The sequence below is a fragment of the Pezoporus wallicus genome, unplaced genomic scaffold, assembly GCF_028554395.1.
Source record: "Pezoporus wallicus isolate ANWC-B61680 ecotype Strahan unplaced genomic scaffold, APGP_CSIRO_Pwel_v1 contig_8071, whole genome shotgun sequence".
Lineage (NCBI taxonomy): Eukaryota > Metazoa > Chordata > Aves > Psittaciformes > Psittacidae > Pezoporus > Pezoporus wallicus.
In genome coordinates, this window is record NW_026638403.1 from 217,531 (window position 1) to 349,384 (window position 131,854).

Sequence of the window (131,854 nt, forward strand, 5' to 3'; positions counted from 1 at the left end):
TCAACCCTGCCACTCCATGGGGCCAGACAAAGGGCAGCGAATACAACCCCATGAAGAAAAGGAGGAAGAGCCCCTTTTGCACTGGGAAGGGGTGTAAACCCTCTGCTCCATGCCAACCTGGGAACAGTGTGGCCAAACCTGTGCCAGACCAAGATCCATACCCACATCTCCACTCAAATCCCAGGAAGGTCCCACCACACCAAGTAGCCACCTGCCAGAAAGGGACTTGCTCCAAAGTCTCCACAAGCAAAATGAGGATGAGGAGCAAGGGACCATTCCCACTCCCACAGGGCTCCTCCAGCCCCATCTCTGCTCGTTACTAGTCAGAAAAGAGAATTTTTGTTCCTTTTCAGGCTCTGAAGACCTCTTCTCAATGCTCATCTGGCCTAAGAGAGAAACAGGAGGCTTGGCAAATATTAAAAAAAAGGGATTAACTGCAATCCAGAGAGATCTTTCTGCTTCTGTGTTAATCCCTGGTGCGGTTGCACCTGTGAGGGTTACAGAAGCATGCCTCAGAAGGACTGGATGGGTGAGGATGGGGAGAACAGCCAGGACTAGGCAGGTATTTCCCCCTGGAAACTTGAGAAGCACCTTAAAACCAGCAATAATGCAGGAAGGCAGAGAAGATGATGCTCTGCTAAGCCTCTGAGACAAGACTGTGGTCTTCTGTGGTAGCAGCAGCAGCAACAAAGAGAAATTTTTTCACATAAATAAAATATTCATGTCTTGGAGTTGATTGAAGTTGATGTCTTGCAGTTTTGTATTCCAGAGGTTAAATGCTTCATGAACTGAAGTGAGGAGATAGGCACACCTGCGAACGTCATGAAGATGTGATGGAGCGATGGGCACCTGCAGGATAAGGGTCACTCGCTCTGCCTGTATTGAGCCATTTTCTTCTCCAGACTCTGCTGCCAGATGCTGCTTTGGGGGACAAAACTGAAGCTGCTCCCCACAGGATCTCCAGCAGCAGCAGGGCCTCCGTGGGACCATGGGCATAGGTTGAGCCCCTCGAGTGCCTCTGCACCCAGATACCCTGGCAATGGGCAGGAAGCCCTGAAGAACCCCCAGTGCTGGCACAACACACGCTGCGTGGGGGCAGCATGAGCAACAGAAAGGGCCGCTTGCTTCAAAGAGAACTAAGTGAGCCCGGGCTGTGAGGAGCTGAAGTGTGACCCTGCATCATGGCTGGGCTGGGAGCTATGTCCTCCTTCAGCTTCCTCTCCTTGGTGATATCTCCTTGTTTATTATTTTGCTCACTGTTTTATCCCACTGTGTAAGCAAGCTCAAAACGGCCTTCTCAGAGCCAGGGGCCCAACGTTCCTTGGCTCGCTACTCCATGTGGAAATGCATTACATTATTCACTTGTGACCATATTAAAAACAATCTCAATATACGCCTGGGCTCCTCAGAACTGTCACAAACTCCTTGTAATGATTAAAAGTGGAAAGATGCTCAGAGTTGCTAATCATGGTAGAGGAGGTTTGGAGTTAATCATGGTAGGCGAGACTAGAGTTTTTCTGTGGCTTGGGGTGCTCTCACCTCCCACCAAACCCATTGCTGAGCCCCAAGGTGGGGGTGATGTCTGGGGGGGGGAATGATGGGGCTGATCATGTCTGATCTCCCATTGTGGAGAAGATGGGACCGACCCCGGCGACAGGAGGGATGGTGTGGGGATGAACGCTGAGGTGACGGCGATGCCCGAGGGGCCGGGGCTGAGTCCCGAGTGAAGGACCATGCCCAGGGGGGTGGATGGGGCTGATCCCGGGGGACGATGCCCGGGGCGGGGTTGCGGGACGGAGACGGCCCCGGTGTCGGGGCAGCCGCGGGACCCGCAGCCCGGTGACCCGCCGGGGGGGGGCCGCGGCGGCGGTGACTCAGCCGGGAGAGGCGGGCGAGGAGGAGGAGGAGCAGCAGCAGCAGCAGGAGCCGCCGCAGCCACCGAGGAGCCGCTCACCTGCCCCGCCATGGCCCGCAGGGTAGCCGCCGTCCTGCTGCTGCTCGCCCTCGGCTGCCTCCTGGGCATCCTCCTTCTCTGCCTCGGGTCCGGGGACACGCGGGGCCCGCCCGGCTTCAAGGTGAGCAGGGCCGGTACGGAGGGGGCACCGGGCATGGGGGAGCGCCGCTCCCGGGGACTGGGGCAGCCGCAGCGGGCACCCGATGTCCGGATGCGCGGCACGGGAGCGGCGCCGGCAGCCAGGGGGGTCCCCAGAGCTGACGGGGGGGAACCCAAGCTGCGGTCGGGGGTCGCGGGGGCACCCGACCGCACATCCCCAGCACCTCAGACCTGCGCCTGCAGAGAGGACTGGGGGTGGCGTGTCGGGATGGGCCCCAGCCCCGAGCAGCCTTGTCGGCATCTGCGGGAAGGGCACCCCACACACCCAGCATCGCCCCTGGGCTCCGGCTGCATCGCCTGAGCCAGCGCTGCCAGATGAGACATGTGCTTCCCTGTGAAAACGAGCTGCTCCGTTTTCTTTCTCATTCTAAACTCCGATGCTGAAAGAAGCTCCCAAGCAATCTCTTGCTGGCCAAGTCCCCCAGTTGACTCCTTTGCAGCCCTTGTTTTAAAATGGTGGTAATTTGTTTCAGTGACAGACCAAGCTATTCCGTGGGAAAAAGGCTCTTGTCCTTAAAAATGGTTCATCAAAAAAACCCTTTTTCTCATCCCAAGCAATTTGCTTGGAAACTTTCAGAGCCAGCCCAAATGCCAGATGTGTTGCCTTCACTCCGGGTTTGTCAGATGTAATGAGGATTAGGTTAGGAAAATGAGCTGGCTGCTGTTGGTATAACCAGCAGTGATGAACTCTTCCCCTGTGCCACCTTTCATGGCCATCCATTGCCATGTGCTGGGGCCTCTTGGACTGGTTTCAAAATGGACTTTGTCTCTTTGGATGTGGGGGAATTAGATCCGTCCTCAGAGCCATATGTGCAGCACTTGGTTCAGCCTGGGAAGCTTTTTTTCCTACTGGTTCCAATCTGGAGCTTCAGCCAAATGCATTTCTAAATGCATTTCTCCTCCCAGTTCCAATCTGGAATGCATTTAGCCAGATGCATTCCCAGATATTTAATTTTTGTGCTTTGTGTTTTTTCTCTCTCTGAATGGACACATCCTCCAGACCACAGGCAGCCCCAGGCACTCAGATGGGTCCTGGCCCAACTCAGGGACCTGGGGGCTTGAACTGTTCCTGGATGTGTCAAGCACATACGAAGTCCGGCTCAGGTCGGCACCAGTGTCCTGCAGTGCCTGTTCCCATGGGCCTGACACCGGGCAGGCACCAAGAGGTTTGCTTTTGCACAAAGCTCAGGGCTGCTCTGGGGATGCAAATCTTTGTCAGCCTAACTCAGTGCAAAATATGTTGACGTGATTTCGAGAAGGTTGGTCCAGCTGTGGGGCACATCATCCCTGCCCGCCTGGGCAAGGCACGCTCCTTGCTGTCTTGGTGTATGTTAACAGCAGCTGCTGGATGACAGCACTGTTCACTGCTCAGCTATGGCTCCAGTCTTCCCTTTCCAGTTCCTTTTGCTTGGAATATAGCCTTATAATACCCTGAATTAGTTATCCTGCTGCCAGAGGGATTGATTCCAGGAGCACAGTGTTCCCCTTCCCTTGTGGGTCTGCAGTGGGGCTTAGGGCACTGCTGCCTGATGGCTGAGAGCTGGTGCCTTCTATTGGCAACCCTTGTTTTTCCTTCTTTTGGCATATCTTTTCACTGGCCATTACAAAATGCACTGGGCTCTTTTCTTGCCAGCTGTCCTGGGGGAGCTGCAGCTCTGTGGCAGGAAAGAAACCACCGTAGACCTGAGGCCCTGTGGGTCTCACCACCCTCAAGGGAACTGGGATGTTGTGGGCAGGGCTGGGCCCTCTCTGCATTGTGGGGCAGCTCAGAGAGCCATGGGGGGGGGGGGGGGGGGGGGGGGGGGGGGGCTGGAAGCTCAGGCACACCCACAGCCACAAGACATGGACATGCAGCCAGGCTGCAGCAAGGTGGGCAGCTCCCAGCGTCCAGCTCCTTCCTGCCTGGGGTGTAGGATGCTTCTGGCAGAGCCATGGACTTATCAGGAATCCAGAGCCCTACCTGGGACCTCGCTGCCCTGTAGCCTTTGGGGACACAACCTCCCCTGGCGTCCCCTCTGCAGGGGCTTTGGGAATGAGCAGCCAAGTCTGGGGCTGGGATGAGCAATGCTGTGGTGGGGCAGAGCCCACAGGCCTTGGGCTGACTCAGGGACACTGTCCTGATGTGGGGCCATGCCAGGTCCACCTGTGTCCCCCAGCCCTGCAGCATCACCAGGGCCTGGTCAGAGGTCCTGTTGTTGGGAAAATCTCACATCCCTGGGCCAGCAGGAGGTGCTGGGGTTGGGGACTGTCCTGCCGCCTGGGGCCAGGGCCATGAACACGTTTGAGGACCTGGTAAGCCCCAGAGTGCTGGCAGTTGAGCGTGTGGGGTGGATGAGAGGGATGGCGAGAGCCAGGCACTGGTGCCAGGGCATGTCAGGGCATCCTTGTGTCCCTCCAGCCCTCATCTCTAGCCCACTCCCTGGCAGGTGCAGGACACCTCTGATGAAGAGCTGAGGGCAGTGCTTACACTGCAGATCACCCATGAGATGGACTTTCAGCCTGATTCTCCATCCTGGGACCTGTCTGTGCCCCCCATGTGGCTGAGGGCCCACAGCTTGGCCACGGCTTGTGCGACACAGCTGCTTGTTCTGCAGCGCCTGAAGCCATGGCTCCAGTGTCTGGGCACAATGGCTGAGGCAGAGGCAGGGGCTGGGAAGGGGGCTGGGGCAGGGACAGGGGCTGCTGTGGGTGACTCTCCCCTGATTCCCATGTGGTTGCTGGAGACGTGTGCACTCTTGGGTCTAGAGTAGGAGATGGGACTTCTCGTTCATCCCTAGGGAACCTCCAGGTCTCCCTCAGCCTCTCCATGCCCCATGTGTGCACTTGCCTTCCTCCCCTGCCCACCACCCCCAGCACTGCTGGGGAGGGTGATGGCCTGGGGTGTAGAGCCCTGTGCCCTGGGAGGATGTACAGGGGGGTGCCATGAGGCCACAGTGGCTCCTTTCATGCTATGGTAACCATGGAGTACACCATGGAGCATCCCATGGAGCACGCCATGGAGCATGCCATGGAGCACACCATGGAGCATGCCATGGAGCACGCCATGGAGCATGCCATGGAGCACACCATGGAGCACGCCATGGAGCACACCATGAAGCACGCCATGGAGCACACCATGGAGCATGCCATGGAGCACTCCACGGAGCACACCATGAAGCACGCCATGGAGCATGCCATGGAGCACAACATGGAGCACACCATGGAGCACTCCACAGAGCACACCATGAAGCACGCCATGGAGCATGCCATGGAGCACACCATGGAGCATGCCATGGAGCACTCCACGGAGCACACCATGGAGCACGCCATGGAGCACACCATGGAGCACGCCATGGAGCACACCATGAAGCACGCCATGGAGCATGCCATGGAGCACAACATGGAGCACACCATGGAGCACTCCACGGAGCACACCATGGAGCACGCCATGGAGCATGCCATGGAGCACACCATGGAGCACGCCATGGAGCATGCCATGGAGCACTCCACGGAGCACACCATGAAGCACGCCATGGAGCATGCCATGGAGCACAACATGGAGCACACCATGGAGCACTCCACGGAGCACACCATGGAGCACGCCATGGAGCATGCCATGGAGCACACCATGGAGCACGCCATGGAGCATGCCATGGAGCACTCCACGGAGCACACCATGAAGCACGCCATGGAGCATGCCATGGAGCACAACATGGAGCACACCATGGAGCACTCCACGGAGCACACCATGGAGCACGCCATGGAGCATGCCATGGAGCACACCATGAAGCACGCCATGGAGCACACCATGGAGCACGCCATGGAGCATGCCATGGAGCACACCATGGAGCATGCCATGGAGCACCCCACGGAGCACCCCATGGAGCATGCCATGGAGCACTCCACGGAGCACACCATGAAGCACGCCATGGAGCATGCCATGGAGCACACCATGGAGCATGCCATGGAGCACCCCACGGAGCACCCCATGGAGCATGCCATGGAGCACTCCACGGAGCACACCATGAAGCACGCCATGGAGCATGCCATGGAGCACACCATGGAGCATGCCATGGAGCACTCCACGGAGCACACCATGAAGCACGCCATGGAGCATGCCATGGAGCACACCATGGAGCACGCCATGGAGCACACCATGGAGCATGCCATGGAGCACTCCACGGAGCACACCATGAAGCACGCCATGGAGCACACCACGGAGCACGCCATGGAGCACGCCATGGAGCATGCCATGGAGCACACCATGGAGTACACTATGGAGTACACTATGGAGCACACCATGGAGCATGCCATGGAGCACACCATGGAGTACACTATGGAGCACACTATGGAGCACACCATGGAGCACGCCATGGAGCACCCTGTGGAGCACACCATGGAGTACACTATGGAGCACACTATGGAGCACACCATGGAGCACACCATGGAGCACGCCATGGAGAACCCTGTGGAGCGTGCCATGGAGCTGGGGCCAGGCTAATGGCAGTCAGGGGTCTGGAGGACCATCCCGTGCCGAGGCCTGGGGCTGCTGCTCCCCACTCGGCAGCGATGGGGTCTGCCTGTGCAGAGGGTCTGAGAGCAGAGACCCCCACCCTGACCCACAGGTGCTGCTGCGAAAGGCACTGGGATGTGCTGCATGGGTCAGCTGGTGCTGATGCCAGCTCCAGCGCTGTCACTGTCACCCCAATACAACCGGGGAGGGCAGATACAGCCCCATGTGCTCGGCTGCAGGGGCTGAGCAGGCAGCACGGCTGCCCCAAGCACACACACCCACACACATGTCTGCACAGCACACACCACCTATGTGCATGTACACATAGGCACAGGCACACTCGTGCATGCAGACACGTCAGCATGCCTGCATGCTTGTGCAGCTCACCCATGCACCCTGCACACACACCTCCACACTGAAATTTGCACACACGTGTGTAACATATGATCACAGAATCCCAGACTGGTTTGGGTTGAAGGGACCTTAAAGCTCCTCCAGCTCCAACCCCTGCCATGGCAGGGACCCCTTCCACTAGAGCAGCTTGCTCCAAGCCCCTGTGTCCAACCTGGCCTTGAACACTGCCAGGGATGGGGCAGCCACAGCTTCTCTGGGCACCCTGTGCCAGCGCCTCAGCACCCTAATGGTGCTGAGCCCTGCAAACCTCACAAGTGCATGACATGAGACATGCACATGCCCTATGTCCATGCACACACACATCTCCACACAGGTGTCTACAGGCATGCACACCCCACGCACACATCCATACATCCATGCACATCCATGCACATACATATCCCCAGCGCTGCTCCTCCTGGGCTGTCCCTGTTCCTGGTGTGTGGCACTGTATTCCAGGCACTGCAGGTCATCCTCACTGCCTCCTGCTCCAGTGTTTCTTAACCCCTGCAACCCTGTATGCATCCCCATCTCCAGTTTTGAGTTTTGTCCCCCTCCAAAGCCTGCAGGTCCTGTCCTCCCCCATCATCTTGGGATTAGACACAGCTCCCTGGATCCTGGCCATGCTCAGCCTCATGTCTGGGGCACCTGTCAATGCTTTCCCTTTGGGGACAGTGTTGTTGTCCTGCTGATGCTCACGTCACTCCAGGTGATGTCCGGGGTGGTGCTGTGCCCATGAGGACACTGAAGACATCTGCATGGTGGCTGCAGGGTTTGTGGGCACACGTGTGGCAGAGGTGGGTGGCGGGGTCTGCTGGGGCTGGACCCTTCCTGGGGATGCCAGCACCCACTTGTGAGCAGTGGGACACTAAAGGGGACATGTGAGGAGGATCATGGGGTGGGAGCTAGTGGGGACGTGTGAGTGGGTGTCCCTGGGACAGGCAGCTTCACTGGAGCAGCCTCAGTGTCCTCTAGTACTTGTGCTTGGTGGGTGACGCCCATCTGGGGGTGCAGGGGGGTGCTGTGGTGAGGAGGGCCTGGGGTCACACTCAGGGGGTGCCTGGCCCATGGTCCATGTCCCGCTGGGCAGAGGAGGGGGCTGAGACCCCCCAGAGGCTGCTCAGAGCAACTGACCCCAGCACCAGGCCCAGAAATGGCCCAATCTGGGGGCCCTGCTCCGCTCCCCAGTGCTGTGCTTCAGAGAAGCAGCCGGGGGGGGGGGGGGCAGCTGTAGACCCCCCTTCCTCCTCTCTGCAGGGTTCAGTCACCAGTAGCTGCTCCCCACACAGCAGTCTGGATTCTCTGCTGGCTAGTGCCTTTGGTCCCAGGATGTGTGGGAAGCCTCTGATGGTTAATAGGGGCTGGAGGAGGCTGCAGGGGTTTCACCCATTGGAAATGGTTCCCTGGGGAAGCTGGGGGTGCTGCTGGTGTGGGGCCTTGGCTTCACACAGGAATGGGAGTTGCCTGTAAGCAGGGACCGCAGGCCTCTGCCCTGACAATTTATTTCTGCTGGCCAAAACCCAAACCTGCAGCCACCTAGGCTCTGTGGGAACATGGATGGGGACAGGGACGGGACCAGAAGCACCCACCAGGCAGGGCCAAGGTGGATCCCAGAGTCTGGGTGAGGCAGGCAGCAGGCAGAGCCTTTGTACAAGCCAGGTCTAAGCCTGAAGTGGTTTCACCCCAGAGCTGCTCAGCTGGATCCCACCTCACCCCCTCCTCCCAGGGCAGCAACCCTGAGCACAGGGGGTGCAGGCGGCACAGGGCAGCCCCTCCCTGGGAGCAGGAACCACGGCTTGGCAGGAGGGAGCTGGTTATTTATAGCCAGAGAATGGCCGAGCCATACAAGGGCAGGAGGGACGAGGTGCCGGGCTGACCATCTTTGGAGAGCTGCATCCCAAGGGGACACTCCCAGGTGTCAGGGACCTGCCCGCACAGCTCAGCATGACTGCCCACGACTGCCCACGACTGCCCACGACTGCCCACGACTGCCCACGACTGCCCATGACTGCCCACGACTGCCCACGACTGCCCACGACTGCCCATGGATGGCCATGGGTGCCAGTGGATGTCTCTGGCAGCCCATGGATGACTGTGGATGCCCATGAATGCCCATGGATGCTCATGGATCCCTGTGGGCTGTCCATGGATGTCTGTGTTAGCCATGGGTGTCTGCGGGTGCCCGTGAATGTCTATGGGCATATGTGGGTGCCCATGGATGCCTGTGGCTGCCCGCTGGCCAGGAGTGATGCTGTGGGGTGTTGGGAGCAGACAGCAGGTGCTCAAGAGGGTGAGGGGGTTCCCATGCCCTGAAAGTCAACGTCCCAGTCCTGTGCCAAGTAGCATCCCAAGATGTCCAGTATCCCTGGCTGGGAAGAGCGCCTGTTCCCAGCCCCATCCTGGTAGGGCCCATGCCTGGTGAGGGCAAGGCCATGCCTGCACTGGGCTGAGCAGTGCTTGCGTTTGCCAGGCAATGCTCCTGAAGATGCTGGCCAGGGCACGGGCTGTGGTGGGACATCGAGCCCCGGTGCCTGCTCCCGGGATGATCTGGAGCACCGCGGGGTGCTGCCTCCAGGCCTGACCCACTGCTTCCCCCTGCAGTATGGCATCGTGCTGGACGCCGGGTCCTCCCACACGGCCATGTTCGTCTACAAGTGGCCTGCAGACAAGGAGAACGACACCGGGGTGGTCAGCGAGCACAGCATGTGCGACGTGGAGGGTAAGGGCTGTGCTGATCCCGGGGCCAGGGGCTGGTGGCAGGCTGTGTCCCATCCCCAGCAGGCAGGGCCCCACGATGCGGCCAATGCTCTGCCATGCCCAGCTGCCTCCCCGTGCATCCACCAGCACAGGGAGGTGCCTTAGGAGTCCAGCCCTGCTCCCCAGACCTCTGCCGTCTCCCCCAAGGCTTGCAGTGCACGCCAGTGGCATACACTGAACTGCCAGGAAACATTTCAGCTCCCTGCCTAGCCCAGTGAGGAGCGAGGGATGGTTTTCCACTCTCCATTTAAGCAACCTTTCCCAGGCTGTCTGCCCCGGGGATGCAGCATGGGCAGGGAGATGCACTACTGGACTCTGGATGGCTCCATACCCACAGAAACCTGGAGCACCTGCCTCTGAAGCAGGCTGTGCCTGGGAGGGCCTCAGCCTGGGAGAGGCAAAGCTGCCCATGGAGCATTTTCCCACTGCCCGCAGGGAGCAATGTTGTTTGTTCTCCACAGGTCCCGGCATCTCCAGCTACAGCTCCAGGCCTCCAGCTGCCGGGACAAGCTTGGTGCAATGCCTGAACCAGGCTCTGAGAGATGTGCCCAAGGAGAAGCACGTGGGCACCCCGCTCTACCTGGGTGCCACAGCCGGCATGCGCCTGCTCCAGTGAGTGCCCTGTGCACATCAGCCTTAAACACTGCCCAGGGGCTCTTCCATGACACCCTGCACCTTCTCACCCAGGGGTGGGAGATGGTGAAGAACAGTTCCGAGGGAACCCCTTTGCTAGACAAAGCTCCTCACGCTCCCAGCTGCCCAGCTGTGTGTCCCTCACAGAGATCTTCCTGCCTCTCAGAGCAGGAGATGCTCTGCAGTGCTCAGCTCAGCCAGCCCCCCTGACTGAAAAGGGCTGTAGTGGGACCAACACTGGGATAACCAATCCAGTCTTTGCAGCTAGCTGGGAGGGAAGGCCCCCTGCACCCTTTGCAGCCTCACGGGATGCAGTGAGAATAACTACTCCCCAAAAAACATGGAGAGGAGGGAGTTGTGCCCCCCTTGCCCAGCCACAGGATCTGGCTCGACAGGAGGGAGGACACCCCATCCCTGTCCCTGCCTCCTCCAGCAGAAAGAAGGGGAATTAGCTGGGGCTTTTGAGGACATCCCCATGGGTACCTGGGTGAGGACCCACCTCCCTCTTGCCCCAGTGCCATGGTGAGGCTGGGACCCAAGGGCTGTGTGGGCAGTGGGGTGTGATCGCAGCACCCAGCCCAGCCCTCCACTCTGCCTGCTCCGCAGCATCTCAAGCCAGCAGGCCTCGGACGCCGTCCTCGGTGCTGTGGCGACCACACTGAAGTCGTACCCCTTTGATTTCCGGGGCTCAAAGATCTTGTCTGGGGAGGAAGAAGGGGTCTTCGGCTGGGTCACCGCAAACTACCTCCTGGAGAACTTCATCAAGGTGGGCAGCGAATCATGGCACCCAGCAGTGGTGGCTGCGCTGGCTGGGCAGTCCTGTAGCTCATCACATCCTTATGCCCACTCTTGTATTTCTTGCTCAGCGTGGATGGCTTGGAGAATGGATCCAGCCCCAGAAGAAGACCCTGGGGGCGATGGACTTTGGGGGCGCTTCCACACAGATCACCTTTGAAACCAGGGACACCATTGAAGACCCCAGAAACGAGGTGATGCTGAAGCTGTACGGCCAGACGTACAAAGTGTACACTCACAGTTTCCTCTGCTATGGAAGGGACCAGGTCCTCAAGAGGCTGCTCTCAAAGCTCCTCCAGGTACCAGCATATGCTCAGTCAGGATGCCGTCTGTCATCCACATTGTGCCCTCACCCTGGTGTTTATACAAGGGTGGCCCCTAGCCCTGGGTCTAGGACAGCCCCACAGGGCCGGCTGCACCTCCTTCCCACCCATCTCTAGGTTTTTGCCCACAACCCTCTCCCATGGTCCCAGGGCTTCCTCCCACCTTCTCCATAAGGTGTTGCACCCCTCGGCCAGAGCCAAGACATCCTAAGTCATCTCGAGATGCTTGTGGCAACTGCCAGTTCTGCATCCTGCTGCCCAGTCCCCTCTGCGTCTCCCGGTAGGGAACGGAGGCAGCAGTGCCGGGGCTGTCAGGGCTCATCTCACATATGTTGCTTCTCCGGTAGGCTGAGAGATACCAAGCCACTGTTTCACATCCCTGCTGGCCCACGGGCTACCACAAGAGCCTATCGCTGAGCAGTGTCTATGACAGCCCCTGCACAGAGAAGGAGAAGCCAAGCCTTGCCCTTGACACCACCATCACTGTGGTCGGCACTGGGAACGGGAGCCTCTGTGCTCTGCACGTCAACAAGCTCTTCGACTTCACCTCCTGCTCCTTCTCCCGCTGTTCCTTTGATGGCATTTTCCAGCCAGAGGTTTCAGGAAACTTCATTGTAAGTCCTGGCATGGAATGGGATTGTGGGCCAGGTCTCCCCAGCCTCTCAGCATCATGCAGCAGCAAACCCAAACCCCCAGCCCTGCAAGGGCCGTTGCTGGTGCCTACCACACCACAGTGGCTGTTGGTGGCAAGGTTTGCTCCCAGCCTGTCCCCCAGTTGTCTCCCTTCCTCCATCAGGCCTTCTCTGCCTTCTTCTACACGGTGGACTTCATCCAGACAGTGATGGGGAGGCCTGTGCGCTTGCCCAGTGACCTGAAGGACGCTGCTGAGATGATCTGTGCCACCAACTGGAGCGAGGTGGGCTCCCTTGGCATGGTGGGGTGGAGAGGGCTGCTTCATGTGGGGCATCACCCAGGAACTGAGAGCAGCCCTTCAAGGGAGCTGGGTGTCTTGGCACCCATGGAATAGGGGGATAGGTGATAGGATCAGGAGTGCCTCAGGTGGGTATGTGCAGTGCCTTGGCCAGACAGGTGCTTTAGGCCACAGAAACAAAGCCTGAACCCTCCTGGCTTGACCCTTTTTCTTTCTCCCTCCATGCATCCCATCCAGCTGCTCCAGAAAGCCCCCAAGCTGGAGAAAAGGCTGCCAGATTACTGCGCCGTCACCATGTTTGTTTATTTGCTCACCACCAAAGGCTACAACTTCAACAACCATTCCTTCCCCAACATCGCCTTCCAGAAAAAGGTGGGTAATGCCAGAGGACATCCCCATCCCGTGGTATCTGCTTGGAGTCAGGCCAGAAAGTTCTGCAGGAGAGCCCCACACCAAGAAAGAGCTAAGCAGTGTGAGGGAAGATCTCGGGGAGAGGGACAGGATGGGACTCTCAGGGTCTCGGTGAATCTTTTGGGAGGTGAAAGAAACTGAGCTAAGCTGACCGGGCATGGAGTAAGGTCCTCCAGTCCCTCCCTGGCCCTCTAGACAAAAGCCACTGCAAACAACTCTTTGCTCAGGCTTGCTGGGAAGTTATCTCAGGGCAGAATCCTACCTCTGATGCCTTCCTGAGCCACAGGATGGGCAGTGAAGTCAGGACCAGCCTGAGCAGACCAGATCCTGTTCCCATTGGATAAGCCCAGGATAGTCATTGCTTCATCCTTGGGCTGGCTGGACCTATGGGCCAGCGAGGGCTCAGGGTGCTGAATTCCCCCCACACACACACCCATCTCCTCCATTGGGCTGACACTGAGGTGGTCCTTGGAAGGTCTCTTGAGGCTTGTGGAGATGGGTTGAGTGGGGTGGTGACCACACCATGCTCTTCCAACAGGCAGGAGATACCTCCATCGGCTGGGCCCTGGGCTACATGCTGAACCTCACCAACATGATCCCAGCAGAGAAGCCCTCTTCCCACAAAAGCATGCTGTACAACTACTGGGTCATCCTCATCCTGCTCTTTGTGGTCACCACCCTGACATCTCTGGTGACCGCTGTCTGCCTGCTCCGGCGCAGCAAGTCTGGCACAATCTAATGGCCTTGTCAGGGAGCCTTGTCTGCAGGGCCCTGCACCGTCCTTCCTGCTGGAGTCTCCATGGCCTGAACACTTGGAATGCAGCAAGTGCTCAGAGATGTCATCTTCCCATGCCTGATGCTGCCTGTCCCAGAAGGAAAGCTGCCCCTTCATGCCCTCCCCTTGCTTTCAAGCTGCAGAAAGGGAGGGACAGAAAAGGACTGCTGGCCTGGCAGGACAACAGCTTAAGGGCTTCCCAGTGCTACTCAGGGACGGACCCCAGAGCAGACTCGGGATTTGGACATTCAGACCTGGGGCATCTTTCTGCCACCAGACCTGGGCTGAACTGGGTCAGCAAGTCACAATAGTAGGATTTATTTTCATGTACATGGCATGGGTGGGGAACATTTACACTAGTCCTTATAGCTGACCTCTCTAGCCTGTCCCTGAAGCACAAACCCTGCCTCCTGGGAGCTCTGGGCATCAGCCAGAGCCCATGCTGTCTTTCTGGATGACACACAAATCCCACTGACCTTTCTGAGGGTCAGATCTTCGCCTAGACTTTCACTGGTCTCAGCACATGGGCTTTGGACAGCGGCTTAGCAACAACCAGACATGGGGAGCAGGCAGCTTCCCAGGTCCCACTTCAGTAACTTCATGGTGCCTTCCCCATTCCTGTGGTTCCTAACCCAGATTCGCCTCTGGCCATAGCCAGAGCCTCCTCCATTCCCAGGCTGACAGGCTCACTGTGGGAGCGGGGCTTTGCTCTGCTTTAGGATTTGATCCCTGCAGAACCCCTCCCCAGGCAGCTGGGAGGACGCGCCTTTATTTCCAATTGAGCAAGAACAGGGACATGCAAACAGGCAGGTCTGGGTTTGTCTGGTTGGGGTTTTTTTTATAATCAGAAATAAATCTTTGTAACCACTCCTATGGCTCCGTGGCTCATGATCAGCAACAGGCCGGTCAAGCCTGGCCGTCCCACAGGGGAAGAGCCACTTACGGGGTCTACACGGACACAGCCACAAGTCAGGCTCTGCCTGGAGGTCTCATTCCTTTGCAGCCTGCCCAGTGCTGAGACACCACCATGGCTTCATATGCTTTACCAGCCTGAAGACAGACTGAGGTGGGCTTGAAACCTCACTCCAGACTTGGGACCAAGAGGAGGTGGAAGAGTTTTAATCAGCCTAGAAGGTCCAAAGACATGAGCAGGCAGCACTCAAGCTGACTGTCCTATGCACTCACTACTGTGCTCACTCCACACAAGGAGAACACACAGGGAACCTCTGCTCCCAGAGACTGGTTCTGGTACCCAGGCAGAGCAGCAGAGCAGCCCGCAATTCTGTTCATGTAGTTGTTGGCAGCTCAGAGCCACCACGTATCCAGCTGCCAGCACAGGCCCAGTCCCGACTTGTCAACCCCATCCGGAGCGATCCTCCAGCCCTCTGTGTCCCTCCACACACCCCGGGAGAGGAGCGGCTTCAACAGAGCTACGGTTTCCTGGCACGACCTCTGCTCCAGGGCTCTGCTCCATCAACACCTTTCCCTGCTCCCGCTGCACTGTGGCTCAGCACACCCGCCCCCTGCAGCCACTTTGCTTTTCGCTCTTCTGGCTGCTCCCCATCTCTGCACAGCAAATGTGATTCCAGCTCAGATGTTCTGAGCGCTAAAGCCAAGGTCGCCCCCCCGGGCCCCTCATCTCCCCAGCACAGGGGCTCCCTCCCGTGGCGAGGCCCCGGAACCACCACCAGCCTCCGTCCACAAGCGCTTTCAGCTCTCGACTTTTATTGCATCCCGCACACGTGATGTTCAGAGGCCGCCGGGGAGGCAGGCTCTACCCCGTGGTGCCTCTACCACGCTCTCACTGCACGATCAACTCATCTGAGGTGCGGGAAAGCGCCACAGACCCACCAGGCTCGCAGGCAGCACAGGCACAGCAGGCAGGGAGGGCAAGAAGGGCTGAAGCAGCACACAGGCATGGTGCTCTGGGCTCTACCAGCTACTCCACAACGTCCCCATACTTGTTCTTCCTCACCAGGGGTGCTGCACTCCCTCTGTCCTCTGGACTAGGCAGATCTTCTGCAATAGAAAGAACAAGCTCCCATCCTTCAGCTGCAGAGTGCCACTGGGCACATGGGGATTTTGGCAATGACAGTCACCAGCTTAATTATGAGGCAGGAACAGCAGGGAAGAACCAGGCATGACAAGCCCAGGGAAGGCAGCAGGGAGGGATGTGAACATACCTGCAGGCTGAGACACTCTACCAGCCATGGCGAGCTCTTGTGGGAACTTGCCTGTCTCCAGGTAAATCCAGAAGTCAGAGCATTTCTGCGTCTCAGCTCTGGTTACCACATAGCTGGCGAGGGACCCTGCAGCTGAAGAGACCAAGGTGCTCCTGAGAAAGCTAACAGCAAGGGCATCTGCTAAGAGCAGTGGTGAGAATTGAGCTTGCTCAGCCTGGGGAAGAGAAGGCTCCTGAAGGGGAGACCTGAGAGCAGCTCCAGTGCCTAAAGGGGCTGCAGGAAAGCTGGAGAGGGGCTTGGGACAAGGGCCTGTAGGGACAAGCCAAGGGGAATGGCTTTAACCTGCCCGAGGGGAGACTGAGCTGAGCTCTTAGGCAGAAGCTCTTCCCTGTGAGGGTGCTGAGGCGCTGGCACAGGGTGCCCAGAGAAGCTGTGGCTGCCCCATCCCTGGCAGTGTTCAAGGCCAGGTTGGACACAGGGGCTTGGAGCAAGCTGCTCTAGTGGAAGGTGTCCCTGTCTGTGGCAGGGGTTGGAGCTGGAGGAGCTTTAACGTCCTTTCCAAACCAAGCTATTCCATAATCCTATGAAAGCACCTACTGGCATGCACTTACTGGTGCAGCTGCCTGTGGGCCATCCCTGATCCCACAGGGCTCCATGGAGGAGGGATTAGCCAGGGGAGAGAACCCCCCACGCTATGGACAAGCAGCTCCTCTGCCTGCAACACGGCACCGTCCCCGCTGCCACCCGCCCCCGGGGCAGGACACTCACCGCCGGCCAGCAGCAAGCTCCACTGGAGGCTGTACGGCACCTTCCTGGTCACCAGCTTCTGCACCGCGAACACGGCCCCGCTGCCTGCCGAAACCCAGGGCTGGGGCGCTCTTACCGGCCACGGCCCCGCCCGGGCCGCTGCCCCCCGCCGCTGCCCGCAGCTCCTGCGGGAGCTGGGCCCTTACCTGCCAGGAAGGTGCCGATGCCCTTCAGGAAGGCGTGGGACTGGCAGGCCGCGTACTGCTGCAGCGCCTGCGGGGACACGCTCAGCGCGGGGCGCGGACACACGCTCCCCCCTTTCCCCGGCTCCCTCAGCACCGGCTCCCACTCCCCTCCCCGCCGGCCCCGCAGCGCACCGGGTGCTTGGCCGCCACCTCATCCTCCACCCGCCGCACCCCCAGCGTCACCATGGCCGGGCTGGCGGCTGCGCGGCAGCGAGGGCCCGCACGGGCTCGCCCGCCTCTTCCGGCGAGACAGTCATGGCGGAGCCGGCGGGGCCCTTCCACCGGTTGCAGGCCGGGTCGTGCCGGTACCTGTGCTACTGCGGGCCCGGCGGCAGCGTCTAGTGAGTGCGGGAGCGGGAGCGGGGCCGGGGCCGGGGCCGCGCGGAGGCCGGGGAGCTCCGGCGCAACCTGAGCCGCTCTCTCCGCAGCGTGACCGATGCGCTGGAGGTGTGGGCTGGGGAGCTCGGCGCCCCCCCGTCGCTGGGCTGCGTACGTACCGGGGCTGGGGCCGGGGCCGGGAGCCGGGGCCGGGGCCGGGAGCCGGGGCTGGGAGCCGGGCTGGGGCTGGGACCGGGAGCCGGGGCCGGGAACCGGGGCTGGGGCCGGGAGCCGGGAGCCGGGGCCGGGAGCCGGGGCCGGGGCCGGGGCCGGGGCCGGGGCCTGGCCAGGGCCAAGCGGTTTCGGGACCTGCCCTCCTCCCGTGCAGCGGTGCCAGCCGGAGGAGCACTGCGCGAAGCTCAGGTGCGTGCGGCAGAGCGGGGGGACCGGCCCCGGCTCCGGGCCCCGCTGACCCCGGATCGCCCGGGCAGGGAGGCCCTGGGGCGCGGCGCGGCCTCGTTGAGCCCGGGGGAGGCCCGGGGCACGCTACGGCTGCAGGGGGACGCTCCGTGCTCGGCCCTGGATCTCCGGCCGCTGCCTGCCGGGGAGGCGAGGAGCCAGCTGCGGGCGCTGCTGTTCGGCATGGCGGGGCGCATCGAGGGCCTGGAGAGACGCCTCAGCGGTACGTGCGGGCCGACGGAATCGGGGTGAAGGCGCGACGGGGGTGGGCAGCGCCCTGCAGCCTTCAGAGCATCATCCGCCCACCCAGAGCTGCCCCGAGGGATCCAGATGAGCTCTGGGCCTCTCTGGCCTCACCCCAGGTGGTTTCTCCTCCCTGGTCCCACATGGACTGACCAGGAGGCAGTAGAGGTGATGCTGCTGCCTTCTTCCTCGTTGGCTGCCTAGTTCCCAAAGCTGGCCAGGATTTGCATTTCATCACCTCGGGTGGAAGGGCTCCTGTGTGGGACCAGTGTTGTGTCCCTGTGCGGAAACACAACCTTGTTCCCGTGGCCCCATCATCAGGAAGGGGGGATTCACCTTACAGAGGTCTCTGTTCTAGGGGCCTAGGGGGATCTTGGGGCTTTGGCAGCCTGGGTGAGAGTTCTGGGAGGAGAATATTTGGCTGTAGAGGACATGGAACTTGCAGGGAAGGCCTGGGGTGCTGCTTGCTGCATTAGTGTGTATGGTCACAGGCTCTGGCTCTGGTTCTTTCCTCAACAGTGGTGGAGACACTGGCATCTTCCTGCAGCCCTAAGAAGAATACAGCCCAGAACCAGCAGCAGTTCCTGCCAGGTAAGCAGTTGCCAGGGGGCACCTCCCCTGGTCCTGCTGTTTGTCTTCTCTTCCCTAGGAGGCTGTTGTTTCTGTGTCCATGTGCTCTCCAGGACACTTTGAGCCCCCTTGACTGTGGCTTGTTCTGGCACAGAAGAGGCCAGGGGTCAGCATGGTGTCTTGTGGGTGTCTGGGATGTGCTGTGCTCAGGTCAGGTGCCAGGCATCATGAGGCAGGTTGCGTGGTAGCCTCCAGGAGGAGGTCAGGCTTCACTGCTCCTCCAGGCTGGAGGCTGGGGCAGGTCCATGTCTCACTGCTCCTTTGGGAGAGGAGGTCAGGCTGGGCCCTTCCTTGCTCACCGTGGAGGCTGGGCCTGCCAGGCTGGGCTGCTGGGCACTCACCCTGGGCATAGAGGGATTTGCAGGGCTGCCAGAGCAACTGGCTGACCCTTTGCAATCCGTCCTGCCTGTCCCTCACCGAGGCAGACCCCAAGCCTTGGAAGAACAGGGGTGCTGGCTCTGATTTGCCAGCCAGGAGGAAGATCCCAGGGGAGTCTCTCATTAATCCTGGCTTTAAAAGGTGAGTGCTGGGGCCAAGTGCTAAGGACGGGCTGTGTAGAGGTCCCATGGACTCTGCTCTGTAACTGCATGGGAGCAGGGGGTGTGATGCTCCCTCCACCTCCTTCTAGCAAGAAGGCACCGTCTGGAGTAGACTTTGAGGACTCCTGACCTGTGCTGCCCTACCAGAGCCTGGCCAACTGCGGCTCTGGCAGGTGAAGGTTTCAGTTGCACCTGGGAAGACAGATGGACCAGCAGGACCCAGAGGGCTGGCTTTTTTCCCCTGCAGGTCTTCCCTGCTGGCAGGGGCCACCTCCCCACCTCACGCCATGAATTTGTGGGGTTTTTAACGAATTTTTATATAGCCATATAACTAAAAGATTGCCTGTGCTTAACTTATTGCCAGTAAAGATGTTTAGCCAGCTGGTCTCTGTGGACCAGGACAACATGGGTGGTCCATTCTGCCTTTGGTTGGGAATCCTGTGGCCAATTTCAACTGACCTTGGAGGGTCAGGGGATCAGAGCTCACCTTCCTGACAGCTGTGTGCCAGTGGGCTGGTGGGTGAGTGGTTGGAGCTTTCCCAGGAGAGCTGGGAGAATGGGTCCAGGTCCCTCTATGCACTGGGAATCGGATGTCAAGTCCTGTGAGGCATGAGAGCTGCTGAGGCTGGTCACTCCTGACACACTTGTCTCACTTGCAAAGCCTTTATTGATTTCCAGAAGCTCTGATATATGGCTTGGACTTGCCCTGTCTCACCCCCATCCCTCTCCCAAATCTGCTCCTGAGAGCTTCCTAATTAAAGGTTCAAGGGGCGCAGTGCCCTCTGCTCCCCTTGCCCAGGGAATGGGGCCCTGCCGTCTCCTCCACCCATGCTGTGTTCCCAGGGCTGTGCCATGGCTGTGCTGGTTCCCCTCACTGGTGCAGCTGCTTGGGAACATCATGCTGCAGGTCACTGACTGGCAGGTGGCATTCTGTACCTCCAAGGGAGGCTGCAGGCATGCCCACTGCCCTCTCTGACCCACAGCCCTCTGCTCTGGGCAGCTTTTCCTCCCCAGCTGCTGGCCTTGTCCTCAGCACTGCCCAGCTTTGGTACAGATGGTGCCAGTGGCTGTGGCCCCCTTGTACCCATTACAATGCTTGAGGAACCGCAGGGCAGGTTGAGGGGGTGCTGGCTGGTCTGGGAGGATGGCACAAGAGGTGAGAACGCATTTGCGGGTGCAGTGCAGTGCAGATAGCTGCCAGCACCTCGGGTAGGGGTGCCAGCTGAGGGAATGTGGGTGCCAGTGCACAGCTCATGCTCACTGCCCTCCCCAGTGCATGCAGGCAGGACCGTGATGGTTACAGCAGGACCAGGGCGAGTGCTCACTGCAGCGACCGCACCACGGAGCGATAGGCTTGTACAATCTCCTCGCTGCTGGGGCAGCTGTATCTGAACTCCTTGGTTTCCCTGGCACTGTTGAGGTACCGCCACACACCCTGCAGGTCCTTGGGGATCCCAAAGCGCCGGTAGTGCTGGCACACGACCTGCGGGCAGGAACGGGGTGAACCTCTGCCCAGCACTGCATGCCTGGGGTGTGCCAAGGAGGGCCCCATGGCCAGGGGCTGGTACTGACAAGCAGGAGGGTGGCAGGGGGCCAGGGCACATCCCTGGGACTACACAGGATGACATGGAAGTGGTATGGGGGTTGGCGAGTGAACAGGGGGTTGCTGCAAGCACCAAGGGGCAGGACTGGGGAGCCAGGGAGAGGAGCAGGTGAACGGTGCTGAGGTGCCAGCACTCACCTGCACGATGTTCAGCTTGGGCAGCAGGTTGCAGTCTGCCAAGGTAAGCTGGTCCCCGTCGAGGAAGCGGCGTCGGGAGGCCCGGAGGAAGGGCTCATGGGCCAGCTCGTGCTCCAGGGGGGCACTCAGGAACTCATCCAAGTTCAGCAGGGCCCGCAGCAGGTTCCGCTGCAGTGCTGCAAAGGGGTGGCAGCATCAGGGCCCCTCAGCTGTGCTGCAACTCCTGCCCCACGCCCAGCCCTACACGTGGACCCAGCCACACCGAGCTGTGGGGAGCGACAGCGCCTGGAGCCCCAGCTGGGGCAGGGGAGGGCTGCAGTGGCTCAGGGTGACCCGATGGGGCTCTAGGGTGGTGCCACCCGAGAGGTTGCATGAGGTGTCTGTCCCCCACCCAGCGGCTCACCCTGGTCCTGGGCAGGCACTGGGTTCTTGATGTAGGTGGAGAACTTGTGGAAGATGTCATTCCCTGCCAGGCTGGACTCCCTGTACTGCGGGACCAGGCTGGGGTACCTGCCGGGACATAGGCACAACTGAGGGTGGCAGCAGGAGCCAGCAGGAGCTCATGTGCTGTCTGCTGCCCCTCCTCAGCCTGTGCTGCCCCTCTCTGGCCCCTGGACCCCTGTCAGGGCAGCAGCTGCTACTGACATGGGTGGGCCCAACTTCTCCTCCAGGAAGTCCTCGATGGTGACAGTATCAGTCTTTGGCTCGCCGTTGTAGAGTAAAACGGGCAGCTGGGCCCCCGGCGCAAAGTCCTTCAGCACGTCCAGTGCCCTGCAGGAGATGGGGACAGATCATAGAACCACAGAATGAACCAGGTTGGAAAAGCCCTTTAAGCTCATCCAGTCCAACCCTTACCCCAGCACTGCCAAGGCCACCACTAACCCATGGCACTGAGGCCTCGTCTCCACGCTGTGTGAACACTCACAGGGACGGTGACTGCAGCCCTGCCCTGGGCAGCCTGTTCCAATGCCTGAGCACCCTCTGGGGCAGGAATTGTTCCTCAGCTCCATCTAAACCTGCCCTGGTGCAGCTTGAGGCCGTTTCCTCTTGTCCCATCCCTTGCTCCTTGGGAGCAGAGCCCAGCCCCTCCTGGCTCCATCCTCCTGTCAGGCACTTGTAGGCAGCGATCAGGTTCCCCCTGAGCCTTCTCTTCTCCAGACTAATCCCCCCCCCCCCCCCCCCCCAGGTCCCTCAGCTGTTCCTCATGAGTTCCTAGGGCTCTGCAGGGCACCACATGTGTGTCCTGGGCAAAGGGACAAGGTGGTGCTCCCAGGCTGCATCTCCTCAGCATGTGCCTGTTGCAGCTCAGCCCTTGAAGAAGCCCACATACCTCCCTCAGACAGCGGGGGCGGGTGGATATGCACAACAGTTGCCATAGTCCAACAGTGCCCATCCTTCGCACCTTTCCCAAGGTGCTGGGGGCGTACCATGGCCCATCACTGTGCCAGGGCAAGTCTGTCCACCCTGCCTGTGACCCCAGGGCTGGCAGACCCTTGGGAGGAGGCATCACTCACCTCTTCACATCCACGGTGGTGAGGGTGAAGGGCACCCCTTTGAGCAGCAGCACCATGAAGAGCCGCTGGCAGAAGGGGCAGTGGCCCACACTCTCCCCATCCTCACTTGCCTGTGGGCAGAGGGAGAGCTCAGTGGCCCCTTTGCCCAGCATGGCTACAGGCAGCCAAGCAGCGCTGGCATCGGCTGTACTGGGCAGGGCACCAGCACCTCCCAGCTCCTGGGGCCTTGCTGCCTCACCCCATCAGCCTCCATGGCTGGTGCTGGCCCTGGCCTGCTGGGGGACATGAGGACCCCAGCCCCACAGTGCTGAGGAAGACGGGGCCTGGGGCAGCTGTGGCAGAGGAGAGCCCAGCACGGTGGGGACCGTGCTGGAGAAGGGTGATGGTGATGCCGGTGGCCCCCTCGCTCCCGGGTGTGAGCCCAGGCGGGCCCGTCCTGCCCGGTGCAGCCAGACAAACTGCCCTGGCCGGGTGGAGGCAGGAAGGGCCGGGCAGGTGCAGGGGATGCTGCAGTGGCTGGGGAGTGGGGGGGCTGGTGTGGGGGGTATCCCAGCCCAGCACCCCAGGCTGAGCACCAGAGCCCTCCCTGCCCACAGGCAGCATTATGCTGTGTCCTGGGGAAGAGCCCCGAGCTGCCCGCTGCTGTCCACGGCACTACATGAGCACTGCAGTGGGCAGAGGCAGCACAGCCAAGCCAGCCCAGCGACGCCTGAGGCCCTGCCAGAGGTGCCCACCGGCTTGGGGCACCCCAGGTCCCCCTGACCCCTCTCACCTTAACGAAGAGCTGGATTTGGGGTTTCTCCGCCATGCTGGGTGGTGGCTCCTGGCTGAGTGGTGGCGGTGCCGTGAGCGCCCAAGAGCCGTGCCTGGTCCCAGCCCACATTCCTCCCTAGGGTGCACCTGTTCCCACCCATGCCTGGCCCCACAGCACCCAGGGCCGCCCTGCCATGGGGCCCAGCCCCTGTCCTGCAAGGACAGCTCCTGCCTGTGCCCCCAGCCAGCTCCACCACCCACCCTGGAGATGCCAAGTGCTGGGTGCAGCCCTGTGTGGGGCCCAGCTCCCTTTGCCCATTGCAGGCTCCTGCCCATGCATGTGCACTGTGACCCCCCCTCCTCAGCCCTTGCCCTCTCCAGCACTCAAGCCTGGTGCTCCTGCCCATCAGTACCCACACACTCTTGCTGGGTCGTTATTTTTTTTATTTAAAACGATCATTATTTTTCACATTTAATCTGTTTCTTTTGCTAGCAATGTACAGGCTCCTCCAAGGCATCCTCACCCCATGCCCCACATGGCACTGGCACTGTGCCTGCAGCTGGTGGCCAAGGACGTGCCAAGGGAGGCAAGACGGAGGCGAGGCCAAACTCAACCAAGCAAATAGTGTTAAGGCAGCAACCCCCCCTCCCCCTGCTCCCACCCCACCGCCACCCTCAGGGTGCCCCCAGTGGGGTTTGTGCCACCATGGCTACCCAGGTTGCATCACCATTGACCACCGAAAGCCATGGGGCATGGGGACAGTGGCACACACAGGGTGGGGGCAGCTCTGCAATGGGAGGGTTTAGGGGATGCTCCACACCCCCAGTGCCAGCACCCACCTGGAACCTGGCAGTGGGGCAGGCACAAAGCCCTGGCCAGAGCATGGCTCTACCTTGGGGTGCCACCAGTGAGGTCAGCTGGGACCCAAAGGTGACACCATCCCTTCTTGCCCTGGTGGCAAAGGGCTGACCCCAGGCTGGCTCATCCCTGGGGTGCCCCAGGGAAGGCAGCGCATGCACAGCACCCCCCCACCCCCCCCCCCCCCCCCAGCCCCTGTCCTGTATGCCGTAAAAAAAATATGGTCTGAAAAATCTGAAAATAGAGCTCATCTCCCCCCAGGTTCCCCTATTGAAAATACTGTATTTTGTATCACAATCTAGAGCAGGTGGCATACAGGACTGGAGGGGACCAGGGGCACAGGGACAATGGAGAGGCTGTCCCTGCCCCAACAGAGTGAGGCCAGCACTGGCACTAGGTGCTGCCCATGGCAGGAGCCAGCCCTGGGCCTCCTGCTGAACCCATGCCAGGAGGCAGAAGGGGCAGCCAGATCCAGGTGCTCCTGGAACAAAGAGGAACTGCTCACAGGTCCCTTGGCTGCTGCAGAACATGGGGCATGCAGGGGTGGGTGGCTGGGGTCTGTGTCATGGGTCTGGCCATCACCCCACCTCTGGGCACAGCTGCGGGTCACTGCAGGCTGGGGGTGCTGCTAGGCATGGTCCCTGGGGTGGGTGACAAGGCAGCAGGACCCTCTGCAGAAAGGAGGGGCACTGACAGCCCTGCTGCCACAGTCCATCGTCCCCCCACCAGCCCAGGCACCGCACCCACACCAAGCTGTGCTGTCTTGTCCTTCTATCCCAAGGCTACCCCACCACTCCCAGCTTCTAAAGCCATCCTTGGGTGCAGCAACCCCTCTCCCAGTCCCACCAGTGCCCCAACAATAAGAAACCAATGCAGGTGTCTACTGCACAGGGCTGAACACTAAGCTATGAGTGGCAAAGGGGAGAAAGAGGGGGGCACAACTTGCCACCACTGTAGCAGTGCCCTGCGGTGGGGTGGCAGGAGGCAGGGTGAGTGGCTCCAGGAGGAGGAACGTGGCTGGGGGCAGAGGGGGGAAACAGCTGGTGCCAGCATGTGAAATACCCTGTGAAATACCCCGCCATTCCGCGTGCCCCCTGCCTGGCCCCGGGCCCTGGCCAAGTGCCCAGTGCATGTGTGGCAAGACTGGGCAGGATGCTCCAGTGGGGAAAACCCTGCCTTGGGCAAGCAGGAGATCACTGATGCCACCCCATTCGTGACAGAAATCAACCTGGGGTGAAGCACCAGACCCTGGTACTGGACTGCAAGCTACCCAAGGGCAAGTGCCAAGCCAAGGACGATGGAAACAAAGCAAAAGCCATATCCTTCCTCTGACCTTGCTGGGGCTAGGCCTGGGGTGGTGACGGTGCTGGGGGATGTCCCTGCAGCTGGGGTCCAAGGGGTGGGTACAAAGACAAGGCACCACTCACAAGGCCTCATCTTTGCCACACGGCAGGCAGGGCTGGTGGCACTGGTGCTGACACATGTCCTTCTCTTCACAGTCTCCATCCATAGCACGTGCTGGCTGGGTGAGCTGGTGGCCCTGGCACCACACGGTGACACTGCCCCAGAGCTGAAGGGGACCAGCTGGCTGTGCTGGCTCATGGGGGTCAATGCACCATGTCATCCCTGGCACATGCCTCCAGCCACGACAGCTCTGCTCAGCAGGGCAGAGGGGAGAGGCTGAACAGGACCGGTGGCTTCACAGCTGGGGGACGTGGCTGCACCGGGGTCTCAGCACAGAGTGTCCGTGTTGAAGGAGAGCTGAGCCTGAGGGCACGGAGCAGGCTTAGGAGCTGGCTGGGGACTGCTTGCTCTGCCCAGAACACCCAGTGCTGCTGGGGATCACCTGCCCCCCCTGAGACCTCACTTGGGTCCATCCCTGGCCCCACCCCCAGATAAGGCCTGGTGCCGCAGCACCCATTCCTGGTGCCCAGCGCCCAGGGACACCCACATCTGGGGCAACCTCTCCTCACCCTCTCCTCCTCAAAGCTGATGAGGCCTTCATCATCGGTTTCCAGGTCCTCCTGCTCTTCCACCACGAGGGCCCGCAGCTCAGTGGGGGCAGCCCGAGGGCGCAGCAAGCTCAGCACACGCTCCAGGGGTGACTGCAAGGCGCAGCTTGGGCTCGTCTCCTGCTGCTCCAGGTTGTCACTTTGCTTCTTGGCAAAATTCACAAATACCTGGGGGCAGGGCCAGAAGAGTTAGGGCCACCCCTCACCTATCATCCGTGCCACTGGAGACGGGCCCCAGAGCATCCCACAGGCTGTGGCTACCACATGCTCCCACCTAGCTCCACCTCCCATCCCAAAGGCAGTTTCTGCCAGGCACTTTGGCACAGGCACCCCAGTGGGCATGGCCACCCTCCCTGGTGACACATATCCAGCAGCCTGCGCCATCCCCAGTCTCACATTGTCCAGCGTGGTCTGGCTGACAGAATAGTCTTCAATGCCCAGCACGTCCACCACCTGCTCCATCTTGCTGAAGACCTGCGCCAGTGAGATCTGGTCCGACTTCAGCTGGTACTGGGCCTTGGTGTGGTGCCGCTCCTGTGGGACATGAGGTGACACCTGAGCCCCCTCTCCCTGACCCCTCCTGTCCCCTGCAGGGGTCCCACAGAGGTGTCACTTGGAGGATGACAGCTGCTTGTGCCCTGAGGCAGGGGCTGGCAGGGGACTGCACCACCATCACAGGGAGCTCACTTTGAGGACAGCCTCAGGGAAGTTGCGGTTGAAGAACCTCACCACCTCCTTGACGTTGAGGCTGGACTTGGTGCGCACGGTGATCATGTAGCCATCACCGAACCTGCACAGGGACAAGGGACCCCGTGAGGACCCACCACCACCTGCACCTCGGTGGGGAAGGACCGCATGGAAGAGGACGATGCTCCCTGGCAGCTACTGCACCCACGAGGACAGTGCCAGGATGCTTCAAGTGAGCTCGTCCCCTGCTCACCCTCAAAGCAGCGCTCGCATACACGCTGACATCTCACCATGGGTGCCACACCACTACCCCTTCCCACAGTGCACGTGAATCCCCACTGGGCTCTTACCGGTTCTTCAGGTGCTGGATGCTGCCAAGACATTTGAGCCGCCCATTCACCATGATGGCCAGGCGGGTGCAGAGCGCCTCGCACTCCTCCATGCTGGGAGACAGAGCAGGCTTCAGCAGGGTGACATGGGGACACACAGTAGGGGACTCCCACACCTTTACCCTGCTGCTGTGGCTCCACCACAAGGGATAGCAGAAGGCAAGAGGGTGTCCCACGTTCCCTCTGCTGCCTGCCCAAGGGTCCAGAGACCTTCCCACCCCACAGCACCCAGGTGCCCAGAGGCACCACAGGCCCAGTCTGAAGCCCCCTGCAACCTGTGAGATGTGAGCACCACGGAGCGCCCAGTTTTGATGACATCCAGGATGAGGTTCCAGAGGAAGCGCCGAGCCTTGGGGTCCATCCCCGTGGTGGGTTCGTCCTGGGGGACAGACAGCATCCTCAAACATGCCAGCCCCTGGTACCCTGCCCTTCCCCCTCTGTCACACCATCCCACACCCCAGGACATGTGGTGGAGCTGGGGGCAAGCAGCTCCCACCCAGGGGCATTTCTCCACCCTGCGTAGTGCCAACCCCAGGGACAGGCGGGTGGGAGGAGGATCCCACAGGCAGGGTGGTGGAGGCCAGGGCGCACCAGGAAGATGAAGGCCGGGTATCCGATCAGTGCGATAGCTGTGGACAGCTTCCTCTTGTTGCCCCCGCTGTAGGTGCTGGCAGGTTTGTCCGCATACTTGGTCAGCTCCAGCTTCTTCAGGGCCCACTTGACCACCTGCAAGCACAGGGGTTGCTGCCATCACCTTGCCAAGGCCACGGGGCTGGCAGAGCTGGCAGCGGTTCCACAGTTGAGCTCCATGGCACAGGACAGCAGCCAAGGGGACCGCAAGCCATGTGCCAGCCAGGGGAGCCCCATGGAGCCCCCAGCACAGCCACGAGTGTTGGTAGGGACCTGCAAGTGTGTTTGCCTGCCCCTGGTACCCCATGTGCGTGCACCACCAGGACAGCTCTGCCATGAGGCACCAGCACCGGCTCAGGTCCCTGATGGAGGCTGGTGAGATGCCATCCTCGTGGCACAGCACCAGCCCATGTTGCCCACCCAGGCTCCTACCCGTTCCTCATCCTTCCAGGGAATGCCACGCAGGCGGGTGTAGAGCTCGAGGTGCTCCTGGGCTGTCAGCTCATCGAAGAGTGCATCAAACTGGGGGCAATAGCCCAAGCTCTGCTGGACCTGCAGGAGCTCCTTCAGGATGCTACGGGAAAGAAGGAAGGGGCCGTGGGGAGAAGAAATTGCTTTTCAGGAGCACCCCATTGCTCAACCCCACTTTCACATGCCTTTATACTGGAGCACCTTCTACCAGGTAACCCACAAGAGGAAGCCTGGGCTCAGAGCTGGTGTCCCTTGCCACCTCCCAGATGATGCTCAGCCCAGCAGGACATGGCTGCAGCTTCCCGAAGAGCCACATGGGCAGACTCACCCTTTTTCAGCCTGGGAGACCCCACCTCATGCCCAGGACAGCAGGCAATGCCCATCTCCCACCCAGCTCATGCTGCCCAACCTGTGCCCATTAATGAAGGCCTCTCCACCAGTGGTGCTCTCATCCCCTGTCAGCATCTTGAAGGTGGTGGTCTTGCCCGCTCCATTGACACCCAGCAGCCCAAAGCACTCCCCGGGCCGCACGCCAACACACAGCCGGTCCACGGCCAGGATGCGCCCGATCTTGCGGGACTTGTACACCTATGGGGCAGGGGATGGGGACTCAGCCCACCCGGAGACACCTGTACCCCAGCCCCAAGGCTCTGAGGTGTCTCCTTGCATCCCTGGCACATCCCCCACCGTGGCTGCACCTTGGTGAGGTTCTCGATCTTCAGCATGTCGTTGTCAGCATCGCCGCGCAGGACACGGTGCCGCTCGTTGGCCACGTCGATGTCGTCCTCAATTGGTTTGGTGGAGACGGGCACCCGCCTGCAGGGGGGCACAAGTGGGGATGAGTGTATGGGGGCTCCCGGCCGGAATCCCCGATCTCAGCTTGCCCCCACAGAAGGGGCAGCCTGGAGCTGAAGGGCCCTGACAGCAAAGCACTTCCCATGGGTGTCCCTCCAGCCTACCCCCAGGGCCCAGCCACACTCACTGGGGTTTCCGGAAGAAGTTGTACTGGCACATGATGGTGATGAAGAAGCCGACAAAGCCTTCGATTGTCATGGCAACGAGCCCCCGCGTCACGATGTCCCATTCGAAGGGTGATTTCATCTTATCGAACTGCCCTGAGTGGGAGGAAGAGAAGAGAGCAGCTGGGGACACCCCACAGTGGGAATAACCCGGCTCCACGTCTTGAGCTGGTCTGTGACAATGACACTGTCCTGCTCTGTCCCCTTCCCCGCTGCAGCTGCCTGGTCACGAGGATTTCCATTCACAGCACATGGGCTGTTGAAATCATCTTCCAACTTTTCAGCCTCAGTAGGATGAATCAGCTCACTGAGAGTTGGGATGGATTTGTCAGATCCCACCCTAAAACTGTCCCTCGTGCTGCCAGCAGCACCTGGATTATATATGGAAGCTGCTTGAGAAGCAGAGAGCAGCAGGAGCTTTTTGAGGCCAAGCTGAAGTGTGAGTAGAAAAGGGCTCATTCTAGCTGGGCAGCACAGCCCTGCAAGCAAGAGACATCTGGAAGGAAAGAGCCTTTGCAGTCCCCATCCCTCATACTGCACAGCCCCACCACAGCCCCACCATGGGGCCACACCACAGCCCGCCCCCACCAGTTTGCAGCAGCAGCATACAGCTCTGCCAGGGCTGCTCTCCCCATAGGGCTGTTATTGATAGCCCAAGGAATCATTTTCATCATCACCAGCACTAGGCCATGCTGACCAACTGCAACTCTCCCAGTCTACTCCACAGCCCCTGGCTTTTCGTTCCTGTGTTCTGGGGCTCAGGACACCACACAGGGCAGGTGCAAGGGATGTGTGGGACCCTCCCCCACACCCAGCACCACATACCCTGTAGCAAAGAAGGGAAAGAACAAGAGGCCTTACCAATCTTGGCATAGTATTCGTTGATGTACTCATTATAGGCCATCTCCATCAAGCCATGACCCAGGTTGTAGTTAGGGAATACAAGGAAGCAACTCTTCAGGTAGCTGTTCACCACCTTCAGATCCTGTGAGGATGGGCACAGAGGACACTACTATCAGAAATACCCCTGAGGGCTGTGAGAGCATGGCAGGGTCAGGATTCCCACCAAGATATGGTTCCACTTCCCTGGCAGTGTTAAGGCCAGGTAGGATGGGGCTTGGAGCAAGCTGCTCTAGTGGAGCAAGCTGCTCTCCTTTTAGTCCAAACCAGTCTGGGATTCTAGGATTCTACAATACAGCCTGGTCAGGTCCCAGTGGACTCTGCTGGGAGCAGGAGTTTGGAGCAGAGACCCCCCGAGATGCCTCCCAGCCTGAGCTGTCCCACAACCTGATACCAGCTTCTCCCTTCCTGGTGGCCCCAGGCAGAGCTCTGAATCTCATACCTTGTCATGCTCAAAGAGCTGCAGCAGGAAGGTGGCAACAGTGGCTGTGATGCCGATGAAGAGATTGATGACAATGAGGAAGACGTAGGCAGAACTGGGCACCTCGAACCAGAAGGAGGCAGGGTACATGATGGGCGTGATGGACCAGCTGGGGAGGTGAGCAGCAGGAGCACACATCAGTGTGGCAGGAGAGGGAGAGGGCAGTGCCAACCTCAGGCTCACCCACCTCCCAGCACTGCCCTCCCTAGGCTCTCCCACCCCAGCCCTTGCAGCCCACCAGCTATGGGAGCTGCAGAATGTCAGCAGCACCAAGGCCAGATCCTGCCAATGCAGCCACAGTGCAGATGAGGCACAGCAGGGACCTACCAGTGGATCCTGACCACCCCTCTAAGCAACGTACCCATAGAGCAGGAAGAGTGAGAGGACGGCGGGGAAGTTGGTAGGAGAGGTATATGCTGGGAGGTCAAACACGAACAGGATGATGATGCAGCATGTGGCCGGCACCAGGTAGTTCAGCTGGAGAAGACAGGAACATCTGTGGCTGCTCAGCCACACACAGCCCTGGGGCCTCAGCCATGGGGTGGGACCATGCACCCTGCTCACCATGTCCCACACATAGTTGGCCAACCAGTAGATGACAGGGTCACAGCCACTCACAAACTGCAGATGTTTGGCCTTGGTGGCCTTTTCAGCCACCAGGAACACCACAAAACTGGCTGGCACAAACGACATGGCCACGATGATAAAGATGGCAATCACCACGTCGGTACCTTGCAGGCTGCATGGGGAGCAAGGAGGAGAGCAGAGACCCCATCACCCTCAGCTGCCCAGAGAAGGACCACATGGTCCTGGGGTGGGACAGGGCACGGCACACAGACCCCCACCGCACAGCCACCCGGTCCCCTGCCATGCAGCTTGTAAGGCAGAAACCTCAGCACTGCCCTGCAACCCACGGTGAGGAGCATCTTCCCTCCCACGGAACAGCCGCCCTCCCTCCAACCCACTCCTTGGACCTACAGGTAATCCAGGGACAGGCTGGCACTCGTCTTGTTCATGGGGTGGTTGGTGACCGTGATGCCTGCAAGATGACGCAAGAAGAAACATGGGAATGTGAAGGCTGGCTCAGCACAAAAAGTCTTGCCCCCAGCCTGCCTGGTCCTGGCTTTGAGCAGGAGGACACGTTTTCTCCCTGCAGCTTGGCAGGAGCTGAGCTGTCTGAAGCCTCCAAGCACCTTGAGGCCAAGCCCTCCCTCACCAGCTGGCAGAGAGCATTCAGACAGACACTGCAAGTCCAGGTGCCTCCAGGCAGCACTCTGGGGCATTCTTCCCAGCCCAGACCGGAGAGATTTGCCTAGCCCAGATATAGCCAAGATGTGTGACCTCCCTGCCCCAGCTGGGCACTAGGCTGCTTGGTCCAAGGAGGGAACATTGCACTTTAGAGCCTGGTTGGACAATGCCCTAAAGCTGTTCCTCCCTTATCTGCCTCCCGGTCCTCACCATAGGCAGCAGGGTTGCCTTTGCTCTTGGGCAAGTTGGCTCGCAGGATGGCGTTGTTGAGCGCGTTGAGGTAGGTGGGCATGCTGTGATAGCCCTTGTTGTTGTAGAAAACCTGAAGCAGAGAAGAGTGGTGGGAGGTGGCAAGAGCTGGGCCCACGGCAACTGTGCAGGATGGGACAGCCACAGCGCAGGCTTCCTGTGCTCCTGGCTGTGGGGACAGCAGGTCAATGCTGACCATGCTGGGCCAGACCTGCTGGGGCAGAAGCTGCAGAACACTGTGGGGCAAGAGCCCCATCAGATTCCTCAGTGGAGAGCACAGCTGTAGCGCAGGGTGAGGGGCTCCTGCTGTGCCCACAGCACTGCTGTCCCCTTCTCCTCCCCACCCACCCGTGGCTGCCGCTGCCCTCCCATCCCCAGCCCCATGGCACAGTGTGGTTATACCTGGGCCGTTCTCCGCACAGCAATCTTGCGCACCGTGGCAGGAGCCCTGGCCCCAAAGGAGGCCGGGATGGATTTCTGGACGTTGCCAAAGGTGAGTGCCCCATACCTGTGGGACGAGGCACCATCAAAGAGCCATGGCCACTGTCCCCCACCTCCCGGAGTGGGGCCATGCTCCTGTCAGCACCCCAGGAAGGTGTTCCCCAGCCCCTCGGTCCCCCAGCCCTGTTCCATGGCCCAGGGCAGGCCCTCCCCGCCTCCCTCTTGCCTGTGCAGCCGGAAGCGGTCCGAGGTGTAGAGCAGATACTCAGAGACGTTGCGCCCTGTGATGTCTGCCAGGATGTCCCCCGTCACCACCTTCATCTGTGGCGGGTGGCCCCCCACACCACTGGGACAGGAGAAGCCAGTTCCCTGCATGGAGCATGTGCACTTGATGGGCTCGTGGACAATGTGGGGCAGGGCAGGAGCTGAGGTCACGGTCTCTGAGGAGCAGAGAGGGCAGCTCACAGCCAGGCTCCTGTCTGCCTCATTGCCCAGGACAATGTCGGGCAAGAGGCTAAGCCAAGGGGTCCCAGCCAGGCAGGGAGTGAGGGAGTGCATGCCAGCGAGAGCGCTTTTGTGTCCTGGTGACTGAGAACGACCGAGATGGACATGGGGGAAAACTTCAGAGGGCAGAAACACTTCAGAGAGGGGGCATGAAGTGTGGCTGGAAAAGGCAATGGCACAGCGAGGGTGACACAAGGCTGGCCACAGGGCTCTCAAGGGTGTCACCATCCCAGGGAGTTCTACCAGCACTGCCAGGGCTGAACAGAGAGAGCAGTGCTCCATAGCCAGTACCAGCCCTGAGGCAGAAGTCCAGCCCAGCAATGCAGTGCTCTGCTATGGCCAGGCTCAACTGACAAGGATTCTTAAAGCCGCTTCTGTGGGGGAGATGCACCACCTCCTTGATGGAGTTGAATCCTAGGCCTGGACACACTTGAGCACCAAATGCAGGTGATACCTTTGACGGCAGAAGAGAAAGTCGTGGAGTTCCAGGCACGGAGCAGGTCCTCATCCATCGAGATGGGGTAATCAGAGGGAGCCGGGGATGGAGGCGGCGGCACGAAGTTGGAGAGCGGCAGGCCCTGGGTGAAGGAGTCAATGCACATGGCATCGAAGTACTTGGCTGCCAGCATCTTGGACTCATTGCTATTGAGGTTCTGCATGGGTTGGTCCAGTGTGTTGTTGAAGGGTGTCTTGAGAACACAGGTGGCCCCCACACCAGAGGGCAGGTGGAAAGTGTTCACCAGCTGCTGGGGGCTGGCATCAGGAGACAGCCTGATGCTGCAGGAGAGGAGCAAGAGACATGGGTCTCACCACCTTGGTCATCTTCTCATGGTATCTCAAGGCCTTGGTACTTATGGGCTGAACAGACATGGCTGAAGAGGCACACACAGCCCATGCCCAACATGAACTGAGCTGCTGATCTGTCAGCACCTCACCCAGAGACACCCTGGGGAGGATGTAGGCTGCTTTCTGCATGGGGACATGGAACACCAGGCTCTGCTCCAAGCCTGAGCCAGCTCTGCTGCAGGCTGCTCTCCCTGCTGCCCCCAACAGCAGTCACAGGGATGGAGATAGGGATGGGGCATGAGACACGAGGTCACCTGCAGGCAGCAGCTCTCACCGGTATTCACGCCGCTCCTCGTTGGCATAAGGAATGAAGTTGCCCTTCGGCTGGGTGTAGTTGTGGTACTGCGATGGCGAGAGGATGAGGGGTGGCAAGTCACCTGCAGGGACAAGGACATGAACCTGCTCACACCACTGCCCACAGGCAGAGCAGCAGAGCATGGGCAAGCCTCATCCTTGCTCAGACCCAGCCACTGTCTGCACCAGCCACACTGGGGCAGGCAGAAAAGGCCACCAGCAGTCCCCGTTGTGTGGGGTTGACTCACACGCACCGATTTCAGGCACAGAGAGTGCCACCGTCATGGCCACACAGACGAAGAAGGCGGGCAGGAGGATCTGCGAGAAGAGGGCCTTGGTGTTGCGCTTGGCACAGTGGAAGCGTTTGACGATCAGCCCGTGGAACTGGCGCAGCTTCAGCCAGGAGCCCTCCAGCTTGAAGCTCCCCTGCCCAGCCAGGTCGTGGTCCTCCACCTCCGCCTCTTGCTCTGAGAGGGGAAAAGGACATCAGCCCCCAGCATGGCCACTCCCACACCGGCTGCGTCCTTCAGGGAGCTGAGCTGGGCTCCAAGCTGGGCGCAGCCACCCCATGGGACAGGGCAGCACCCAACACTGACAGCCCCAGCAGCACTGGGACGTGAAGTGAGGCAGCTGGCTGGCGGGTTCCTCTTGGCCCAAAATGGGAAATTTAGACAATAGGTTAAAAAAAAACAACCAAAATTGGTGGTTTTGGCAGAACCCCTCCATTTTCCCATCAGCTCTCCCAACTGGCAAGGGGTCAGCACAGTTGGGATGTGGGTGGGTGACCCAGTGAGGCAGTAGGCATGCCTTGGCTCTGCCTCCCACCACCCAAATCACAGCACTCAGAGCAGCCGTGGCCAGGGAAGCAGCAGAGCGTGCCCCTGAATTAACCATGACAAGACCCACTGGGATAACTCAGAAAAGGATTTGCAGACAAAACAGCAGCCTCCTGCTGCCTGCCTGCATCCTCCATCCTCCATCCTCCAGCAACCTCAGCAGCTGGGTAGGGAGAGTCCCAAGCCCAAGTCAGGGTACGGAGAGTGAAGCCAGCGGCTGGAAGATGACTCCATGCCCAAAGGCCAAGAGGAGACAAACCACCTGGGAGCCAGTGCAGGGAGCAAGCACGTTAGTAGGGTGTGTCTGCAAGGTGGCACTCGCGGCATTGAGGTGAGGGGCAGAGCTAACGCTGGCTGTGCCTGTGCACACCAGCTCCATGTCTCAGCGCAGGTGCCCCATGCATACCCCACCAGTCTGGGAGTGAGAACTGGTGACAGGACCCGTTTCCAGCCCTCCCACCCAGACTGCAGCTCTCAGGGTGCAATGCTGGTGGATGCACCATCAGATCCCATGCAGAGTCTCGCCACATCCCCCCCCAGACCAGGCACACCCATGTCCCCTGCCCAGCGGCACAGACAGGGGCTGGCACTGCTCTGGCCACCCTCCATGTCCCCGCCTCGCAGACGCCTGACGCTGGCCAGGCCCCGGCGGCACCAACCTTGCAGACTGATGTTATCGGGGTCCTGCCGGTTATCGAACAGGGGTGCGTAATCCCCAAAGAACTCAGAATAAGCCCCACCTTCATCACCCCGCACGGAGCCCACCGAGGAGGCTGAGCGCAGGGACGCCTGTGACTGCGCCAGCTTGGAGCATGTCACCAGGTTGCTGAGCTCCACCTCAGGCTTCTCCAGTACAGCTGCTTCGGCCAGGACCTCCCCGTTGGCCTCAGGCTTCGGGCCCACCTCGGGGGTGGGTGGCTGCAGAGTGTCCTTCTTGGACTCCTTCATGTCTGGAAAGAGGAAGCAGGTTGCCACTGGCCATGCCACCCCTTAAGCGTGGCACAGAGCAGGGATGGACCTGCTCTGCGAACACGTGGAGCAAAAGCTGGCTGCCCTGGGCTGGGATGGACTCCACTGGAGACCTCTCCTCCCCATGGGACAGGAGACTCCCAAGGCAGCCACACACAAGGGGACAGGAGCCATCAAGCACCTGCAAACGCTCATGGCCCCTCACCAGCCCCAGCAGCATCATATGCGTTCCCACTGCTCGTACCCGCATCACTGTTCTCCAGCGACTGGTCCTCCTCAGACACCTTCAGGAAGACCTCCTCCAATGTGGTGTCCATCAGCCCAAAACTGGTGAGGTCCAGTTCCTCCAGGCTCTGTTCCAAGTGCTGTGGAGGCAAAGAGCTGCGTAAGGAGGGCAGGAGGTGCCCACAGTGCCAGGGCCCCCAACAACTGCCTGTCTGCCCACCCTGCCAGCCCCAGTGGGTACCTGGAAGAGCCTCTCGAAGCACCCCTTCTTGACAGCCTCACTGGGCAGGACGTAGGAGAGCTCAGTGTTGGTGTCCGAGATGAGGAGGCAGGAGGCCACATACTTCTTGATGAACTGGGAGACACGAGGCTCAGAGCAGGGGCTGACGGAGCAGTGGGCCGGCGGGCTGTGCGGCTGGGCTGGCTCTGGGGCAGAGGGGCAGCACCGTTTGGTCACTACACAACTGGCCCCAACATCAGGGCCCAACACATTCACCCTACACCCCAGTGCTGTGGGGGCTCCTCCAGCCTTCATCATTGGGTGCTGTGGTTTCCTGGCAGCCCAGCCTGCCCTGGGGATGGTGCTCTGCACTGCAGCCACACTGGACATCTCCAAGGGCAGCCCATGGGCCAGACAGAACCAAGCAGGGTCTAACCTAGGACCCAGACAGGAGAAATCAAGGCAGAGCAATGCTACCTTATACAGCCCTGCCTCGTCCCCCCCCCCCACCCTCCATCTGGCCTGAGACTCTGGGAGGGAGCACTTGGGTGTGGACCTTTCGCTCCTCTCCTGGGGTGAAGAAGGACTGGTCCCACCTACGCCTTTAAACAGAGGGTCCCACTGCCCCCAGACCTGTGCCATTCCTGGTGTCTGACTGCTTCTTCACTACTGTCAGCTTGTAGCCATCACCGTATGTGCTCTTAAGGAAGAGCGGAGAGCCACAGCACTTGAGCTTGCCATGGGAGATGATGGCGATACGGTCACCCAGCAGGTCAGCCTCATCCATGTGGTGTGTGGAAAGCAGGATGGTCCTCCCTGACGGTGTCATAGAGCTTCAGTTGAGGGGCCAGGGCCACTGCAGCCAGAGGAGTGATGCTGGGCTCTGGCACCTCCACTCACCTGGCTTGTACTTGAGGATGAGGTCCCAGATGGCTCTGCGTGCATATGGGTCCACACCAGCTGTGGGCTCATCCAAGATAACGGCCCGTGACCCACCCACAAAGGCTATGGCCACTGAGAGCTTCCTCTTCATGCCCCCTGAGAGGGTCTGCACCAGAGAGTGACGTTTGTTGGACAGCTCCAGGTCCTCAATCATCCTGGGGACAGGGGAGAAGCACCAGGGATGCTGGGGGACCGTACTGGTGCCCAATGACGCCTCTTCCCTGCATGGCCCTCAGCTGCTGGGACAGCCCAGCTGCAGCCAGGCTACAACAGCACCTTCTGCTGGCTTCCACAGCCTGATACCCCAGGTTTTGGAAAGCACTTGGTCAAGGTGCTCCAAGAGACAGCTCTGCTACCGGATCATAGAATCACAGATCACCCACCATGGCTTTAGGCAGCAGGAAGGGGACCCACTCATGCAAAAGGAGCTGGAGGGTGCCTACTTGTCCATCTCCTTGCGGATCTCCTCCTCTGCCATGCTCTTGAGTTGCGAGTAGAACCAGAGGTGCTCTTCCACTGTCAGCCTGTCAAACAGCACATTGTGCTGCGGACACATGCCCAGGTTCTTCCGGATCTCATCCATCTCTGTTCGGATATCATGGCCATAGATGGTAGCAGAGCCCGAGGTTGGAGGGAACAAGCCAGTGAGGATGGACCTGGAAGGATGGGAAAAGGCAACAATATGAGGAATCTTGGATTCCTCCGATTTCAATCCTGATCACCTCTAGGAGCATCTGCTGGGCTCAAGCAGAGCAAGTCAGTGCAGGGCCTGCTGCCTGTCCTTCATACTACCCCTACATCCACACCACTGCCTGCACAGCACTACCTGCCCACAGGCCCTGCCAGAACACAACACAGCACCTTCCCACCCACTGCAGCTGGCCAGAAGGATATGGCCCATGTCCACCCTGATGGGCACTCACATGGTGGTGGTTTTCCCTGCGCCGTTGTGTCCCAGGAAGGACACCACCTGGTTCTCATAGAGGTTGAGGCTCAGCTTGTTCAGCGCCAGCTTCTTGTCTGTCTTGTAGACCTTAGTGAGCTTGTCAATGCAGACAACCAAAGGGAGGTGGGTGGGCTCCTCCTCGATGCCGCGTGTCTCCTCTGCTGTGAAAGCGGGATGGTGAGGAGCTGGAGTGGGTCAGGAAGGATGAGCTTGGAGGAGGGATCCCCAGGGGATAAACCTTCATCCCACAGCAGCTGTGCTAGCTCATGGCCCCCTCCCCTCCTCCTCTTGCCAGCTTCCCCTCATCCCATGCCACAAACAGCAGCTCCCAGACAGGCAGCAGTGCCTGGGTAAGGATCCTGCCCTTAGAAGGGCACAGGGGACACACAGGGCTCCATGACCACAGCAGAACCCTGTGCCACCCACTGCAGTCCCTGTCTGCCCTCACCCATCCTCCGGCTCTCCATGGCACAGGCCTGATCCTCCTCCATGATGCTGAGGCGGGTGGTGCGGGACCAGGGCCACGTCCATTCCCAGGTCTCCACTCGCCCGTTGCCCAGCCAGTAGGACTTCTGGAAGGGGAAGTACCAGGGCCGCGGCAAGCCAAACATACCTGCAATCACCCAGTGTGGTCAGGATAGCCCTGCACCCATGTCTGAGAGGCAGGACAGAGGTAAGGGCACGGGCCTGCAGGTTTCCCAGCTCAGGGACATCACTGTGGGGTGGAGGCTACAGGTGCTTTGGCCAATTGGGCTCAGGGCAGTGCTGCTGGGCTGTGCAAGGAAGAAAGGTCTTTTGGGCTTTGGGGTGGGCTTGGCTCACACTTTGGTTTCATCAGAAAGACAAGGAAGTAGGTGAGACCCCTGCCCAAGTCGACAATAAAGGGGACCTGTGCTCCATGTGGACACCTTGCTTTGCTACAGCTGGCCAGTGAACTGAGACATGCCACTGAAGATCTCCAAGGAACCTGCTGGTGTCACCAGGTCAGGGCATATGGGCAGGTGTCCCCAGCAGAACACACGCAGGGCACCCTGAAGGCACACTGTGCTGAATCCCACCATGATAGGGCTGAGCAACACCGGCAACCAGCAGCCTCCCCAGCGAGGAGGCTCCTGTAAGATCAGAGGTGCTCTCATGCCCCACTGTGCACACCTACCTGGGTGCACAGCCTCAATGTACCATGTGAGCACCCCGTACACTACAGCATCCACGATCAGCATCATCATGGACAGGAGGAGGTTGAAGTCATCTCCTTCCACAGGCGACTGACTGAAGGTGTGCCACTGGATGCCCACACCAGCCACCTCATACAGTGCAAAGTACTTGGAGCCCAGCCCAAAGGCTGTGGTGGACATGAGGGACTGCAGAGAGGTGAAGAGAATGAAACATCAGCAGGAATCACAGGGCACTTCCAGAGGGACAGATTGGGGAAATTCCTGTCCAATGCTGCCTCACCCAGCCCCGTGGAGATGGTCCCTGCCCTGGGAGGCACCAAACTTTCTGGAGATGCCTCCAAAGCCCCCTGGGGAGTTGGTTCATTCAGGCAGAGGTTTGTACCCAGGGCAAAGCATGTCCCCAGCAGCTGCAGCCAACTCACCGCGATGCACTTCTCAAAGGCTGTGATCTTGTCGTGCGCCACCTCCTCCCGGATGGCCACATACATGTAGGGCACATAGCTGAGGAAATAGATGATGCCACCACAGGCGGAGGCCAGCTTGGCCTTGGAGTAGAGCACAGATACCAGGAAGCTGCAGGGAGGACAGCATCACCTTGGGTCCTACCCTACCAGGGCTTTCCCCAAACCATCTGATTTTGGCAGTGTTGAGGTGACAAATCAGCCCCATGGCACAAGGACCCCAGCACTGCCCATGCCTCCTCACCCCACAGAGCGGAGCAGGCACTCACCAGAACATGATAGTGGCCACTGCGTAGATGGCAAGAAAAAGCCAGATGATGAGGACATCGCTGTGCATCAGGACCTTGCCATACTTCAGGATGGCCGTGAGTGCCGTGACTGAGATGGAGAGCTGGACAAAGCCAGTGATGAACCAAGCCACCCAATGCACCGCGTTGTTCAAACCCATCATCTTCATCACCTGCAGGGCCAAAACTGCTCAGTCATGCTGTCCCCTACCCTGTGCACCCGGCTGCCTCACTTGCTGGGGCTGGGAGGAATGGGCAGCACTGAGGGGTCCCTGGGGGCTGGGGAGCGGGCAGGACACAGCACCCTGTGCCGGGGTGTCAACAGGATCAGCTCCCTCCAGCACTGAGCAGGGCTCATGCTGGGAACACTTGGAAGGACCAGCTCAGCCCAGTGATGTGAGATCTGAGCCCGCCCCAGCTCACGCACCCCAGAGAATGGGGAAGGTGCCCAGGGACAGCAGAGGACGTAGAGCTCAGAGATGGCAGCTTCTCCCCAGGGATCTCTCTCACCATCCCTACCTCTTTCAGGCGATGTTCCTTTTCTGTCACAATGTGTTGGATCATCATGGCCACTGAGTAGACCCAGGAGATCACCATGCATAAGGGCATCATATGCTCAATGACAAAGAGGAAGCTGTTGGGGTAGAGAGGGGAGAGCTGGATGGTGGCACCACAGAGATCTGGGGAGACCCTAGGGCACAGGGCAGAAGAGGGGCTCTCCCACTGCTCGGGGACAACCAGCCCTCCAGTCCAGCAGCTCCTCAGTACCCTGAAAGAGCTTCTCCAATGAGCCCATAGGACAATCTAGTGTCTTGGCTCTCAGGTCCTGGCAGGCATCAGCCCAGCACCCTGCGTACCCTGGTGTAGACAAGACACTATCCACCCTTCTGCCCTGGAAGGTTGGTGCATCTGGGACTTCTCCAGGTGCTTTCTCCACACCACTGTGTTCAATAACCACCAACAGATCCACGTGCTATCCATTTACTCCACTCCTCTTGTTCTCCCAAGACTTTCAGCCTCCAAGACACCCTACAGCCATGAGTTCCTCACTTCACCTACTAACTGGGCAAAAAATCCTTTCCCTGCTTTCCCAGCCTGGTGGTCCAAGGAACAGTGTTTAACTGGTTGCTCATCATTCCCAATGTCACCAACCTCCCACAAGCCCCCAAACTCCTTTTCTCCCAGCTGAGGTATCCTGGCCTGCAAAGGAGAAGAGTGAAGGTCCTGCCCTGCCGCATGGGTGCTACTCACTCGTCCCGGGTGTAACATGGGTACGGGAACATCTGCACATAGTTGCCAGGCTCCACCACGTCGTGGCCAACAAATGTGTTGATGAGGGCACGCTCCATCATGTCTGAGAGGAGGAGCAGAGGCTGAGCTTAGCAGGCAGCGCAGGCAGGGGCTGCAGGCGGCTGTGGCAGGGAACTGGCACTCACCCTGGATCCAGACAAAGCCATAGAGGAAGTAGAAGCGGCCACCAGTATTGGGGCCAGGCCGCCAGTATGCCCGCCGGATCTCGTTGGTCTTCTCCGTGAAGCTGGAGTTCTGCCGGATCTTGTACATGACGTGCGGAGGCAGCGACCCGTCCCTGTTGGTCTGGAAGATGACACCTGCAGTGGGAGAGGCAGGGAGGCCACTGGCACCACGAGACACAGCCACTGCAGTCATAGGCAGGGACATGCAGAGGTTCAGCATGTCCCAAGCAAGGGCATCACAAGGGCTGCCATGGGTTAGGTGGGGTGGGCATGGTCCTGGCTTGGGTTACAAGGGCACGCAGGCAGCAAGCAGTGACAGTGGAAAACCAAGGACAGCAGCAGGATGCTGTGCCCAGCAGGGCTCAGCCAGGGCAGAGGATGGGTACAGTGAGATGCTAGGTCTGCTCATCCACGCAATGCATGCGCCAAGGGAGCACCTCACAGACCCAGTGGCCCCAGCTCACAGCACAGCTGGAAAAGGACATAGCTTCAGGGATGCCTATGAACGGGCTGGTTCCTGGGGACATACTGGCAAAGACTGTGACGTTGTCCTGGTAGGCCTGGTTCAGTGTGTAGTTGACGATGCTCTCCTCATCTGGGAAGCCTTTGAAGATGTCCACACTGACCTAGCAGGAGGGAAAGGCTGGTGAGAACCCACTGCTCCTGACGGTCTAGCAAATGGACCCTTGCAGACAGTGCAGCATGTGCACCTGCAGCCACTCCATGAGCCCCTGAACCAAATGGTGGATGGGCACCTCTGCAACTTACATCTATCCTAAGGCACATGGCACTACTGAAGCCACTGTCTCCTCCAGGACTCGTCCCCCATGGCTTTAAGATAGTCTGAGCAGACCTAACCCTCTTCAGCCCCACAGAGCATGGCTGTGGGCAGTGGGTGCTGCTCTGGCACCCATGTTCCCACAGGGCACAACCTCACCTTGGCCATGAAGTGGACCCAGCCACAGGCAGCATTGTCGATGGTGTCCAGCTGCTGGAGCAGGACACTGGCATTGGGCAAGGAGAAGTTGCCGCTGAGGAAGTTGTGGAGAACATCACTGTCAGAGACGTTCAGGATCTCTGGGTGCTTGTGTAGGTCAGCAGTGAACTGGGACAGAGACACAGAAGGGAGACATAGGGACACACCCTGCCTCTCAGTGCCCTGTCCTTCCTATGGGCACAGGCAGGACCCAACACTCCTGGGAATGGGGGAAGCAGCATCTACCCCAGCATCCACCACGGAATCAGCCTGGTCCTCAAAAGAGCAGGGTGGGCACCCAGGACCACCCAAGAGCTTCACATGAAGAAGCTATGAGGTGCCTTGGGGCAGGACACCCCATTCCCACCCACTTCCCAAGCCCAGGCTGGCTCAGTCCCCACTGCACCTTCCTACCTGCTGGAGCCAGCGGATGCGCCTCTGCAGCCTGCCCTCCTCCAGGTAGGCACGGATCTCAGGGGAGATGTTCAGCCATGCTTTGGCATAGTGTGTGACGTTGCCCACAAAGGCAAAAGTCTCGTTGGCCTGGAAGGGAGGAAGGTCACACAATGGGAGCAGGCAGGAGGTCCCCTGCTTTCTGGGATGACCAGCAGCACGGAGGCAGCTGCACTAAGGGCCAGGGCAGCTGCTTGCTTCTGGCCCCATTGAGCCTGCTTGGGCACATGAGGGGCTGTTGGGAGAGGAAGGACAGGAGAGGAAGGACAGAAGCCCTGGCCTCTGCACCCTCACCTTCAGGATGACCTTATCCACTTCAGTGCCCACAGGCGCATACAGGATTTTGGGGTTGCTGGTCATCAGGTGCACGAGGAGGCCCAGGTTCCGCTGCTCCTTGCTGGTGAAGCCCAGTGAGCTCATGTTGCCCTGCTTCAGCGCCTCAGGCTCGATTGTCCTGTGAAAGTGGCTCAGGCTGCCAACGCCGCTCCCCAGCACCCCTTACTGCAGGCAGCTCCCACCCCTACCTGGGAGGGGACTCCCCACTCAATCCCATGCGAGCGCAGTGGTGCCCAGCACAGGGAGCTTCCCCCGCGCACCGCACAAGGATGCAGTGCAGCATCCTTCTACCATGTGCTCATCAAGGAGTGACTGGGGCCCTCGACCACGCTTCCACACCCCTGTCCCAGTCAGATCCAGCTGCTCCATCCCCCAGGGTTCGTACCGGTTGTTGCCACAGAGGATGGGCTGCAGCCCAGCCCAGAGCTGCACAAATGCCGAAAACTGTCCCTGGGGGTTCTCACCCCCAGCCGGGCTCCCACCAGCACCCTCCTCTGCTGTGGTGTTGCTGGCTGTGGCATTAGCAGTGGCCCAGCCAGTGCTGTTGGCAGTGGGTGGCGGGGCCTTGCTGGCACAGGCTCCCCTGGGCAACAGCTTGGCCAGTGCCGAGAGGATGTTCACATCACGAAGAACCTTTTCCATCTCTACCAGGTCCTCGAGGAGGGCATGGAGGCGGTGCTGGGCAGCCGTGCTGTTCACCTCATCCAGCTTCAGCTGCAAGAAAGGGGTAAGCCATGGCTGGGTGACACGGGGAATACCAAGCAGTAGCATGTCCCACTTCTTAAATCAAGCTGGGGCCCCACACTCAGTGCCGTGCACCCATGGTTATCACACAGCAGGAGTGCACGCAAATGCTGGCATGGTCTTGGTGGGGACAGAAGATCTCAGGCAGGAGAGGTGGCCACAAGGGACATGTCAGACTCAGGTGGGACAAGGAGGGGGACCTCAGAGCCAGCCCTGGGGAGCTGTGCCACCAGGGACACTGCCAGTCCAAAGGAGAGGACCCTGCACGGACATGCTTGGAGAATGCTGGGGACACCCAAGCCCATCCATCGGGCAGCATATGAGCAGGTGCCAGGAGGGGAATATTTGGGGTCCTGCTGTGGGACTAGGCAGTGGGTGCCCATGTGGGGGAAAGGGGTGATCAGGAGGGACTGAGCCATGTAAGAAAGCCACACATCCCTGGTGAGGAGGGAAACCCAGCCCAGGCCATGTCCCTGTCACAACCCACCCTGCAGCTGTCAGGAAGCACATCCCACAGCCCCGCGCTCACCCTGCTGACGATCCTGGGGGTGTCCAGCTGGTCCCGCAGCTCAGCTGCGAACTGGGTGAAGCGGTCGCGGCGGGCAGCACGGCTGCCGTTGCAGGCCAGCATGCGGTACGCCTGCAGCACCGGCTGCTGCGCCGGGCCCACGCGCAGGAGGCGCCGCAGCCCTGCAGGGCTCCGCTCACACGTCAGCTGCTCCAGCACCGGCCCCGTGAAGAGGACGCCCTGCGGGACATGGAGCCATGCGGGCACTGCGCAGGCTGCAGGGCCCCAGCACAGCGCCCGCCCCACGAGCTGCTCACCTCCATCTCTGTGACGAGGGCCTGGGGATTGTTGGAGGCAGTGGGTGCCGGTGTGGCAAGACCCAGGGCCCGGGAGAGCAGGCGCAGCAGTGCTGGGCGGCGCGGGGCTGCGGCAGGGTCCCGCAGCGCCCTGTGCACCAGCCCCTCCCGCAGGCTTCTCCAGCCACCTGGCAGACTCTGCTGCAAGAGGAGTGGCTGGTGGGGGGGGGCCCTGGGGTCCCCCTCCGTGTGTCCCCACTAGGCACAAGGGAACAGCCCTACAGCACCCATGTCCACAGTCTCCATGGAGAGGAGAAGAAAGAGGGATATGCAGATGGGGGGAGCATGGATTCTCTGCACCCTAACCAAGGGAGGGAACAATCTCCCTCACTTCCTCCACATTCACCATCCCATTTGCACTGCAATGGGAAACTGAGGCACAGGCACTGATGTGCCTCAAAGCACTGGGGAACCAGTGGCAGCACCAGGACAAGACTCAGCCATCCCTGCAGCTGCTCTGGCCACCTGACAGAGTCCCATCACATCCCCCTTGCTGGGATGGACACCCCCAGATCACCCTGTGGTGGGACATGGAGGATGAGCTCTACCCCACCATATCCCCCATGCATGGCACTGCTCCTCACCTCCAGACGTGTCATCTTCTCACTGGCACCAAACCCATCCCACAGGTCTCGCTCCCAGGTCTCATCGGACACCAAGGGAAAGGAACCAAAAAACAGGCGATAGACCTGCACCAGGGGTGGGAGCAGGGCTGCCAAGCATGCAGGAGCACAGGCACCCACCTGCGCAGCCATGCCCTGGCATGGTGGGGTGGCAGCACAGGACAAGTCCTGCTGGGTGCCCTTGGACTCCCACCCTGCAGGTCTGGTGCTCAGAGTGGTCTGGGTCAGGATATGCTCATCGGCTGGGGCAGTGCAGAGCCCTGCTGGGCAGTCCCCGCCTCCCACAGGTTGTCACCCACCTCCCGCAGGTCAACGCTGGAGCCCAGGAGCAGCTCGGCTGTGCTGTTGGGCAGGGACAGGTTCTGTGTCAGGAAGTGGTGCAGCTCGCCCCGGTCCTTGGCTGCCCATGCTAGTGTGAAGTTGGATCCTGTCAAGGAACAAGGAACAGGACAGGGCAGTCAGAGCAGCCCCCCAGCATCAGGGACATAGCACAGTCCCATGGGGGGACACATCACAGCTGGCCCTGCGTGACACACTACGTGCCCTGGGATGAGGCACTGCCCACATGCCATCACATTGCTGGTTGCCTGGTGAATGGGCATCTCCATCCCTGCCTGCACAGGCAGCAAGGGGCAGGCAGGACACAGCCTACCTGCTGGGTTGCTGAAGTGGGTCTCCATGGAGCTGGGCTCACTGCTGCTGAGAGCTTCCAAATGTCTGCGCAGCGACTCCAGCTCCTCCTCCAGCCCCGGGTGCTCTGGGTCGAAGAGGCTACTCTGCTCCACTGCTTCACTGAGGTGCTCCAGCAGCTGTGTCACCCTGCAGGAGCCCAGCACCACTGCAGCTTCAGGGACAGGGACAGAGGGATGGGAACACCTTCCAGAGCCCCTCGGGTGCACAAGGCAGTGGTGCCGCCTGCCACAGGCACTGCTGCCATGGAGTTGCCCTTGCCAAATCCACCGTGCCAGGGGCACGAAGCAGAGCCCACAGGTGTTCCCCAATGGCCACCATCCTCCTCCCAGCACCAGGCACCCAGGAGCCGAGGGGGGAACAGGCTGAGGTGTCCCCTGCAGCCCAAGGACACGGTGCTCTGCACCCAAACACTATGGGGGACACAGACTTGTGGCTCGCCTGTAGTGGGGCAGTGCCAGCGTGGGAGGGGACAGGCTGTGTGCAGGAGCGTGCCGGGGGAGGAGGAGGCGCGGCGAGGGCACGACTCACGTGGAGTTGGAATACTGCAGGAAGCCGAACTCGTCGCGCTGGCCATCGGGGCACAGGGACTGCATGACGGGCAGGATCCCGGCCGAGGTGAGCGGTGCCGCCGTGTAGAAAGCTGGAGCCAGCAAGAGTGCGGAAGAGGCCAGGGAAGGTGCGGCCAGGGCAGGAAGAGAGGTAGGGCAGCAGGGAGGAGGCAGAGGGGAAGCAAGGGGCCACCAGAGAGACAGACACTCAGTTCAAAGAGGAGCTGGGCCCTGCGAGCTCCGCGGGAGGTTGACAGCCAAGGTCACAAGGCTGCAGCATTGCCACAAGGCTGGCCCTGGCTGGTGGCCCTGGGGCTGTGGGCAGCTCTTGCACGGTGGCTCCTGCCCCTGCTCACTCCCCCCTCGTGACAGGTCCCTGCTGCCCCAGGACAATGCTGGTTCTGCTGCTTGCCCCAAGACGGCTGCCAACCTCCCCCGGCCTCTTGGCCCCTCTTGTTAGTAACCTCCGAGGCACCACCAGGTCTCCAGAGGAAGAGAAGGAAGAACACAAGGAACAGAAGAGTTGTCACCCACAGCCCTGAGAGCACCCGACCTCCCCCCATCCGGCTGCTGGAGATGTGTGGACATGGAAACACAGTGGGGAGAGATGGACAAAATGAGGAGCAGCAAGGAGACAGCAAACCTTCCCCCCTTCACTAGTGCCAAGCCATCATCCCTGCTGGGGTCACTCCATGGAGGGTAAGCCCAAGAGGGTCCTGTCCAAAGGGGACCACAGGTTGTCACTGGGCAGTATGGGGTAGGGACCCTGCTCTTGCACCCCGGCTGGTGGCCCCATGGTTAAGAGGCAGGTCAGTGCTGTTAGCACAGCTGTGGCGGTCAGGGGCTGGTGAAGATGGGCTTCTGGCATGAACAGGGCCAGCAGCCTGCTGGGGGGGGAGTGTAGACAGTTGGTGGCCGTGCCACACTTTGGTGACAAAGCCAGCACACGGATGGAATGTTGCTGGCCTCCAGGGTCCCGGTAGTGCCATGTCCCAGCTGCAAGGCACCAGAAAAGGGATGGTGGTGGTGCAAGGGTGGAAGCCAACTCCAGGCTCTTGGGGACCAGCCTGGGGAAGACTTAGGTGCCAGCACCCAGCAGGGTCTGCCCCAGAAGGGAGGCAAGAAAACAGGGTAGGACAAGCCTGCACCTGGCCTGGAGAGCCCTCTGCAGGCAAGGAGACTGGCTACATTGCCACCAGTAGCCTTAGCATGGGAGAACCTGGCACCACCAGCCTGGTGGGGACACCACCATGGGCCACTCCTGGCTGGGCAGCCCCCAGTGCCCAAGCTCATCTTCACCAGCCACAGAGGAAGGCGATGAGATTACGGAGGTGTGCATTAGGCCAGAGTGAGTTGATCCAAACTAGGCTCTTTCTCCCCAGAATACGTGGCTGGCACAGACAGGGAAGGGGGGGAGGCACCCACCCACCCCACCAACTTACAGACTGGCGCATGCAGTAGAGACATGGAGGGCAGGCAGGCAGGGTAGATGGTAGGAAAGAAAAAGAAAACGTGAGCAAAAAGAAAAACCAACACAAAACCAGCACACAACAGAGCACACGTCAGTGCCTGGCAGGGGCAAGACAGCACCCGCCACTGGGGGCGGACAGACCCGTGGTCGGCCTGGGCTCTCCCTCGCCGGCTGCGCTGAAACACAGGCTTGGACCAGTGTTTTGTGGGGTCACCACCACAGCAGCTCCCACTGGCCCCACCATGCCACTAGTGCAAGGGCACCCGCCAGGATGGGCATCTCCCAGGGATTCTCGATGCCCCATGGAGCCATGGCAAGTCAACAGCCCACAGGCACCATAAGGCACAGCCCAGCCAGAGCTCCGGGTACACACCTCCAGGAGCACGCAGCTCTGGTCCCAACCTTGTGAGTGCCCCAGCTAGGCAAATGGCTCCATGCAGTACATGCCCCCCGGCACCGAGAGGAGCTGGGAACCCTTCCCAGCACCACCCCACCACTCCTTGAGCACTCAGGGGTACTGCAGCTGTCCCAGCACCATCCGGCTCCAACTTCCCCTTTCCCCCCCTGAACACCCCTGTTGATGGTAGCCCTGGTTGGTGCTGGCACCCCCAAGGTGGCACCCACGGATGGGATGCGTCTGGCTCTCCAACGCCCCTGCATCTGCCCCACCAGCCCTCAGCTGCAGCCCCTGCCCAGCAATGTGTCCCGCAGAAGACCCATCTGGGTCCTTCCAGCTGTTGCATGTCCCCCCCATCCCCAGGCTGTCCCTGGGGGGCTGCAGCAGCTCCCCAGAGACTCAGGATGGCCCCAAGTATGAGTGCTCTGATCACCACCCTGCTGACACCCACCTTCCTTCACAGGGATGGTTGGCTTCTTCTGCCGCAGCCCCAGGAGGATGAAAAAGAGCACCAGGGGGATGAAGATCTCAAAGGTCAGCACCCACTGGGGAACACAGAATCACAGAATGGTTTGGGTTGGAAGGGACATTAAAGATCATCCAGTTCCAATTCCCCTGGGTTACACAAAGCAGAGGGATCATGATGCTTGAAGACAGGACCCAGCTACCAAGAAGGAGCACGGACAGGATGGGATGCCTGCACAGGGCAGCACCATGTCCACATCTTGCAGGTGGCTGCTGTCACTGTCGAAGCTCAGCAAGAGACAAAAGGGTCCCTGGGCACCCCAGGATTTCCTGCTTGCCCCTGCCTGCAACCTGCCTGCTCCATCCTGCCCAGGGGCACCTCAGGACAGGAGAGGGTATCACTGCGGGATACCTACTCCATCAATATGAACAGTGTGCTGGGGCTCAAGCCCAACCCCAGCAGGCCACCATAGCCAGGGCTGCCATGGGGAGGTTACCCCAAGTCCTTATGGCTGGCAAAGAGCAGCAGGCCCTCATGCTGGCAGTGCCCCCACAGTAAGTACTTGCCTGCCATGATGTCCCCCTGCCACCTGTGCCACTGCCAAGTCCCACCCAGGGACTGTGTAGGGGACAGACCCCAACTGCGGCATGACAAGGTTTGGTCTGACCAGACCCTGGCACTGGTTCCAGATGCAGAAGGGGGGCAGTGCTGGGGGTCCAGGCACACCCTCTGGGCCCTCCCAGAAAGCTATGTTTGCACAGGATTTCCTCCAGCAGCATAAGGATAATCACAGCAAATCCCCAGGAATCCCTGACCCTGATCGTGCAGGCAGTCCAGGCTGGGCTCCATGCCCAGAGGCCCTGGAGATGGGCATCAACTGCTGATTTGCACTGGGAGTGCCCAGGCCATGCCACAGTCACATTGCCCTTGCTGCTGAGAGGAGAAACTGAGGCACGGGGTGAGATGAGCTTGCTCCATGGCCAGATCTGATGCCGGGGTGGTGCTGAGACCCTGGAACCTGCTGCCACCACAAGCAGAACAGGCCCTATCTCTGCTGGGCACCAACCACCAGCTCCTGCACCAGCCCAGTCACCAGCAGTGTCCAGGTACCAGAACGATGCAGTGGGCTGGGAAGAGACAGCTTTAACCCCGCAGCAGCTGCCTGGAAGGATGCAGCTGATGGCAGGGTCAGGCCCTCCTGTCCCCAGCAGTGCCACCTCCACACTGCCCTCAGCCAGGGGCTGCAAACACTCTGGCAGAAATTCCCAGCATCCCTGAGGCACCCCACACACACTGGCATGTGGCAGTGACACTCCCATGAGCACCAGGGTTGGTAGGGCTATGGGATGGACACGGCTGCACCCACGGGTGTCCCCCATGCTGCCCTCCCCACTTTCAGAGCTGCCAATTTCGGGGGAGGCAAAGACCAGAGAGAGAAAGGCCGGAGGGGATGGGGAGGGTAGATGCCCCAGCAGTAGAGCCAGGGGATCCCCATCTTTCCGGCACCACCAGTCCAAGGCATGGTCCCCAGTGTCGCTGTCCTGGTACAAGGGAGGGAACCAGGGACACTCCGAGCTGCTCTGCCAGCCCCTGGCCCTGCCCCTCGCTGCCTGCACCCACCTCCTGCCTGTTTACCAGGGACACAATCGGGCCTCTGTGCCCAGATGCCTGTGGGACTGTCCCCACAAACCCGCTGGGCCGTACCAGGCTCCCCTGGGGACCGCTGGGTCCTTGGTGGTGACGGGAGGGACCTGCCTCATTTATCTTTGCAACGTGGGTCATTGACCTTTTGCTCATCTCCTGCATCCCCTGTCCCCAACCCTGCCTGCACCACTGCACACCCCAGAGCCAGGGCGCAGTGTCCCCACCACCAGCCTGGGCTGACACAGTGATGGGCACAGGGGCAGAGTGGGGCTCCCCAGCCCACACCCTCTAGGCTGATCCTGCCCCTTTTGGTCACCTGCAGGAGCTTCCCAGGGAGACCATGGCTGCTCCATACCCACAGTGGGGCAGAGCCTCGGGCATGCAGCAGTGGGCAGGGATGCCATCCCAAGGGAGCATCCCACAATGGCACTGCCTGGGGACGAGGGGTCCCCGCCTGCAGGTGCAGGGCACTAGGGGACATTTTGGAATTGTATGAGGAAGCAAGCAGAAGGGAAAAGTCAGCATCCATGCAGCTGAGAGAGCAACAGGACAAGGAGAGGAAAAGGGCCAGTGCCTGCTAGAAGCTGGTTGTGCCCTGCACTGACCAGAGTGCTCTGTCCTCTTCTCTCACACATTCCCTTCCTCATTCCTGTGCCCTCGCTGGGAGCTTATGGAAGAGGGACAGGAGATGGATGGGCACAACCTGCAGTGAGCAAAAGTGTGACCAGAAGAAGAGGTGGCTGCAGCCAGGCCTTGGCTGTCCCCATTGGTGAGGACAGAGGCAGGTCACTCGGGGGAGCCCTGGGAGGTGCCCAGGCTGGTGGTGACCATCAGTAGGTGTCTGTGGTTGGGTCCCCCCACGTGGGGTCGGGGCCCAGCTGGGCTGTGTGGGTCTGCCCAGCCAGGCAGGATGGGGCTTGGAGCAACCTGCTGTAGTGGAAGGTGTCCCTGCCTGTGGCAGGGGGGTAGAACTGGATGAGCTTTAAGGTCCCTTCCAACCCAAACCATTCCAGGATTCTATGATTCTACAAAGTTGGAAGAGTAGGAAAATCCCACTGGGATGGGATTTGCCAACACCTCTCCTGAGCTGGGATCCCAGGGAGAGTGAAGCACGGTTGTCCCTGGTGCCAGCCCTGCGGTGCTGTGTCGTGTGGGCACCAGCATGCCAGGGAACACGGTAGCACTTCGGCACAGGCATGTGGCACAGGGACACCCTCCCTGGCACAGGCCTGTCCTGAGCAGTGGCATGATTGTGCTGGCAGTGGCAGCGTGGAGGCCAGTGCCAGCCACCCCAGCCTCTCCCTTCGGGCCAGGAACAAGGCAGAGCACTGCAGCCCTGACAGCTCGTCTACCCTGCTCCCAGCCACGGAGGCCACCAACGGCTCCACAACCAGTGTCCCCACAGCCGTCTGCGAGCGGGTGCTCCTGGGGACACTGCCCAGTGCTGCTGGGCCAGCAGCACCCTGCCAACTCTGCAGGTCCCCCCTCACCCCCGCCAGCTGCAAACAACGAGGGGGCAAAGAGCACCCTGAGCAGGTGGTGCTCAGCCCCATCAGCTCCTGCTTCGGATCCGGCTCCTGCCCCAGCCAGCCCCGGCAGCAGGGCCCTGCCACTGGGTGAACCCCAGTACTCCAGAGTTCAGCCTTTCTTCCTTTGGAGGTATCAAGGTCCCACGGCTGGGCTCCCACACCAGGGAGGAAGGGACAGATCTGCCAGGAAAACCCCTTTGTGTGGTGGGAGCTTTCCTGGCTCTTGGCCAAGGAGCAGAAGGCACAAACCCTGCACAGGCTGAAGCAGTCACACTGCCTGTCAGTTTTACATCCAACAGGGGTTTAAACCAGCTACCAGAAGTCATTAAGACCACCCTTAGGACACAGGCAGCTGAGCTCAGCCCCTGTGCCAGCACAGCCAAGGCAATGCAAAGGACAGCACAGCCTGCACTGGCCGGGGCTGCCTTGGGCACCTACAGCCCTGGCTTCCCTCCACTGCTCTGCTCAAAGCGCACCCCTCGCCCCAGGGCTCCCGCCTGAAGTCCTGCCCTGGAGAGAATCACATCACAGCTAAACCTCAGAGTGGCTGCCAGAACCACTCAGCCACACGAGACCAAGTCCAACCATCCCTCAGGTTGGGCATGAACCCTTACTGAGGTGCCCAGCCATCAACCTCACCAGGCTACAGGCAAGATCCTCTGGTGACAGAGGGGGTTACTGAACCCTGTGACATGGTGCTGTGAGTCAGAGCACACTTCTCACACCTCTTTCGAAGGCCACCTTGTCCCTGTACCCACCACCGCTGAACCTCTACCGCACCAGCCAAGCCCTCAACAAGTGCCCACAGACAAAGTCTGACCCAAAACCATCACTATGCCTTGCCGCAGTGCTGCTCCCCACAGAGCAAGGGACAGTGAGATTGCAACAGAGATTGCAAGGGACAATGGGCATCCCCCCAGAGTCACCAGCACTCAGGGCAATGCAAAGCACTGGCCCCAGCTCTCCTGAGACCCAGCATCCTCAGCCAAACATGCAGTGCCTGTTCCCCATCCCGTCCAGCAGCATGGGGCTGTGCCAACAGGCAGCTACCAGTAAGACAAGGCACCCACCATATTCCATCTGTGAGACTGGGAGAACTCAGCAACCCCAGCTCTGACCCCCAGCGTGACTCCCCAGCAGGGGAGGGGGCTCAAGCCGACCCCTTCCCTGCTCCAAGCTCCCAGCCTCTGCCTGCTGCAGCAGGACAAGGAGCTGAGTGAAGCATCCAGCTCTGGATGGGGGCAGAGCAGACCTGTGCTGGGGGAGGCAGCCAAGGAGAGCAGAGCACAGGCTGGGCTCTTCCCTGGCCAGCACCAGCAGCTCCACTCTCGGGCTGCTGGGAGAGGGCAGCACTCCCTGGGAGCAGGCAGGATGATGACAGGGAGTGTGAGGTGACAGCAGGATGTGCAGGCAGCAGGAGCACGAGGAAATAGACGCCACACAGGGCACGACTGCCCCAAGGGCTGCACCAAATCCATCCCTGAGCACCAGCAGCACAGGGGCACCTCTTGCTCTGGCACACACATGCCCCATCCACAGCATCACTGGGTGGGTAAGGAGGGGCTAGTCCTTCCCCTGCCACCCTGCCAGCAGCAACCAGGGCACTCAAGTGACGGTCCCCACATGTGGGAGTGACAGGGTCTGGGTATATCCTACAACTGCAACCTCCTGTAATGCTCCCCATAATGCCCACGGGGCTGGGGGGGGGGGGGTCAGGGAGAAACAGGTCCCCAAAAGATGTGCCCAACCACCAGCCACATTGCCAGGCCCAGGCCAGTGTGTGCCAGGGCAGAGCAATGCCACCACGCAGGCTCACGGGCAGGGTCCATGGCACACTGCCACAGGGCAGCCCCTCAGCGTGGCGGCACGGGGTACAAAGGGGTACAAAGCAAGGATGACTCAGCCAAAGCATGACCCCCATCACCCATCTTGGGGGCACAAGGGCAGTCCACGAGCAGGCACTTGCCTTAGCCCTGCCTGCCCCTGGCCCAAGGTGGCCCTAGGTGCTCTGGCCACCAGGACAGAGCAAGGGCTGGTGCTGGCGAAGGAAAGCAGGATCAGGCCTGCAGGATATTTGGGAGGGGGAAGAGGAGCTGTCTCGCTCTCCACAGTAGCTCACTACCCTCCCCCACCTCTAAAAATAACTGGCTCCTTCAGTGCCCAGCACCCCCATCCCTGCCCAGTGAACCCCCATTCCCATCCCCAGCACCCCCATCCCTGCCCAGTGAACCCCCATTCCCATCCCCAGCACCCCCATCCCTGCCCAGCAGCATCCCTATGCCTGCCCCCCAGTACTCTTGTCCCCGCCTCCAGCATCCCCATCCCTGCCCAGTGCACCCCTATCCCTGCTCCCCAGGACCACATCCCTGCCCCCCAGCAGCCCCATCCCTGCCCAGTGCACCCCTATCCCTGCTTCCCAGGACCACCATCCCTGCCCCCCAGCAGCCCCATCCCTGCCCAGCGCTGCCGGGGTCCCTGGGGCTAGGGTCACCTCTGCCCACTCACTGGCTCTGGCAGGGAATCCCTGCAGAGGCGCAGCCAGGGCCCGGTTGCACCGATTCACCCATGGAACACCCTACACCGATTCCTGCCTGGCAGGTGCCATGCTACAAGGCTGGTCTGCCTCGGGAGGGGCCCAGACCCCCGGACCCCCGCGGTCCTCAGAGCGGGAGCCGCTCCTGCAGCTCTGACCCACATAGGGGAGGGGATCTATTTATAGCCCAGGGGAAGCGAGGGCCCGGGGAGAGCTCCTCTCGTACCCGCAGGGGCGGCCCTGGGGACCGGGGAACAGGGCTCCGTGTGCCCGCGGTATGTGGGACATCGCACGGCACCAACCGCGGCCCCAGGGCAGGAGAGGCCCAACTGTTGCTGCCCCGCGGCTGGGCCCACGCCGGGGCTGCGGGGCCGGGGTAGCTCCGGGGGTTCCGCACAGCGGTGCCCACGGCTCTGGCTCCCGGCAGCGCCCGACAAGCAGAGAGGGCCCGGTCCGCACCGCCCGGGCCGTAAGGGCCGCGGGGACACCCCGCTCCGGGCCCTGCCTCCCGCCCCACCGCAGCAGCCGCTCAGGCCCGCAGCGGAGTCCCGGCCTCCTCCCCCGCGCTCACCGGGCTGCGCCGCTTCAGGGTCACGTTCTTCCAGAGCAGGAGATGGAGCTGGTGCAGGAACCCCATGGCCCGGCCCGGCCCGGCCCGGCCCGGCCCGGCCCGGCCCCGCCGCAGGGGCGGCCCCGCTCGGCTCCGCGCTCACCCGCCGCACACTGCCATCCCCCGCCGGGCCGCCGCCGCCACCGCCACCGCCGCCTTTGTCCGCAGCGCGCTGGGAGGGAGGGAGGGAGCGAGCTGGACAGACCCCGGTGACAGCTCCGGCTCCAGCGCCGGCCCCGGCCCGGCCTTGCGCAGCGCCGCCCCTGGCCCGGGCCGCCCGCCCGCCACCGCCCCTTAAAGGCACAGCTGGGCCGCGGGCGCTCCGCCCGGGGCAGGGCCTCGGGGAGCCGTCTCGGCGCAGGACAGGGCACCGCAGGGCATGGCAGGGCACGGCACCGCACCGTGTCCCTGGAGGGCTGCGGGCACCCGTCGCCGGGCTCCTCCCGGGGACCGCAGCACGGAGCCCCGGGGCTGTGGCCGGTGTGGTCTGGGTCCTCCTGCTGCGGGAGGGCAAACTCTGCCTGCAGGAGCTGCTGCTCCCCAAGCCAGGGGCGCAGAGAGCTCTGTGTTTGTGTCCCTGAGCACTGCATGAAGCTTGGGTGGTGCTGCTGTCCCCACACCCTGCCTGCCCTGCTCTGCCCAGCTGCCCCAGCCCCTGCCCACCCCATCCCAGGGAACGGGGGAGGGTGTCTGCGTGTGTCCTTTGAGGGGACCAACCTGCCTGCAGCAAGTGTACCCCCAGGTGAACCAGGCCAGCTTTCCTTTCTGCCTTCCTTCCAGCCATCTAAACTTGCTTCCTTCCTTCCTCCCTTCCCTTCAGCATTCCATTGTTCTCTCCCTCCTTTCTCCATTCCTCTGGTTCTCGCCATTTCTCACCTCTCTCTTTATGCCTCTCCGTCCCAGTGCTGCTCTAAGGGCCCAGAGCAGCTGGAGTGTGGTGACTCCTTTGGTTGCCCCAGCCTGTGGTGCTGCTGGGGGTGGCTGGTTTGGGGTGGGCTCAGCAGCAGCCACCCAGGCCCTGACAAAAGTTCCCCTTGTCCTGTCACAGCCGTTATTCAAAGAATTTCTGGGTGAAGCTTTGCCCTGGGTCAAGGGAGGCTGAGGGGTGCTCGGGGTGGGGTGCTCAGGGATGCCTGGGGTGCAGGTGGTCCTATGCCCTGCTGTTGGGAGCACTGCAGGTGTGTGGGCAGGGTGCAGGGTGCTTCCCACCTGCCCTGCAACCCGGGACTGCTGCTCTGCCATGACCCAGAGTTTTCCTGGTGTTTCTCCAGCTTTGAAATGCTGGGGAGATCCAGTGTCAAGGTGACCTGGGCCGGGGGGTTCAGCCAAAAGGCTGGCTAGCCGTGCACCCCTCCCCAGCAGTGGCTGTTACTCGGTCCCTGAGGAAGGAGGGATGTGTCCACCCTTGGCTGCTCCCAAGGGATTGCATGTAGGCTGTCCCCAGCCCACACTAGGAGCACCTCAAAAAGCCCTACCCTGCAACAGAGCGGGTCCCCAGCTCAGAGAGGAGTAGAGGAGAGGGTCGTGTGTGGAGCTATGGGTGATGTGGGCTCAAAGCCCTGACCTGGATCTCCTGCCCGGCTCCCTCCTCCTGCCCCTGGGTGGTCTTGAGCTCCCACAGCTCCTCTTCTGCTCTGCATGATCACGAAACCCCATGAGGGGCCAGCAAGAGACAAGACCCAAGCGACTGGATGCTGGGACAGCATAGCTCCAGGACCCAGTCACCCATCTCCTCTACGGACCTAGGGACATGAAGTCCTGGGGAACTAGTGGCCTATCTCCTCCATGGACAGGCTCTGAGCGTCTCTCAGGGGACCACCTTGGGGGGTAGCCAAGCTCCCCTATCTTCGTGGTGTCATCTGCAGACGGCAGCACCCACCTGCACAGTGCTCACACTACCTGATGGTCCTATGGCCTGGCCCCCGGTGCTGGGGGCTTCTGGCAGAGCTGGCCCTGGCTCCCAGCCTTGCTCGGAGCACACAGGCAGTCCCAGGCTCTGGCACCATGCTACCACCTCCCTATGCTGCAGGGGTCCAGGTGTCTGCACCCACTGCCTGCAAGGAACCCCCCCAGGACATTGTCCCTTGTGCCAAGGTGTCCTGGGGCAGCATCCATCAGTGATGGCTACATGTGCCAGGTCAAAGCTCCCTCCTGCTCTGCCACCCATCCAGTGTCCCCCAGGGCATGTCCCTAGTGCTGTCCTCTGTGAAGGGGAATGGCCCTGTCACGTGTGACCCTGGTCCCTGGGGCTGAGCAGGGGTGAAGGGGACAGCAGCACGGATGGTGCTGGCAGGGAATGCCACCTGCAGCCAGCAGGGTTTGGGCAGGCAAGGCTGGGAATGGTGCCCCATGGGCTGTGCAGCACCCAGTATCTGGCTTCTCAATCGTGCAGGGGAAGAAATGCAGAAAGAGGGCGAGAAAGATAACAGGAAACAGGGGACATGCTAGGGAGGAAAAAACACCCAGCCTCAGAGCTGCAGTTGGCCTCTGAGGGCTCCCAGGGTGGCACTGAAACCACAGAGCCCAGCTACACCCTGGTACGGTGCACTGCACTGTGCCCAGCCGCTGCCTGGCCCCTTACCTGTGGCCATCCCAGGATCTGGGACAGTGGCAGGAGCAAGGGGCCAGGGGGGATGCGGACCCCAGGGGTGCTGGAGCAGCCCAAGGACCCCCGTGGAGTAGCATGGGCCCTGCTGCCAGCTCCGGTGTGCCAGCTCCAGGGACAATGCTGCATGCCGGGGGTCCCCTCCCCACCTCTGCCTCAGTTTCCCCATCTTTTTTTGCCTGCCAGGGCTTTCCAGAAGATTTGGTGCCCAGACAGCAATGCCAGCACAGAAGACAACCAAGTGTGTGGCCAGAGGAGGACAGGGGCAGGGGCAGGGACAGGGGCAGGGAGAGAGCTGGGGTACGGGTGGCAGCTTTCTGTGAGAATCACACATGCCCACTTCCCCTTCTGGCAGCAAACACCCAGCTGGGGTAGGTGCAGGGGCTTGGCAGCACTGAGGAGCTGCTGTTCCTGCCCATTTCAGATGAGTCAGAGGGAGCCAGCACCAGGCTGGTGTCCTGGTTTCAACCGGGTGGCACCTTGGCGAGGCTCAAGGCAGGTTTCCCGCACCCATCCCAGCAGAGGAAGGGCTTCCAACACTGTGCGCGCACCAGGGCAAGGTGCTGGCTCCTGCCATGGCCCTGCCGTGACACAGGCGGTGCCGGTGGCTGTGCCAGGCTGTGGCTCCATCCCAGCGGCTCTGCAATGGGCGGCAGCAAATGCTGCAGAAGCGCCGGGTGTCAGTGCAAGACAAATGAGAATCGCTGTTCAGCTACTGCTGGGTGACTTCAGAGAGAGCCGCGTGTGCCAGGGGCATGCAGCCGGAGGGCACCCACCAGCTGTGGGACACCCACCCAGTCACATGATACCTGCCCAGGCATGGGGCACTCACTCGGCCATGGAGCACCCATCCACCTCTGGGGCAGCACCCAGCTGTGGGTCAGCCGGTGCCCATGTGGTGCAGGGGAAGTGCAGGGAGGGGGCTGTGCCAGCTGCAGCATGGCAGGAAGGACCCACTGTGGGGCCAGGACGAGGCAAAACCACAGAAAAGAGGAAGCCCTCAAGTGCCCCAGCCCAGCAGCAGCGGTGCCAGGGCACACGCACACAGGCTTCTCGCACAGCAGCGCGGCGCGGCCCGGTAAGTCTGAGCTCAGCACCAATGCCCATGGCAGGAAGAGGGGCTGAGGAACAGGGCAACCCCAGCACTGCCAGGGAGGGTGTCCCCACCGGAGCATCTGCAGACAGGGCCAGGGACTGGTGGGCAGAGGGACCAGAGTGACCAGAAGCACTGGTGCAGTGCAGGGAGCAGGCAAAGCTTTCCCAGCCCTCCTTGCTTGGGATGCCAGGTTTTTCTGGACCCTAACCTTAGCTTGTGTTTTAGCAGAGGGGCAAAGGCAGGGAAGGGGTTTTTCACAAAGTGGCAGTAGCTGGGGTGGGAGAACAGGGCACCACCTCTCAGAAGGCTCAAAAACCATGGAAGAATGGGCACTGCCCTGGCCAGCAGCAGGGCTGGCAGCCCATGTGTTTCCAGAGGTTACCTGGAAAAGGAAACCACCCTGGGTGCCAAATGTTGGAGGTTGTATGTGGGGGCTGAGCCCCATGTCTGGGACTGGCATTCCTGCTGCCTGCGGGGCTCAGGCGGCAAGCTCCCAGGCTGTTGGGCTTCCCTGTGCACTTGCTGGCTGGGGAGAACACCCCAAACCGGGGGGCAGCCCAGCCATCACTGCAGGAGGGTGCTGGAGCAAGAGGGCACTTCTCAGGCAGGACACCCCAGTTGGGGGTTCAGACTTCTCAGTGATTCCAGGTAAACACCATTCCCAGCTTGGTCCCCTATTATTGCCCTTTACTGTGGCCCCACCCTGCTAACTCCCAGGCACCAGGTGGCATTCCAGACTTGACCCAGGCAAGCAGGAAGTGTGGAGTTGGGACCATGGCTCTTTGTCAGTGGGAAAACTGGAGACCAGAGCAAGTACCAAGGACTGAATCCATGGTGTGATGGGGAGCGGTGCCAGGTGTGGGAGACAGAGCTGGCTGCTGCCCATCAGCCCTATACCCCCCCTTCACAGAATCCAAGCCTGGTTTCAGTTGAAGTGACCTTAAAGCTCCTCCAGCTCCAACCCCTGCCACGGGCAGGGACACCTTCCACTGGAGCAGCTTGCTCCAAGCCCCTGTGTCCAACCTGGCCTTGAACACTGCCAGGGATGGGGCAGCCACAGCTTCTCTGGGCACCCTGTGCCAGCGCCTCAGCACCCTCACAGGGAAGAGCTTCTGCCTAAGAGCTCATCTCAGTCTCCCCTCGGGCAGGTTAAAGCCATTCCCCTTGGCCTGTCCCTACGTCCCTTGTCCCAAGCCCCTCTCCAGCTTTCCTGCAGCCCCTTCAGGCACTGGAGCTGCTCTCAGGTCTCCCCTTCAGGAGCCTTCTCTTCTCCAGGCTGCCCCAGCCCAGCTCTCTCAGCCTGGCTCCAGAGCAGAGCTGCTCCAGCCCTCGCAGCATCTCCATGGCCTCCTCTGGCCTCGCTCCAACAGCTCCAAGTCCCTCTTGAGCTGCTGCCCCAGAGCTGAATGCAGAGCTCTCCTTGGCAGCACGTCCCTGCTTGCCCTGTAGGTGGAGATGCTGAGGACTGTGGGAGGGTGACATAAAACCCACCATGGAATGACATCGGGGCGGGGGGGGGGGGGGGGGGGCAACAGGAGATTCAGGGGTGCTGGCGGAGCCCAAGTCAATGCGGAAGCCCTTTCTCCCACCCCTCCAGCCCCAGCACCTCCCCACTGCCCCTTGCAAGCTGAGCTGACAGGCCTTGGTGTCCTTTCCTCTCTCCCAGGTGTCAGCTTGTCACTGGAGGTGACAGCCAGCCTGGCAGTATGCCCCGGGTGTCACTGCTGCCCCGGCTGCTGGGGGCCCGGCCCGCTCTGAAGGCAGTAGCCATTGCAGTGGTGCTTGCAACTACCCTCTGGAGCCTGAGTTGCTTCCTCAGCCCTCCCCAGGTCTCCAGAGAAGCCCCTCAGCGCATGGAGCCACTGCTGGTCCTGGTTTGGGAATGGCCCACAAAGCAGGTCCCCAATGTCAGTGGGGATGTCTGCCGCGAGCTGTATGGCATCACAGGCTGCTGGCTCACCATGGAGCGCCAGCTCCTGCACTGGGCGGATGTCGTGGTGTTCCCCCACACCAGGCTGCAGCCCAGCAGGGACAGCCTGCCCAAGGACAGGCCACCGTGGCAGAGCTGGGTATGGGTGTCCCTGGAGTCCCCCTCCAACACTAAAGCTCTAGCGGGATGGAACCAGACCTTCAACTGGGTGATGACCTACAGACGGGACTCGGACATCTTCATCCCCTATGGCAAACTTGTGCCCAACCGGTCAGCCACTGTGAACATCCCTGCAAAGACCAATTTGGTGTCTTGGGTCATCAGCAACTACCACAGGACTCAGAAAAGAGCTGAAGTCTACAAGAACCTCTCCAGGTACCTCCAGGTGAACATATACGGGAAAGCAAACAAAAAGCCACTTTGCAAGGACTGCCTCTTGCCAACGACATCCAAGTCCAAGTTCTACCTTGCTTTCGAGAACTCCATCCACCAAGACTACATCACCGAGAAGCTCTGGAGGAACGCACTGATGGCCGGCACCGTGCCTGTGGTGCTCGGTCCCCCCCGGGCCAACTACGAGCAGTTTGTCCCTGCAGACTCCTTCATCCACGTGGATGACTTCAGCTCCCTGGAAGAGCTGGCCACCTTCCTGAAGACCATGAACTCCAGCCGCTACCGGCAGTTTTTTGCCTGGCAGAGGTGGTACAGTGTGAAGCTCTACACCGACTGGAGGGAGCGGATCTGCACCATCTGCAGCACCTACCCCAGCCTGCCCCGTGGCCGCATCTATCCTGACCTCGAGAGCTGGTTCAACACCTAGAGCTGGTGTGCTGGGACCATCGGGGCAGAGGATACAGGGGTGGGGTACAGAGGATACACGGAGCAGTCCTAGACCAGGACATGGGGCAGGGATGGATGTGGGAGTCTCTACCTCTCCTCCCAGCCTGGCTGTTGCCACACTGGGACCTTGAGCAACTACTTGTGACTTTATTTCCGGCAAAACTGAGCGACCCCCCCACCTGACCCAACACTGACCCACCTCGCCATGGTGCAGGAAGGATATGGTGCTTTGGAAATAAATGAGTGCTGCAAAGGCTCTGCTTGTGTTGTGGGGCAGGGACAGGGGTTGGGGGTTGGGGGTGTGGGGCTCCCAAGCCTTCCCCTGCCATTGCTCTGTGCCCTCCACAGTGAAGCTGCAGTGCCAGAGACCCTGTGGTGACGTTCCTGGTTGGGCTGGAGGAGCCAAGGTCAGGTCAGCAGGGAGAACCCGGTACCCCACGGCTGGAGATAGGGAGCGCAGCCTCTGCTCCCCCACTTCCTGGCCCACCCCAGCACACGTTTCCCCCCACAACCCCAACTGCCGAGCTGTGAGTGTCACCGTGCTGGTGAGGACCAGGACACCGGATGCTCTTGGGTGCAATCTCAGCTCGCTCAGTGCAGTCAGAGGGTTGCTGCGGTTTCTCACTCTCCTGCCCCGATGTGGCAGGAAGCCAGAGACACGGTGGAGGCTGGAGCCTAGCAGCAAGCCCAGAGCAAAGCCAGGCCTCTGGACAACGTATGGCACCGGCAGCCTGATCCATATGCCCTGAGCACTGCCATGGAAGGTCCTGCTCACACTGCACTGCACACACCAGGCACCACACTATCAGCATGGTGCAGAGCTGGACCCGGCGCATACATTGTGGGCACCCTGGCCCATGCACGCACCTTGCACCTGGGCACAGGCAATGCCAGGCACCCCGAGGGGACACCTGCACCTAGGATGAGTGCAATGCTGGGGTTGGGCGACAGGACTAGGCAGTGAGACAACAGCTCCATCCATGCCTTGCTCCCGTGCCCCTCAGCTTGGTGCCATCAACCCTTGATACAAAAAATTCTTTTTTCACTTCCTGCCTCTTTCCCTCCCTGCAGCCCTACATCACCTAACCCCACTGCTGCCACCCCTCAAGGTGCTGAGTGCCGCCAGGACCCACTCCCCATGCCCGGGGTGCAGCATACCCCCCCCCCCAGATGCTGTACCTGCCCTGGGCTGGCACATCCCTGTGTGCCCAGCAGGTCAGTGGCCATGCTGTGCACTTCCAGTTTCTGAGGCTTCAAATTTCAGTTTGGTTTTGCCTTCTGGACACGTTGAAAATGCAGCAGGAAGGGTTCAGAGTGCCCAGGGGCAGGACACTGGGATTTGAGGTCCCCTGGCGGGGATCAGAGGTCCTGCCTGGCCGGCCTTATGCTGGAGGAGAAAACCAGATAGTGAAGATGTGAAGGAGCAAACCTCAGAGGTGACATCCTTCCCAGGCATCCTGCTACTGGCTATGCTGCAGCACCAGCACCAAAAGGCAGCAGTGGCCTGTGCTCCTGCCCTGTGTGATGAGTGCACAGGGCACTGGGGAGAGATAGTGGGGACACAGAGTGAGCCAAGGGGATCCCACCACATGGGGCTGGCACCCACCCTGGTGTGTGCACCTCAGCCTTCACAGGGTCCCCACTCCTGCCTGGGCCATGGCAGCAAGGCTGGGGTCAGACCCAGCGCAAACCCATTTACTGGCAGCCAAACACAGGAAGGGGCTTTTCAGAAGTTTCCTAGAATCATAGACTCAACCAGATTGGAAAAGACCTTCGGTACCATAAAGTCCAACTGCTCCCCAGTCCTGCCAAGGCCACCATGTCACTGAGGGCCTCACCTACATGGTTTAACACTTCCAGGGCCCTGGGCAGCCTGTTCCAAAGCCAGTTTCCCTACAGGAGCACAGCCTGGTGCCAAACCAGACTGCAGAGGCCATGGAAGTGAACAGCAAGGTGTCATCTCTCAGATGCTCAATTTTCCTGGCTGGTCTGGCACCTCCAATCTCAAGCAGCTCAGCCCCTGATGCTCGCCTGGGCTAGCACCACTTTGGCACAGCCACTATGGTCACTGCATCACATGCACAGGAGCATCCCTTGTCCACCAGTGTCACACTGGCAGCCCCATGGCAAGGGCAGTCCAGACTTCCTGTACCTCTCTGCCCACCCCATGTCATGGAGTGCTGCAGCTCCCATCACATCCCTGTGAGGTGCACAGTGTCTGCTGGAGCAGCTTGCAATCAGGATATTGCTGCATTCCCTCCCTTCCCGAAAGCAGCCACGGAAAAACAGCAGCTTCAACTGGGTATAGGGTGATGGGGGGAGGTGGGGGCGGGGAACAGAACCCAACAAGCTGCCGCTGTCCTAGTAGTGGGCTGACCTACAGGCAGCAAAAAGCTGTGTGTTGCTGGTGTGACACGGACTCCTCCACCCCATTTGGGTGCTCTGGTCCAGCCTCACCGTGCTGCTCCAGAGCCAACCAGGTTGGCCTGCTGGCAGCATGCAGGAGCAGGGCTGAAGTGAGGCAAGGAAAGGGTTAACTTGCTCTCAGGCCCCAAAGAACCGATATTTATTTCATTGTCAGAGGGAATATAATTAAGAAAACATAGAAATCATCATCAACTACAGCAGGCTCAAAGGCACAGGGGTGCTCGCAGCACAGGACAGTATCAGACCCCCGGGGAAGATGATCCTTGGGGCAGCCATGCTGGGGCAGAGGGACCACACTGGAAAGGGCACAGAGGACCCAGGGTGATGTTGAGCACCCCCAAAGCAAGCCCCAACAGTAGCCCGCCCATGGATGGGTGAAGCCCTGTTGTGCCACTGGGTGAGGGTGGCAAAGCCCCGGGCACAGCGCCCCAGCCCCGCTCTGTGTGACAGGGAGGAGTCAAGCTGGGAAACTAGGAATCACTACAGAGAGTTTGGCTTTTTAACAACTACGACCAAAAAAAATTAAAGAAAAAATTAAAAAAATAAAAAAAAACCACCCTCCCCTCCCCCCCAAATCATCTAAACCCCACTTTTTTCTGGGTCTCACAGGAGCAGCTCAGCTGGGCACAAATGGCTCCACTCAGCACACATGGCTTCAGCAGGGTGCAGTGGGGCAGCTGCCCTCCAGGAGAGGTCAGATGCTGCTGGAAGCAGTAAATTCGCCTAACTGGGAAGAGCTGGGAGCAATCGCAGGGAGTGGGTGACATCCCTGTGCCAGGCTTCCAGCCCTTCCCCTGCCCTGCACTCCCCAGCAAGTGCCCCGGAGCGGGGCCGTGCCTGAGCCTGCTCGGGGAAAAGCTGCCCCATAGAGCCTGCGCAGCCCTGGCTCAGTGGCTGCTGTTGCTCATGGAGAGCCCAGGCTGCAGCGCGGGGGGGAACATCTCAGATTTGTGGAAGGGTGGCATGTAGACAGGAGGGGAGGGTGCCAGGCTGTAGCCCTGGGATGTCACCGGGATGGGCAGGCCGGGGGGCACAAGGGGCTGGTTCATGTCATACATCACCCCCTCCGCCTCGTTGCCGAAGGGCAACAGCAGCCGTTTGCCCTTCTGACGCCGGTTGCAGAACCAGACCCGGACCACCTGCAAGAGAGAGGAGACAGGACAGGGTGAGGGGGGAGAGGGTGACAAGGACACCCTTTTGCGGGTGGCATCTCCACAGCAGAGCCCCAGCCCTGCCACAGCTCCTCCTGGGGCAGAGCTGAGGATGGCCGCTCTCCCACAGCTTCCAGTATTGAACCAGTTGGATGCAAGTGCTTAGGGACCATGGCCATTTGGATACCCGCACTCCAAACTCCTCCAACCTACATCTTTGTCTAGGTTGAGGTCCTCAGCAATCTGGGAGATCTCCTGGGGACTGGGCTTCACACACTTGCGGAAGAAGCTCTCCAGCGTCCCCTTCACGTTGGTCTCAATGCTGGTCCTGCGCTTTCTCTTCCGGGCTTGGGCCAACACTTGCTCCGCATTGCACATCTGAAAATGAGAGAGGAACCACACACTTGGATCACAAGGATCACAAGGCTAGTGATGTCCCCACCAGGATATGGACACACGTGTGGTCTAGGCAGGATGGGGACAGGCTTTGTCCCTATTACTGTCCACTGAGCATCACCCCATTGTGACTGAGGCCATTCCCAGTGTTCCACCACTGCCTGCAGCTGGTATAGAGGAGCACATGGTGCATGTGGTGCACATGTCCATGGTTCACACGGACATGTCTTTCTGCATCCCCCCAAGGGAACAGCAAGCTGCATCTCCAGCCTATCTGTGATTCCAGCAGGACCTGCCTGCTCCAAGATGGGACCACAAGGTTTCTGGGGGGTGATGTGGGGTCCCCCCAGCCTGGCACCAGGTGATACCCAGTGGTTCCCCCCACAGCTGGGCTGAAGGAGAAGCCCAGCTGTGCCTGGCAGTGAGATGCTGCTGTGGCACAAAGTACCTGCTGCTCCTTTCCTCTCCCCTCCCAAAAAACTCATGTTATTTCAAGAAAGGGAGAAGCTGCAGCTCGAGGGCTCACGAGTGTGCAGTGCCCTGGCTCCAGCCTGCCCCAGCCCCACACCTCTTGCATGTTGTCCGTGTTCTCTGCCTCGTTGAGCCAACGCTGCAGCAGTGGCTTCAGCTTGCACATGTTCTTGAAGCTGAGCTGGAGCGCTTCGAAGCGGCAGATGGTGGTCTGGCTGAACATCTTCCCTGCGCGGGCAGGCAGGACATCACACACTGCTCCAGCCCCCCCAGAGCCCCCCCTCCAGCATCCCCTGTCCCTTGGGATGGGGAACAAGGCAAGGCACTCTCTCTGATGCTTCAACACCGAATTAAACCACTGCAACACTCTTCCAGAAGCAGCTGCAGCCATTTAAAATCAGCTCCTTGTTCTCAAACCCTTTTGGGCTTAAGCAAGTACTTAACAGGAGCCCCAGGGCTGATACTTGCCACCTCCTTTGCAGGTTGCTAAGGCATTCAGGTATTTCCCCCCAGCCATCCCCCAGGGCCTTCTTCCTTCCCCTCCAGTGGGTGCTCACCGTAAAGGGTGCCCAGAGCCAGCCCCACATCAGCCTGGGTGAAACCCAGCATGATGCGCTTGTGCTTGAGGTCCTTGGCAAACTGCTCCAGCTCCTCCGAGGTTGGTGCATCCTGGGCAGGGGCAGAGAGAAGCTGAGAGAGGACAACCCTTGCCCATGGGCTGCCGATGTGCGGTGGTCAGCGTGGGACAGGAGGGCTCAGTGGAGCTTTTGGCACCCACCAGCGGCTGCCAGCTCTGGGCAATGGGGTGCTGGGGATGATGGGGTGGGTGGTAGGAGGGTTTTCCTCAATTTCTGAAAGAGGGACTCTGCTCAGGGATCCCAAAATGTCTCCCCCGCCCTGCTGTACGTAGCACCCCCTGCGTACCCTCTGGACACCCCCTCCCCACACACACACAGGTGGTCCAAGGACAGAGAGAGGGTCGGGAGTACTCAGAGCTCTGCTCCACCGCACCTGGGAATGTCCCCTCAGCCCACGACACGTCCCCACGAGCTCTGCGCTGCCGGGGGTGCGCACCCACCGCCCCCCCGACGGGGCAGCCCTGAGCCCGGGACAAGTGAAACGCCACAGGTGAAGCGAGTGATGAAAGGGCCCATGACTCCAGCAGGATCCCAACACTTCCGTGCCACAACCCAGCTCTTTCCCTCAGGAGGGCTGCTTTTCCCTGTGCTTCCCTTCCTCCCTTAGCGCAGCCTTCAACTGCTGCGGGCGCACGTTGGAATCTTTTACCCGATTTCCATATTGGCAGCGCAATTTCGGATCTCCCTCCTGCCACTTAAGCCTCAGGTTTGAATTCCTGCCGGACTTCTCAGCAGGAACCCCGGAGCATCCCCGCCACGGGGCGACCCTCAGCACGGAAAAGCTGCTCCTCGTAGCCTCCATCAAAGCGGGGACTGCTCCCCGGGACGCGACGCCCGCATCGGCAGAGCTCCGACCCCCGCGACAGCCGCGCCCGCGGAGCCCGCCCGGGAGGACGGGCTAAAACTGTGCTACGGCTTCAAAACACTAAAACCAAACCGAAACCCCAACTGCCAGACACGAGAACTACCGCTGCCCCCGACCCAAACCCGGGCTGGCTCTGCCCGTCCCGGTACCCACGAAGCCATGGGAGGAGGGGCCAGGGTCGGGACAGCGTGTACCGGGCGATCAGCCAAGAAAAGCTGCCCGAGTCCCCCAAACCGCCGTTCTCCCCCCAAAACAGCCTCCCCGAAGTGTTCCACCCGCGGAAGACGGAATCGTCGGGCCTACTTGAAAGGGGGTATACCCGACGGAGGGGACGGACGAGCAGGACGGCACCGACGGGGTCCCCGCTAACAGCGACGCCAGATAGCGGCCAAGCGGGTCCCTGCCCCGACGGGGCATCGCGGCAGCGAGGCCGGGCTCTGTCCCTCGCCTCCGCAGCGGCATCGGGGGCAGGAAAATGGGAGCGCGGTACCTGCGAGGGGTGCCGGGGCTGGCCGGGCGGAGGGCAGCCCTTGCCTGTTCCCGTCCCGTCGGGTCTCACCTCGTCGCCGCTGTCGCTGGAGTGTCCGCCCTCGCTGGCGGCACCGCTGGAGCTGCCGCTGCTGCCCAACCCCGACAAGCCACCAGAGCCCGGCTGCAGGGCGGCGGGGCAGAGCTGCGGGCCGGGGAAGGCAGCGGGGCCGGGGAAGGGCGGCCCGGGAAGGGCGGCGGCGGCCCCAGGGGGCGCGGGCCCGGCCCAAGGCGGGGAGGTCCAGGTCGACCCGCAGCAGGCCGCGGTGCGGGGCTCGGGCGAGGGCTGGCTGCAGGGCCGGGCCGGGCGCGCCTCTGCCTTGGCGGGCGGCCCCGCGGGCGGGGGCAGCCAGGCGCGGGCTGGCGGCGGATCGCGGGTGGCTTCGGGCTCGGCGGCGAAAGGGAAGAAGAGCGGCTGAGCGGCCGCCCCGTCGAAGCCGCCGCGGGGGAAGGGCGGGCCGGCTTCGGGCAGGAGGCCGAAGTGGGCGGCCGGCAGCCCCCCGTCCGGGCTGAACATGCTGCCCGCGGGCCTAGGGCTCCATGTGGGGGCTGCCGGCCGCTGCCTCCCTGCTGCGGCGCCACCGGGGCCTCTGAGGGCGGCGGGGCCGTGCTGGGCCGTATGGAAATGGACCCCGGCCCCATTGGCCCCGCACCGGTGGGTCGGGCGTGAACTTGATCCCCCCGGGAGGGGTTGAGGGTGGGGGGCAGGTGCGATGGGAGGCGGGCTGGGTGCTGGGACCCGTCTGTCCCCTTCCCGTCTGGCCGCGGGGCGGGGAGTGCTCCGCTGAGGGGTCTTGTGCCCCTCCGGCTCCGCTCGCCCCGTGTGCGGCGAAGGGCAGAGCTCCCCCAGCCCCGACTCCGGCGTGCTCGGTGGGACTCACATCCCCCAGTGTTGGCGCAGCATCAGCCCCAGCGTCTCCCCACCTGGGAGCTCCCCAGTGTCGCCGGGTCCAGGCACGGGCAGGGAACGGGACTGCTCTGGGCAGCAGCCACGGCCTGGGATGCGGGGGGCGCAGCCTACCCAGAGCCGCAGCAACCCCTTGCCCTGGGGATGCTGGTGCCATCGCGCTGGACGAGGGCTTGGCTGTCCCCTCCTGCCCCTCTGCAACACCTGATCCCAGCGGCGGCCTTACACACCGTGGAGAGTCCTGCAGAATGTTTCATGGGCAAAGCGAGGGCTCCCCGGCTCCCTCTCACTCCCACTGACCTCCTTTTGCTCCCCCCCACACACACACATAGAGGAAGGCAATGACTCTGAGGGACCATGTCCTTCCTGGAGGCCTCTGCAAGCAGAGAGGCCCCGAAACTCTGGGTGTGCCACCGGAGAGCTAATTGCAGCCCTGGCTATCAGCCCCATTGCTCCACAAGGAGCACGCTTGATATTTTCTCTATCTTCAGGGCTTTCCTCACACTGCCCTTCACAATGGCGCTATCGGGGCCAGCTGCAGCCATTTCCCCATTCCCTCCCTCCTCAGGGAGCTTCTCTGATCCCGACGCTGCTGCCCCATCAAGCCTCTGCTGGGACCTGCCAGCCCAGTTCCTGCCCGATGGTCCCGGCTACCCCTGGCCACAGCCGGAGCAGAGTGAGCGACCACCCGGCTGCCAGCACAGCTCCCTGTTTATTAACCCGGATTACAGGCAGCCTGCTGCTGTCTGGCACTGGAGATATGCCAGAGAGATAGGCTGGAGGAGCCTCCCCCGCGGCGCTGGGATGGGACAGCTGGGGGACGACTCTTGGTGCTTCTTATGAAGCACTTGCTTTGGCTCCTGGAAGTGCTGGGACCCATAGTGCCAGCAGCCTCCCGCACCGCTGCACATGGGGGGAGCAGAACAGCCCCCCTTGTAATGGTCATGGAATCATAGAATGGTTTGTGTTAGAAGAGACCTTGAAGCTCATCCAGTTCCAACACTTTCCATGGGCAGGGACACCTTCCACTAGAGCAGCTTGCTCCAAGCTCTGTCCAACCTGGCCTTGAACACTGCCAGGGATGGGGCAGCTACAGCTCCTGGGGCAGGATGAATTCTGCTTGATGGACCTATAAGGGAGAAAAAGAATAAAAAACCAAGTGGCTGAGCTGGAATCATTAAAGCCCCATCCTGAGTCCCGGTGGCATATGTGCCCAGCTGCTCTGCGGAGGGTGTGTGATGCTAAGCAGCCCCAGCAACAAGAGGATGTAAAAAGCCAGTCAGTGGGGATGTGGGCAATCCTGAAACGATGTGGACAGCCATGAGGGGACATGGACAACACTGACAGGACACGGGTCACCCTGAGCAAGCCCCAGGACTGCGGGACCCACTGGGGGCTCACCCCTGCCCTGCCCCGGTGAGGCTCCGTCTGTGCGGGTGCTGGGCTCAGCCGTGCCCAGGGCAGAGCAGGGCCCTGGGCTGTGCTGCACCGGGCTTCCCGGGATGCCGCGGGCAGAGGAAGTGTCTCTGCGGGACTCCGATGGCAGCCATCAACCCTGCTCCTCCCGGGCTCCCGCTGCGGCCCCGGGTTTCAGAAGATCCTTGGCTGGGCAGTAACTCCCCTTCCCTTTGATTTATTGTTCCCGGGCTGGACCCCCTCCTCCTGCCAACCTGCTCTTTCTCTCCATCCCCCCAGGAAGCCCCCCCCCAGCCCGACAGGCCTCAAACGCATTCCTGCTCCCTTTCATATACAGGCAGAGGGGAAGGGAGACGTTGACTTTGAACCGTCCCCTTTGTAGGAGCAGGGCCTATTGTGGCAGTGATGGTTTTAGCTGGGGGATGTGGAGGGAGTCAGTAGGGGTTCTCAGTGTATTCCCCCCCCCCCCTTACATTTTAATGGGGCGATTCTGGGGGGCTGTGAGAGGTCCCCGGTTACTGCGTGGGGTCACTGTGCACCAGTGGCTGGGTTTGGCCAAATATTTGGAGCAGAGACTCCAACCTGCTTCAGGAGGATGGATCTCAGGCCCAGCTCTGTGGTCTAATGCAGCCAGGAATAAGTGAGATCCTGCTAGAAAGGAGGAGAAAATGTGTCCAGCTTCCCCAGCTCGGTGATGTGGCAGCAGGCTGGGGAAGACAGAGCTGCACATCTGTGTGTCCTGTTGCTGTGCACTGTTTTGAGGCTGGTTTGGAGTGGAGATCAGATTTTAAGAGAGTGTATGACTGCAGATGGTGCTTCATTCACTGCCCACCCACTCTCTGTGGTAGATGATGGAGAAGCAGTTGGGGCTGTGCTGGGTGCTCTTGAGCTTCATGCCCGAAGCAATCTCACCTTGATCCTCTGGTCAGAGCCAGCCCCAGTCTTCACCCTGGGTCCATCAAAGGTCTGGGCAGTGTGTTCAGCTTCAGAAGCCACATCTCTTGAAGGAACAAGCTCTTCCATGGCACCACAGTTTACTTGGCTGCAGCTGGTCTGGGTGGACAGGATGGAAAGCTCGTAAGAGGATATTTTGGTTCTGTTCCCTCATAGAGTCACAGAATGGTTTTGATTGGAAGGGACCTTAAAGTTCATTCAATTCTAACCCCTGCCACGGGCAGGGACACCTTCCACTAGAGCAGCTTGCTCCAAGCCCCTGTGTCCAACCTGGCCTTGAACACTGCCAGGGATGGGGCAGCCACAGCTTCTCTGGGCACCCTGTGCCAGCGCCTCACAAGGGAAGAATTAAACGGCCTCTGTGTTACAGAGCCCGGCTGTAGTTTGGGCATTGCCTGCATCACTGCAGTGCCTGAACACCCCGGCTGCTCCTCCTGCTGATGGACAGCTGGGAAACTGAGGCATGGACATGCTGGGGCTGAACACAGACCTTGCACCCAGCCCCGGGCTGTCCTGGGCTGTCTGCAGCACAGACCTGGAGTCTCAGGACCAATGTTTCTTCCATGCCAGGATGCAATGAGGACACAACTCCCCAAGGGACAAAGGGCTCCTGCTACTGCGGTGCCCTGAGCCGGAGGGTCTTCCTGGGAGGAACCATGTTTGACTGAGGGTTTCCCAAAAAGCCTGGGCATGCTGTGAGAGGCTGCGGGGCGCTGAGAGCAAAGGATGAATTTGGAGAGGAGTGTGCAAGGCTGGGTCTCCACATGGGTGCAAGGCTGGGTGTCCCCATGTGTGAGCCTTGGGGCAGTCCCAGGTGATTTGAGTTGCTATGCTGCCATGGTCCTGATGATAATGGTGACGATGATGGGTGGCTTTGAGCTGAGCATCCCCAAGGGTGCCCAGGTGCTTTGCCGGTGAGTCAGCACCCACCAGCCACCCTGGGGCTGCTGAAACCAGGAGGAGACGAGATTGTATCAGCCTGATGGGGGGCTGGTGTGATCAAAGGACCAGGAGAGTACAATGCGGGGCCATGATAGCCCTTATCTGCTGGCCCCACAGAGGTGCGAAGGGCCATTGGGGTGAGGGGTGATGGGGTGGGTGGGTGCTGGGTGCTGCAGGGCTGGGTGTGGGCTGTGCAGGCACAGCTGGGGGCTCCCACGCAGCCCTTTGCTGGGGAAACCTCTCCTGGCAAACACTGGAGCAAGAAAATCGACTCTGGTTCTTGTCTGGTCTGGGAAAAATCCCTTGGGAAGGGCTTGGGGGCAGAGGCCGGATGGCTGTGTTCACTTTTCCCCAGGGAAGGTTTTGGGATGGGAGACCTACAGCATCCTCCCTGTCTACCCCATCCCTCCCCACTCCTCAGAGCAGCATGACCAGGGGGCTGCCCCCACACCACACACTCGCATGGGTCTCAAACATGGTTGTTTAATAAAATCTGTTAAAAGAACTACATACAACAACAAGGGTGTGGGGAAGCAGCAGCCTATGGGCCGGGAGAAGCGCACAGGTGAAGGTGCTGCGTGGCAATGGGCTCTACCCGCGGCCCCGGTCCCACAGCACTATCGGTCACCAGCACAGCCCGGCCACCGTGCCCCCCCACCCGTGCTGCCCGTATGTGCAATGGCTCCTGAGCGTGCGAGGGGACACCCCCTGCATGCAACGGGTGACCTGCGGCTGGGACAGTCCACACCGGGGGCTGGACACGGAGCCGCTTCTGTGAAAAGCAACTCAAAGCCATCCTTACACTGACCATGGCCAACGTACCTGGGAGGCTTTGGGGAACAGCACTGGGCTCTGAGCAAGGAGCTCTGGTGAGCCCAGACACACACATGGACAGTGGAGCGGTGCAGGGGTCTCTGGAGCTGCCTGGGATAGAACAGCAGACACCACCCCCTGCCATGGAGGGATGCCCAGAGAGCACAGAGCCAGGCTCCGCAGGGCAGAGACCAGCACAGCAAACCCATGTGCCTCAGATACCCCTCGCAGCCAGCAGAGCCCCCGCCAGCCTCGCTCCTTCCTCCCCCATGGCTACACAGGCTTAAAACCAAACCCCTCAACCCCTTCTCTGAGCTTCACACTGAGCATCACAGAGAGCTGAGCTTTTCTCTGAGCACCACCACAGAGGCCCCGAGTGAGAGCCCAGCTGGCACCCAGGGCTGTTGTGAGGGAATCCTCTGCCAGCACAGCCCGGCACTGTTCCCAGGCCACAGGCACCGGGACTGCCTGCACCGCAGAAACCCAAGCACCAGCACCCCTAGAAGGGGATGGAGCCAGCACAGGGGCTGGGGCAGAGCCTCTGCTCCTGGATGGACATTGCAAAGGGCAGCATCTGATGGCGCATTTTGGGGAGGAAAGCCAGTGCCTGCCCCCAGCTCCTGGAGCAGGATCCTGATGCCAGGGGCTGCCTGGGCTGGGGAGGAGCAGACAGACCTGGCACAGGAACCTTTAGCGATGCCACCTGCCCCAGGGAAAGTCTCCATCCCTGTGAGAGGGGCTCTGGGAAGCTGGCAGCACTGACACGTTCCTGCAGAGCTCCACTGACCCCTCTCCTGCTCCCCAGCCCTCTCTCCATCCCTTTCCCAGCTGCTCTTGCATCAGTCCAGCAGCAACCAGGGCAGCAGCCGCTGCCTTGAAGCCAAATGCAAAGAGATAGCGGCGCAGCACCCCCTCCTTCCCCCCCAGTTTCTGTGCCAAGGCAGCTGCCTCCCCGCCATGGGGCTGGCACATCCCCGAGAGCAGCGAGCCAAGGGCAAGGCAGGGACGCGGTCACAGCAGGATCACAGCAGCAAAGAGGACAAGGACGCTGGAAACGGGGGCGATCCCCCCCTCCCATAGCTGTTACTGGGTGTTTATTGGGCAGGCGTCGAACAGTCCGGCAGAGCCCCTTCACCCGGCTGCGGGTGCCCATCGGTGTGGCGCCGGGCACACAGTCTGTAGCGAGCTCGGGTCAGAGGGGCGTTACTGGTGCGACTTGGGGTTGGAGGGGTGTAAGGAGGAGTCGTCAAACAGCGGGTTCCTCACTTCCATTTCTCCGGTCTGCAGCGGCGGAGGGAGTGGGATGGGAAGGAAAAGGCAGGAGGTCAGACACCAGCCAGGGCTGAGCGGCCCCATCCCCAGGGGTTTGAGTTTGAACCCCAGCCCAGGAGGGAAGGTGGGGGTAACTCCTGGGCTGGGATGGGGTGACTCACACCAGGACCCTGCCGTTAACCCTTGAAAGGTGCTGCCTCCCCGCCAGGAGTGGTTGGGGATGCTGGTATGGGGTGATGGTGTGCAAAACCCACGGGCCTGAGTGGGATGGGATCCCACAGCCTGGCTGGGGACCCCAGGACGGGACTCACAGCCTGGCTGGCAGGAATGGGGTTCTGTGCCCAGACTGCCTGCCATCAAGTGTCCTTTAATGGTCCTGTAAAGACCTAATGATGACCCTCAATCTGGGTCCTGATGGCCGGGCTCCGCAGCCATTACCATGTGAAAGGCTCCTTTCGGGTCTCTTTGTGCTCTTTGTACCCAGGGCTGTTAGGAGCTGCCCTTCCCCGGGGTCCCCTGCCAGCCTCCCCTCTCCGTCTCCCCCCCCCCCGCCCCCCCCCCGGCTTTAAGGGGTCATAGGTTCCCCAGTCCAGGCACTGGGAAGGCACCAGAATGAGCCCCATGGTCCCAGTGCCCAGGAGTCCGAGGTGACCATGTCCCTGATCATGGATCTGCCAAGGGCTGTCCCAGCTCCCTGCTCCAGGGTGTATGGGGCAGCACCCCCCAGGGTAAAACCCCATGCCAGGACTCGGAGAGCTCCAGTGGGGGTTGGAACTAGATGATTATAAGGTCCTTTCCAACCCTAACCTGTGATTCTATGACCTAGCCAGGGCACATGGGAGAAGCAGGGGTTGGACCATATCAGGGTTTGATGAAGGACACGTTGAAACAGTTCCTCGTGAGGAGCTGCACATCCCAGGCATGGATCCCAACCCATGGATCCCCAGGTTGGATCCCACCCTTCGTGCACAAGGTCCCCCCCGGCCACCCTGCACCCACCGTACCGGAGCCAGCCCAGGGCACTCGTACACAGTGAAGTCTCCATCCTCATTCTCCTCGTCTGATGATGCAGAGTCTGGCAGCTTGGGCTCCTCTTTATGCCTGGGGTAAAAGGACCAGAGAAGGGGTGAAGCCCAGGGGGATGACTATTGGCACCCCAGTTAATGGCAGGGCATGGACCAGCGGCTGCTGTCTGCTCCTGGGCTGCTTACTTCTCCATGGAGAGCATCTGCTGCTTTTGGTGCTGGTAGTGGTACATCTGGGCACTCTGAGCCAGTGTCTTGTCCCCGGGCTGCAGAGAGAGCAAAGACAGGGCCATGAAGGCTGTGCTGCAGAAGCCCCAGCTCTGCTGGCAGGGAGACCCCAACATATTGGAAGCCCCTCAAGCAGAGCACAGGCCTGGCCTGAACACCAAACATACAATCAACTGGCTTGGAAAAGCCCTTTAAGCTCACCCAGTCCAACCATTCCCAGCACTGCCAAGGCCACCACTAACCCATGGCACTGAGGCCTCGTCTCCACGCTGTGTGAACACTCGCAGGGACGGTGACTGCAGCCCTGCCCTGGGCAGCCTGTTCCAAAGCCTGAGCACCCACTGGGGCAGGAATTGTTCCTCAGCTCCATCTAAACCTGCCCTGGGGCAGCTTGAGGCCGTTTCCTCTTGTCTCATCCCTTGCTCCTTGGGAGCAGAGCCCAGCCCCTCCTGGCTCCATCCTCTCAGGCACTTGTAGGCAGCGATCAGGTCCCCCCTGAGCCTTCTCTTCTCCAGACTGAACCCCCCAGGTCCCTCAGCCCTTCCCCATCACCCCTGTGCTCCAGGCCCTGCACCAGCTCCATTGCCCTTCTCTGGTCCCACTCCAGCACCTCAATGTCTCTCTTGTAGTGTGGGGCCCAGAGCTGAACGCAGGATTCCAGGTGCAGCCTCACCAGTGCCCAGTGCATGGGGGCAATCAGTGCCCCAGTCCTGCTGGGCACATGCCTTACCGAGATCTTGTCGTAGGGCAGGGGGCTGGCCGCTCTCTGTGCTGAGTAGTCCACTTTCTGTGCCAGCCTGACCTCCTTCTGTAGCCTGCTGGGGCAGAGGAGAGCGCTCAGGAGCCACCACAGCCAATGACTCCATATGGGTGCCAGGGACTCCCATGGGCTCAATCCCCCCACCCACACCCCTGTTCCCTGCAATGGCACCCATAACCAGTGGCACCCCAGGCACAGCCATGTCCCTCCCGCTGGGCATGGAGTGAGCACTGCAGTGATGCCTAATCCAGGTGTCACCCGCTCCCAGGAGGCTGTGCCTGGCACAGGGATGTCCCACTGGTGTCGTCCAGCCCTGGCTACTGCAGGGCAGCTATTGCCTCTCCTCCAGCCCACCCCCCCAGCCTGGGAAGCTCAGGAACAAGCTCCCCTGGGCACAAGGGCATACGGGCAGCCCCCAGCTCACCTGCACCAGCACACCCCGGCCACAACCAGTGCTGACAGCCCGGCCAGTGTGCACACCACGATCAGCCCTGAAGGGTGGACGGGACACAAAGGGACGCGTGAGCGCAGCAGCATGGAGCCACCAGCCCACCCTTCCCCATGGCGACAGGAAGCCCCTTCCTGTGAAGGGCCCATCCCCGAGGTCTCACCGAGCACCACATCATCACTGGAAGGGATGGGGGACGCCTCCACCGGGTACTTCTGGATGGTGGCGGTGGTGGAAGTGGCGAGGGTGGTGGCTGCCTTGCTGCTGGCGGGACCCTGCTGCAGCAGCCCCAGCCTCAGCCCACTGGGCACACGCTGTCTGCTGCTGGCAGGGACCAGGGTGGCTGCAGGAGAAAGCAAAGGGTTGAGCAGAGCAGCGCCCAGGCAGCTCTGGAGGGCAAAGCAGCCTGGAGCGCAGGGCCTGGCTGCCATGGGGTCCCCAGCACCACTGCAGAGAGTGGTGGGAGGTGGGGAGCAGACACTTACACCTGAGCTTGCCATCCCTCAGCAGGTGGGAGCGAGGAGCCTCCTGCCTGGCCAGCACGTCTGCCAGGAAATCGATTTCCTTCTCCAAGGTGGAAAGGGACATCCGCCCTGAGCCGGGAGAGAGCAGCATGAGCCGGGCACCCCGGGATGGGCTCCCAGCCCCAGGACACCCAGAACCCTGCCGAGAAGCGGCTCACATCCAGCACAGGCAATGGCGGGTGGCTTGGAGTCCAAGCACACTTGGATGGAGCCCTCCAGCACCACACGGTCCCAAAGCCGAGACCAGGAACCTGCACATGTCCTTGATGTTTTTTGGATGCTTTTCACCCCACAAATGCTGGAGGATGTGGGAGCAACAGCAGCCACAGCTCCCACCCCATGCCAGAGCCAGCAAATACTGCAGAGCCCTGTAAGAGCAGGAAGCCAGCAACACTGCATAGGGCCTGCCCCATGTCCCTGCTCCTGGGGGATTTACAGGGGGAGGAGGGAGGAGGGACATGGGCTGGACCAGGAGAGAAACCAGGAGAGCTGTCCTGCTCTTGTGTGACGGATGGGTCTGGCAGGGTGAATTGCAGCAGGGCTGTTCCAAGAGCAGGCAGGGCACATCTGAACACTGTTTTTTCTAGAATCCCAGAATTCCAGACTGGTTTGTGTTGGAAGGAACCTTAAAGCTCCTCCAGCTCCAACCCCTGCCACGGCCAGGGACACCTTCCACTAGAGCAGCTTGCTCCAAGCCCCTGTGTCCAACCTGGCCTTGAACACTGACAGGGATGGGGCAGCCACAGCTTCTCTGGGCACCCTGTGCCAGCGCCTCAGCACCCTCACAGGGAAGAGCTTCTGCCTAAGAGCTCATCTCAGTCTCCCCTCGGGCAGGTTAAAGCCATTCCCCTTGGCCTGTCCCTACAGGCCCTTGTCCCAAGCCCCTCTCCAGCTTTCCTGCAGCCCCTTCAGGCACTGGAGCTGCTCTCAGGTCTCCCCTTCAGGAGCCTTCTCTTCTCCAGGCTGACCCAGCCCAGCTCTCTCAGCCTGGCTCCAGAGCAGAGCTGCTCCAGCCCTCGCAGCATCTCCATGGCCTCCTCTGGACTCTCTCCAACAGCTCCACGTCCCTCTTGTGCTGCTGCCCCAGAGCTGGATCAGGGCTCCAGGGAGGTCTCTCAGAGCAGACACCCCACATTCTGCATGTTTGGAAGGCTGGAGCCACCCCAGAATACAGCTCGTCCAGGGCTGACGAGGAGCTGGTGGGATCCCTCACTGCAGCTGAGGATCTGGTTTCTGCCTAGTGCGAGGCAGGATGCAGCCCTTTTGGGGAAGGTTGCAGTGAGGACCACCGTGGGGCTGGCTGGGCATTCTATGGCTGGCTGCCCCAGCCCAGTGCAAGGCAGGGCTCCACCAAGCTCTGGGTGCTCCTGTGGCATGGAACATGGGCAGGATCCACATCCCAGCCTGGATGGTGCCCACCTAGAGTGGGACAGTGCAGAGCAGAGTGGAGCTGCTGTCCCCAGAGCTGCTGAGCACAGCCAAGCTCTGATCTTCCCACTGCGATATTAACAGGATTAAACTCAGCTTCAAAGGCAGGAGACGTCCCTGTTCCCATCCCTGCTCCCTGCGCCACTGCTGCATTCAGGCTGTCCTCAGCGGGAAGCCCCGAGGGGAGATCAAGCCATACAAAGGCGAGGTGATACCGGCAGCTCCGTTCCGGGATGATGCAAGGTTATAACAATTGCAGCTCCTCGGGAATCCCGCCTCACTCCCAGTGTTTGGAAATAAACCCCACTTCCCTCCGGAGCCGGGCACAAAGGCCACTCAGGCACGCTGTGACTCAGAGCCACGCCAGCCAAGAATAGTTTAGAAGGGGGCACTTTGCTTTAAACAAGTCACGAAGAGCCACTGTCTCCTGTCCCTGTGCCCCAAACTGCCCCAGCCCCCAGCCCTGGCAGGAGCTGGAGCACCCCCAGCTCTTTGCACCCTGTTACTTTCACCCCAAAGCAATTTGCAAAGCAGCACCATGGCCACATTGCCAGGTCCGGGCTGTGCCACCAGTGCTGTGCCCAGCAGCTGAGTGTCCTGGTGCCAAGGTGCCAGCATGGCCAGGCTCTCCCGATGGGCAGGGACCTGGCATAGGATGGGGGTGACAGCCCTGTGCCCCGTGGTGACAGCCTGGCTCTAGCTTCCTACAGCACTTGGGGAAAGGCCAGTCCTCATTCCCACAGGAGCTAAGGGATAGCCTTGCCCACGCTCATGTGTCACCATCAGGCCTGGGGACTGGGCACAAGGCTCAGCCCTGCTCTGGCACCCCTTGGCCTTCAACAGCAGATGCTTCAGGAGGATGAATGGCTGGAAAAGGAAAAATAAAGCTGGAAAACCAGCAAGAGCAGCTCCCAGGTCACTGTGAGCCTCCCGCTGTGCCAAGCAGCACAAGAAAAGCCAGGGCAGCCACGCTGTTTACTGTTTCCAGTGCTGCCAGCAGTGCCCTGGCAGTGCTGCTCACCCTCATCAACAGCTTCATCACCAAGTTCCCTTTCAGGGGCTAAATCCCCACACCCCTGTTGTGTTCTGCCAAAGAGACTTCTCCTGGTGATGCCACATCTGCGACCCCCCTGCATCTTCAGGGCAGAAGCTGCTCTGGCACCAATGGCAGCTCCTGCTGGGCACCACGGAGGTGAAACACAGGGTTGAGATGCTGGCCCAGGGCTGCTCCCCAAGGAACAGATCCCAGATCTCTCAAGAGGAGCAGATCAGACTCCCCCAGTTCCACTGCAGTGCATTGGGAATGCTGGTGGGCACAGGGTGCATGCAAAGTGCAGGCTGTGCATCCACAAGGCATGTAGAGGGGCACGCAGGGTGCACACAGGGCTTGCACAGGGCACGGGTGCCCTCTCATGGTAGATCTCACTGCCTGCCTGCACACAGCACCCAGCCCAGGGTCTTCCCCGGGCCTTCCCCCCTCCCCAGGGTCTCCAGGCTGGGGGTCTGAAGAGTTACTGTGATCGGTCTGGGGACAGCAGGGAGCAAGAAGGGACGTGGCTTCTGCCCGGGGCGGGGGAGACCTGATGCCGACAGCCTCCACAGGAGGGCACAAAATTCCTACAAATCCACTGATTTCTACAGTCCGGCCCTAGGACAGCCGATGTCCTCCTAGCTGCTGGCAGCACAGCAGGCAGGAAGGGGGGAATCCCCAGGGACATAAGCCAGGATCTCCTTTTTCTCCTCTTCCCAAAGCGCTTCCCACAGCCTGGGGGCACACAGCGACCAGGACTCACCAGCCCAAACCACACTATGCAAACCCATCACAGCAAATTCAGATCTAGTCCTGGCAGGGTTTGGGGGGCTCAGACCCCTGCACAGGCAGCACCAGCGAGATGCAGGGAACAGGATGCTCCGCGCCATGAGGTCCCGTGCGTCCCGTCTCACCTCTGTGCCAGTGCCGCACTGGGTACGCCAAGACACCCATGCACGCCGTCACCAATGGCAGGAACATGCCGCTCACATGCATTGCTCTTCTGAGACCCCAAACCCGCTGCTTGTCACCCCCAAAACCTGCTCTTGGTGCCTGTCTGTAAGGGTATGATGAGGGAGAAGAGCCCTGGTGCCTGCCCACGCTCCTGCTGGGAGCCACAACCAATCGCAGGGATGACGGTGGCAGGTGCTGGGATCCCGGGATCGGCGTCACTGCCAGTGGCAAACAGCTCAAGGATGCAGAACCCTTTAAAGGGGCTGCCCACGCTGCCCATGCTACCACACAGCGTGGGCAGCCCCTTCAAAGGGTTCTGCATCCTTGAGCCATGGCAGCCCCCCCCCCTTTGCATTGCATTCCCCCAAACACAGCTATTGCTGCTGACAGACTGAGGTACCTGTAGGATGCAAAAGCACCCATGGGATAAATTAGTGTCTCCCTGCCAAAAGGAGCTGGGCATTCCCCTGTCTGCTAAAATGGAGAATTTGGGAGGGGATCCCAATTTTTTACCCCCCCGACTTTTGTTGCCAAAGCTGGTGGCATTGCTTGGAACAACAGGATGGGGCTGGGAGAGACCCTGGGATGGGCTCCATTCATCTCCCAGTGTCCTCTCAGAAGATGCGACTGCACATCTCCATAACAAAGCTGGAGAGGACACTGCCGTGGTCCCACAGCAGCTGGCGGAGGATGCTACCGCGGTACCACATCTCTGCCAAAGATGGGCGAGATGCTACTGTGGCTGCATCTCCCTGCCCAAGCCAGCACCGAGTGGGGTTGCTATGGAGATGCTGGCGCATGAGCAGCCCTTCCAAGAGGGGAATTTGCTCCCAGAGACTTCACACTAAAAAATAAACCACAAACAACTGCTAAAGCCATTTGGTACCTGGCAATGTGGAGCCTGTGGCAGGGTGCATCAGCCCTGCTCGCTGCCAAATGCCAAGGCTGGACCCCAACCCTGTGCCATCCCCTCTCTCGTCCCTGAGCATCCCCTCATTCCCTGCGCCATTCCCTCTCTCATTCCCTGCGCCATTCCCTCTCTCCTCCCTGTGCTATCCCTTCTCATCCTTGTGCCATCCCCTCTCTCATTCCCTGTGCCATCCTCTCTCTCATCCCTGTGCCATTACCTCTCTCCTCCCTGTGCCATTCCCTCTCTCATCCCTGTGCCATCGCCTCTCTCATCCCTGTGCCATCCTCTCATTCCCTGTGCCATCCCCTCTCTCATCCCTGTGCCATCCTCTCTCTCATCCCTGTGCCATCCCCTCTCTCATCCCTGTGCCATCCCCTCTCTCATCCCTGTGCCATCCCCTCATTCCCTGTGCCATTCCCTCTCCCATCCTTGTGCCATCCTCTTTCATTCTCTGTGCCATCCCTTCTCTCATCCCTGTGCCATCCTCTCTCTCATCCCTGTGTCATCCCCTCTCTCATCCCTGTGCCATTCCCCCTCATTCCCTGTGCCATCCCCTCTCATTCCCTGTGCCATCCCCTCTCTCATCCCTGTGCCATCCCCTCTCTCATCCCTGTGCCATCCCCTCTCATTCCCTGTGCCATCCTCTCTCTCATTCCCTGTGCCATCCCCTCTCATTCCCTGTGCCATCCCCTCTCTCATCCCTGTGCCATCCTCCCTCTCATCCCTGTGCCATCCTCTCTCTCATTCCCTGTGCCATCCCCTCTCTCATCCCTGTGCCATCCCCTCTCTCATCCTTGTGCCATCCTCTCATTCCCTGTGCCATCCCCTCTCATTCCCTGTGCCATCCCCTCTCATCCCTGTGCCATTCCCTCTCTCCTCCCTGTTCCATCCCCTCTCTCATCCCTGTGCCATCCTCTCTCTCATCCCTGTGCCATCCCCTCATTCCCTCTGCCATCCCCTCTCTCATCCCTGTGCCATCCTCTCTCTCATTCCCTGTGCCATTCCCTCTCATTCCCTGTGCCATCCCCTCTCTCATCCCTGTGCCATCCTCTCTCTCATTCCCTGTGCCATTCCCTCTCATTCCCAGTGCCATCCCCTCACATTACCAGTGCCAACCTCTCTCTCATCCCTGTGCCATTACCTCCCCTCTCCTCCCTGTGCCATTCCCTCTCTCCTCCCTGTGCCATCCCCTCTCTCATCCCTGTGCCATCCCCTCTCTCATCCCTGTGTCATCCCCTCTCTCATCCCTGTGCCATCCCCTCTCTCATCCCTCTGGCTGCTGTGCGACCAAGCTGGGTGCAGGTGCCATGGCTGCACTGGGAGCTCCGCAAGGCTCCGCAGTAGCGGGTGGAAGACCTTTGTGCAAGTGCCACAAGTGACCACAGGCTGCTGCTGCCTGGGGATGCTCTGCCCATCTCTGCCCATTGCCACAGCCCCTCAGCTCCCATGGGAAGCTGGAGCAGGGGAATCACAGCCAGAGCAGCCCCCAGTGCCTCCTGCACAGCCAGGCAGGGCTCCCACCCAGTGCTGCTGGTTCCAACCCTCCCACCACGGATGCTGGGCATCACCAGAGGAGGAGACTGCATCCACAAACCACAGCCCAACATCTCAAACCAATGGGAACCAGGAACTGAAATCCCAAACAGCTCAGCCCCAGGATAGGTGAGGCCACAGGATGTCTGAACAAGTCACAGCTTCGTGCACAGAAGCTGGCTCCCGGCTCCTGCAGGGCAGCCAGGCAGACCCCAGAGTCCCTGGCCTCTGGGCACCGCTGGGTGCTGGCAGGGCCCAGCAGCATGCATGGTCACTGGTGTGGATACAGGACAGACAAGGAGCAGAATCAGGTCCATGTGCTCCCCAACAGCCCCACAACCCCCCACAGTTGGTGCCTGGGGAGGGAGCAGAGCTGCCATGCCCACAGGGACATGGCTGCTGTGGAGAGAAGCCAGAGGATGGGGAGCAGGGACCGGGGGCTTGGGAATCTCCTGCAGCAGCACAGCTGCAGGGCAGTGCTGAGGCAGGGTTGGGGGCAGGTCTGCAGGCAGGGCAGGGCAGAACAGGGGGTGCCACCTACCGCTGGTGGGGAGGTGCTTCTGGATGCATCGCCCATGCTCATCCTCCTGGAAGGAGGCCAGGCAGGGGCCGCAGGCTCCCGAGCCCGGCGGGCAGAACTCCCGGCGCTGCAGAGCACAGTCCAGGCTCCGGGGACACGATGCTGCTGCAGGAACAGGAGACAACAGGTCAGGAGGAGGGTCTGTCCATGGCCCGTGTGGGACCCAGCGCACCAGCCAGCTCCTGCTGCACCCCATGTAAGGGGTGTGGATGTGCTTCACCAGAGGTGCCCCTCAGCCCCCTTTGCCCTCACAAAGCCATAACTGACTGCAATTAAGCACAGGCACCAATAAGCTGGGAGCTGGATCTAGTGACCCTTATGGGCCCCTTCCAACTCGAGATGTTCTATGATTTTATGACCTGTGCAAGGCAGGGATGAGCAAGCAGTGCCCATCCTCCCACACGGGACCCCAGCCTCCACTGTCGCATGGGATGCCCCAAGCCCCAGGGTGCTCCAGGACACCCCAAGCGTGCAGAACTGGCAGTGACAAGTCTCCAGCCCCTGCCTGCACCATGCAGAGCAGGATAGCAGCTGAAATACAGCCAACACAAACTGACATGCGTGTGGTAGCTGTCAAACAACCTCCCCACAAACAAGCCCCCCAACCCCCTGAGCCTTAGCATGGCTGTGACAGGTCTTCACTGGGAGCAGCAGCTTCAGCTTCCATCCCTTTAGCATCATGACAGAAGAAACTGACGGGACTCAAACTCCCCTGGTGACACACCACAGCCCAAACCTCTCTTGATGCATTATTAAGGATCTTGTTTCCATGTCACACCTGGGGACTTCTCTGCTACCTGGGGACAGGCAGGAACCCCCACGCTCTGGCCCCATCTGGACCCAGCACACATTGGCAGCACTGCCATGGCTAGGAGCAGCCCCCATTCTTTACCCCTCCTGGGGTAAAGCAGGACCTCCTGGGGGGACACAAAGTCCCCAGGTCCTATGCAAAGCTGAGTCCTGAGACCGGGTGATGGTGGCAAACCCTGTGCAGAGTTGGAGAGGGGAACCACGACAGTCAGATCAGCGACACATGGGGCCAGCCCAGAGCTATCACCTGAGCACGGGGCTGTGGGGACATTCTGGGTCCTGGCTTTTGATGGCCGCGGGAGCTGCTGGGACAGTGAAGCTGTCAACAGCAAGAGCACAGACATCCCTCACTGCCAGGCTGGTGGCAGTGTGAGCTGGGTACCGCTCAGTGCACCCCTGCCCTGTGCTGGGCACGGCTGGATGGAGCGCAGCTCCCAGCGCTGCTGCTCTCCTCCAGGGGTGGCCATGCCCTCAGCTTTCTCACAGTCAGGAGTGCACCAGGGCTCCCACCGGGAGCAGGGCCAGACCTGGAGATGAGTCACAGCTCCAGCCCCATCCCACGCTCCTGGCACCAGCACCGCCAGCCTTCACCTGCCCACACCAACACCATCTGCTTGTTCCTGTGCCAGAGAGGCAGCTCCAGGGACAGCTCTGGTGCAGCTCTGCACCAAACAGCTCGTGAGCAGGTGCATGTCAACTCTGGGGACTCCCCGAGCATCCCCATCCCCGCAGGCACAGCACAGTGGAGCGTGCCAGCACGGGATGGAGCCACCAGGACTAGACATTAGGCAGAAGCTCTTCCCTGGGAGGGTGCTGAGGCGCTGGCACAGGGTGCCCAGAGAAGCTGTGGCTGCCCCATCCCTGGCAGTGTTCAAGGCCAGGTTGGACACAGGGGCTTGGAGCAAGCTGCTCTAGTGGAAGGTGTCCCTGCCCGTGGCAGGGGTTGGAACTTCATGAGCTTTAAGGTTCCTTCCAACACAACCCATTCCATGGTTCTATGATTCTATGATCATTGAGGCAGCTCTACACCCCCAGCAGGGGTGTAGTTACTGAGCAGGATGCCACCCCAAGCAACACATGAGATGCCACCCACAAGAAATCCTCCTTTGCACAGCCCTACTTCACCATTAAACTACTCACTGGAGGGTGCAACCACTACCAATGACCCCTAGGCTGCACCCAGACGCCTCTCCACTGCACCCCATGGGGCACTGCATTCAGTGCCAGTGTGAATGGCAGTGACAAGGAGTAGAGCTGCCCTTGTTGCACTGGTTCTCCTGCGGGCAGGGTTTTCCCATCAGCTGCACTTGGGGCTGGATGAGCCCACACCAGGTCCAGCAGCCTGGAGAGGATTCCTTGGGGCTGGGTTTGCCTCCCAGAGATGGAGTGGGGCTCAGCCCAGCGGCTGGGGGAGAACTAGAGCTGCATGGGAAAAGAATCAGATGTTCAGACACAGCGATTAGACTGGACCCGAGCGCCTGCCCCGGGCTCGAGCTCAAGGCCACTTTGTTCAACCACCACAAGACAGGCTCCGGGGCAGGAGGAGGCTCTGCACTGCACAGGCCCCATGTGGGGATGTGCCACATCCCTGTGGGGCACGGGGTGGGACAGTGGAGCCCCCAGGCCTCTGTCATGGGCTTGTGGAAGCATGTCCCCCCCAAGGCATCCCTGGTGAGATGAAGCCACGGCAGTATGGGACCCCGGCAGTGCAGCACCCTGCAGGATCCAGGCAGGGCAGCCCCAACCAGAGCCCAGCAATGGTTAAATAAAGGCAGCCTGGCACACAGCAAGGTCGTTATCTCTGTTTGAGGAACGAGCTGTGCTTGCCCAGCTGTCGCAGCCTGGCATTAGCAGTGAGACAGGCAGCATGAAGCTGATGGAGCTCCCCGTGTGCAGTCAGCTGGTGGCTGGTGAGCAGCCATCGCAGCGTGGGGCACCCTGTGGAGTGGGGGTCCCACGGTGGCTTTGCTGCTGTCTGAGCCCACCCCAAAGCGCAGCAGTTGCTCCCTGGTCACGCTGGGTGCTGGTGATGAGCACTGCCACAGGGACACTGCTGACCCCAACCACTGCTATCCCCCAACCTCACTGTCCCTCCCTGGCCCACAGGTGCCCAGGAGGCTGGTGCCACCCTGCCCAGGGCTCCAGCAGGCACATGGTGGGGTCCTGCTCCTATTCTGGCAGGTACCTGACCCTCCCCACCACCCCTTGGCTTCCCCAGCATCCTGGTCATAGGTCCCTGCTCCCACCCCAAGGTGGTGGCACAGCACATGGGTTCCATTTCTACCCTGTGCTATGGCCATGCTGCCTGCCTGTAGAATCATGGAATGGTTTGTGTTGGAAGGGACCTCAAAGCTTTTCCAGTTCTAACCCCTGCCACGGGCAGGGACACCTTCCCCTAGAGCAGCTTGCTCCAAGCCCCTGTGTCCAACCTGGCCTTGAACACTGCCAGGGATGGGGCAGCCACAGCTTCTCTGGGCACCCTGTGCCAGCGCCTCAGCACCCTCCCAGGGAAGAGCTTCTGCCTAAGAGCTCAGCTCAGTCGCCCCTCTGGCAGGTTAAAGCCATTCCCCTTGGCCTGTCCCTACATGTCCAAACACCAGCACATATTGTGCCAGGGCCAGCTTGCAGGCTGAAGCCTCGCAGTCTTGCCTCTGTTCCTGTGGGGCTACTGCCGAGTCTGAATTTTGGATACCCCTATTTCTGCCATGTCCCCTGCTTGGCACCAGAGCAGCTCAGCACGGCTGCTGTGGGACAGGAGGCTCGGCCTGGCCATAGGTGGATGGGAGATGTGGACACAGTGGGGTGACACAGACCCGCCTGCAGGACAGCGCAACCCGGCTGTCAGGCAAAGCAAGAGGAACGGGCGGTAACGAGTCTGAAGGCAGCGCTGGCCGTGGCTCAGCCAGGACACTGCTGCCCAGCCGTGCAGGGGGATCTGGAGGAGGGGGCTGCTCCATCCCACCGCTGCTGGCACAAACCTCCAGCGAGCCCAGCACCACCAGAGCTGAGCCATTCGCAGGGGCTCTATGCTGGGACAAGCCTCCAGCGCAGGCAGGCAGCAGGCGAAACACGGAACACAGTGGGGAGCAGGAGCCGGGTGAGCAGGAGCGGCCCCTGCGCAGGAGGAAATGGGGGTGTGCGAGCGCGGCGGTGGGAGCTCAGGACAACTTCCCTGCCCCAAGGACCCCCCGGGAGAGGGGCTGGCCTGAGGCAGGGCACGGAGCTGCTGTGGGCACAGCCCGGGGGAAGCAGTTCAACACCCCGCGGTGAGGAGGGAAGACATCAGCTGGGGAACACATCCGGGAGGGCAGCGCCTGCCCCTCCTGCGTGCCTGCGCCGATGGGGAGATAAAGTTAACGTCAGAGGGCAATTCATCAGGGCTGGGGCTTGCGCGGTGCAGCGCCAACGCCCAGAGGACGGACCCGGTGCCAGCAGCATGAGCTGGCAGAGCCCGGTGGGCACAGGACATAGTCCCTCGGGTGGTTTGGCCACTGAGCCAGGGCATGGGGCCACCGCAGGCGGTGGCGGCTGCCGGGTGCCCGGGAAGCAGGGCTGCAGGTCTCTGTTCCCATCTGAGCCTCCATGCGCTGCTACAGGGCTGCAGCCGAGGGCTGACCACGGCCGAGGGCTCAGCCGGTCCCTGACAGGGGCTGCAGCCTGGGCCCCGCAGTGGTGCAGCGACTGCCAGCTCCACACCGAGGTCACTGCTCCTCCAGCCAGGTAATGTCAGACTTGCTTTGGGACCTGCCTGCCCAGCCCCACCGCCTCTGCTGTGAGCTGGCACTGGCTGGGGCTCTCACAGCTCTGCACATCGCTCCTGGCCCTCAATGGCTGGAGACAGCCTCAGGCAGGGCAGGAAAGCAGGCAGGCAGGAGGGCAGGCAGAGGGGCAGGCTGGGGAGCAGATGGATGTGCTGCCCCACACCGCACCCCAGCCTCTGAGGTTTTGCTTCCCTCTGCCCACAGCCTCCCTGAGGCAGGGGCTCCTGCCAAGCAGCAGGCAGAAACAGGGGGGCTGAGACACCCCCCATGCCCCAGCTCCACACACCCCTATGCCCATGGACACAGCCTGGGGCTGGATGCTGGGGTCAGCCAGGGGGCCCTGGCACCCTGCTCTGCTGCCCATATGCAACATGGGCAGAGCTGTGGCACTGTGGTACCAGCTCTGCCACAGCTAGGAGCCCCATGGGAGCCCTGTGTTGCTGCCGCCGCTCACATCATATCACATCACATCACATCATCACATCACATCATCACATCACATCACCACCGTACTGCTGCCCCCGCAGTGCAGCAGAGGATGGAGACCCCTCCTGCACGGAGGCAGCTCCTGCACACTCCAACCCCGCACATGGGGAGCAGGGGATGCAGCCACATCACACCACTCCTGGGCATGGAGGGATGAAGCATGGCCCCCCCGCAGCAGCAGCACATGCCAGCCCTCGGGAGAGCATTTGGCAGTGCAAAGCACTTGTTTGCTTTGTGCTTGGTCAGGTTCGTCCAGGCAAAGGCAATGTGCCACCGTGCTTCCCGTCCCTGAGCCCACTGGGGCTCAGGTACCAGCTTCCAGCTTTTCCGGTTCAGCTGGGCTTTATCCAGCTGATAAAGCGCAACAGCAGAGACGTCCCCAGCACGGCTGGTGTCACAGTCGAGGGACAGTGCCAGCAGCCCTGCGCCGTGGGAGGGGTATGTGGCTATCTCCACACGGACCCCTTGGCAACATCCTCCCTGTCCGGATGCACCCTGCTCCCACCAAGGGGATGGTCCTGCCAGCAGCATCCCCACCCAGGAGCGATGGAAGTGAGACCACGGGCAGTCACCTGGGTCAATGCCACTGCTGCAGGCAGGGCTGCTGCCTATGGTGTGCACGCAGTGCCGGGAGGAGACAGAGCTAGTGTAGGGGAGGCAGAGGCCTATGGGAGCATCAGGGCTGCACGGCAGAGGAGACAGGAGCTGTGCCAAGGGCAGCTGCCTGCTGCAGCCCTAAGGCCATCACAGTGGGCTCCCAGAGCCTGGTCCCCCTCCAGGTTCAATGCCAAGGGGGAAATGGAGGGACAGAAGAGGCTGAGCCAGGCTGCCCCCGAGGTGGGAGAACATCCAGCTCTTCACAACCCCAAATAGTTCACCTCCCCAACCACTGGTGCTACTGCACAGCCCGTCTACAAGCAGCCCCAGAACCTTAGCTTGCTGCTGTGGTCCTGGGAAGCACGAGGCAACCTCCCCCTGCCAGGCTGAGGGAGCCACATTTTGTGTCATTGCCCCTCAAGCCTCTCAGACGGCTGGAAAAATCCCCGTTCCCTGCTCCAGGACCCACCTGGCACACCAGGGGAAGATGGGGCTGCAGGAAGGGGAGATGCCACCTGGATGGATGGAAACGGCTCCAGCAAACCACAGCCCCAGACCCGCAGCTGGGACCAGGCAGGGCCAGGATGCAGCAGAGGATGCAGCTCCCTTGCCTGTAGCAGGTGAGGAGGATACCGAGCTGGCAAGACCCCCTTGTCCCCATCCCAGCCATTCCCAGGCACTGCTGTCTCCGGCCCTGGCTCACTGCCCCCTTGAGCTGCTCAGGGCAGCTCCAGGCTGCCTGGGGTGACACGCTGCCTCCCCACCCTGCTGCACCCTGCAGTGCCAGGGCTGCTCCAGCCACAAGTTCTTTGCTTCAGATGTTCAGGATGAGAAGAAATAATAAAAAATAAATAAAACAGGATGCCAGATGCTCTTTGTAATTTCCCTGCTGCTGCCCACCCAAACCTGCCACTGGCTCTGCACCGCCAGTCCCAGCTCTGCTGGGTGTGCACCCACCAGTACCAGGAATCGCATAGTGTCCCCGATGCCACCCCACGCCAAAAACACCTCGTTCTTTCAGTTCAAACCACCCACTCTCAGTCGTGTTAATCAGATTTTGCTCAAGCAAATACCAGCTGGCTGTGTCCCTGCCCAGAACCCACGGGGCAGGGGCAGGGGTTGAGGTTGGGGGTTTTAGTTCTCTTGTCACTGGCTCTGAGGTTCGGCACTGTGTGATGGGCAAAACACGGTGCTCAGGCCATGGCTCAAAGCACCGCCGCAGGCAGGAGAGCAGTGTGCGATGCTGAGTTCACAGTACCATGGCTCCATTGGCAATGGGGATGCCCCAGCATCCCCGCAGTGCTCTGGGGCACTGCAGTGGGCAACGCAGTGTGGTGCCAGGAGGCAGAGGACAGGCAGCGCTGGCACCACTGTTGCACCACACTTGCTCTGTGATGCGGGGGTTTTGCAGCTCTCCTGAGCATGGACTCATCGGATGCCACAAGCAGCCTTGAGTGTCCTTGTCTTCCTGCCAGCACTGACCAATGGGCAGGCCAGCACCCACAGAGCCCTGTCTGCTGCCCGGTGAGCCACAGCCACCAGTGAGCTGTCCCTGCAGACCCACTGCTGCCCACCTCCAGCTGAGCCCCGAGGCGCTGTCGGGCCAAGAGCCCCTGTGGCCGCACTGGCACAGCTCGGCCATGGCGTCCAACCACGCTCCTGCTGCCCGGCTGGAAACACCCCCCCGGAGCAGCAGCTCCCATGAAGCGCTGCTACGCCCGTGGGGCCAGATGCTCTTTGGCAAAGCCAGAGCCCTCCCACTCCTCACTGCGTCCCACGCTGCCACAGACATTCTGCAGTCCTGAAGATGCACCAACAGGATTTTGCTGATTGAACACTCTTGGGCAGCTCAAAGGTGGCAGCAGCAGCACAGGGAGCTCCACATGGGGTAGAGGGTCCCCATCCTGCCCCCACCATCTGTCCCACAGCCTCGGTGCTTCCAACAGCCCATCAGAATGAGATGGGGGCTTGGGGACACAGACACCCAGCAGGACGTGCTGGTGCTATAGGGACTGATCTTTATGGCTTTCCAGCAGCTTGGAGACCCCCAGGCGGGCAGCCCATGTCCTGGCACACATGCAGGGCAGAGGCAAGCTGAAGGGCTGGGGCTGCATCACTGCACCCCATGCTGCCTGCGCTGACTTGGACACCAGCAACAGACCTGCGGGACATGGGCAGAGAGCCCAGGAAAAGGGGGCCCAAGGGAGGCACAGCCGCTTCCCGGGGTGCTGGGAAAGGGCTGCAGGCGGTGCCAAACAGCCAGACCCAGATTTCTGTTGTTCTTTACCCCTGCAGGAGGCAGCCAGCTCAGGGGAATGCTCTCCTTCTCAGCCAGGAAGCCAAGAATTATGCTGCAGGATGGGTCACATCACTGTGGCTCACTGGGGCCACCCGGCTTAGCGGGTGGCTGGGAAATAATCCCCAACAGATGTGAGAGGATGAGCTCTGAAGACAGAGCTGCTCCTCCTGCATGTGTGAGCTGCAGGATCCCCAACATGCTCCTTTGCGGACCCTAGTCAAGCTTCGCTGGCAGCCATGGGTGCTCTGGGTGCACAGAGAGCAGCACCATCCCCACCTCTATCGCTGTCTCCTTTCTGCAGGAGGGGAACAGGGGGCCAGAACGCAGGGGACCCCAATGCTGCAATGAGCAGAGCCAGCACACCAGCTGACATGTCACCTCTTGTCACCCACCAGAAGGGATAGGTCACAGAATCCCAGAATAGTTTGTGTTGAAGGGACCTTAAAGCTCCTCCAGCTCCAACCCCTGCCACAGGCAGGGACACCTTCCACTAGAGCAGCTTGCTCCAAGCCCCTGTGTCCAACCTGGCCTTGAACACTGACAGGGATGGGGCAGCCACAGCTTCTCTGGGCACCCTGTGCCAGCGCCTCAGCACCCTCACAGGGAAGAGCTTCTGCCTAAGAGCTCATCTCAGTCTCCCCTCGGGCAGGTTAAAGCCATTCCCCTTGGCCTGTCCCTACAGGCCCTTGTCCCAAGCCCCTCTCCAGCTTTCCTGCAGCCCCTTCGGGCACTGGAGCTGCTCTCAGGTCTCCCCTTCAGGAGCCTTCTCTTCTCCAGGCTGCCCCAGCCCAGCTCTCTCAGCCTGGCTCCAGAGCAGAGCTGCTCCAGCCCTCACAGCATCCTCATGGCCTCCTCTGAACACGCTTGAGCAGGTCCCTCCAACAAAGAGCAAACCTCTCTCCTGCAAAGCTTTGCCACTCTGTCCACACAGAACGGACCCCAGCAACACCCCCCGGGGTGCACTGGTTTGGGCAGGCAGCCCACAGAGTTCCAGTGCTCTGGGATGGGAAGAGGCCGGGACTGGGACCTGCTCCAGCTGCGTTTCCTTCCTCCAATTCAAAGTGCACCCCAGGCACTTCACGGCCAGTTTCTTCCCGTTGCAATTCTCATTAGCTCATGGAACACTATAGGCCTGAGGCTGCCACTTGCTGCTCTGCTCACCCACAGCAGCAGCAGTCAGCAAAACCCAGACACAGGAGGAAGATGTGACGGCAGCAGCACTGGGGCCATGCCGTGGGGTTTGGGGGGTATTGGGGGGCAGTCATCTGGGGGGGACCCAGTGCACCCATCAGGGATAGACCTGGAGCCCCCCATGGGAATGAAGAACTGGGGCATTGTGTTTATGGGACTAACACAGGCACAGGATTGGTGGCAGCTCCTGTCCCCAGTGCCTTGCACCTGGAGAGAAGCCACCCTGTCACTCCTCCTGTCCCTGGTACCCCCGTCACCCCTCTTGTCCCCAGCAACCCACATCAACCTTCCTGTTCCCTGTGTCCCACTATGCTATCACCCCTCCTGTTCCCAGCATCCCCAGCTCTCTCCTCTCCCAGCACACCGTCCACCACACACCTCCCCATCACCGCTGCCGCACTCTCACCCCTCTTATCCCCAGTACCCATCACCTCTCCTATCCCAAGTATTCTCATCACCCCTCTAGACCCCAGCACCATCCACCTCCCTGTCCCCAGTGCCCCCATCATGTTGTCACCCCTCCTGTCCCCAGTGTCCCCCCCGGCAGAGCTAAGCCGATTTAATTCTTAATACCCCCACGGCCCAGAAGAGCTGTTTCAGGCAAACATCCCAGACTCATCTTCCCCTTTGCACTGTGGGAGCCCCTGGGAACCGAGGGGTCCCTGGGGAAGGGGGGCAGCCCCAGGGACCCCCCAGGCAGTGCAGCCCAGCTGTGAGGTTAGGCCAGGATCCTGCTCCCTCGGGATCGACTGCAGACCCCAAGTCCACACCTGGAACCGCCAAGGAGAGGGCTGATCCGAAAGGCCTGACCCTGCACCAGCAACTCCCAGGCTCTGGGACCACTGTGTCTCCACCCTGAGCTCCAGCTCTCCCCAGACCAGCACCTGCAGGGCCCAGCTGGGGTGCACACTGGTTTGTGGGTCCCCAGCAAGCTGCAGTGAAAGGAGAGGAGGAATTTTCACTGTCTTTTCCATAGACTCTTCTTCCTTGATGCTGACCGCACTGGGAATTGCGATCATGGAGAGCGGTGGCCTCTGTCCATCCATTTCCACCTGGGCCCCACCATAATGGTCCAAGAAGGGTTTGGAGCTGCTCCAGCTCCAGTGTTCACAGTGATGGCCCCAGGGACAGCCCACTGCACCCTGACCCTGCCATGGCTCCCAGTGACCGCAAAGCACATTAAACAGCAAGAGGTGGACAGTACACCACAAGCAGAGCTGTGAGGACCTCATAGGGGATGGCTCTCCCCTTGCTGTGCCCAGCTCTGGATCCTGCACCACGGCAGGGCTGGGGCAGCCAGTATCAGCAGCAGCATTTGTTGCTCCCACCTGCATCCCTGAGGAGCAGCACCAGGAGGAAAGGCAGCGAGGAGCCGCTGATTCACACGTGGCCAAATGGGTCACTTGGACTGGAAAGGACCACTTGTTTTCTGCTGAGCAGTTTCTCTGGAGTTTCTGATGTCAAGTGCTGGCTGTGGCAGCTGGGCTGAGCTTTTCAGGGCTATTAACAAAAGAGGTTCTTGCCCATCAGTTCATTTTTTAATTTTTTTTTTTATACTAATACTAGATGAAATTTGGCAATGAAATTCCTTGGGAAGGGGTGAGAACTGCCACTAATGCTCCAGGAAATGCATCCAGAAAAGGAGGCAAAGCAGTGCCCAAAGCCAGGTATGCTGGATGGAGACGTGGGGAAAACACAACTAAGGAGCACCAGCCCAAACTGACCCACCACAGCACCGCCTCCAGAGCAGCTGCTGCCCTTCCTGCAGCTTGCACCAGGCACGATGAGGATGTACCTGTGCCATGTGCTGCTGTGTCCCAGGAGGCGGCATCTATTGCAGGGGCCTCTGGGCTGCAGAAGGTGGGGGGGAGGAGATGCCAGACTCCGTTTGAAGAAGCTTTGTTGAAGCCACAGAGACAGGAGGATGTGGGTATGATGGTCCAGGACCTTCTCCCCCAGCAATCTCCTCACCAGTTCTACCAGCACAGAAGTGTGGGAGCTGCCCCTGGCCCTGCAGCTCCACCTTGCAGAGAAAACCCAGCTCTGCCCCATCTGCCCAGGAAAGGCAATGATAAAATGGGAAGAAGCAGCCAACATTTCATCTGCCCTGCCACGCTCGGGGGGGAAGGCTGCAGGGACAGGACAGTGACTCCCTTCCCTGCTCAGCATCCCAGAGAGGCTCCTCCAGCTGCCCCAGCCATCCCAGGAGACACCAGCCTGGAACTCCCCACTGCCACACGCTGCACAATCTCAACCTCCCAGCAACGGGATGCTGCCATCGGCATTTCCAGACGGTGCAACAACGACATGACTGGAAATAGCACAAAGAAACCATCCCCACCTTCCCTTGAGCTGAAAATCCCAGCCCTGCTTGTGCCGAGAGACCCAGCCAATGGGGTGGGAATGGTGGGGAAGGGGAAACTCTGCTCCCCCCTTGTGCCAGCCCCAAGCAGCCTCACGAGGGGTCCCTCCGCGGCAGCGCTGCCAAGCCGGTTTATCCCACCTCAACCCCTTAATTCAGAGGCAGCAGAGATTATGCAGCTGCACCAGAGCCACACGGATCTCCTTCCTCCCATAGCAGCCTGCGTCACTGGTACCCCCAGCCAGGCCACCCTGGCCTGGACACATGGGAAGAGGGAGAGCACAGGAGCATCCCCACCTCTGCCTCCAGCCCCAGCACGGAAAGACCCGGATGATCTGAACCACTGGCAGATTTAAAACAAATATAGCATCGTATTTTGCCTCCTCACCCTCCCTTGGAACACCGTGCGGCTGACTGCGAGCCGGAGCAGGGAGAACAATATGGGAGCCACAAACAATGCTGGGAGCCAGGAGGAGCTCCCCAGCCCTGGGGGCCAGCGAGGCAGAAAGAACCTGCCCGGAGACACGGAGTCCCGCAGGCAGGGACACGGCACCCGCTGCTGGTGCCACCGAGAGCAGTGCAACCCCCGGGGCTCCCCAGGGTTTGTTGGGGTTGTAGGGGGGTGTTTATGGCTCCACACACCTCAGCAGCAGGCACAGAGTGAGGGGACAGGGCACAAGGCAAGTGCAAGACCCAACGGGAGGCGCAGTGCTCTGACCCAGACTCCAAAACTAAACCCCCAAACAGAACCAGATCTAAATCAAAACAATTCTTAGGGAAACAGTGAGAAAGGAAAGGGGGTGCTGCTGCTGGTGGGGAACCAAAGCCACACGTGTTCTGCCCCAGGGGAGGCAAGAAACACTGCAGTCACCAGTACAGTGCCGAGGGGCAATCCTGCTGCTGCTGTGCTCCCTCAGCCCCGTCCGGTGGGTGAACAGGGTGCCCCGCGTCCGGTGCGACCCCTCCGGGATACCGCAGTTTGTGTTTGTTGTCCTGGTTTTAGGGTTTTTCCCCATACAGGTGCTTCACGAGGGCCCCGGGGCAGGGCCTCTCCCCCAGTTCATGCTCTCTCCCCGCTCCATGACAGGCCCCATGTCTGTGGGCTCCTCCTGACACCCCAAACCGCAGCAGGGGTCACCCCTGCGCCGCTGCCCCGGGGGGACCCTGCCTGCAGCAGCGGGGGGAGGACGGCGGCGCTGCTCGGGCCCGGTACCGGGGGGAAGCGTGGAAGGCGGGGGGGGGGGCAGACACCGGGTGGGCAGTACAGAGGGGACCCAAGAGCAGCTCGCACCCCGCTGCCAGTCGTGGGGGTGCCGAGCGGCCCCGAACCCGCAGCAGCGTCTCCCCCACGCCTGGGCGGTGCGGGGGGCGGCGGAGCGGGGAGGGACCCGGGGGCTGGGAGCCCGAACGCCCGCGGATGCGGATCGCTCGCGGGGCTGCGGGGAACGACAGCACCGGGATCGCGGCGGGAGGGGCAGCGCGGATCCCTCGGGAAGGGAACAGGAGCATCCGCGGTGCGGCGGGGCCGGGGAAGGACACGGGGGTCACGGGGCAGCCCCGCGCCCGCACTCACCGGCACTGGCGCGGCGCGGTCCGCAGGCCCCAAGCGCGGCCAGCAGCAGCAGCAGCAGCGCTCCGCGGCGGGCGGCGCCCCGGGCAGACACCATCGCGCGCCGGGCGGTGCGGGCCGCGGGCGGCGGGAGCGGCGGGAGCGGCGGGGCGGGGCCGGGGCGGGGCCATCCGGCTGGGAACGCCCCTTTGGGGGTGGAGCCGCGGCCCCGCCCCTCCTGCAGCACCGCCGGAGCCTTCGGCGCATCCCGCATCGGTCCAGCCCATCCCGGACGTCCCTGCGGGCCCGACGGGCTGGATCCCGCTGGCGGGGGATGGACACGTACGGGGTGATGGCATCCAGCGCCAGAGAGGAGGCCGCGGAGATGCTGCGAGGGCTGGAGCAGCTCTGCTCTGGAGCCAGGCTGAGAGAGCTGGGCTGGGGCAGCCTGGAGAAGAGAAGGCTCCTGAAGGGGAGACCTGAGAGCAGCTCCAGTGCCTAAAGGGGCTGCAGGAAAGCTGGAGAGGGGCTTGGGACAAGGGCCTGTAGGGACAGGCCAAGGGGAATGGCTTTAACCTGCCCGAGGGGAGACTGAGATGAGCTCTTAGGCAGAAGCTCTTCCCTGTGAGGGTGCTGAGGCGCTGGCACAGGGTGCCCAGAGAAGCTGTGGCTGCCCCATCCCTGTCAGTGTTCAAGGCCAGGTTGGACACAGGGGCTTGGAGCAAGCTGCTCTAGTGGAAGGTGTCCCTGTCCGTGGCAGGGGTTGGAACTTCATGAGCTTTAAGGTCCCTTCCAACCCAAACCATTTTCTTATTCTATGATCCCTATGTTGGCATTAAGGCCCTCAGTGGGGCATAAACTGAGGCTTAACCTGCCCCCAAACCACCCTCCTTTAAACATGAGCTTTTTCCAGCATGCCAGGATGGGACAGTCGCTCTGCACACTCGGCTTGGCAGCATCAGTGTTTTATGTGGGGTTGTCTCTACATGCCAGGTGGGACAGATGACATAAAACTTGAAACCAGCAATGCAGCCTGCACAGAGAGATGAGGAGCATGGGACAGCAGCAATGCTGTTTCTGCCAAGCTCCTGGAGCAGAGCTCAGGGGATGTTGGGACCCTGTTACTGCTCCAGTCCCAACAGGAATGGCACAAACTGGGGAGGAGGGTCTGGGAAATCCCACGTGTAGATCATGTTGCTGCTGGGGCCATGCCCAGGCTATGGCAGGAGTGTTACGTCCCTGTCTGTCCAGCGACTGTGGCTCCTGGCTGCGAGTACTGAGTTTGTCAGATCTCAGCTGCAGCCTTGGGCAGAGCTGTGCACAGCCAAAACATCTGTCCCTCCTCGTCACAGCCAAAACATCCGTCCCTCCTCATCACAGCCAAAACATCCATCCCTCCTCATCACAGCCACATGCTTGTGTTCCTCTGGGGTTAGCTCACTTTTGAACCCCCTCTGTACCCCCATCCAGACATGCCCTGGACCAGTCTCATGTCTCTAGGGTTTGTTTTCTAACCCTTGGTTCCTCCGTGGTGCGCGAACATCCCAGCTGACTGCAGGGCAGTGGGTCTCAGTGGAGTTGTGCCTCCAATGCCAATAGCTCCAGGAATGCCCCACAGACGCCCCAGCGATGCTGACCACTGAGTCCAGCCGGGATCTCAGGTTATCATCTTAGCATCCCCGCAAGGGGTTCCCCCCACCCCGAACCAAGGCAGACAGCTTTGCAAAACCCAGGCAGCCGATCTCCAGCCCCATGCTCTGGGCAGAGACCTGAGACCTTGGCACGACGCCGGATGGGACCTGGTGCCCGGGCTCCCGCTGCCCGACATATGCTGGCTCTGCCTCGCTTATTCTCCGAGGAGGGATTCCCGATGCTGGTGTCCTGCCGCGTGCCTGGGCTTGGTCCCAGCCAACGGCGGGCACAGCAGGGGCCGCTTTCGAGCATCCGCGGGGCCCTGGCTGCCTGTCAGCGGCTCCTGCACTTCCGAGGTTTGCTGGAGCGCTGGCTGGAGCTGCAGCGTGCTGGGAACGCCGGGCTGGGCTTCGGCAGGGGCTGCTCCCTGCCCGCGGCGCCCGCTGCCACCGCGGCTGCACAGGACGGTGCAGGCAGAGGGGAGCGACAGCACAGCCATGGGGACAACGCTCTGAGCCTCGTCATCTGCCTCCAGCAGAACAGACAGCTAACATTCCCTTTCTTCCTTGATTTTCTTGGTTTCTCACTCCCGTCAGCTGTCTGGGATTTTAATTTCAAAGGAAAGACCGTGCGTTTTCTTTGCTCTCTGATTTGCTCCAGCTCTGTACTCGTTAGTGCTTCTCAATTTTAACATGGACCTTTGGGACCAGCAAGTGCTCGAGGTGGTGGTGCTGGAAGAACTGGGGCAAGTGCCCATGATGGGGCCAGTAACCACATCTTTAACCTGCTGCATTTTGCCGTGCAGGAGGGTGGAGGGTTGCTGGGATGAGGCCACTTTAGTGCCCCACAGAAAAGGGACCTTTCTGCCCCAGGAAGTACCACCTGCAAATCCTGAGTCCAGCATATTCTGCAGAGAGAGCTGGGAAGGTACATGGGGCTGGAGTGGGCTCTGGGACAGGGGTCCCTGTGCCTGGGTGATGTTCACAGGGCAGCACCGGTATCTGGAGGGCCTGGTATTGGGACCCCAGGGACTGGGGCATGGAAATCCCTAGCTCCTCCTGATAAACCTTCTGGTAGTACGTGAAACTGCCACCTATGTGGTTTCATCGATGTTCATGCCATGGGTGTGGAGGTTTAATCAAAGTTTGAACATGGTTCTGCTGCTGGGTCAGGTCCCATCTCCTGCCTCGTGCTCCCCTGGTACTTACAGGAGTTTGCATCTTGACCAAGTTGATCGGGTTTCTTTTGGGACCATTACCCTCTGCTCACATCCTGCAGGTCTGGAGAGCAAATAAAGACCACTGAATTCCAGCTAATGGCATTCAAAGCTCCCAGCTTTCCCAACGGGCCTCCTCAAAAAGCAGCTCCAAAGGCCATGTGGTTGCTCCAGCCTGAACAGCTTCTGGGGAAGGCGCAAAGCTGCCCACAGGGCTTGAGCTCAGGCAATTCCAATTGTAATTAGCAATGTCAGGGATGTCTGAGAGGAAGCTGTCAAGGGAATACTCAGATTCCCATCTTCCTTCATCTTCTACCCAAGATCAGACACCTTTCTAGGAGGAACAGAGTCATCACCCAATTAATTGAGCTGAATGCACAGGTAATGGGGGGAACCTCTATTCAGTGCTAGGCAAAAGAAGAAAGAGCAGAAGGCTGTGGAGAGCTCTACCACAGCAGACCCTCTGGTCTGATCCTGAAGTCTCCAGGACGTGGATGCCATTCATGTGCCATGTCCACTGGTGGAGCTGGCTGATCACCATTCGAGATTGGAGGCAAGAGACTAGCTCCTGGCAGCTCTGATCTGTGCACAGCAGCAGCCACCTGTGTCATTTTCTCTGTGTTTTTTTAGGAACTCAAGAGCCAGCTGAGGTGAAGAGCAACAAGCAGAAGAGCCCTGAGCAAAAGCCACCATGAATGGGAAGATTTGCACTGACACTCATCCAGAAATTAAAGTTCTGGTGCTATTTCATAGTGAAATACTGTACTCACAGGCATCCCCCTGTTTTTCTTGAGTTCTTTAACCTAGCTAGAATGGGAAGCTATGGAGATGGTGGACCACTGCCCAGTGAGCTGGAGAGGATGGCTCTGCATCCATTAATATGGAGAGCAATGAGAAATTCAGGGATAGAGCAGGAACCCCCACTACCTCCTCTGCCCAAGCTGCTGACTGCTGGAACAGCATCTCTTCTGCCAGGCAAAGCGGTCTGCCATAAAGAGCTAGCCCGATGCAAGATCTCACTACCCAATGACTCGCTCACCAAAGTGTCCAAGCACACAAATGTGCTGCCAAAATCCAGGGAGCCCAAGGGACCTACAGCACGACCTGGGGTCCTTGCAAAACCAGGCAGGTGGGTTTTGTCTGACCTCTGCTCCCTTGTGGAGACTGTGTGCAGGCAAAGCATCTTCCCCAGCCTCCACCATGCGAAACCCCCCTCCAGCAGCATGACCTCTCCATCAAAACATTCCTTCAGAGGGATTTTTGCCCAGGCCTGAAGCACCAATGGATGCGTCAACTCCAGGAGCAAGAAAATGGCCTTCATGTTCAGCACACCTCTGGGAAGATGAGCTCTGCAGGCACCTCCCAGCTCTTAGCCCTGCGGACATCCTCAGGGCAGCAGATCAAACCCTCCTTCACCCCATCCGTGTGATGGCAGGTGCCAGTGCACAGCTAACATCATGAGCTGGGTTTTTCCCCACCTACAGCCTAATTGCATGTTCCACCTGAGCAACCTCCCAGGGCCTTGGTGAGAGGGAAGGAGAAGTGGGGTGAGAAATCCTCTGTCAGCTTCAACCCACTGAGGCTTTCTGGGGGATCAAAACAAGAGGCTCCGGAGTGATGGAGAGCCCCACAAGAGCTCCTTGGCACCCTGGGCTGCATCCTGCCTGGTCCCAGGGGCTGAATATGTCCCGTGTGAGGAAGTGGTCCCCATTTAATCCCTAAATCGTCCTTTGCTACAGGTAAAGCTTCAGTCCTGCAGACTCTCTTGCTCTCCTGTGGCAGTGTAGAGCAGTGCAGAGCAGTGCTTTCTGAATGGCTTTGATTGCATGCCCTTTATCAGTGAATAGCTTCTGAGCATGCACCCCTGATATATGTATATTTATTCATAAAATCTATACATACACATTATAAAACATACACAGTAATAGACATTTTAAGAAGATTAAATAAACACTTCTAATATAATTTTATTTGACTCTATTTATTAATGGTACCAAAAATACTTTCTTCCTGAACCCTAGCATTCTTTTGCTAGGGCACATGCACCCTGCTTTGGAGACCACTGCAGGTGAGTCTCACAAAAGGGATAGATGTTGCTGGTGATGCTACATGGTGTTGTCTCTCCCATTGGTGTCATGAGTTGCTGAAGGCTAAGCACGGAGCACACTCAGGATTCTGGTGCCTGACCCTTTCCTGCCACAGGGATTCTCCATCCTCTTCCCCTGCCTGTCACCTCCAGAGGTGCATAACAGATACTGAAGTAGCTACAACTGGCAAGAGCAGTCATGAAGTCAGAGGTTTCCCTGTCAGTGGGGAGAGCAGAGGGGTGCAGATAGCTCCTGCTCACCCTGTCCTGGGGCCCTTCCCCCTGGGAAGGGATGTGAAATTCCTGTTGTATTTCCAAAGGAGCTGCTGATTTTGTAGATGCCCTAAAAACCGGGTTCCCCAACTGGTCCTGTCTTGTTCGTGTGCTCTGGGAGGACAAGTTTTAGCCTCCCCTTAGTGGGATAAGGCGTCAGGTTCCTACTGGGAAATCCTTGGCTCTATCAGGGATGGGGCTATTTCTGATCACAGAAATCCATAATTTCTGCTAGGTGGGTGTCTTACGGAGTCTTACTTGTAAAGAAATCCCAACCCAGCATTCGGCCAGGTCTGTTTGCTGTGCCTCGAGGTGTATCCTTGCATGCACTGAGCAGTGGTTACAGCATCTTTTCACCCCATCCATTCACCCCATCCATTTGTGTCATTCCTCCCCCCCCCCTTTTTTTTTACAGCCACCAAGTAACACTTCCCTGGCTCCATGTGCTGCTGGGGGCCCCTGAACCCTCTTGAAGGCACATCATGAACCAGATTAATCTCCTCCTCCACTCAAGCTCCTGCCTTATCACCACCATTTTGCACATGGAAGTAGCTCTCCGTACCCAGGCTTAACTTTGACTCCTGAAACAACAAAGATCAATCCCCTGACAGTGGTTTTCTTACTTATACATAATTTATCGCATTAAGGGAGAGACATCCGGCTCTGCAGTGTCTGCAGGTCCAGCCTAGACGAGATTATTCACCACTTAACAGGAGATACAAGCAGCCAGCATTACTGCTGTGCTCTGCACAGTGATCCACCTTGGAAAGGGCTCGACTGAGGCATAAAAGCTCTTTCCAGAAAGCCTGCCAAAGCCCTGGTGTAGGTAAATGATTAAAAAAATAAGGTTTACCAAGGGCACCATCCCATACAGGGCAGTGTGTGGGCAGCCAGCACAGCTCCTCTATGGGGCAATGACTATTCCTTAGGAAACAAGTTCTCAGAATCAGTTCCTGGGAGAACTCCATGTCCAAGCAATTAGCAATGTTATAACATCCCCTTATGGTCTGTTCAGGTCTCCAGAGGACGTTGTGCCCCATCTTCCTGCAGCCGGTCCAAGAGTGTGAAGACTTCTGCTGCGCTCCATGCTGGAAGAGCAGTACCTGGGCCCTGGGATGGGGTGGCACACAGCTCGCTCCCAGTGGGCTTTCTGAAGCTGGCACTATGAGCTCAGCCCGGCTGTGCAAACACACACACCGGGAGGCAATGCTGTGAATTGGGCACCCAGCTGCTGTGTCCCATTGGACAATAATGGGTCTGAGCATTGGATATGTGGGTGAGAGAGGGCGAGGAGCTGTCAGTTTTGCTCCCCCCCCAGCACCACCAGACCCCTTCAAGTGTGTTGGGTCACTGAGAGCTGCATCCCTGCCTCAGGGAGCGTGGAGGTCGCTCAGTGGCAATGCCTGAACCCTTGGTGGACATCTGTAACCTCCCCCTGCACAGGGCTTTCCTGATGGCACCCTTGACCTTGCTGTTTCGCAAGCTGTAGATGATGGGGTTGAGCATGGGGGTCACGGCGGCGTACAGCAGGGCCAGGACCTTGTCCATCTCCTTGGAGGCGCTGGAGTGAGGCACCAGGTACGCCACAGCCCCAGTGCCGAAGAACAGAGACGCCACGGTCAGGTGGGAGGTGCAGGTAGCAAAGGCCTTCTGCATCGCCACTCCCTTCTGGAGGACAGCCCCGATGATGTGAGCGTATGACACAAGAGTGAGGAGGAAGGAGCCCATCGCTATAGTCCCGGCCAGAGCATACAAGGTGGCCTTGTTGAGGGGGGCATTGGGGCTGCAGGATGCCTGCAGCAGGAAGGGCATCTCGCAGAACAAGTGGTCGATGACGTTGGAGCCGCAGAAGGGCAGGCGGGCTGTGAGGAAGGCCTGGATCAGAGATGAAAGGGAGCCACTCAGCCACGAAACGGCCACTAAGCAGTGGCACATCCTCCTGCTCATGAGCATGGGGTAGTGGAAGGGGTGGCAAATGGACAGGTACCGGTCATAGGCCATGGCAGCCAGAAGCACACACTCCGAGCCCCCGAAGCAAAGGAAGAAGTAGATCTGTGTGATGCAGCCCACAAAGGAGATGGTCTTCAGCGGTGAGAAGGAGTCTCCAAGGATCTTAGGGAGGGTAACGGAGGAGTAGCAGATGTCCAGGAAGGAGAGGTGGCCCAGGAAGAAATACATGGGGCATTGCAGGTGGGTGTCCAACCAGACAAGGGTCACAATAAGCAGGTTCCCCAGCACTGTCACCAGGTAAACGAGCGAGAAGAACAGACAGAGGATCACCTCTGCTCCGTAGGCACTGGAGAATCCCAACAGAAGGAACATGGTGGGGCTGCTGAGATTTCCCTGCTGCAGGGCCTCGGGGCTCATCTGCAGGGAGAGCAGGAGGTAAGGACAGGTAGAACAAGGGTGAGTGCTCTCCCCTGTCAGGGGGCATCCCCAGCCCTGGGATCTGCTCTGTGGTGGGCTGAAGCTGTGCCCATGCCCTGCACCCCTCACACCTTGCCAAGGGCTCAGGGGTGTACGGTGGTGGGGGCTGCTGTCAGCCCATGGGGTTCAATCCTCCAGGCAACCCCAACCCCCTGTCACTCGAAGGACATCAGAATGAGCTGGAACGTCACCCCCATGCTCGAAAAGGATCCCAGGGGCTCTCAAACGAGAGCAGCTCCTCTCACCCCTCCAGCTTCCCTGGGCTGCAGTGGGACACTGCTCTGAAGATCCCACAAAACGTGACAGGTTGGACTTGCCTGAAAAGAAGCTGTTGTTCATGGGAGCACACTGTGTTTACATCATTAGTAAAGGTACAGCAAGATCTCCTGCTTTCCCTTATCCATCACAGGCTGTGAGAGCAGGGCTCAAAAAAGAGATCTTTAAATGATACAAAGAAAGTGACTGTTTGGAAATACTGCACTGGAGATGTGACCCCCCTGCAGCCCTGATCCAGCTCTGGGGCAGCAGCACAAGAGGGACGTGGAGCTGTTGGAGAGAGTGCAGAGGAGGCCACAGAGATGCTGCGAGGGCTGGAGCAGCTCTGCTCTGGAGCCAGGCTGAGAGAGCTGGGCTGGGGCAGCCTGGAGAAGAGAAGGCTCCTGAAGGGGAGACCTGAGAGCAGCTCCAGTGCCTAAAGGGGCTGCAGGAAACCTGGAGAGGGGCTTGGGACAAGGGATGTAGGGACAGGCCAAGGGGAATGGCTTTAACCTGCCCGAGGGGAGACTGAGATGAGCTCTTAGGCAGAAGCTCTTCCCTGTGAGGGTGCTGAGGCGCTGGCACAGGGTGCCCAGAGAAGCTGTGGCTGCCCCATCCCTGTCAGTGTTCAAGGCCAGGTTGGACACAGGGGCTTGGAGCAAGCTGCTCTAGTGGAAGGTGTCCCTGGCCGTGGCAGGGGTTGGAGCTGGAGGAGCTTTAAGGTCCCTCTAACCCAAGCTATTCCATGACTAATATGATTCTAATCCTCATGTTCACACCTAGAGCACAATGCAAGACCTCTGAGAGTCTGAGACATCATAGGAGGACCAGAAAGGCAACTGAAGGTGACCATGTTGTTCACAGGCTTGAGGGTGGCAAGGAAAAGCAGAGACACTGGCCTGTGGGAAGAAGGGAAGACTCTGAATCTAATGAGAAACTGGAGCTTGGGTATAAATGGAGATGAGACACAGAAGATTCTGAGTGTGAACCTAAACCTACTGAATCCACAGAAAGGGCACTGAGGAGATGATCAGATTTGTGCACGCTGCAAGAAGCTGTTGGAGCTGCCTGCCGGTCTTTCCAGAGGGAAGTGTGGGAGCATCTTCACCAGGAGAAGAGGTGGGTGCCAAGCTGAGGGGACTTGAGCACCCTCAAGTGACATTGCCAGCTACCTCCAAGAGGAACAAGGAATACCCCACCGTGCTGGGGATGTGCTCCGCGGCACGGAGATGCCGGGGTGGGCGCTGCCTTTGTCCTGGTGCCCAGCAGCTGGGGTGAGGTGTGAGCAGGGAGGGAATGAGCAGCAGGTAGCCAAGGCTGGGTGCCACAGCGGGGGCTGGGACCCATGCTCGAGATGCTGGGAGCCTCCATGGACGCTCTCCTCTTAATGCAGGGAGGCAGCGGGATGGGAGAAGCCTTCAGGGATCTGATGCCAGGCTTTGAACCACAAAGAGAATGGATGTCAAGGAGAGGCATGTCCTGTCCCTGCTGGTTTGGGTTGTACTGGAAGAGCAGGAGCTGGTAAACAAGGGCATAACCACAGAGGGAAGGGAAAGACTGGTAGGGATAAGAGCAGCTGGGGAGTGGGTAGCAGAAGGTTGGTGTCTCCTCTGGCTCAGGAAGAGCAGATGGTCCATAGCAAACAAACGATTGTGGCCTCTGCAAAGCTATGGGGGAACTCCATAGGCACCAGAGGTATGGGGGAACTCAAATTACTATGTGCCCCCCCCCATGGCAGCAGATGTTCCCAGAAGTCAGAGAAATAGCTCTGAGCAGAGTAATGGAAGTGACAGGAGGAGAAAGTGCAGGAAGTGAGGAAGGGTAGGACAGCATGAGACACTGAAAGGCACCATCAAAATGTCTTCAGGGATCTAAATTGCCTTGGGAAGGAGTGAAGGGAAGGTCTGGGAGCCTGTCACACATTCCCAGCCAGACTGAGGGGATGGCAAAGCTCCAGGGGAGAAATTAGTCCAGGAAAAGTAACTCTTTGGAGGGGTGATGGTAAATAAATCACAGCCTCATCTATAATGGTCATTCCAGATCTCCCTGGATATGACACCTCACGTGGCTCCCCACCAGGTTGCTGCAGAAAGTGATGAGGTTTTCTTGTACCTGTTCCTGAAAAAGAGGCTGTTTTTAGAAGAGCTGAGAAAATAACTTCAGCTCGAGTAGGGATGAGTCAATGCCATTCTGCAGAAATGGCAAGATCAATAGGAACAGATTGGTGGCTGTGGCTGTGAACAAGCACAAATCAGGACATGGGAAGAAGGCTGGTTACTGCAGCTGGGCAGACTGGGGATGTTGAGCCTGCAAATGTAGGAAAGAGCTGGCATTTCATGAAAGAAAAGGTGCAAAACCCAGCTAAGAACTCCCTTTTGAGCACAAGGCAGAGGCTGCTGGAGAGGGGCTGCTCCCTCGGCAAACAGGGAGCACACAGACACCAAGGAGAATGTTTGGCAAGAGTGGAAAGCTTGCAAGGAAAGGAGAGAGCCTGAGAAATGGTAAGGGAAGCCTGCACTGAAGATAGAGGAGTGCAGGGAGTCTGTGGGGATCGCTTACAGCGTGACACATACACCTTCAGCCATGCAGATGAAGGTCAGGCAGCCCACAGCGCTCAGCGCCCTGGGAGCCTGGTGTCCCCAGGAGGACAATGACAGTTTATGGCAAAGGGAGGCTGTCTGGTGGCAACAGGAGGGCAGAGGGCCAGCAGCGTTAAGGAGGGAGGAGAGTCTCCAGAGCTCTGCTGCGTGTCAGAAGGGCGGCAGGACGGGAGCACTCCCGCACCTGAATCCATGAAGGATGAACAGTGCTTGCCCTGCAGTCTTTGTGATGGGGCTCTATTCATTGGGAGAAGAGGGGCCCAGCACCAGGCATTTGCGAGGCTTATGGGGAAAGAAGCAGCAAGAAAACTGGGTGTGTGCAGGAGCTCTGGGACTGTGGAGCAGTCTGCCTGCCCACAGCATCCTTAGCTGGAGATCCCGTGGTCTGGTCAGCCCAGGGCAGTGCTGAGCTGTGTGGCACAGGATGCCAAACTGCCCATGGCGGCAGCAGGAAAGTTTCCACCCATGTGGGAAAATCCTGATGCTGTGGAGTGAGTGTTCATGAGACCCTGCCCGGTGGTGCTCAGGGAGCAGGGAGCCCACTCAAGGAGGAGGAAGAGGAGCCAGGCTGGCTGGAGAAGTGAGAGTCCATTGCAGAGGACATGGTCAGCCTGGAGAAGCAAAGCCAAGCAGGGAGATGGCTGTGGCATCAAGGAGCAGAGCCCTTAACTCAAGCATGATGCAGTGGGTAGCACTGACAGAGGTGAGCCTGCAAAAGCCAGGAGCTTAAACCCAACTACAAACATTACTTTGATCCAGGAATCTTCTTAGATCTAATACACCAGGGTTTAGACAAGGAGCTGAGGTCTCACATCATACCTTATCAAAGAGATTTGGGGTCCAAAGTGCTCACATCAAGGGGCTAAGGTAGGAGGGGCTTTGGTTCCTAAATCTTTCTTTTCCCTTTACCTAAAATAAACCTGTTTTAAGTATAAGTAGGTGTTCACAGAGCCTTTGCATTGGTTTAATGAAGCAGAGGTGGAAAACGACATGCCTGGTTCACCTGGAAGACATCACAAAGGCTCCTGGGGGGGGCACCCACTCCCATCTCTCCCCTATGTCCCATGACCTCTCCAGAACTGGGTGCAAACCAAGACTCCAGTGTCCCCAGGGCACTGTCACAGTCTGGGCTACCAGGGAACCAGCTGGGTTTCTGTGCCACCAGTGGCCTCACTGGGAGTTCGAGGGCGCAGGAGGGACGAGGCACAGAGACCGCATCCTCCCCAGCAGTGGCCTCTAGCCGCCAAGCCAGGGAAGGAGGAGATGTCAGCGGTGTGCGACTGGGGCGCAAGTGGCTTCATTTCATTTCTGATCACTGCAGGGGTTTGCGATTCCATCTGTTGATGTGATATCATTAGCTGGGTGGTCAGCCAGTCACTGGAAGTGTCTGTTTGCCTTTCCCACAAACCATTTGATTTGGGATCACATCTCATCTGAGACAAGCGAGTTGGAGGCAGGTGGGTGCAGGCTGTGCAAAGCTCAGGCCAGCACCACGGTCCCTGTGTTTGTGCAGCTGGATCCTGGAGGACTGGGAGCACGGCAGGACACCGGCTGTGGCACAGGCGGACAGGGACACTGCAGCCCCGGGTCTGCAGCAGGGGCAGGGCTCCCGTGCTGCCGGGGCTGACCCGCGGTGCTGTGAGACATGAGCCGGGCACCCAGGGACTCCCCCGGCCGCTGGGCCAGGAGGGGGACAACGAGGACACCCGCGTCTGCGGGTCACGGGAGCGGGGCACAGAGCAGGGCAGGGCAGAGCTGGCCTTGGCAGACCCGGCCATGGGGCTGGCTCCTTCCCCCCTCAGGCTCAGAGCTGTCCTGGCCTCAGCACTGAGCCGGTGCTGGTGCTGGGACACCAGTACCACAGCTTACCTTGAGCAGATGCTTCCTCTCCTCACACGAGGTGTGTCTGGCAGCACCGGTGCTCTGGGACACCAGGGTGATTTCAGTGTGCTCCTGGCAGCACCTGGGAACAGCTCCCCTGCTACAGCACCGTCTGTAATTGCCCCTTGGGCACAGCTCTTTGGGACGCTGTGGGAGCAGGGGAGCGCGCTGCAAGGGAATACACTGGGTCCTGTGTCCCCCCAGGGACACTCCCCCGGGGGGTACTCCAGCAGCATCCCCGTAAAGAAGCTCCCAAAACCCACAGGGGCCAGGACTGATGGACAGGTCTGAAGTTGACTTTGAACATCTAGAGACAGCAGAGGGGTGGTGCTGTGGTGCAGCTGGAGGCTCATGGTGGGCTCTGCAGCCAGAAGGGCTCAGAGACACCCTTAAGCAGGAGCCTGGATTCAGGAATATGTCAGAATTTGGTTCTTCAGCCTCTGCTTTCCTTTTCTAGATTGTTTTTTCCTCTGCTGCACTTTGGAGAGACACCCCACCACCCCCCCCCCACCCCCCTGCAGCCCTGATCCAGCTCTGGGGCAGCAGCATAAGAGGGACGTGGAGCTGTTGGAGCGAGGCCAGAGGAGGCCATGGAGATGCTGCGAGGGCTGGAGCAGCTCTGCTCTGGAGCCAGGCTGAGAGAGCTGGGCTGGGGCAGCCTGGAGAAGAGAAGGCTCCTGAAGGGGAGACCTGAGAGCAGCTCCAGTGCCTGAAGGGGCTGCAGGAAAGCTGGAGAGGGGCTTGGGACAAGGGCCTGTAGGGACAGGCCAAGGGGAATGGCTTTAACCTGCCCGAGGGGAGACTGAGATGAGCTCTTAGGCAGAAGCTCTTCCCTGTGAGGGTGCTGAGGCACTGGCACAGGGTGCCCAAAGAAGCTGTGGCTGCCCTATCCCTGGCAGTGTTCAAGGGCAGGTTGGACACAGGGGCTTGGAGCAAGCTGCTCCAGTGGAAGGGGTCCCTGCCTGTGGCAGGGGTTGGAGCTGGAGGAGCTTTGAGGTCCCTTCCAACACAAACCAATCTGCGACTCTGGGATTCTATTACTTTTGCAACCAAGCATGCACCTTCTGGCTTTGCTGGATAACCTTGCTTTCTTCCACACAAGCTCATCTAGATTTAGAAGTGACTTAAGGGGCTCTAGCAAGTGTGAGGTGTGTTGCTTCTCTGAACCGCTGCTTGGAGACGTTCCCCCTCTGAGAAATCTGTGTATCTGGAAGGGAAGTTTCCTCCCAGATGTATCAATCTGCCAAGGTCGTGGTGGGGCCTGGGAGCACCCACATCTCTGGGTAGAGGACAGTGATGGAGATGCTGGCCAGAAACAGGAGCACCTCTCCCTGATGTAGCACTTCTCCTCTGGTTGAGCCCCTCCAGCTCAACCCTTCTCACTTTCAGTGCACACAGGTGCATTTGGAGGCTAAAGTCTCCTTTCTTCTGTCACCATCACAGCCCTGGCCTGTCCCCGCTCTGTCCGCAGGGGATGGCTGCAGGCAGCAGAGGGAGGGCTGAGAGCACAGAGAGCACACAGGTGAGGACTGGGCACCTTCCAAGTGCTGGCCACAGTTACTGGTGGTCAGTAACAAATGTTTTCTATGAGGGCTTGGTGCTGCACTGGCCGTGGTCAGCTGCTTCCATGTTATCAGTCCCATCTGCATAAGCCGTGGCTCAGGGAGCCAGGGGAGGGTTTTGGCTGGAAGGCATCTCAAAGGTCTCTGGTCCTGCCGCTGCTCAGAGCAGGGCCAGCTTTAAAGTTAGGTCTGGTTGCTCAGGGACTTGTTCAAGGACACCTTCAGGGATGGGGGGTTTCTCAGCCACGTTTCTGGATGTGCTGTAGTGCAGGACCACCCTCGAGATGAACTTCCTCCTTCTGTCCTACTGGAGTTTGCCATGTTGCAGCGGTCCTGCTTCTCTCAGCCTCTCTGTACGTGCTGTGCCTCAGGCCCTGACCAGCTCCATGTCCCACACTGCACTCTGCTGTTTCTCAGGTCTTTTTTTATACTGGGGAGCCCTTCACTGAACCCACTTCTCCCAACCTGGTCTCTCAAGTGCTCCCTCAGACTAATGGCTGCCCTTCACAGAGCCAGACCACAGCTGACCTCGCTGCAGAGGCATTCTGCTGACCAACGTTCCACCTGCTGCCTACTGGACATGCAGGGCTCCTCCAACATTGCTGCCATTCCCTGCAGGCCCAGTCTGCCCCATTCAGTGGGGTAAGCCCAGTCCAGTGACAGGACTATTGGTTTGCCTTAGCTGAACATTTGTGCTGCCCCATTCTGGAGCCTGATGTGGCCTCTCTGAATGGCAGATCCAGCATGACGTGTCCCCGAAGCTTGAACATGGTCACTAAGGTTGGTCATTGCTGGGACATGCATCTTCATATATTTCAGGATATGCTGACCCTGGCAGCTTGGGATGTCCCCAGTCACATTGCTTCCCACCCTCGTAGAATCACACTTGGGTTGGAAGGGACCTTAAAGCTCCTCCAGCTCCAACCCCTGCCACGGGCAGGGACACCTTCCACTAGAGCAGCTTGCTCCAAGCCCCTGTGTCCAACCTGGCCTTGAACACTGCCAGGGATGGGGCAGCCACAGCTTCTCTGGGCACCCTGTGCCAGCGCCTCAGCACCCTCACAGGGAAGAGCTTCTGCCTAAGAGCTCATCTCAGTCTCCCCTCGGGCAGGTTAAAGCCATTCCCCTTGGCCTGTCCCTACATCCCTTGTCCCAAGCCCCTCTCCAGCTTTCCTGCAGCCCCTTCAGGCACTGGAGCTGCTCTAGGGTCTCCCCTTCAGGAGCCTTCTCTTCTCCAGGCTGCCCCAGCCCAGCTCTCTCAGCCTGGCTCCAGAGCAGAGCTGCTCCAGCCCTCGCAGCATCTCTGTGGCCTCCTCTGGACTGGCTCCAACAGCTCCATGTTCCTCTTGTGCTGCTGCCCCAGAGCTGGATCAGGACTGCAGGGGGATCTTTCAGAGTCCCTCCCTCATCCTGCTGGTCACGCTCCTTTTGCTGCAGCTCAAGCAGACAATCCCTGCCTGCCACTCATAAGCCAGGGTATAAAACCATGTCCTGTGATGATCCAGGTCGAAAATACCCATTTTCAACAGGTTTCCACGCGTGGAGGAAGCAGGAACACCCGAATCCATTTGTGTTTTGGGTGCCTTGTGACACCGTGGCCCATGTGGCACCTTCTGCCCCTGCAGCACTGAGGTTTTTTCCTCACTTTTAATGGGTCTCAGTTGTGTCATTAAAAGTTTCTGAACTTCTGCAGTGTTAACTCCCAAAGGGGCTCCAGGCCTTTGCTGCGCCACGCCTGGGACAGGAGCTATATTTGCCCCTTCCCAAAGTAGGGAGCAACGGCAGTGTTTATTCATCTGTGGGGCTCAGAGCAGCGCAGAGGTGTCTCGAAGCTGCAGTTGGCACTTGAGAGGTGACTCACTGCTGGCCTGGGGGAGTTCAGGTAGTTTACGTTTGTGCCATTGAGAGCCAATGCTCAGCATCCCAGTCCCAGCGAGGGGCTGCCCTGATGTGGAGGGGAGGGAAGGCTCAGCTGGGCTGGTACCTACCAGCTCCCATGGGAACCCCCTGGTCTGACTCTACACCATCTAAGATGGACAAGACTTGATGACTTGAAATGACTGCCACTGTGGTGCTGGCACCTATCACATGCAAAGGGAAATCTGGGAGCCTATAACTTATAGTCACTCCAGGAAGATTGGATGGGCACCCAGTTTTGGGATGGCCAAGAGCCCACAGATCATGAGCAGCAAGTGGGACCTGTCTCAGGCTGAAATCAAAACACCATTCTCCTGACAGCCAGTGCTATGCTGAAAACCAGAAATGGTCCAATACAGTTGCATTTAATTTTTAAAAGGGAAAAAAATGTAAAGTCAAGAAGATTAAGTATCACATATGGCACAGAGATTGTCTGGGAAGACCAGCTTAGCTTCCCTCTGAGCACTTAAGCTGGTATTAGCAAATACAAACCCTAGACAACATTCCAAAGGGAAAGCCTAAATGGAAGTCAGCACAATTCAATCATTTGAAATAAGGTGATCAGAAATAAAAGTTCTAAACTTGTTGAACCTGTTTCCACATCAGATGACCTCTGGTAACTGCAAGACAAACAATGAAGACACCAGAATTTGGTCCCTTGTTCTACTTTGAGGAATATCAACTGCACATATATATTCCCTTTGTCAAAGGCACTGGGAGCAGGAATTTAACAGTAGATGTTTGTCCAGTTTCCAGTTGAATTCAGAGTCTTCAAAGGAAATAAGCTGATAGAAAAGTGAAGAATGCATCCACCTCAGCTGAGGAGCTTTGGTGGATCCCTGTCGTGGTTTAAACTCAGCCACACAGTCTCTCTCACTCCTCCTCTTCCTCTCCCCTGCTCCCGGAGGGATGGGGAGGAGAAGCAAAAGAATGTAACTTCCCCCGGTTGAGATAAGAGCAGCCCAGTAACTAAGGTACAACACAAACCACTGCTGCTACCACCAATGGTGATGAGAAAATAAGGGAAGAGAATACAACCACTCACCACCTGTCGACTGATACCCAGCCCAACTCGAGCAGTGATCTAGCCCTTACGGGTAGCTGCCCCCAGGTTTACATCCTGGGCATGACGTGCTGTGGTATGGAATACCACTTCGGACAGTTTGGGTCAGGTGTCCTGTCTGCTTCCTCCTGGCTTCCCTCCTCCCTGGCAGAGCATGAGCCTCAGAAAGTGCTTGGTCAGAGTAAACATTACTGAGCAGCAACAAAAACATTGGTGTTATCAGCACTGTTCCCAGGCTGAAAGTCAAAACCACAGTGCTGCACCAGCTACTAAGGAGGAGAAAAATGACTGCTACTGCTGAACCCAGGACAATCCCAGCCTGGGTGATATCTTTGGCAAACACCAGAAAAGGCCCTACCAATACAAAGAGCAGGTGACATTTCCAGTCAATGTAAATCGGGTATGAAACTCCAACTCTTTACTGCAGCAACTGCAGCATGTCACCTGCTGCTCAGACTCACCTTTGCTACCTCTAGTTTCACCAAGACTAGAAGCAAACGTGCTGGCTTTGGAAGAGCCTGCCAGAGGTAGACTGCAGACAAGTAGATGTGTGAGGCAGTGTGGGCAGATGCTCACAAAAGCTGTAGTAAAGGGCAGACCTGGTTGATGCGTGGACAAATTATGTCAGAGGAGACTGAATCCAACTTCTGCAGAGGAACATCACACCTCAGGAATACTTTCTGGAGGAGTCTAGATATGGGGGTTGGACATCCCCTGGTCAGCTGGGAAGGGTCTTTATCAGTTTGCAGGGGATGAGCTGCCATAAGCTAGAAAGGAAGTCTGGCATCACCAGTAAGCACCAGAGCCATCAGCTGGGAGTCTCCAAAGTGCTCCTCAATGTCAAAATCTTGTCTAGCACCTCCCTTGCCCCAACACTCCTCTGCTGTTTCCAGCAGCCATTTGGCACCCAGGTGCCTGGGCTGATCTCTACTGCACCAAGCCAGTCCCTGCCAGCCCTTCCCACCAGCGAGTGCCCATAGCACCCATCAGGGAACCTCTCGCTGCAGGATGCCATCAGAAGGTGCCTCACCCCAGGAAGCCCTTAGAAACACTTGGAGAAGAAAAGTCCCATGTCAGGAAATACAGAGTGACATCTGGCCGGGTTTGCTGGGGGATAAAGGAGGGCAGGTACAACCCTCTTGTCACCCTGTCCCTGTGCTTCTTGCCTGCTGTTGAAGGCAGAGGGGCTGCATGGTCTGATGGGCGTTGGATGAGCAGCAGGTACAGGGAGAGGCTTGATGGATGGGGGCTGCAGTGGGAGACCCCCCTTGCACTGCATGGAGGGTCTCACACCCAGGGAACAGTCTGGAACGGCAGCCTGTGCGCACCCTGCTCCAGTGGCAGCCTTTGCGCATCCTGCTCCAGTGGCAGCTTGTGCACATCCTGCTCCAGTGGCAGCCCGTGCGCATCCTGCTCCAGTGGCAGCTTGTGCACATCCTGCTCCAGTGGCAGCTTGTGCACATCCTGCTCCAGTGGCAGCTTGTGCACATCCTGCTCCAGTGGCAGCTTGTGCACATCCTGCTCCAGTGGCAGCTTGTGCGCATCCTGCTCCAGTGGCAGCCTGTGCGCATCCTGCTCCAGTGGCAGCTTGTGCACATCCTGCTCCAGTGGCAGCTTGTGCACATCCTGCTCCAGTGGCAGCTTGTGCACATCCTGCTCCAGTGGCAGCTTGTGCACATCCTGCTCCAGTGGCAGCCCGTGCGCATCCTGCTCCAGTGGCAGCCCGTGCGCATCCTGCTCCAGTGGCAGCCCGTGCGCATCCTGCTCCAGTGGCAGCCCGTGTGCACCCTGCTCCAGTGGCAGCCCGTGCGCATCCTGCTCCAATGGCAGCCTGTGCGCATCCTGCTCCAGTGGCAGCCCGCGCGTATCCTGCTCCAGTGGCAGCCCGTGCGCATCCTGCTCCAGTGGCAGCCCGTGTGCACCCTGCTCCAGTGGCAGCCTGTGCGCATCCTGCTCCAGTGGCAGCCCGTGTGCACCCTGCTCCAGTGGCAGCCCGTGCGCATCCTGCTCCAGTGGCAGCCCGTGCGCATCCTGCTCCAGGGCACAAGGAGAGAACAGACGGACAGAAGGAGGAGTGGAAATTGCCAGGGGCAGAGGAGTGATCTCAGCGCTGTCTGGGGTTCCACCTGCGAACAGCAGGGGAGGAAATGTTTGGCTGGAACATGGCGTGGACACACTGGGACTCCCCATCACACAGTCCCTGGCAAAGGGCACTGCTGGCAGCAGGATGTTCTCATGTGCATCAAAACACGTACCAAAACCAAGGCTCTGGGCAAAGCCTGGTGTGAGCCCGGTGTTCCTGGGAGGGCAGCAAACACTGAACTGTTCAGTACAAACTGCCAAGGAGAATTCCTGCTGGAAACACTGGAGTCTTTCCGAAGAGGGTGGAGATGACACTGGGATGGGAAGTCTCAGTGATGCCCTTGCCCTGGGACGTGCCCAGCTCTCGCAGTCCACAGACCAGGAGATGCCGTTCCCCACATTCTTTCCCCAGTCCATGGGAGGAGGTTCTGAGGTGCTCAGTTGCTGGGACAGCACCTTCCAGGGATACCTGCTACCATCACACAGCAGCAAGGCAAACCCTGGGCTGAATTGAATGCCCAGGTGGCTGTGCAGGGATGAGCAAGGTCCCTGTGGAAATGCCACCAGAGAGGAGTTTACAGGAATTTCCTTTTCCAGGAGAGGCACAAGCTGCTTCATGCCCTACCAGACCTGACTGCCTACGAGCACTGCCCGAGCCCTGGAGATGAGCGTATGTGAGGGTGCTGGGCATCACCGGGGACTCAGGTTACCCAGATGGGTTGTGGTTTCTCCTGTATGGATTTGAGGGTCTGAATGGACCAGGAAGAGAAGGATGGAGCGGGATTTCTGAAACAGAAATTCAGACAGCCTCTGGAGGCAGATGGCCACCACTGCAGGCAATCTGACTCCAGCAGAGGCTTTCTCTGCTCAGTGCCCAGGGACAGAGACCGTGCGCAGCCCCACACCAGTCTGAAGGTTTGGGTCCAGAGAGTTCAGACACCCACCTTCCACCGACCCTGCAAAGCTGAGGGCCTGAGAGGTCCTCAAGCTGAGTCCTGCCCCTCCAGGGGAGCAGAGGCTGCCATTGCAGCAGGGTGAGCAAAGGGAAGGTCAGTCGGATTGTGGTGGTAGTTGCAGACTTCCAACTTCAGTTATGTGGCCAAGTCCCACAGCCTTTCTCCACGCAGCCCCCTATGCCCATGGGATTTGCAGCCTCACTGCATCACATATTTGAGCTCTGCCTGGCCATGATCCTGCCCCATGGGAGGTACCCAGGAGGGAAAATCCTGGTGGACTCCAAAACTGCCCTCACTTGGGTGAGTTCAGCCCAGGATGCTCCCCAGGGCAGACCTGGAGGCCAGCAGAAGGGACCACATGCCTGAGCATCCCAGGTTCTCCCCAGACAGTTACACCAAGCTCCAGAGTGAGTTGTTTATTTGGCAAGAAGGAGGGACTGAATGCTGGAGCAGCAGGGGATGTGTTATGGCCTTGACCACTGAGCTCAGAAGAGGGATGTGGAAGCAACAGCCTGGAGCTTCAGAGTGTGGGTCTTGCATTGCTTGGCAGGAGCAGCCACCAGCCAGCCTGCACCTCCTGGAAAACAAGAGAGGTGGGCTGAGTATTTGAGTGGGGAGGCCAGTGGAGAAGGCCAAGCAGGGCTCCCCATCAGCATCAGCTTGTTCTATACTAGTTGTCTCTGTTGGCTCTGTAGAGCAAGCCATCTCCAGCAATGGAGCCAGCCCTACAACTGTGTACCAGTGTGGTGGGACATCCTGTGCCAGAGTGGGCCAACAACAAACCAAACCTCTGACCAGTTATGCTGGTCCACAGCCCCAGGCCTCTTTGGCCAGATGCAGTCCTGGCCCTGGCTGCTGCAGGAGCTCTGCAGCTCTTTCTCCGCTGACCGGGTGGTTTTGGTTCAAGTGCCCTTGCTCACCACCGGGCAGCTGCGCCCTGGGGGTCTCCACTGCAGAGCAGCTCCAAAGGGAACAGTCCTACCTGGGAATCAGGTTCAAACAATGCGGCTCCCAGAGCTCACAGTGGCCCTTTCTGGAGCACCAAGGGGGCAGTTTCCAGCTGAGGACATTGCAAAACACCACGTTGCACTGCAGCAACTCACCTACACCTCATCGAGGCTGCATTCGTCTGTGAAAATAAAGAGAAAGGCTGTGTCATGCCACGACATGCCAAGCCAGCGTGCCTCTGGCTACCGGGGCAACGCTTCCTCCTGGCAGCTCAGACTGCAGAGCGGTGGCAGTGATGGACTGAGCCGCACGTCCTGGCTCAGCCACACCAGCCCCAGACGCGCGGGCAGCGCTCACCCTGGGCGGGCAGCATGACGATCATGTCGGTGGTGAAGCTCCTCTGCCTCGCGAGCTTCCTGAAGAGCACTGCCAGCCTGGGGCTCACCTCCCGCGTCTTGGCTAGGGGCGAGGACATGAGTTAGCGCCAGGCTGTGGCCTGTCCTCGCACCTCCGGGGCACCCAGGTGAGGTGGGATGGATGATGGGCCCCAGGGAAGGCTGGAGGCAGTGGGGAAAGCGCTGGAAAGGGGTGGTAGCCACGGACATGAGACACCCATCCCGGGGGACAAGGTGAAGTGGAGGCCCTGGCACCAGCACAATGTCTCCTTTCCTGGTTTCCATCCCCACCCCCTGCAGCAGGACCCCCACTCTTTGCCCCATTTCCACAAGTGGCTGACCCAAGGCCATGGACTCCCCCTGGGCGCAGAACCTGAGCCCAGCCTCCCCACCTAGCCCCAGCTCACTGCCCCTTCCCCTGCCACACTGGTCCCGCTCCTGCAGCCCACCCAGTGCAGGCAGGCAGTGCCGAGGAGGGGTCCCCACGGAGGCTCCTGGCCTCCTCCTGGGACACCCCCAGGCTGCCCACCCTGCTCAGAGCACCACTGGTTACGCACTGTAGAGCCTCAGGGCGTGCAGGGTCTTCCCGTCCTTCACTCTGGTGGCAAAGACCACTGCGTATGTCTTGCCGTCCGTGTCCACCACCTGCGCTGTCTTATAGCCCCTGTCTGCAGGAGGACATGAAGGAAAGGGAACAATCACCTCCTGGAATTCCCACCCTGCACAAAGGCTGTAGGAGTGTGAGCCAGGATGCCGGGGGCTGGGCCCACCCAGTCTTCTGTGCCTCCCTCTCCTGGTTTATCGACTTGCTGAGCCGACAGACGGCAGCAGAGCAGAGGGACTGGGAAGGGACCACAGGAGGCTCTGGGGATGGTCACTGCAGAGAGCCGAGTAGCACAGACAAATGCTGGGAAACGACTCCCGCTCCATCTTTGGGAACAGCCACCCACAGCCCTTGCAGAATTAACCTGCTTCTCCCCAGGGTTTAAGCCTGGTCTGGACGTGTCTGATCCCAGAGGGAGGGAGCCGAGGGATCTGCCCACTTGTGGGACACCAGCCCTGGCACAGATCAGCCCTGGGGTGCAGCGGCTGCAGAGGGATGTCCCACCGAGGACCCCAGGAGGGCCATGTCCCAGGGACAACCGGCTGCTTCACATGGGGATTGTGGGAAGTGCCGCTGTCCCGGCCCCACTCACCAGAGCTGTAGTATTGACCCAGGACTCCTGTTGGCTTGTAGATCGACACCAGTCTCATACATTGCCCTGGGCTGTAAAGCAGTAGAGGATGCTTCATCTGGGGTTGTGACACCTCTTCCCCCCCCCCCGCAGATGTGGGCTCCGGGGTCTCCCCAAACATGGGACTTGCTGGTGTGGCCAGGGCAGGGATGGGGACAGAGCAATGGGCGCCTGGGCTGTCCTGAGGGGTGTCCTGTGGGGTCACTCAGCCCTTCCCTTGCTCATCTTCTGAGCTTCTGGGATGAGGCTGGTCCTGCTGGGAGAGCTTTGATCATGGGGTCCCCCATCATCCTGCTGCATCCCTGCCGGGAGCAGCAGAGTTTCAGCTTTATGATGGGACCGCTCCTGGCTGGTGCTGTCCCCTGAGGAAGGGGTCCCCATGATGCAGCTCTGCCGAGCCCCTGTTCTGCAGCACGGAGCTGGAGGTCCTGCCTCACCCCACCCCAGTCTTTGGAGGGTGCTGGGTGGAGGCACCCGGGTGAAGTCCCACCAGCGGAGGTAAGGGGGGGGTCAGTGAAGCCCACACAAAGTGCTTGGCACTTACGTGGGAATGGCAAAGGAGACGTTGAGGTCACCGTCCCCCAGGACCTCGATGGACGTCATCGCCATCTTCAGCTGATCCTTCTTTTGGAGGTAGCTCTCATTGTCAGTGGCCATAGCCGTGATGTGCCATTTCCCTGCAATCTGGCAGCGGGGGCAGGCTGTGAGCCTGGCGGAGCAGGCAGGGGCTGTTCCCTCCGCGGGGACCGAGCCAGGACACCCTCAGGCCATGGGACACCCACAACCCCTCCGGGCTCAAGGGACTGCGTGACCACCCTCACCTCGGTGGGACAGCAGAGCCAGGGGATGTCCCCAGCACAAAGCCACCTCTGCAGTCCCCACCCTGTGAGCGGTGGCCACGCTCCCGCCTGCCCTTCCCGGGATGCTGCAGTCACCTTGCTCATGTCCAGCTCCGCAGCACCGAGGTCCTCAGCCCCCACGCGCAGCAGGCAGAGCAGCGCCAGCCCCAGGCTCAGCCCCATGGTCCTCATCGCGCCGCAGCCTCCTCTGGGCTCTCCAGCGGGATGGGGAGCGGTGCCGGGGCTGCTGAATTTATAGCACCGGGCTCTCCTCCCCTCCACACACCCCGGCGCTAGGGTTGGCTGGGGCAGATGGTTTCCAAGGGCTGAGGTCGCTCCAGAGTACACAGTCTTGCAGCAGAGGGGAAGCGCCCAAAGGGCACCCGGAGGGGCTGAGCAGCGTATTGCAGGAATTCTTGCACCACACCAGTGCTGAAATTCAGGATTTCCCCGATGTGCTTGGTTATGAAAAGGGCAAAGTTGGTTGTGAAAGAACAAAAAGAGCATTCGTTTACCAGCAGGATGGTGGAAGGCTGCTGGGAAGAGTGGGGACATCCTTCCCGGCACGCCCCAAGCAGCGCTGTCACCAGTGACCTGTCACCAAGGAGCTCAGTGACCCATCCCTCTGGCCAGGCTGGATCTGCCCCAGGGCTGCCGCTGGGATCATGCCCAAGCCCAGGCAGCTGCACACCACTGATGTTCTGACCCTGCGGTGCTGCACAGCTCATCCACCTCTGTGGGTGCACCTCTGCATACTCAGAGTAGGCAGAACAGGATGCACCTGGAGCAGGGACAGCAGAAGAAGGGGTTCACGTCACTGTCGGAGTGTGTCCCCTCCTTCCCAGGGTGTGATGTCCCCCATGCCCTGGCTCTGGTTCTGCCTTGGCCAGTGGGCAGATGGGGGGAGCCAGGGGGATGGGAACACGCATGGGAGGTCCCTGTCCTGCTGTGCATTTACCCTGGGCAGCCATGGGACAGCCCCAGTCCTGCTGGGGGGCTTCAACTGGGTGTCCTGAGGATGAGCTGCCTGCCTGAAGCCAGAGCCCTGCAGGCAGGTATGAGCAGCCCAAGTGCTTAACGCCGCCTGCCCAGACCTGCTGCATGAGCCCCTGTTCATCCCAGCTCAGTCCTCCCTTGCCCACATCCCCAGCACTGCCCCCTGCACCTTCTCCATCCTCTGCTCCCCCTCCTCACCACACCGGGTGCAGCAAACAGCACAGCAAATGAACCCCAGCTCCCCTGGGGTGCTGAGAGGAAGGGTTGGACCCAGGAGCACAGGACTTGGGGTGCCTGGGGACCCTGGCAGCATCCCTGCTCCTGCAGACAAAAGCACCAAACTCTGGGGCAGCTTCTGCACCTATTTATTTCAGAGGGTGAGGTGTGATCCTGGTGTGGGGCAGCGGAGGACAGGAAGCACAGGAAGGGGTATCATGGAGGGGGGAGCAGAGCCTGGTTTCCGCCAGGGCTGGAGGAACCATGGCCCTGGCATCAGCCCCTTCAGCTGCAGGGAGGAATGACGATGGGTGAGTTAGAGCAGGGAGAGGCGAAATGCTGCAGAGCCCTGGCCATGGCAGCAGGGACACCCGGCATCCCCTGGCCATGCTCACCTGATGGCTGCGGTGCACTGATCTGCTGAAAAGCAAAGAGGGGTGAGCATGCCATGGGCAGTGTCCCGAGCATCCCCATGCAGAGGGGCTGTGCGTGCACCCCTGCCCTGCCAGCACTTACCCGACTTGGGCAGCACAGCCAGCATGGCCTTGGTCAGCCCCACAGCAGGGATGAGCTCTTCAAACTTCTGCAGGAGCTGGGGGCTCACGTCCTGCTCCCTTGCTGCAGCCAGACACCGAAAGCAGGGGCTGATGAGTGTGGGGAGACCCAGCAGAGAGCCCCACACGGGGGCTTCAGCTCCCGTGGGGCAGCGATGGGGCCCCAGGGAAGGGGAAAGGTGAAGCCATGGAGGTGCAGGGTGGACACCGAGTACCCCACAGCTACACAGGGCTGGCAGCAAAGGGGCACAAGCCCCTTGGGAGGAGGAACCCACCTGCTGGGGGTGGTGTGGGGCAGCTGGTGGGGCTGGGGGAGCTTCAGGTCAAACCACAGCCCAATGGGGGATATCTTTGGTGCAAGGTTTAATCCACCCCAGATGAACTCCCTGGGTGGCAGCATGTGGGGTGCTGAGGCAGAGGGCCTTGGAACGCAGCAGGGAGCCCAGCCCCTGCCCCTCCCCTCCCCCCGCGCCAATGTCCCTCTGTGGGGAGCTGTGGGTGCCCATTCCCGCTCCTGATACCCACTGAGGAGCTGCAGCATGGTGCTGGGCTGCTGCTCGCTGTGCTGGGTCTCGTGCACGATGGCGTAGTGGCTGTAGTCCGTCTCCATCACACGCAGCTCTCTCTTCTCTTGTGCTGCTGAAGGACCACAGCAGTCAACGTGGCGCAGCCTGAGCACCTCCATGGCCCCTCCTGGGGCTCACGGCTCAGGGCCTGAGGGGGTATGAAGGGAACCAGGGGACCCCCGTGGGATCCAGCAGGCCCATGCCCCCACAGCAGCGCAGCCCGTGGCCCAGCCATGGGGCAGAGGGGCTGAACACCCCCTCTGTGCCAGGGTGTGGGTGGCTCTGCTCCACCTGCCCGTACATACCCACGTAGTGTCCTGCCTGACCGCTCCGCTGGAAGAGCAGCTCCAACCTCTGGCATCTGTCCGGCCTGGAGAGGGAAAATGGGAATGGCAAAGGGGGCTGGACCCTGCCTGGGAGGCCAGCAGATGGGGAGGGCCGGGATGAGCCCAGCGCTGTGGGCAGCAGCAGGATGATCCTTGCCCAGCTGCATTGGTGGGGATGGAGCCCAAGCGGGACCCATCAAGCAGGTTGGCACTCACAGGGGCCAGGCAAGCTTCATAGCCAGGTTCCCCTCCGGCGTGAAGCTGATGGTGGCGATGGGTGACTTCATCCCATCCTTCATCTTCAGGTACATGGAGCAGTTGGAAACAGTGGCTGCGAAATGCCACTTCCCTGCAAACTGCAGCAGGACATCACCAGGGGGTTGGCACAGGCATGGGGACCTGCCACCTACCAGGGGAACCTGCCACCCTCTGTGGAAGATGTGACAGTCCAGCGCAGGAACCTGCCACCCGCTCTGCGGACCAAACACCGTGACCTGGCGCCTGCCTGCATGCAGGACACACGGCTCTGCCCCGGAAGGGTGAGCACAGCGCCTGGCCCATGTTCCCTGGGGCAATCCCACACGTCTGGGGGCATCACAGTGCCGGGTGTCCGTATCCCTGCAGCGGGGCCACGGCTGGGTCTGGCCGTCGCAGGCAGGCGCGGGGCAGGACTAACCAACCCGGTGCGCACAGACACCCCCTCTCCTGGGGCTCCTCGGGGTGCCTGGGGACACAGCACGGGCTGGGGGCACCCCCTGCCCTTCGTTACCTTCTGGGTGTCAAAGCCCGGCTGCACGGGCACCTCGGCCGCGGCGCACAGCACGCAGAGCAGCGCCAGAGCCAGGCAGGGCAGCGCCGGCCTCATCCTCACCGGGCGGGGGCTGCGTGCGGGCAGGGGAGGCTGCTGGGACCCGTCTCCTCCCGCACCCACCTTTATACCCCCACCGCTGGCAGCACCCTCCCGCCCCCTTTATGCAACAGGTTACACAAGAGCAGGGATCGCTTGTACCCGTGTTGGGTGACAGCGCTGGCCCCTTTCCCCCCATTGTCCAGTCCTGGATGAATGCAGCTTTGTGCGGGACCCAGCCCAGAGCAGTGGGGGAGCGGGTGATGCCTCAGAGCTGGGTCTGGGGAGGGGGACAGGGGTGCCTCCCAGTGCCCTGCTCTTGGCTGCTGCCCGCTGGCCCAAGGGCCTGGCAGTGCCAGGACCGGTCCCACCTCAACAAGGAGGGGTTGAGCCACAGCCCAGTGTCCCCCAGAAGGGCTTGTGGCTTCCCAAGCTGCCGGCAGCAGGCACAGGCCCTGCTCCCGGTGCGGGTCCAGGCTCATGGCAGGGACACCATGGGGGTGGTCGGGGCTGAGCCACATCCAGAGCTCACAACAAACACCTCCTCCCCATTACCCCCCTGCGGCTCCCCTCAGGATGACCAGGCAGACAAGGGGGGCGGGCTGGTTTTATACAGGCTTTAATGGGGTGGGGGGTACAGGTGTGGGTGTGAAGCCGGGGAGAGGGGGCTGCTGCAGTGCTGGGGGGTCCTGGGCATGGGGGGGATGGGGCAGCCACCGGCTCACGGTGCTCTCGGGGCTCCGGCCGGCGGCAGCTGGTGGGTCTGTCTGAAAGAGATGGGGGTGAGACAGGGACACACGAGGGGACATCGGCCCAGCCAGCCCCACGATGAGTACATGGGCACTCACCACCCAGGGACACCAAAGAAGCAGCCATGGGACAGGATGGGGCATGATCAGGGGCTGGAGCACCTCCCGCATGGAGACAGGCTGAGAAAATTGGGGCTGTTGAGCCTGGAGGAGAGAAGCTGCGTGGAGGGCTCAGAGCAGCTCCTAGGGCCTAAAAGGGCTACAAGGATGCTGGAGAGGGACTCTTCATCAGGGACTGTGGTGATGGGACAAGGGGTGATGGGTTCAAACTGAAACAGGGGAGACTGAGATGAGCTCTTAGGCAGAAGCTCTTCCCTGGGAGGGTGCTGAGGCGCTGGCACAGGGTGCCCAGAGAAGCTGTGGCTGCCCCATCCCTGTCAGTGTTCAAGGCCAGGTTGGACACAGGGGCTTGGAGCAAGCTGCTCCAGTGGAAGGTGTCCCTGCCTGTGGCAGGGGTTGGAGCTGGAGGAGCTTTAAGGCCCCTTCCAACACAAACCAGGCTGGGATTCTATTTTATGATCTGTGATAGCAGTAAGAGGAGCAGCCTGGAGAGGGGAGGGTGATGGGGTGGAGCATCTCCAAGTACACCCATACCCCCCTGCAGGGCTGCTCTGACCCCAGTGAAGGCAGGACTCACCTAGGCAGCATCTGCCATGCATTCGTCTGCAGGAGGAAGAAAAACAGAGATCAGCTCCTCCATGGGCTGGGGGACTCCTGAGAGACCTCCATGGCCTGGGGGACTCCTGAGAGACCCCCATGGAGACACCCCATGGCCAGGCCCACACTGGTCCCTCAGGGAGGCAGGGACAAGCCAGGAGGGTCTCCTCCCTCTCCGCTGCTCCCCACCAGCCCCCTGCACCCCAGCCTTGCTCCCTGGTGGCACTCACCCGTTCTGGGCAGGATGAGGATCTCCTCGTCTGTCAGGCCCTGCTCCCTGGAGAACTGGGTGAACCTCTCCAGGCGCTCAGGACTGAGCTCGTTTGTGCGGCCTGCAGCCGAGAGCAGGGTGAGAGGCAGCCCCCTGACGCCCCCGAGCACTGCTGCAGTGCTTGGGAGATGCTGCTGCCCTTCTCCCACAGGAGAGATCCCCCAGTGGGGATCTCTGGGGCTGCTGGGGGCCGGGTGGCACAGAGGTCCCGGGGCACACGTACTGTAGAGCAGCACCATGGTGGAGGGGCCGGTGCTCTTGGAGATCTGGGTGGCCATCAAGGCATACTCCTCGTAGTTGGTCTCCACCACACGGATATCGTGCTTGCTACCCCAGCCTGGAGGGACAGGGAGGGCCCAGCTCAGCATTGGGGTGCTCTGGCGAGGCCAGGAGCAGGTCCCAGCAGCGCTGGGCCAGGAGCTGGGTACTCACGTGGGCTGGTGTAGCTGAACCGCCCTGGCTGCTCCGTCCTGGTGTAAAGGCTGTTCCTCTTCTCGCACTTGTCACCCCTGGGGAGTACAACACGAGGGACCAGGGGGATGCTGCAGCCCACACATAGCCACAGGCATAGCAGCATTGCCCACCTCCCGCCCCTGCCCATGCCCATACTTGGGGTAGGTGGAGGTGACTTCCAGGCTCCCATCTGCGGTCTCAGAGATGACCGTGGTGCACATCTTCATCAGGTGCTTCTTCTCCTTGAACCAGGTGGAGTTGGAGGCCAGGCCGATGCTGAACCACTTCCCCGTGAGCTGCACACAACCTCTGCTCAGTCACCGGCTGCACACAGACCCCATCTCACCCCTTGGTCACCAGTCAGCCACAGCCCAGGCCACCTCCCCTTCCCCTGCTGGCCCCACTGCAGGATGGGGTCCTGGGTCCTTGTCCCCATGGAGCTGCTACAGCTCCTGCTCCACAAACCCCACGGGCCAGGCGACCCCTGGTGTAGGATGTGCCTGGCACTTGGGGTGTTTCCTTCCTCTTCGCCCCAAGCCATGGACGGGGTGACAGCATTGCCTCGCTCCAAAATGCCATTTCAATACATCTGGAGGCCCAAGGAGGGGTCAGGACCCCGGGGCCAGCACAGCTCATCCCAGCCTGCTCCCTGCAGGTACCAGCTTGGTGCACTCAGAGGGGCACCATCAGCCTTGGAGATAGGTGGTGTTGGGACCATCCTTGCAGGACCAGCCCTGCAGGATGTGCTTCCATCCCCAGCACCTCCCTGGATGGCTCCAGGGGCTGTGGGGCTGGGTCCCTCCAATGTACAGCCAGGCCGGGTTTGTCCTGCTCTGGATGCTGCCTGCCTGGGGGTTACTGCAAGCACCCCTCGCATGCCAGCACCGAGGGGTGGGAGGGCAGAGGGTGTGTGGGACACCCCAGCCCTTGGTCTTCTGGGACACTGGGCTGGGCAAATGGGGTCTGCGTGGGGGTGGGGGGTCCACGGCCCATCCCCATGGGCTACCTCAAACTAAGATCGCTTTTCTCAGCCCCCCCTCGTAACATCCCTTTGTACCCGCACCCACTCCACACTGCAGATGTCCCAGCCCCACACATATTCAGCCCTGGATCCTGCATCCCCCATGGAGCCACCAAACCCCAGCCGCGGGGGCTCCTCAGGGATGGGAGCTGTGTGTGCACCCCACACCAGCCACCCTGCCTGTCCCAGTGCTGGGGCCACCTTGCCCCACATCCACCTGCAACACCCCCTGCACACGTTTCCAGGGCAGGGATCCCCCCCAGGTTCCCCACACCCCCATCACCCAGAGTGATGCGGGGTCACCTTGTCCTGCTGGAAGTCGGTTTGCACGGGGATGGTGTCCTGAGCGCGCAGAGCCCCGAGCAGCGCCAGCCCCAGGAGGCCGAGCAGCGCAGTGTGCATGGCTGCTGCCGTCAGGGCCGGGCCGAGCAAAGCCGAGCGGAGCCGAACCGAACCGAACCGAGCCGAGCGGAGCCGGGCCGGGCCAAGCGAGAGGAGCGGCAGCGCTGCCGCAGAGCCCGCAGAGCCCCTATTTATGGGCTGGCTGCGCGGGGGCCCCAGGGGGACCAGCCCTGCCTCCCCCTGTGAGTTATGCAAGCGGGAGCGGGGCCGAGAGCTGAAGCCAAAGGGCAAGCAGGGACCCTGCGAATGTTTCTCCCCTGGTGAGATGCCGTGTTTGCCTGGGGGTGCCGAACTGCCCCGCAGCAGCACCACAGCCTGAGCCAGCGCCGTGCGCTGCAGCCGGTGCGGGCAGGGCCGGGACCAGGGCTTGCTGGCTGCCCCCAGCGCTGCAGGGTGGCTTCGCTCAGAGGGACCCGAGCAAGGTGGTGGGAACGTCAAATGCTCAAATCAACCTTTGGAACTCGACACCACCGGGTGCTTCTCCAGGATCTCCCCCCCTGCCCCTTGCCTTGCCCCAGGTCCCTGCCATCATCCATGGAAGCATCTCAGCCCCATCAGGGTTCAACCCACCAATGTGCAACCCCAGTGCACGTCGATGGTGAGATGGGGGTGCTGGGGGGAGCCAGTGCCCAGTCCCCTGGGGACCAGCACACAGCAAGGGACCAGCAGTGCTTCAGCCCAGCTATGCCACCCAAGAGGGGCTGCTAGATATCCTCCCCCTAGGCTTGCGGCCACCAGCACTGAACTGTCCCCCCTCTTGAGGGGACACCCTGAGTGTAAGGCGAGGGCTGGGGATGAGCACAGGTTTCAGCAGCTGCTATGGCTCTGGCACAGTCTGGGCAGGGCTGGCCATGCTGGGACCAGCATCAGCCCTTGGCTCAGCCCTGCCAAGGCAAAGCTTTACATAAGGAGCGTGTTGTGTTTTCACAGCGGCTGTTCCTCTGCGGGCAGCCCCCCCCCGTCCCAGCACATTCCCTTCCCCGCACCCAGCTGCGTCCAGCTCAGCCCCGGCTCCATGGATTTATTAAAACAAAACAAAAGCTGAGCCAGGCAGGACTGAGCACCACGAGAGCTCGGCTGGGGCCTCCCCACACGCTGGGCTGGGGGCTCAGCCCCTGCCCAAGCTCCCCTTCGGGGTGCAGAGTGCCAGGAGGGGCTCTCTCCATTGTGCACCAGAGGCATGGAGCACCCATGGGTGCACTGCAGCCCTGTGCACACAAAGCCCCGCAGTGCCCGGGGGTCCCCAGCCCCCTTTCCAGACATCTCCCAGGGTTGGTAAAGCTGAGGCTGGCCAAGGAGCTGGGTGGCAAAGCTGGGTGCGAGCTCGGGACCTTGGACACACAGGGGGGCACTGTTGTGAGGCAGAGCTGAGGGATCACCGCAGTGCCTGGGTACAGACTCTCAGCCAAAACCTAGGGGTTGGCACCCCAGAAACGGGCTCCTCCAGATGAGTGCATGGGGAGGCCCTGGGGTCCAGGCCAGCTCCCCAGGGTGGAGGGCAGCGCTCCCCCACCTCCCATCGCAGCCGCCTGTGGGATGCAGAGCAGAGCCTGACCCAGCCCTGCAGCCCCTGCTCGGCCGGGGGGGGTCATAGGCACGGCCGCCCGCACGTGGGCCGGGGGCTGGCGTGGGGCGAGTCACGTGCGGAGCCTTACATAAACCCGTGATAAACAACATGTGTTACCGGTACCGCTGCGATTGCGAAACCCCGGGCCCTGGGCTGCGGCGTGACCGGCACTGCCCGGCCCCATCCAGCCCCATCCCATCCCCTGCCACAGCCCGGCCCGTGCCGGGGCTGCTGTCCATCCCCTGCCTGCGCTGGGGAATCAGCACCGAAACACCCCAGCCCGAGCATGTGGCAGGACAGCCTTGGTCGGACTCAGCACACGGACAGATAGGTCCTGTAAGGGCTCCTCTGCCCTGGTTGCACACCCAATCCAAGCCCCCACAGCCGGCTCTGAGCGTGCAAAAGACACCCCTGCCCGGCTCGGGGGGGGGGGGGGGGTTTGCAGGCAGCGCTCCCAGGCAGGGTCTGATGCAGGCAGCAGCAGCTCTACAGCGAACATGGTCCGCGGGACTAGAGCAGGGAATGCAGCGTTTCACTGCCCAGAAGGCTTGGGGATGAGAAGCAGGATCCCTCCTCTGGGGTGCCCGAGGCATCTCCTGGCTTGTCCCAGGGATGGTTGATCCTGTGCCGATCCCCAGAACCCCCAGCCCCACGGCACCAGCACGGGGCTTTCCCTCACTCAGGGTAAACCAGGAACTGCCACGATTCCTCCTCACTGTCCCATGGTTGGGATGCAGCTGTTCGGACGGGGCTGCATGGATCCCTCCCCCCGCACCTCCCAGCTGGGAGCACTGGCAGCGCCACAGTGGAGGCAGCCATGGCCTTGCTGGGGCACACCAAGGGGCGACTTGCCTGGACACAGACTCTTCTCAGAGGCGTTTATTGGGGTGTCATTGCTGCTGCAGGCACAAGGGTGCAGAGCACAGAGTGACACAAAGCTGGGGGGGGGGGGGGGGCAGGACAAGGACCCGCGTGGCTGTCAATGCCACTGGAGGACATGGGGAACCCCAGGATTGGCTCCAGGGCTGTTGGAGCAGCAGCAGGGTCTGACCTAAGCCCGAGCTCAGTCCTGCGTGTCCATGGGCAGCTGGAAGAGGTAAAGACTGAGCACTGGGGACCTCCTGGCAACACCATCCTCACCTACAGCTTCATTTCTGGAAGGGAAAGGGAAGTGCTGGGGGGCTAGGGAGATGTCCAAGCCCAGCACTAGGGCTGGAGACCCACTTCTACTTCCCCAAGCACCAGCGACAACTGATGGAGCTGTCCTTGGGGACCCCAGCCCTCACCCCGGGGTGTCCCTGTCCCAGACCAACCCTCACACCTGGAAACCCCACTAAAACCCCACTAAACCTGCCTGACCCATGTGGGGGGTGAACAGGACTGTGCCAGCATGCACCTGATGCCCACCTTGGCTGCTGGTCTGCCACCTCCTTGCCTGTCCTGGGATCCCTCAGCAGGACCTCACCAGCCAGGGCAGGAGAACCCATGTGCTGCCCTACGTGGGGCCAGGCCTGGCCCATGGGGGGACCCAGCGCATCACCCGGACCCCACAACTCACCATCGAGGATGTGAAATTCATCTGTGGAGTCACAGAACCCTGCAAGAGACACAGCCCAGGGGGTCACCTTGCCCGGCCCCAGCCCTGCACCCAGAGACACTGTGGGGCACAGCCCAGTCCATGCACCTCTGGCACTGGGACGGATCCCAACTGTGGCCCTGCTGTGGGTGATATGGGGCCACAAGCTCTTGAAACTTATGTGGATGAGCCTCCCCTCCCAACGCTGCACCCCAGCCCCTGGTGCTGGTCTCTGGATGTTGGTGCTCCCAGGTCCCTGGGGACTATGTGCCACCCACCGTACACAGGGAAGTAGTAGGTCACATCTTCGCTCAGGCCCACAGCCCTCAAACGCTGCTCAAACTTGTCTATGACGGCATCGCTGACCTGGCTGCTCCGCCCTACACAAGGAGATGCCATCAGTGGCCTCGAGGCCTATCTATCCCTGCCCCAGAGCCCGCCCTGCCCCTGTGGCAAGGCTTGGGACCAGAGAAGGGTTATTGGTTCCCCCCTGTCTCCCCTCCAGCATCATCTGAGGACAACTCCCCATCTGGGACCAGGACCCCTGGGGACACCCATTCCTGTGTCTGGGTGCTCAGGGCTCCTGGTCCCAGCCCGGGTTTCTCACCTTTCTGCCACCCCTGTCCTTCATGTGCCACAAGCCCCAGAACACTGACCCACCGTAGAGTTTCACCGAGATGCTCCGGCCCTTCTGGTAATAGAGGATGGCATAGCTGCTGTGGTCTGTCTCCCCCACCACCATGTCCACCTTGCTGCCATGGCCACGGCCTGGGAAAGACAGGAAACAGCCCTGCTTAGTCCCAGTTAATCCCGGTTAGCCCCAGCATCATCCAGGGGTCTTGTTTCACCACAGGTGAGGTGTACAAGGGGTGAAAATTGAGGCTAGCCCCACAGGATACTGTTCCCTATGAGTAGGCACAAGCCCATGGTGCTGCCTGTGATGGATCTGGGATGCTCTGAGATCCTGGAGCTGAGACACTGGGAGGATGGACACCAATCCCAAATCCCTGCTGAGAGCAGGAGTGGGGGCTCCATCTCCATGGTCCCTGCTC

The 131,854-nt window shown here is 60.3% G+C and overlaps 13 protein-coding genes across 23 annotated transcripts in view; 3 read left to right on the forward strand and 10 right to left on the reverse strand.

The window, feature by feature from the left end:
• Positions 1-1,779: 1,779 nt before the first annotated feature.
• On the forward strand, positions 1,780-14,071 carry ENTPD2 (ectonucleoside triphosphate diphosphohydrolase 2). The gene is made up of 9 exons (XM_057410595.1): positions 1,780-2,075; positions 9,600-9,717; positions 10,217-10,367; positions 10,995-11,154; positions 11,255-11,482; positions 11,854-12,120; positions 12,303-12,422; positions 12,675-12,809; positions 13,387-14,071. Exons 1-9 carry the CDS (start codon positions 1,965-1,967, stop codon positions 13,585-13,587), a joined length of 1,491 nt encoding a protein of 496 aa, XP_057266578.1. The 5' UTR covers positions 1,780-1,964; the 3' UTR covers positions 13,588-14,071.
• A 1,315-nt stretch (positions 14,072-15,386) lies between these two features.
• Positions 15,387-17,064, reverse strand: TMEM141 (transmembrane protein 141). 2 transcript variants are annotated; one of them, XM_057410600.1, is made up of 5 exons: positions 16,931-17,064; positions 16,760-16,826; positions 16,575-16,658; positions 15,807-15,932; positions 15,387-15,639 (listed from the first exon to the last, which is right to left on the reverse strand). In XM_057410600.1, the coding sequence occupies exons 1-5, from the start codon at positions 16,982-16,984 to the stop codon at positions 15,563-15,565; spliced, it is 408 nt and encodes a 135-aa protein (XP_057266583.1). In that variant the 5' UTR covers positions 16,985-17,064; the 3' UTR covers positions 15,387-15,562. The 2 variants fall into 2 exon arrangements, with proteins under 2 accessions (XP_057266583.1, XP_057266581.1); XM_057410598.1 differs by having other exon boundaries at positions 15,388-15,639; positions 15,807-15,938.
• PAXX (PAXX non-homologous end joining factor) lies at positions 17,012-19,370 on the forward strand. 2 transcript variants are annotated; one of them, XM_057410597.1, is made up of 7 exons: positions 17,012-17,139; positions 17,227-17,287; positions 17,505-17,539; positions 17,608-17,798; positions 18,338-18,409; positions 18,874-18,967; positions 19,077-19,370. In XM_057410597.1, exons 1-7 carry the CDS (start codon positions 17,054-17,056, stop codon positions 19,114-19,116), a joined length of 579 nt encoding a protein of 192 aa, XP_057266580.1. In that variant the 5' UTR covers positions 17,012-17,053; the 3' UTR covers positions 19,117-19,370. The 2 variants fall into 2 exon arrangements, with proteins under 2 accessions (XP_057266580.1, XP_057266579.1); XM_057410596.1 differs by having other exon boundaries at positions 17,505-17,538; positions 17,604-17,798.
• An 890-nt stretch (positions 19,371-20,260) lies between these two features.
• CLIC3 (chloride intracellular channel 3) lies at positions 20,261-23,162 on the reverse strand. The gene is made up of 6 exons (XM_057410580.1): positions 23,015-23,162; positions 22,243-22,352; positions 21,374-21,499; positions 21,132-21,238; positions 20,729-20,904; positions 20,261-20,470 (listed from the first exon to the last, which is right to left on the reverse strand). Exons 1-6 carry the CDS (start codon positions 23,123-23,125, stop codon positions 20,309-20,311), a joined length of 792 nt encoding a protein of 263 aa, XP_057266563.1. The 5' UTR covers positions 23,126-23,162; the 3' UTR covers positions 20,261-20,308.
• A 2,174-nt stretch (positions 23,163-25,336) lies between these two features.
• ABCA2 (ATP binding cassette subfamily A member 2) lies at positions 25,337-55,475 on the reverse strand. 6 transcript variants are annotated; one of them, XM_057410603.1, is made up of 49 exons: positions 55,410-55,475; positions 49,118-49,211; positions 46,779-46,890; positions 46,210-46,376; positions 45,857-45,984; positions 45,519-45,623; positions 44,896-45,072; positions 44,600-44,818; positions 43,712-44,040; positions 43,285-43,444; positions 42,952-43,080; positions 42,499-42,666; positions 42,091-42,187; positions 41,523-41,696; positions 41,338-41,440; positions 40,606-40,720; positions 40,069-40,259; positions 39,761-39,911; positions 39,320-39,524; positions 38,612-38,776; positions 38,141-38,324; positions 37,661-37,873; positions 37,176-37,372; positions 36,909-37,091; positions 36,297-36,481; positions 36,075-36,195; positions 35,521-35,811; positions 34,280-34,492; positions 34,006-34,108; positions 33,340-33,662; positions 32,608-32,821; positions 32,343-32,448; positions 31,902-32,013; positions 31,422-31,482; positions 31,008-31,182; positions 30,805-30,920; positions 30,405-30,552; positions 29,924-30,047; positions 29,026-29,158; positions 28,742-28,859; positions 28,453-28,631; positions 28,005-28,146; positions 27,534-27,668; positions 27,218-27,321; positions 26,904-26,996; positions 26,554-26,656; positions 26,263-26,400; positions 25,828-26,034; positions 25,337-25,621 (listed from the first exon to the last, which is right to left on the reverse strand). In XM_057410603.1, exons 1-49 carry the CDS (start codon positions 55,473-55,475, stop codon positions 25,586-25,588), a joined length of 7,512 nt encoding a protein of 2,503 aa, XP_057266586.1. In that variant the 3' UTR covers positions 25,337-25,585. The 6 variants fall into 6 exon arrangements, with proteins under 6 accessions (XP_057266586.1, XP_057266585.1, XP_057266588.1 ...); XM_057410602.1 differs by having other exon boundaries at positions 38,141-38,321; positions 44,896-45,075; XM_057410605.1 differs by having other exon boundaries at positions 35,602-35,811; positions 44,896-45,075.
• A 3,471-nt stretch (positions 55,476-58,946) lies between these two features.
• Positions 58,947-62,126, forward strand: FUT7 (fucosyltransferase 7). Its single transcript, XM_057410575.1, has 2 exons — positions 58,947-59,131; positions 60,780-62,126. The coding sequence occupies exons 1-2, from the start codon at positions 58,947-58,949 to the stop codon at positions 61,897-61,899; spliced, it is 1,305 nt and encodes a 434-aa protein (XP_057266558.1). The 3' UTR covers positions 61,900-62,126.
• A 2,877-nt stretch (positions 62,127-65,003) lies between these two features.
• LOC130599816 (POU domain, class 5, transcription factor 3) lies at positions 65,004-68,912 on the reverse strand. The gene is made up of 5 exons (XM_057410582.1): positions 68,427-68,912; positions 66,922-67,033; positions 66,462-66,592; positions 65,711-65,875; positions 65,004-65,485 (listed from the first exon to the last, which is right to left on the reverse strand). The coding sequence occupies exons 1-5, from the start codon at positions 68,910-68,912 to the stop codon at positions 65,234-65,236; spliced, it is 1,146 nt and encodes a 381-aa protein (XP_057266565.1). The 3' UTR covers positions 65,004-65,233.
• Positions 68,913-74,504: 5,592 nt separating this feature from the next.
• On the reverse strand, positions 74,505-97,347 carry NPDC1 (neural proliferation, differentiation and control 1). Of its 2 annotated transcripts, none has more exons than XM_057410608.1 (9): positions 97,199-97,347; positions 84,081-84,221; positions 77,646-77,753; positions 77,324-77,503; positions 77,137-77,203; positions 76,683-76,767; positions 75,911-75,990; positions 75,704-75,800; positions 74,505-74,708 (listed from the first exon to the last, which is right to left on the reverse strand). In XM_057410608.1, exons 1-9 carry the CDS (start codon positions 97,290-97,292, stop codon positions 74,631-74,633), a joined length of 930 nt encoding a protein of 309 aa, XP_057266591.1. In that variant the 5' UTR covers positions 97,293-97,347; the 3' UTR covers positions 74,505-74,630. The 2 variants fall into 2 exon arrangements, with proteins under 2 accessions (XP_057266591.1, XP_057266590.1); XM_057410607.1 differs by having other exon boundaries at positions 84,081-84,224.
• Positions 97,348-103,728: 6,381 nt separating this feature from the next.
• Positions 103,729-104,763, reverse strand: LOC130599812 (olfactory receptor 10A7-like). Its single transcript, XM_057410577.1, has one exon. It carries the CDS (start codon positions 104,746-104,748, stop codon positions 103,729-103,731), a length of 1,020 nt encoding a protein of 339 aa, XP_057266560.1. The 5' UTR covers positions 104,749-104,763.
• Positions 104,764-117,500: 12,737 nt separating this feature from the next.
• On the reverse strand, positions 117,501-120,849 carry LOC130599839 (extracellular fatty acid-binding protein-like). Its single transcript, XM_057410616.1, has 7 exons — positions 120,638-120,849; positions 120,247-120,386; positions 119,664-119,734; positions 119,025-119,135; positions 118,430-118,531; positions 118,228-118,253; positions 117,501-117,701 (listed from the first exon to the last, which is right to left on the reverse strand). The coding sequence occupies exons 1-6, from the start codon at positions 120,731-120,733 to the stop codon at positions 118,228-118,230; spliced, it is 546 nt and encodes a 181-aa protein (XP_057266599.1). The 5' UTR covers positions 120,734-120,849; the 3' UTR covers positions 117,501-117,701.
• A 1,037-nt stretch (positions 120,850-121,886) lies between these two features.
• LOC130599837 (lipocalin-15-like) lies at positions 121,887-124,068 on the reverse strand. 2 transcript variants are annotated; one of them, XM_057410614.1, is made up of 7 exons: positions 123,969-124,068; positions 123,416-123,555; positions 123,179-123,243; positions 122,833-122,943; positions 122,270-122,371; positions 122,149-122,170; positions 121,887-122,042 (listed from the first exon to the last, which is right to left on the reverse strand). In XM_057410614.1, exons 1-7 carry the CDS (start codon positions 124,062-124,064, stop codon positions 122,039-122,041), a joined length of 540 nt encoding a protein of 179 aa, XP_057266597.1. In that variant the 5' UTR covers positions 124,065-124,068; the 3' UTR covers positions 121,887-122,038. The 2 variants fall into 2 exon arrangements, with proteins under 2 accessions (XP_057266597.1, XP_057266596.1); XM_057410613.1 differs by having other exon boundaries at positions 122,833-122,946.
• Positions 124,069-124,649: 581 nt separating this feature from the next.
• LOC130599813 (lipocalin-like) lies at positions 124,650-127,778 on the reverse strand. Of its 2 annotated transcripts, none has more exons than XM_057410579.1 (7): positions 127,561-127,778; positions 126,393-126,532; positions 126,216-126,292; positions 126,007-126,120; positions 125,743-125,844; positions 125,493-125,518; positions 124,650-124,809 (listed from the first exon to the last, which is right to left on the reverse strand). In XM_057410579.1, the coding sequence occupies exons 1-6, from the start codon at positions 127,657-127,659 to the stop codon at positions 125,493-125,495; spliced, it is 558 nt and encodes a 185-aa protein (XP_057266562.1). In that variant the 5' UTR covers positions 127,660-127,778; the 3' UTR covers positions 124,650-124,809. The 2 variants fall into 2 exon arrangements, with proteins under 2 accessions (XP_057266562.1, XP_057266561.1); XM_057410578.1 differs by having other exon boundaries at positions 124,650-124,813.
• Positions 127,779-130,039: 2,261 nt separating this feature from the next.
• C8G (complement C8 gamma chain) overlaps positions 130,040-131,854 on the reverse strand; it is a 2,416-nt gene continuing 601 nt past the window's right edge. The window contains exons 3-6 of the mRNA XM_057410581.1: positions 131,463-131,570; positions 131,081-131,182; positions 130,785-130,823; positions 130,040-130,380 (exon numbers count right to left, since the gene is read on the reverse strand). Coding sequence (XP_057266564.1) covers positions 130,367-130,380; positions 130,785-130,823; positions 131,081-131,182; positions 131,463-131,570 — 263 coding nt within the window. The 3' untranslated portion in view covers positions 130,040-130,366. The remainder of the gene's footprint in view (positions 130,381-130,784; positions 130,824-131,080; positions 131,183-131,462; positions 131,571-131,854) is intronic.

Bases quoted from the DNA above. Each gene is read 5' to 3' on its own strand.
- ABCA2 (XM_057410601.1), bottom strand. From the start codon at position 55,475: ATGGGGTTCCTGCACCAGCTCCATCTCCTGCTCTGGAAGAACGTGACC. The intron at 31,183-31,421 runs GTAGGTCCAAGG...CTCCCCATGCAG, and splicing joins AGCCTGTCCCTGGATTACCT to CCTGCAAGGTACCGACGTGG. The intron at 30,553-30,804 runs GTACGTTGCTTA...TCACCTCCCCAG, and splicing joins TCACTCTTCCTGCTCTATGG to CTGGTCCATCACGCCCATCA.
- LOC130599839 (XM_057410616.1), bottom strand. From the start codon at position 120,733: ATGAGGACCATGGGGCTGAGCCTGGGGCTGGCGCTGCTCTGCCTGCTG. The intron at 120,387-120,637 runs GTGACTGCAGCA...CCCCGCTGCCAG, and splicing joins CGGAGCTGGACATGAGCAAG to ATTGCAGGGAAATGGCACAT. The intron at 119,735-120,246 runs GTAAGTGCCAAG...ACTGCTTTACAG, and splicing joins GTCTCCTTTGCCATTCCCAC to CCCAGGGCAATGTATGAGAC.
- NPDC1 (XM_057410607.1), bottom strand. From the start codon at position 97,292: ATGGTGTCTGCCCGGGGCGCCGCCCGCCGCGGAGCGCTGCTGCTGCTG. The intron at 84,225-97,198 runs GTGAGTGCGGGC...CTGTTCCTGCAG, and splicing joins ACCGCGCCGCGCCAGTGCCG to CAGCATCGTGTCCCCGGAGC. The intron at 77,754-84,080 runs GTAGGTGGCACC...CTCCCGGCTCAG, and splicing joins GAAGCACCTCCCCACCAGCG to GGCGGATGTCCCTTTCCACC.
- CLIC3 (XM_057410580.1), bottom strand. From the start codon at position 23,125: ATGTGGGCTGGGACCAGGCACGGCTCTTGGGCGCTCACGGCACCGCCA. The intron at 22,353-23,014 runs GTGAGAGGGGTC...CTCTGCCCACAG, and splicing joins AAATCCAGCTCTTCGTTAAG to GCAAGTGAGGATGGGGAGAG. The intron at 20,905-21,131 runs GTGAGCCGCTGG...ACCCCTTTGCAG, and splicing joins AGTGCCTGCCCAGGACCAGG to CACTGCAGCGGAACCTGCTG.
- TMEM141 (XM_057410598.1), bottom strand. From the start codon at position 16,984: ATGGTGACGCTGGGGGTGCGGCGGGTGGAGGATGAGGTGGCGGCCAAG. The intron at 16,827-16,930 runs GTGCGCTGCGGG...GTGTCCCCGCAG, and splicing joins AGGTGGCGGCCAAGCACCCG to GCGCTGCAGCAGTACGCGGC. The intron at 15,640-15,806 runs GTATGTTCACAT...CTATTGCAGAAG, and splicing joins TAGAGTGTCTCAGCCTGCAG to ATCTGCCTAGTCCAGAGGAC.
- LOC130599812 (XM_057410577.1), bottom strand. From the start codon at position 104,748: ATGAGCCCCGAGGCCCTGCAGCAGGGAAATCTCAGCAGCCCCACCATG.
- LOC130599816 (XM_057410582.1), bottom strand. From the start codon at position 68,912: ATGTTCAGCCCGGACGGGGGGCTGCCGGCCGCCCACTTCGGCCTCCTG. The intron at 65,876-66,461 runs GTGTGGGGCTGG...TCTCATTTTCAG, and splicing joins ACACGGACAACATGCAAGAG to ATGTGCAATGCGGAGCAAGT. The intron at 65,486-65,710 runs GTAGGTTGGAGG...TCTCTCTTGCAG, and splicing joins ACCTCAACCTAGACAAAGAT to GTGGTCCGGGTCTGGTTCTG.
- ENTPD2 (XM_057410595.1), top strand. From the start codon at position 1,965: ATGGCCCGCAGGGTAGCCGCCGTCCTGCTGCTGCTCGCCCTCGGCTGC. The intron at 2,076-9,599 runs GTGAGCAGGGCC...TTCCCCCTGCAG, and splicing joins GGGGCCCGCCCGGCTTCAAG to TATGGCATCGTGCTGGACGC. The intron at 12,423-12,674 runs GTGGGCTCCCTT...CATCCCATCCAG, and splicing joins GTGCCACCAACTGGAGCGAG to CTGCTCCAGAAAGCCCCCAA.
- LOC130599813 (XM_057410579.1), bottom strand. From the start codon at position 127,659: ATGCACACTGCGCTGCTCGGCCTCCTGGGGCTGGCGCTGCTCGGGGCT. The intron at 126,121-126,215 runs GTGAGTACCCAG...CTGTCCCTCCAG, and splicing joins GTTCAGCTACACCAGCCCAC to GCTGGGGTAGCAAGCACGAT. The intron at 125,845-126,006 runs GTACGTGTGCCC...TCTCGGCTGCAG, and splicing joins CACCATGGTGCTGCTCTACA to GCCGCACAAACGAGCTCAGT.
- PAXX (XM_057410596.1), top strand. From the start codon at position 17,054: ATGGCGGAGCCGGCGGGGCCCTTCCACCGGTTGCAGGCCGGGTCGTGC. The intron at 17,288-17,504 runs GTACGTACCGGG...CCTCCCGTGCAG, and splicing joins CCCCCCCGTCGCTGGGCTGC to CGGTGCCAGCCGGAGGAGCA. The intron at 18,968-19,076 runs GTGAGTGCTGGG...ACCTCCTTCTAG, and splicing joins ATTAATCCTGGCTTTAAAAG to CAAGAAGGCACCGTCTGGAG.
- LOC130599837 (XM_057410613.1), bottom strand. From the start codon at position 124,064: ATGAGGCCGGCGCTGCCCTGCCTGGCTCTGGCGCTGCTCTGCGTGCTG. The intron at 123,556-123,968 runs GTAACGAAGGGC...GTCCTGCTGCAG, and splicing joins CGGGCTTTGACACCCAGAAG to TTTGCAGGGAAGTGGCATTT. The intron at 122,372-122,832 runs GTGGGTATCAGG...GTCTGGCTGCAG, and splicing joins CACCATGCTGCAGCTCCTCA to CAAGGGAGCAGGACGTGAGC.
- FUT7 (XM_057410575.1), top strand. From the start codon at position 58,947: ATGTGGTGCAGGGGAAGTGCAGGGAGGGGGCTGTGCCAGCTGCAGCAT. The intron at 59,132-60,779 runs GTAAGTCTGAGC...CCTTGCAAGCTG, and splicing joins CAGCAGCGCGGCGCGGCCCG to AGCTGACAGGCCTTGGTGTC.